The sequence below is a fragment of the Erinaceus europaeus genome, chromosome 6, assembly GCF_950295315.1.
Source record: "Erinaceus europaeus chromosome 6, mEriEur2.1, whole genome shotgun sequence".
Classification (NCBI taxonomy): domain Eukaryota; kingdom Metazoa; phylum Chordata; class Mammalia; order Eulipotyphla; family Erinaceidae; genus Erinaceus; species Erinaceus europaeus.
The window spans coordinates 59,120,873-59,265,051 of NC_080167.1; the positions used below are offsets into that span (position 1 = coordinate 59,120,873).

Here is a 144,179-nt window from a genome sequence, read left to right on the forward strand (position 1 = left end):
CCCGGCAGAGCGGAAGGCGGTTCAGCCGGGCCCGGCGGCCGAGGGCACCGCGGGGATTCCGCCCGACTCCGCGCGCGAGCCACGGCCACCCGGAGGCCATTTTGCGCGTGCGCCGCTCGCCTCGCGCCGCTCTCTGCTCGGCCGTCCTCCGCTCCCGCCAAATTTTGAAAGCCGACTTTTCAGGCCCAATTCGACTGGAGAGGCAGGAAAACGACGCCTCATCACCGCACCGGGACCTCGCGCCCCGCAGCGGCCTCAGAGGGCTTCCCCAGGGTAGCAGAGCCTTGGTGCCCCGCGAGGCCGCGGCTTTGACTTAAGCCTGAGGCAGCAGCACATCCCGGCGGGACGTTCCCTGTCGTCGCCTCCCTTGCAAACCCCGGCCCCTCTGCGCCCGCGGGCTGCCCTGGGGGTTCCGGTCTGGGCAGTGGGGCCGCTAACCGCGCAGAGAAGAGCCACCTAGAAGTCGCCGCACGGGCCCGGGCGGGGGCTAGTTCCTGGGGAAGCGCGGGCTCCGGTCCCCGGGAAGTGTCCAGGAGGGCGGACTGCGGGACCTGCCTCTCGAACCCGGGTCGAGGGCCACGACACTGGAGCCGCCGGCGACGCCTTGCGGGCCCGGGGCAGGGCGGACCTGGGCGGGGGCAGCCTCTCGGGACGGGTCGCTACCCGCATCCTGCAGAGCCCGCAGCTGCAGGATCGCCGGGACGCCACCTCTGCCGGGACTCACGGGGCCCCCCGTCCCCCAGAGCTGCGGGGGGTGGCGTGAGGTGCAAGGGCAGACTCGGGGAGGAGTGTCGGGGTGACGGCGGAGAAACGAAAGCGGTCTAAAATGGGCGACACCGGGCGAGCGCAGCAGCCTTCAGGAGCCGCCATTTGGTGGCGGATCTCGGCGTTTCTGCAGCACGTTGTGCGGAGCGTCACGGCTGCTGCTCCGCGAGGAGCTGGGACCACGCGCCGGCGCGCTCCCGCCGATTCCCGGTTCCCCGCCCCGTCACTGCCTGCCGCCCCCGCTACCGGCGGACGGCACCGACGGTCGGCTCCCCCCGCACCCCGCCGCGCTCAGGGCCGGTGCGGAGCGACAGGGGCCCTGAGCGGGGACTGGGCGTCCCGCATCTTGAGACGCCGCCTCCCCTCCAGCACGGGTGGAGGCGGCCCGGTGCCTGTCCGCCAGCCTCGCCGCCCCGAGCTCTCGGTGAGGAGCGCACGGCGGGCAGCACGGGAGGCGCCCCCTCGGGGGCTTTGGTTGCGGGGTAACCCCAGCGCCGCGGGCTCTTTCTCCCAGACCAGGGGAGCCAGAGGGTCTTGGGCGGCCCGCTGGCGGCTGTCCCACCCCCGGCGGCCGCGTCTTCGAGGGTTTCCTGGGCGAGCCCCGGAAGCGAGTGGAGAACAAAGGGCCGAGGAGGAAGGCGAGGCAGCCGCCCTCGCTCGTCGGGGTGCGGGGCCCGGGGCCCAGCGGGGCTGGTCGGGCCCCCGCGCTCGGCTTGCGGGCGGGTGGGCGCGCAGCCCGACTCACAACCCCCGCCTCGCCGGCGCCCAGCGGGAGCCGGGTCTTCGAGCCACCGCTGCCATGTTGCTTTCACGCAGGGCGCCTATGGTTTGACGCTTCTGCAGCAGCTGCCAGCCTGACCCCAAAGCCCCGAGGCGCTCGGCCGGGGGCTGGGGGCGGCCTGAGCGCCGCAGCCGCCTCCCCTCGCCTCCACCTTCGTTCCGGGGACTGCAGGGCCGTAAGCTCTGCAGAGGCTCGGTTGCCAGTAGCAACCACACGACGGCGATTTGCAGCCCGGGCCGCGCCGCGCCTCCTGCTCCTCTACCTCAGGGTCGCGCACCGGGGACTCTGGGGGCTGCGCGTTTGAGGTCTCTCGCTCCCGCCCCGGGCCTCCACGTCCTCCGGGACCCGCAGCTCGGCCGGGAGCAGGCTCCCCGGCTGGGCCCCGCCTCCAGCGCAGACAATGTGGGCCGCACAGAGCCCACAGAGCCCCGCCGCGGGGAGCCTGCACCTGAGCCCCCGCCCCCTGAGGTAGGGGCGGCGCACCCCTTCGTCCCCCTGGTCTTCTCATTCCCAACTTAATGCTTTGTCCATCGCCAGTCTACTAGAAAGTCTTTCTTGACATCAGAAATAAGGATGGTGGTGAAGAAAGAAGTCAAGGAGCCCACTCACTATCTAATTCTCTAATATCATTGGCACAAAGAGGAGCTTATGGATGCATATGATCTTGGTAACCCCCGACTTTCCTCCGGGCTAGAACTACAAACAAACGCGACCATATTCCCTCTTCTTTGTCGGCCACGCATGGTTTGCATGAAAACCAAACCATACACTACATCCAGACTCTCTTTCTTTAGTGGGTGGGGTACCCCACCCCAACCCTCATTTCATTTGATGAAGCACATCAGCCCTCGGCAGTGCTGACTAAATGGTCTCATGCACACAGAAATTGATTGACAATAACAGAAAAGAATCTTTTTGCCCTGTAACATTAGGACACTTAGTTTTCATAACAGAACTCTCCTTAGTGTTTAAAACAGGTTTTTACTGAAGAAAAATCTTGAAACCTTCCTGAAAACTCTTTTAACTGGTAGGATGACCTGGGAAATAGCTGTATTGTCAGATTTCTTTCCTATTAATGATTGCCTCTGCTTTAAATGGTCATTAAATTAGCCAGCTGAGTGTCCTTAAAGGATTGAAATGTCATGTAAATCACAGATTACTGAAATTTCTGTTTAAAGTCCCTGTTGTATTTATCTTTGTATGCTCTGGAATTTTTTTCTCCTTTTTTTTTTAAACATTACTTAAATATATGTTGAACTTCCAGGATACTGCAGGAAAAGAAAAATCCCTACTAAAACATTTGGATAGCTCTAGTGAACCCGACATTTTTCTGCTCTGGTGGTATTCATCAGATCTTTATTCACACATATATTACTTAATTATATTTCAGAAGTGGTACATTGTACTGATAGATGTTTCCAGAATTCTAAGGAGAGTGACAAATGATAGATAAGGACCTATAACTTTGCTGATTTTCCTAACAAACTGAACATTGATCAGTAGTAAGAGACTGTTACAGTGACTTACATAATATCTTATGGCTTAGGCATCAGTAGTCTTCACAATTCAACAGGATCACTTAAGTAGTTTTAGTGGGTGTTGCAAATTTCAAGACAGTGCATCTTAAAAAATCCCATTTAATTTAAATAACACCTAAAACATATTGAAAGTAGTTAACACGTCTTAGTCATGTCTAATGGTAAATTCAGTGCCTACTAAAATGACTCTTAGGTATGATGTTATAAAAGTGGCTCACCATTAAACTTCACAAAATGTCAAGTTCATTAAATAATACAGTTGATTTCAAAGAAGAAAGTTCGCACTCCTAGACTCCTGGAGGTAACATAATGACCTGTTGCTTACCCAAACACCCCCATCACCACCTTAAAATAGGAAAGCAAGGCTTTAGTGAAATGTTCCTTACTGGGGTCTTTCAAGAAAGAAAAGCTCCAACAACTTGCTTTGGACCAAGTTAAAGAGATTATCTCCCTTTTTCATTAGGACTGTGTCTTTCAATGAATTGAAGGATAAGATCAAAGTGCATTCATATTCATGTGAATTATCGCCATTGACTTGAATAATGATGGATTTCATTGTTTTATTTAAACTGAAACCAGAAATGCTGCTGCTTTTGAGACTACACCCTCAAGGCTGTAGAATTTCTTCTAGGAGGATTCCAAAGCCAAACAATTAGGTCTGACAGCCACGTCATTTCCATAATGTATTTCTGTACAAGGACCTTTTACTGGAATCAGTTACATTTCTATAGTATCTTACCACACAATTTTGACTCCCTTCCAACCTCCTCAAAACTTCAATGTTTAATAAACAAACTTCCAAAGTACTTAAATATAACTGTACTGGGAAGATACAGTGATGTTCAGAAAAGCTCCTTACTGCTCAGAAAGTTGTTATCAGTAATTAACTCGAGAGTGTTTTTACTTTGAACATGATTCATTAGTTTGTTTTTTAGTGTAACTGAAGAACTCAGTGAGAGTAAGTTTGGGGAAATGTGTTTACCAGCTGTTTCTTTCTAAAAATGCCTCATGACAATTTTTCTTAAAATATTTTAACTTGGGTTCTCTTCAAACTTTCCTATTATTTTCTAGAGGAAAAGAGGTTATGAGATCCAGTGGACAACCCCCACCACCAACAACACTACCACATACACAGATGTACACTACGACCAAAGGATCACTCTGTTCCAATTATTCACCTATTAAAGTTCTTATCACTTTGAAGTATACTGATAAGGAGATACATTACAATATTTTAAGTTCACGACAAAATAATAAAACAATATTTTAATTAGATATGAGAAAATACACTTTTATGAACTTCTATAGAAATAACTCATAGGAACCTAAAATTTAGAGACTAGAGCAAGACAATCTGTTTTATTATAATAGTGTGCAGTGAGTTCTGGAAATATTCTTTTTCAGAAAGATAACTGATACCATTTATTTGGTATCACTCATAAGATTGCCATACATTTAAAGTACTGTGAACAAGCTCACATTTTTTTAATCTACATATCTAGCTGTGGTACCAGAAAGCTTTATCTTCACTGTTCCTATTTGTTGTCTTTTATTAAAGACACTCTAACCAAGAGTTTGTTAGTAAGTTTGCAACTCTATTTGAGATATGACCATAGCTACACTGTCATTATTAGTGTACTTTTATTCTACTTATAAACCTCCAAGACTTAAGTTAAAAGTAACTCACCAAGAAAAGCCAGCACCGAGAAGCCTTTCTTTGTATTTCATTTCCTTAAGACTAGATGCAGCTTAGTAGTGGGGCAGGTATAGTTTTTCTTTAGTCACTTCTCTTTTTATGTTTTCCACGTGATAACTTTTATCCTTCACTTTAATAAACAGGGGAGACCTTTGGGATAAGCGGTGAATCAGAGTAATCCAAAGTTAGCACTATTCAAAGGTTTCCTCTGAAATATCAAAGTTTAAGCTTACAGGAGCTGTGTTTTACTACCTTCTTGGGTTAATGAGCTTGAAAATTGTAGCGCGAGTATCTTTTCTTTCAGAATGAGCGTCTGCACTGAGGAGCCAGTCGGGATCTCTCCACACCCACAATTTGGGAGGTGGGTGGGATGGGTGGCGCTGTTGTGCAGAGTAACCGAGTCTGTGCTGTTTGTGAAAGTAGACGTTTGAAAAGTTCCTATTTTTGGCAGTATCTTCTAGGAGTCGGAGGATACAGTCAGTGATTCTCACAGCAATTAATCAATGAGCCAGAAGTTTGGACTCGGGATTTGCTATAACAAAATGACGTCAAGCGTTGGGGCTTGCACATGCGCAGTGATGTGTCCCCACACACATTCCCCAATCCGCTTGGGGTCCTCACGCCCTGGACCTGGGGCCTACGCGGCGGGCCGGGAGTGAGGCTGTCCCCGCACTTCCCCGCCCTCCAACCCAGGAAGTTTAGGCCCCTTCCCCTTCCGAGGGCTCTCCCGACTGCAGTGACGGAGTAGAGAGGGGGAGGCGTGCTGGCGCGGCCCGGAGGTTCCCTGGCTGCACGGCCCAGGCCCTGTGGTCAGCCCGCCACCGTGAGGCTCGAACCCGGGGCTGCGGCGAGCCGGCGCAGCGACTGCCACCCGAGCTCCAAGCCCGGTGCAAAGCGAAAGCACCGAGGCCTCGCAGCTCGAGGGCCCGCCCCCCTGCAGATGCTGGAGTGCTGGGGGGCCCCGACCCGCGACCCACCGGGAGTCTGGCGGGAGACCGCTGGAGCTCCGCCACTTCCGCGCCCTCGGGCCGCGCCTGGCCCCGCGCCCCCGCTTCGTGGGGCGGCTTGCTGCGGGGCCCGCCAGCTTCTGAGTCAAGCCAGCGGGACCCTACCCGAGTACTGGCGCCCCACTCCCCTATAAGATGCGTGGAGATGCGGGCTGGAGCTGCAGGGACTTGGGACAAGGGACAAAACCCGGGACCTTGGGTGGGCGCGGTGGTACGTCCCCCACCTCCGGGGCCCACCACCCCCAGCAAAGCTCAGCGCAGGTGCCAGTCAGCGCCCGCAGCTGGGGACCAGCGCCCACCCGGGGCGGGGTGACCCGCCGCGCCCCCCTTTGCAATGGCAGCCGCGCACATCGCTCTGGACCTGCTGAGTCGCCTTGCAGCCCCGTCGGACCCGCACCCTAGGGCCGCCGCCCCAGGGGTGCCGACTGGGATGTGTGCTGGGTGGGTGGCCTCCGGGGGTCTTCGGTGCCACTTTCCAAGTCTGTCTTTTGTGTTCAGTCCTCAAGACAAAGTGGGGAAAGCAGCCTTCTCTGAGACAAGTTCAAAAGCACAGAGGTCTTAAAGGGCTGGGGTCCCAGGGTGCAGAGCAGGCGGTTGGCCAGCTTCTCTGACCAGATTTCTATCTGGTAACTCGGGTTTGAGACCAAGTTTCAAGGATGATTTAGCAACATCTTTAGAAAAGATATACTTAGGTAGTAAGTTAAGAAGCAATGATCTGATGGTTAGACAAGTTCCATAGCTTTAGGACTGCCCAGTTTTTAGCATCAACCACTTTCAGCTAGTTGCTCCCTGTGATGCCATTCCTGTGCAGACCCCCCCCCCCCCACACACACACCACTTTCTTTATGAATGGAAAGAGATGAGCTCCATCTCAGCATCCACCGAGAATTACTGGAATAGGAAGCTACCGACAGGTGTAGCATTGGGACTATGGGCCGCACTTCTCAGTCATTTTTAACATTTTTTTTTTTTTTACCTTGACACTAAGAGAAACGTAGGAACTTTTAAGTTTAAAATGTAGAGAACTGGCTTTAAAAGTCTGAACGCCAGATAGTAGAAAACACACTGAACGCTACACTAGTACTGAAGTGCTGATCTTGCCCGGTCTCTTCTACGTAGCTGACTGGTGTGCTCCACTCAATCTGGAACACTCGAGATTTTCCCGAAGGGGGGGATGCAACATTTACTACCATGGCCTCCGTCTGCTTCCCCATTATACACAATTTAATTATCTTTTAATATGTTTATTTTCAATTCAAGTAAGTAAAATTGGAGTTAATTCACCAAGTCAATTAGGAGTTGGGAGACTAATCTCTGTATCCTCACAACTTAAATAATTAGCTGCAGTCACTAAACTGAAGCCCCTTTAAAGGCTAGCACCACACTGCCATTATTTGGGGAAGGAGATTTAACACCTACATAAAAATCAGCTAATTTTTCTTAAGACAAAAAATTTAAAGTGATTCTTTAGATATTCTCACCCCTTCATTGAGTTGTCTTAAGTCTGCTTTCAAAAACATAGTACTTAGAGCAATTACAACTCTTAAAACAGTGGCAACTTTCAGTAGATGCCTCTTGAATGTATTAGTATTTGTAGAACTTTCACTAGAATATCTATTATAGAAGGCATTTTATTCTGTTACTAGCAATGCATCTGGCATATGTTGATATTTAATATATTTGGCTTGTTGGAAGAATATATAGTAACTTCAACAACACTTTAAATGTGTCTGCTAATATCTCCTTAACACCTATAATGTCTCAACTTTTAAAAGTCAGCTGAAGCTGAAGAAAAATACATGTATGCTCAAGTTATCAATTTCTTTTAGGCAAATGTAGGTTACATTCTCAATATAGTGGGGTTTTCTGAATCTCCAGTGCAGGTTTTAAAGAGAAAGCTTAAGAGAAATTTAAAAGCTAACTTTATAGTGCTGTCTTCTACAGTCTAAGTATAATTAATTGCAGAAGTGATTTTGAAATTGCATGTGATTATTTTATTTACAAAAGGAGCCATCTTTCAAACAAATCCTTCATAAAGGCAGTTTTGTAAGTTATTCAGATGTTTCATTCTCAATAAAATATATAGTTTAGTGTCAAGTACAATGTATATCTGTGTTTAAAGTCATCTGGTGTTTTTTAAAAACAGTAATCTTACATAGAACTCTTTAAAAAAAAAACCCTGAAATATCCCTTTAAATAGTTTTCATTCTTAACTGTTAGAGATATGAATGTGATCATAGGGAACTCAATGTTCTAGAGTATTTCATTTTAAGGTGTTTTACTTTAAGATTAATAAATTGTTGGGGGGAGAGATGAGTAAATTGAACAGTGGGTCAGAAAATCTAGATTGACTGTAAGTTTAAAAAAAGTTCCTATGTTTAATATTTGAATAAATAACAACTGACTTAAATGTACATTATGCTCATTTTAGTTCCATTTCTTCATTTAATTTTAAGTACTTAAAAAGGAAAACTAGCTTAAAGAGAAATCTAACTTTTTTAATGTGCCCAATTTCAGGTACAAAGTAGGAATCCCTATTGTTTTATTTGGAACAATACAATTTAACCTGTAGACATTGTTTGGGACAGAGAGATATAAATCAATTAAAACATTAATACTTGAATTCAAGTTTTCAAACTTTGTAGTGTTTCCTACATAGACTGCTAAGCTTATATATTTAGAAACCTTTTCCACAATTGAACTTTCAAGAATTTCAAAGTTAAAACTACACAGTAAATCAGTTGGTAAAAAATGGCAACTATGGTAGATCAGTAGTTTGTATTATTTAAGTAATGAAACCAAATATGGGACTTTAAAAAACATTGCAAGAAGGAACTGATAATTATAATAAAGTTTTGTTTGTAACTTCAATTATTTGCTCAGTCTCTTTCCCTCCTATATCTCAAAGTGAGGACACACAAACCTTTAATTTTAAAGAACCTGTTTCTTCAGTGAAACAGGAAATCACTATGCCGTAAAGTTCAACAGAAGGACAGTGGGTACTACTGATTTCTCAGTTGCAGAGCTGAAGGCAAGTAACATCCCTGGAGGGTAGTAAAGATCTTGTTAAGCACACCTTTATACTTCTCTCTGATTGCTAGTCCATTCCCCAACTGTCTGGGAGTCCACAAAATACAAGGGCTTTACCACAGAACTCAGATCAGAGTGAGACCTCAGAGATTATGGAAAAGCTCATCCCTATCATGAGAACCAGCTACATTTTTGCATGCTTCAAGAAGTTCTCTTGTCTTACCACTACTTAATAGCAGTTGTCGCTGTCTACCCACTTGACATCTAGTGAAATTGTAGCTTCAACTGAGAATCACCTAAAGTTGACACCTATCGCTGAAACATTTGGTATATAGTTTTCAGTTAAGCTAGAAACAAGTGAGACTGTCTTCTGAAGAGAAGTTGGGTTATATAAAGTTATGTAAACTAATGAAGTCTGGTTGAGATAATCTTTGAACCAAGACTTTCCAGGAAGACTCTTTCCTTTTAGAAATGTCATTTGGCAACAAAATAAGACCTATTTTTTTAATAGGAGTGTATATTAACACCATTTCCACCACCAAAGGTCTGTGTCCCTACCCCCACCCCGCTCTAGTGAAGCTAAAAAGCTACCCTCACCCTCCACCCAGAGTGCTTTTTTTTTTTTTTTTTTACTTTGGTACAATACTTAAAACTCAGTCAACAAAATAAAACCTAAATTTTAAGATAAAGACAGTAGTAAAGATAAAACCACAGGGACAAGATTATTATTATTATTGTTTCCTCTTCTGCTTTTCTCATTGAATCTCTGGGAGTGCTTATTCATTGCTTTCAGTGTAGTAAAATTATATGTATGAAAACGGTTGTCTTGACCTTTTAGGAATCCCGAAGTCAGAAATGCCATCTACGCAAAAACACTGAACCACAGGGGAAAACACTCGACATTAAGGTTGCACTGACACACAGCAGCGGTTATCAGATCACACCAGAGATTTCCCAGTACTGTCGAAGCCCAGACCACTGCACTCTGTCCGCCTGTCTCCCGGCACGTCGCCGGGTTCTCACCGTGCACCTCGCTCCCCCAGCCCCAGTGGAATCTGCATACAGAGCCCTTTATAATCCTGCACACCCGGCGGAGGCCTGCACCCGGCCAGGCGGCGACACTAGACGGGGGACGACCCCCGCCGCAGCTAGGGGGCTGGGGACACGCGGACCACAGGGCTCCCTCGGGGCTGCCGGGACTTGACGCCGCGGCCGTGACGTCACGCCCGGGACCGGCAGCTGGCCGCGAGACGGCCGAGTTCCGGTTCCGGTCGGTTACCCGGGAGACGCGGGGACCCAATGGACCGTCCTCTGCGAGAACCCAACCGTCGTCTGGGTCGTTCCCGCCCGGATCCCGACCCTAAGTCTCGCCATAAGGGCTCCCAGGCGCCCCCCGCCCCGGAACAGACCGCGGGCACAAAGAGCAGCGGCGCCGCGGCTGGGAGGCGGCGCTGGGGTCCGGCCCGGTGGGCTAGCGGGTGGGCGCCCCGACGGGTTGACAGGCGGGCGACCCGGGCAGGCGATCCAGGCGCCGATCCGCCGCAGGTGGAGAGCGGCGGGAGCCGGGAGGCCGAAATGGCGCCTGCGGGGTGGCGCCCCCGGGAGGGCGGGCGGCGCAGCGCCCCGACGGACCAGCTTGAGGAGCCGCCAGGAGGGCTGAGGCTCCCGACCCGCTCTGGCAGGTGATGGCGGAGTCGGCGACCAGACCTTAAACGTGGGGACGTCCGTGCCGCCCGCCTGTCGCCCGCTCTACCGGCACTGTGTCACCGGGTCTCCGACCCCCAAGTCGCCAAGCTCCTGCCTTGCCTCGTCCCTCACCTGCGTCCCTGGACGCGCGGAGCCGTGGCCCTGACGTCCCCATCTCCGTTCTTTCTTGCAACATTTAATTGCCTGAAAGGCATTTTGCCTGTAGGGGAATCTACCCCTTGAGGCTCATTTCTTCTGGATGCTAATGCAAAGCCACCCTATGCATGCCACCGCCTCTGATCACCTTGCACTTGCTCACAAGCAAAGGAATTCTAGAGCGATTGACACATCCTTTCGCTTCTGGGGCATAGAAGGAGCCCGTCTTTGCTTGAAATTTATCCCCAAGAGATTCAAAGTAGGTGGAAACCTACCTTTAATGGTCCCTGATGCAGTGCTGTCTGTCATTCAGCCACTCAGCCCGAACTCATCTGACGGGGAAAGGTAGAGATAACACCTGATTAAGGATGATTCTACAAACATTTGAACTCTTAGGTAGCATATTTACTGTATCACTATTCAACATATATCATGTGATGTTTAAAACTCATTAAAGTTTAAAAGAAAATTACTGGGCATATTTCAGGAGAGTCCAGAGGTAGTGATTTCATATATATATTTGGTTGACTTATTTAGAACTGAAAGTATACTTTATAAATCTTTAACACTTAAAAACTTGAGATAATTACAGGTTCATTTAGAGTGTAGGGAAAAATGCATAGATCCCATGTGTATCAAAACTGGTGTGATAATACATCTAGACATTGATTAAATGCATTGCTTTTATTCATCTTCCCTTAGCTTTACTTGCATTTGTGTGTTTAGTTCTGTCCAGCTTTATCCCACGTGTATCAGTCACCACCCTCGTCAAGATACAGAACATTTCTTTCACAAGGACTCTGTGTGTTACCCTGTATAACCAAGCTCACATCACTTTTGTCCCTAACATTGGGCAACCACTAATCTCTTCTCCATTTGGGTTAAAAAAAAAAAGTCTTTTTTCAAGTTGACAATCTTTTGTTCTGAAAGTGTTTCATGTGAATTCATTTTCTCCTGTATGTGTCTGTATACTCATGTACAAGCATGTCAGCATACTCCTCAGAGTACCCAGAACAGTACTGGGCACACAGTGTTTCATAGATTTGGGCTCATGCATGTTAGATTACATTGCATTGTTTAAAATGCACTTATTCTTTACATTTCTTTTTTGCCACCAGTTCCACCACTTGTTTGTTATAGATATCTAATTTCTGAACAGTATTTACAGATAAATATTTTTAAAAAGCACCAATGGTTGATATTTAGAAATTTGACACTGAGAAATGAAAATAAAGATACACTTAAGATACAGACTATCAGGGAGTTGGGCTGTAGCGCAGCGGGTTAAGCGCAGTGGGTTAGGCGCAGGTGGTGCAAAGCACAAGGACCGGCATAAGGATCCCGGTTCCAGCCCCGGCTCCCCACCTGCAGGGGAGTCCCTTCACAGGCGGTGAAGCAGGTCTGCAGGTGTCTATTTTTCTCTCCTCCTCTCTGTCTTCCCCTCCTCTCTCCATTTCTCTCTGTCCTATCCAACAACGACAACAACAATAATAACTACAACAATAAAAAAACAAGGGCAACAAAGGGAATAAATAAATAAAATAAATATATAAAAAAAAAGATACAGACTATCACATTTTAGTATCAAAGATTATTTAGTACAACAGGTTAGAGTGGCAGGTTATCTCTTCTGATCAATGTACAATGTAGATAATGGATTTCAGTCAATCTAAACTGTTAGACTGAGAGGTCACCAAACTTAAGTAACTTAGACGTAACACTCAAGTAGCTACTTTCACGTATGATGTAACTAATAGGGAAGGGATATAAAGAGTATAATGTGCTGAAGTTAAGTACATTTGACTAGTGTCTTGAAGAAATGCTAAAGCTTATCTTTTCCTGAGGAACTAATTTTAACAGTTCATGTTACTTAGATTTAATTTTAGTATTTCTTTGTTATTTTAACTCAAGAAAGGTAATGGATTTTCCAAGATAATCTCTCAAATAGTGCTATGAAAAATTTCAATAGTCAATTATGAAACAATTCAAATAGTTTATTCTTTAAGAATGACTTTGAATGGTTCACAGTATAAGTTTTATGATGAAGCTTTCTTTTGAGTCAAGTGACTTTATTTTGGTGGCACAAGGTGAATTTTATTCCTTTGACATACCTTGACTTTGATGTACTCTCTGTTTGCTTGAGAGGATTTGGTTTTTCACTTTCCCCCTAGTGAGCTATTTAGATAAATAGATATTTTGAATTAAAAATAATGTGGAAACATTTTCCATATAGACATCATGATGACTAGGTAGTTCACTTACTTGTAACTTTTAATTCAGTGTAAAAGGAATGTTCAAGATGAAAATTATTCATGGAGTTCTATTTCATTTGAAATCTCTAATATTTTTCATTGAGTTTCTGAGGTGCTAACAAGAGAATTTGCCTTAATAAACATCCCCCCCACCATAAAAATACTACAGCAACATGCTGCAAGTTAGTTTCTTCAGAGTATATATCAACAGATAAGATTAGGCTGGATTTTTCATCAGAATTGTTGCTAGACAGACCTGTGTACAGTGTCTATAACTTCGAGTTATTTTTTCTCATTGAGATTTCATTTCTTCTAAAAGTACATAGCTGAAAACTTTAGAAAGTTTAATATTTGTTATAATATCTATTCATGTGCCCTCAAACTTTGTACTTGAACCATTACATCTTGTAGCTACTTAAAAAAACTGAATTTGATTAATCAGTAACACATGACTGTAATAGTAGAGATAATACATTATTTCTATCAATTATAAAATTTAAGCAACTGGAGTTAGTTATTTAATTATAATATGTAAGAATCAGGTTTTATGGCAAACTAAACTACAACTCCACTTTTAGGTTTATTAGGAGGCCTTCTGAAATAAGCTAGTACAAACTCCAAGAAAATATTTGTAAACTGCTTGCAAATAAACCATATAAATTAAGTAGCTATAAATTTCTTTTGAATCAGTTATTTGGAAAGGAATGTGGAGATAAACTTTTTGGAATATTCTATGTATAATACTCTCTAGTAAAATGGCGAATCAAGGTCTGGGCAGTAGAATTAAGGTCTGGTACAAAGCACATGGACGGGCATAAAGATCCCGGTTCAAGCCCCAAGTTCCCTACCTGCGGGGGGGGGGTCACTTCACAAGAGTAAAGCAGGTCTGCAAGTGTCTTTCTGTCTCCCCCTCTCTGTCTTCCCCTCCTTTTAAAATTTCTCTCTGTTCAATCCAATAACAACAACAGCAATGATAAACAACAAGAACAGCAAAAGGGAAAAAATAGCATCTAGGCCCCAGCAGTAATCCTGGAGGCAAAAAAAAAAAAAAAAGCAAATCAGTCATGCATACTTTCAGAAGAGTAGGAATAGAGAAGTTTGCATAATACTTTTAAACAAGGCTGTGAGGAACTAATTCACAGATTGAAGTAATTTAATGGCTGAAGAATTCAAGAAAATAAGTGTATTGAATTAAAATGATTTTAAGTTATATGTGTCTGGGGCAAGGTAAAAACTTTCAGATTAGTAGTCTAACACCTCAACTGGCATGAGAAGAAAAAGTGTATGGTATGCATTTATAATAATGCTCTTACAAAAGCTTTTAGACAATATAGAAGCTGAAAAGGTAATTTGTAGTATGACTTCTAAAAACTAATTTGTTATGTACATTTGATATATTTTGTCAATATAGAAAATGTCTTAAGAGTTGGGAATGTAGTATTAGTTCAAAGCAATAACTTTTAAAAAATATTTATTTTCCCTTTTGTTGCCCTTTGTTGTTGTTGCTGCTGTAGTTATTATTGTTGTTTTTGATGTCATCATTGTTAGATAGGACAAAGAGAAATGGAGAGAGGAGGGGAAGACAGGGAGGGAGAGAGAAAGATAGACACCTGCAGACCTGTTTCACCGCCTGTGAGGTGACTCCCCTACAGGTGGGGAGCCAGGGCTTGAACCAGGATCCTTAAGCCAGAACTTGCGCTTTGGGCCCCGTGTGCTTAACCGACTGCACTACTACCCAGCTCCCAGCACCAATTTTTTAAAGAAAGAAAGGTTTGTTATATTTGCTTAGGTGGGCAATATACTTTTTTTGAGCCTATGTGTATCTAACAATGAGTTCTATAAACAGGATTATTTTCCCTGTGTTCCAAGCCTTTGTTCCTACATGACATTTACTTGTCCTGTTATCTAAGCATGGTACAGAAGAAGAAAATAATAAAGTGAGGATTAGGGTCTCATTTTAGGGAAAACTAGATGATTAAAATTCAAATAGTAGATGAGTTTACAGAAGTCAAGTTTAGAAATGACAAATTTTGTGGATTGAAATTTAATGTTAGTTTAAGTATTTTTAAACTGAATAGTTATTTCTCAATTTCACTTTAAAGTTGGATTTTTTTATGACCTTCTCTAATTAGAAATTTTTCTTACACTTTCCTACATGTCTTTGCCTAATTAATTTCTACTCACTGTTTATAGGTCTTTTTAGATGTTAATTCTTTAGGGAAGCCTTCCTGAAGGCCTCACAGTAAGTTGATCTCTTGATTTATGCTTTCCTTGCTCCTACTATTTCTTTTTCATAGTACTTACCACAATTATAATGATTTAGTTTCTGTTTTCTCCACTAACTATACATTCCATGCCTAGCACAATACTTAGCATAGAGCAGATGTTCAGCATACTTAAACAGGTTAAAGGAAGGAGTAATTAATATTTTCCTAAGTGTTTTCACATTTCTTAAAAGTTAGATTAGCTAGGTAGAGGAGGTGTCTTCTTTTGTGTGTATACTTAAACCCAAGGAAGGTCACTTAATTGCCCTCATCACTTAGTGACTTAGTGGCCAAACTAGAACTAGAACTTACTGATTTTTTTTAAATTTTATGTTATAAGATGGTAAGATCACAGTGTATAGTTCCACACCACACCCACCACCACAGTTCTATACCCCCACCTTTCCGTCTCCCAGAGATAAGCACCAGAGTTTCTCGTCTTAGTTTGCTTGCTTGTTTTATATGGATCCCCCTCCCTCTGGCACGTTCATATACATCAAATCTCTAGCTTCTACATATGAGTCAAACCGTCTGATAGTTGTCTTTCACTATTGATATTTCTTAATTGCTTTCTATCCTTGGGATCTTTGTTTCCTCAAAGGTAGTAAACTCTTTCTTGTTGGTTCTAGGAGTTCCTATTAAATTGCAATGTTATGTGAAGGGAATCTATTTAGGCCTTTATATGCCAATGGCTGTCTAGTTAAGGTATGTGTAGCTGCCTTTTGAGTTCTCCTTGAGAGCTACTGTGAGATGCTGAGTGGAGGTAGATGCAAAATAAACCAGCTGGTGGGAGATTCAAACCTGCAACCGTGGCCTTTTTAAGATATTTTATTATTTTATTTTGGATGGAGAATTTTTGAGCAGTGTATATGTGTTCTCAGCTGGGTGCCCACCACCCTGTCCCATCAGTGGCCTTTTTAAGATCATCTAACCAGGTCAATTTAGACATTAAAATAATGACTAAATGAAATCAAGACATGATGAAACATCACAGGTCCTATCTTTAAGTGTCTCTGTAGCGAGCACAAACCTTGCTATGTGTGTTATATGGTATTTATTTTGCATTAATCATTCATGTTGTAAATGTTTTTATCTTGGGGGCCAGTGGTAGTGCACCCAATTTAGCACACATGTTACCATGCACAAGGACTCAGACTCGGGCTCCTGCTCCCCTTTTTCCCATCTGCTGGGTGGCTGCTTCATGAGTAGTGAAGCAGGGCTACAGGTGTCTATCTTTCTCTCCCTACTCTCTCTCTCTCCTCTTAGTTTCTTTCTGTCCTATCAACTAAAATGGAAAGGAAAAAAAGAAAAGTGTTTCTTATATGTCAAATTTCTTTGGCTATACCATTACAAAAGAATTAATAGTTGCTTTTATAGATCACTCAGGTATGTTTTGGAAGAAAAGGTGCAATAATAATATCTTGCTGTAAATTAAAGATTACAAAGTCAACTGGCTCTTTGCTTCAATCTGAACTCTATCATCAGTTTTCTCTTTTCATGTGTGTGTGTGTGTTTACACCAGAGCACTGCCCAGCTCTAGTTTACGGTGGTGTGGGGGATTAAAGCTGAGACTTTGGAGCCTTAGGCATGAAGGTCTCTTTGCATAACCATTAGGCTATCTCCCCCACTCCATTACCTTTTTTCTTCTTCTTTTTTAATCTTTGGATGGAAATTGAGAAATAAGGAGCAGATAGAAAGGAAGAGAGACAGAGAGACACTTGCAACACTGCCTCACCACTAGCAAAGCTTTCCCTCTGCAGGTAGGGACCAGGGGCTTGAACCTTGTAACATGTGTGCTCAATCAGGTGTGCCATCATTCAGTCCCCATTATTTTTCTAATCTTAGTCTAAAGCACCTTCATTTAAAGCACACACAGCAGTTGACTATTTTGCATATTTTATAGAAAAAGTTAATATAAAGAGTTGGAATAATATAACACTGAAACAAAAATATAATTATTACTTGTCTTCCCTGCCTTATTTTTACATAGTTGGGTGAGGGTAGATAGCATAGTGGTTATGCAAAGAGACTCTGCTGATGATCTGAAATTCCAGGTTCAGTCCCCTGCCCCACCATCAGCCAGAGCTGATCAGTTCTCTGGTAGAAGAAAAAAAAATTTTTTTTTACATAGCTACATAAACAATTATCATAAAGAATGCCTACATTTCTTTTTTTATCTTTATATTGGAGATTTAATATTGATTTACAAAATTACATGTCAACAGGGGTATAATTCCACATTGTTCTCACCACCAGAGTTCTGAATTCCAAGTCATTCCATTGCAAACCACTGTGGTTCTCCCAAGCTGCAAACATGGGTTAACTGTTATGTCTACAACTGTCTACGTTTGTACATAATTGCCTCCTTTTCCTTCCAGGTTCAGTCCTCTCTTCCCCTCTAAGCCACACATAACCCTATTACTACATTCAAATATCTCTCCCCTTCTCGACCTGATGGAGCTGGAGTTCAGAGCCCTCTTACCCTCTTCCTCCTATCACTTCTCCTCCACTGGGTGTATGGATCAAAGCTGCTTTGGGGGTGCAGAAGATAGGAGTTCTGGCTTCTGTGATTGCTTCTCCAGTGGATTTGGGCATTGGCAGGCCGATCCATACCCCCAGCCTGTTTCTATCTTTCCCTAGTGGAGCAGGGTTCTGGAGAGGTGAGGTTCCAGGACACATGACACTGGTGAAGTAGTCTGCTTAGAGAAGTTAGGGTGGAATCATGGTAGTGTCTGCAACTTAGTGTCTGGAAGGTGAAGAATGCCTGCATTTTTTACATTGCACATCATTTTTTTTAAATAAATTTTTAATTTTTTCTTTTGTTGCCCTTGTTTTATTGTTGTAGTTATTATTGTTATTGATGTCATCATTGTTGGATAAGACACAGAGAAATGGAGAAACGAGGGGAAGACAGAGAGGGGGAGAGAAAGATAGACACCTGCAGACCTGCTTCACTGCTTGTGAAGAGACTCCCCTGCAGGTGGGGAGCCGGGGGCTCGAACTGGGATCCTAATACCGGTCCTTGCACTTTGCGCCACCTGCGCTTCCTGCTGCACTACTGCCCAACTCCCACATTGCACATCATTTGTTAGGTACCTGATGATTTCCTTAGCCTTTCTTTTTTAAAGTTTTTTTTTTTTTTTAATCTTTAAGTTTTTTCTTTTATTTATTTGATAGAGACAGGAATTGAAAGGGGAAGGGGAGATAGAGAGGGAGAAATAGAGACACCTACAGCACTGCTTCACCACTTGTGAAGCTTCCCTTCTGTGGGTGGTGGGGGCTTAAACAGGATTTGAACTGGGGTCCTTGCACATTGTAATGTGTGCCCTCAAACAGGTGTGTCACTGCTCACCCTCTCCTAAACCTTTCTTTGTCTTAATTTCCTTATTTATAAAAGACATAACGGGGTGCTGGGTGGTAGCGCAGCTGGTTAAGCACATGTGGCGCGAAGCGCAAGGACCTGTGCAAGAATCCTGGTTCCAGCCCTGGCTCCCTACATGCAGGAGGGTCGCTTTACAAGCGGTAAAGTAGGTCTGCAAATGTTTTTCTCTCCTCCTCTCTATCTTCCCCTCCTCTCTTGATTTCTCTCTGTTCTATCTAACCACAGCAATGACAACAACAACAACTGATGAGGGCAACAACAAGGGCAATAAAATGGGAAACAATGGCCTCCAGGAGCAGTGGATTCATACATAGTACAGGAACCCAGCCCAGCAATAACACTGAAGATGGAAAAAAATAATTAAAATAAAAAACCAGACACAACATGGGATCTACTTCATAGGTTTAAGAGAGTTCAGTGAATATAGAAAAGTCTTGTACAATAATGTGTGTAAATAGTAAATGTTTGATAAATTTAGGCTACTTTTATTGTGATGATGATGACACACTACTATGCATTCAACCCTAGGATGAGTATTATAAGAATTAGTGATGTGCTATACTTCTTATCTCAAAGACTTTACTACTATTTGGAAATAGTGGCAGGAATTTGAATTTGCAGCGCTTTGTGAAGGCAAGGCCTCTGTCATGTGGTTGGTTCTCTGGCTCCCCTGGCTCTGATTTAGATACAACAGTTCATTTGGGTTTGGAGAAGACTCAGAAAAAGACCAACTAGAAGACATCATTGAGAAGATTACAAAGGCTAGGGGAAACCTACTCCCTCTGCCACTTGCATGCTCACTCACCTGCACTGCATGCCAGGCTCTGTCCTATGTGGTTAGGAACTTTTCCCAGTGCATCTCTGGATGCCCTACTGGGTCACACAGATAGTGTTTATCAAACCATGGATTAAAACTTAAAATTTTTTTTCTAAGTTTTATTGAAATGCCAGATTTTAAATTATTTTTTAAATGTTTTCTTTTGTTGCCTTTGTTGTTTTACCACTGTTGTTATGCTGCTGTTGTTAGATAGGACAGAGAGAAATGGAGAGGGGAAGAGAAGACAGAGAGGGGAGAGAAAGGTAAGACACCTGCAGACCTGCTTTACCGCCTATGAAGCAAATCCCCTGCAGGTGGGGAGCTGGGCGGTCGAACTGGAATCCTTACTCCAGTCCTTGTGCTTTGCGCCATGGGCACTTGACCCTCTGCACCACCCACCTGTCTCCTATGGATTAAAACTCATCCCAATCCATGTGATTCTGCTTTGGTAATTGCTGCACAGACAGTATTAGTCTATGTCTTGGCCCACGTGATACTTCTAAATATCCCCTTTTACCTTTAGAGGATAGTTCTGTTATTGTTTTTTCCCTTAATTTCTTTATTGGCGTATATGCTTAATTGCATGTTTTCCTTTTTAAATTTAAATTTTGCTGATTTCTGTTCTTTACTCATTTAACTCAGATGTGATACCTTTACCAAGGCCTCTTCTGGATGTGGTCCCCACAGTTCAGCAGATTGCAGCTCTGGCTCTTCAAGACTGGCTAATTATGATGATCTAGCAGAAGCTCTTGTGAATGACAACATTCTCTGTTTATTCAATAGTAGAACAGAATGTACAATTTAAAAGAGAATTGGTTATATGTGAGGTTTTGTAGGTCTTGCTTGCACCATGCGGGAAACCCAGCAGTTGAGCACGGGGACTATGTTGGCACCAGGAGAAGCTCCACAGATTTCTCTCTCTCTAAATTAACGACATGGGTCTTGGAGGCTGCTCTGTGGTATCACACATGATGAGGCCCTGAGTTCATTCCCTAGAGCTGCATAAAGTTAAATAAGAAAGAAATTTAGTAGTTTGGATACAATTGTGAACCTGTAGGTATTAGAACTATTAGGGTGTTAATAGAAATTAAAATTATTTGAACTGCTCATAATATCTTTAGAGTATTTTACCTTGGGGCAAATATGCAGCTTTTCTCCACTACTGTTAATAAACAAAAGGAGAACATTTCAAATTTTAATGAAATTGTGCACAAAGCTGAATTTCTATGAATGGGAGTATTAAAGTTATAGGAGCAATCTTAGGGAAATATATGGAGTCCTAGGCAAACAAAAGGTTTTTTTTTTTAAACAATTCTTAAAGAAGATGAAACCTAGCTAATTAAACTATGAGACTGTTTTGAAGCAAGGGGAAGAAAAACACTCAAAAGGAAAGAGAATGTGTGTAATGGGAGAATTAATCAAGCATTTTTCTCTTTTAACTGAGTATGTAAGCATGTCAGCTTTTTAAAGGGTTATTAGAGTGTTCCAGTTTTCATCTACTTTTTAAAATTTTCTTTATTGGGGGAGTAATTGTTTACAGTGAACAGTAAAATACAATAGTTTGTACATGCGTAACATTTCCCAGTTTTCCACATAACAATTCAACCTCCAATGGGCCCTCCTCTGCCTTCATGTTTCAGAACATAAACCCTCCCCCCTACGCCAGAATCTTTTACTTTGGTGCAATACACCAACTCTAGTCCAAATTCTGCACTGTGTTTTCCCTTCTGACCTTGTTTTTCAACTTCTATGAGTGAGATCATCCCATATTCATCCCTTTGCTTTCACCTTCTGCTTTATTATTCTGTACAGTGCCACTTAGCAATAGTAGGGCTTAGACTGTTTATTTCAGCTTGCTACTTCATCATAACCTAAGTATGTATCTTTAAGGTGGAATTTCTATTTGGGTGATGAAAGGACAAACAGTCTGATTTAAAATGGTCAAAGGTCTTCACTAGACATTTTTCTAAAGAAGATGACCACCAGCAATCTTGAAAAGGTGCTTAAGAGCAGTAGTCAAAGGACTGGGGAGATAGTGTAATGATCATGCAAAAGACTCTCATGCCCATGGCTCTGAGGTCCCAAGTTCAGTCCCCAGCACAACCACAAGCTAGAGCTGAGCTGTGCTTTGGTCTCTCCTTCTCTCTGTAAGTCTCCCATTAAAATAAGTAAAATAGTAAGACAAACAAACAAACAAAAAAACAGCATCGGGGTCGCGATAGTGCAGCAGTTTAAATGCACATGGTGTGAAGCTCAAGGACCTGCCAGGGTAAGGAACCCAGTTGGAGCCCCCGGCTCCCCACCTGCGGGGGGGTAGGGGTTGCTTCACAAGCGGTGAAGCAGGTCTGCAAGTGTCTATCTTTCTCTCCCCCTTTCTATCCTCTCCTCCTCTCTCCATTTCTCTCTGTCCTATCCAACAATGATGACATCATCAACAACAACAATAATAATAACCACAACAATGAAAAATCAAGGACAACAAGAGGGTCAGGCAGTAGCGCAGTGGGTTAAGTGCACGTGTCACAAAGCACAAGGAGCGGGTTAGAATCCCTGTTCAAGCCCCGACTCCCCACCTGTAAGGGAGTTGCTTCACAGGCGGTGAAGCAGATCTGCAGGCGTCTCTCTGTCTCTCTTCCTCTCTACCTCCCCATTCTCTCTCAATTTCTCTCTGTCTCTATCCAATAACAAATACTTAAATTAAAAAAAAAAAAAAACCAAGGACAACAAAAGGGAAAAACAAACAAAAAAAATTTTTTTAAAAAAAGCATTAATCATTAGGGAAGTCAAATCAAAAACCATAACAAGGCACCATTTTACCTGCTAGGATGGTTATAATAAAAAGAATAAACTGAATATTAGACGTATTAGCAGAGTTGTGGAAAAACTGAAACCCTCCTACATTGCTGGCAGGGATATAAAATTGTGCAGCAGCTACTATGGGAAGCAGTTTAGTTGTTACTCGGTAAGTTCAACATAGTTACCATATTACCCAAAGAATTGAAAACAGGTGTTCAAATAAAAGTTATACACCTGGGAGTTGGGCAGTAGCACAGTGGGTTAAGCGCAAGTGGCGCAAAGCAAGAACCGGTGTAAGGATCCTGGTTCTAGCCCCTGGCTCCTCACCTGCAGGGGAGTCGCTTCACAGGTGGTGAAGCAGGTCTGCAGTGTCTTTCTCTCCCCCTGTCTTCCTCTCCTCTCTCCATTTCTCTCTGTCCTATCCTACAATAACAATAGCAATAACAACAACAATAATAACTACAACAAAAAAAGGCAACAAAAGGGAATAAATAAATAAATAAACATCAGAAAAATCTTTTTAAAAAAGTTATACACCAATGCCTATAGTTGCATTACTCACAAAAGCAAAATACAACATATCCGAATAATAGAATATTATCAGCTATAAAGTGAAGTACTGATACATGTTATACCATGAATGAACTTTGAAAATATACTAGAAAGAAACCAAATACAAAAGACTACATATTATATGATTTCATTTATGTGAAATATCCAGAATATGTAAATCCTTAGACAAAAGCAAGCTAGTGCTTTCTTAAGAATTGAAAGAAGAAGGGACAAGGCTGCTTAACATCTGTGGGTTTCCTGTTAGATGATGAAATATTCTGGAACTTGGTAGGTGATGGTTGGATAGAATTGTATATGCACTAAGTGTCACTGAATTGTACACTTTAAGATGGTAAAATCTATGCGTATTTTGTCAGAATACAGATATCAAAGTAAATCTTAATTAACTAATATTAAATTTATATTTATTTATTTAATCTTACTAGAGCACTGCTCTGGTAAGATTAGCTCTGGTTTATAGTGGTGCAGTGGATTGAATTTGGGACTTTGGAGCCTCAGGCATGAGAGTCTATTTGCATAACGATTATGCTATCTACCCCGCCCCTTAAATTTATTTTTATAAAATTGCGAATTATTTACTAGTTGTTATAGCTCTAAAATGAATCACAGCAATTTTTCTTGTAGATTTTCTCTCTTTCATTGTTAGATTCTCCTTGGACTCTTAGCTCTTTTCATTGAGAGCAGTGTCTGTCTTGTGGCATCTTACATAGAAGGTTCTCAGAGATGTTTTCTAAATGTGACTGAAAGTCTCTCAGTTGTAAAGGCAAAAAAATTCTAGGGCAGGGAAGTGAGAATGTGAAGCATTACTCACAAGCTTCTGTCTCCTTTACCTGCTCTTATCTCACAGGAGATTTAATCTCTTGTTTATGAGGTACAAAATCCTTTGGTTTTACTTTTGTTTTCCTGCGGCAACTCTTGCTGAAGAAGGGAAAAAATTATAGTTAAGACGTTGGAGAAGCAGAAATTAGTGGGGGGGGGAAGATCAGGAAGTGTGAATTATAAGTACAATAGTTTGTGACTATGTCTAGTAAATTGTGAATTTGAAAACTTTGCCATATAAAAAGATTAGCTTAAGGTAATGGCAGGAAATGTATCACTGATATTTTTCCACAACTACAAGAAAAGAATCTATAGAAAGCTACTTAAAAACCCTATTCTAATTTTATAATATTAAATATTTTATTATAAATCTATACAATTAGATTTTATAACATATTTTAATAGCTATTCTAATATTTTAAAACTAAAGAAATATACCAAATTAAAACATCATTATGGATAATTCATGAATTATACCAATTTTATAATTCAGTGCATGAATTATAAACCAATTTTAAGCAAACTGCCTTAATATATATCTGATATATTTTTTCTTATAATTTATGTATATACATATTTATAAAGTATCTTACTATTTTTAGCCTAAGTAAATAGAATGACTTCAAACAGGTGATGTATCAACCTAGCCCCCTTTTAATAGTTACTGTAAAGCAGTAGAAACTCAGAATGTAAATAGGAAATTAATCAAGTTTTATTAATAAGAGGAAGTAGTTAAGAATATTATTGTGTAATTGTGCTAACTATAAGATAATAGTGAAAGTTATAGATACTTACTATACATTTAATTTTTAACCATGAAAGGAAAAATAAATTAGTGTTTTGTTTCAGCTTTATCTTATTTCCTAGTCATAGAATTTATATATAGAAAATATCATAAACATTAAACATCAGTTAAAATTCACATAATGGTAAGCCACTTGTATTCTTTTTTTGAAAAAGCATTTATAAGAGGAGATAAATAACTTGCATCTCATTGTCTGATGAGTTTATTTGCTAGAAACAGTTTAAAATGTATTGTGTCTTTCCATATGTTTACCTGGTGATTGGTAAATGTATGTTGGAACATGGTTGTTATTTCAGGTTAATTTGGGATACCAGAAAGATTAGTTGAAGTCATGCAAGGCCCACCAGGTTAGAGGCTGAGGGCAAGTAAAGAAGCTAATCTCTCAGCTGATGGAGAGTTTAATTGCACATGCTAGAGTCTGGGCGTTCCCAGGAGTCAAATACTTTCAGAGTAATGCAGAGCCACAAAATCTCATTACTGCATGAATTTTTATGGACTACAACATTCATACTTTATTTTATATCATTTCCAATTTTTAGAGTGTTTTAGAGAACCTGAAATATTTGTTTAGTTACTGAAACAAAAGTAGTGGGGGAATATGAAAAAAATAACATTTTATAGGTTATATTTCATCTTTTGTATTTAGAAACTGTTGAGAACTTCATATTTAAATGTAATTTAAATGTTGGTTTCAGTATAAATTAACTTTTAATTGTGAAAGTACTCAATTCACTTTGAGTTTTGTCAATTTTTCATTCTAGTGCTCTTAAAGCCACGAGAAAGCCACTTGCCTTTGTGTTAGGGGCAGTGGATAAACATTCTCCTCAATTAGCGCAGACAAGAGTTGACTGTGGAACTCTGGATACACTGGTGATGTGCTTAGGAATGTTGTCCTCGAAGTATAAGCTGTACCCTGAACACTCAAATGTACTGCAAGACACACTTCGGGTAATAGATCATATTTTTAAAATGGGATTATTAGAGTTCAAATTTCAAGGTTAGATTGGTTTTGCTTAGGTAAACCATGGATTGGATTTTAATGATGTTTCTATACATTATGGGAAAAAAGATTTAAATGATAACCAAGTTTTTTGAATCACATACTGCAAAAAATAAAAATAAAAATAAACTATCAATAGTATGCTTCTATCTTTACCTTACTTAGATGAAGAGAAATTTTAAAGCAGCAGAGAGCAAAGGATGGGAGATGACTGATTCTCAAAGGTCTTGATAAATTGGTTCCACTAAAGAAATAACTTTAGTTTGTCATCTTTCAGGGGACTTTGGTCTTTACTTAACTCATGAAAGTGCATTCCAACCCCTGCTAACAGTCATATGATGCAAGGGAATTACTGTAAAAAATACATGGGTATATCTTTTCTAGAACATGACTTGTATTTAACCTATATTGGTAGGAAAAGAAGAAGATCTTTTCTTACAAACTGACAGCTCAAAGACTTCAAGAAGGACTTGAGGTCTTTTATATGAAGGCCATAACACATCAATAACTAAAAAATAGAGAACAAAATGTTCCCTACCACTTTTGACTACAGCAATCCTTAATAGAGTATTCTATTAAACAGAGGAAGAAGGTGGAACTTAGGGAGGATCCTAAAGTTACATTATTGATGGAAGAGGAATTTCAGTTTTCAGAGTTAAACTAAAATTCCTCTTCTTTCAAGAATGGTAGCCTCTCATTACAGAGCCCATGTTAACCTCAACACCATATAATTTTATTAACTACTTGTTGAAAGAATATTGAAGAAATTAACAAACAGGAAGAGGGTTTCTCATGATGGTTTCATTTGGTTCTTAAAATGGTAACACTAATAAAGGCAAGAAAGACAATGATGTGATTTATGAAGGTGGCACAGGGGTGAAAGCACTACACTTTCAAGCATAAAGTATCAAGTTCAATTCCTGGCATTGCATGTGCCAAAGTGATGTGCTGGTTCTCTCTCTCTCCTGCACTCCCTTCTTCCCTCTCACAAGATAAATAATTTTAGTTAAATAATTAGATAAATAATTTAAAAGTAAATAAATAAAATTATATAAGAATAAGCCAAGAAAGAAAACTATTATCTGTTTTATAATAATTCAAAATTACTATTGCTGAAATTATGTTCTTAATATCTGGGTTTTCCAAATGGGTTTACATATTGACTGAAAAAAAATTAGTGTTTTAAGTGAGGAGCTGGCTTTGTCATAGGGAAATTATGTGAGCATATTTAAGAAGATTTTTTCAGTGTTAGAAGACTTCATGGCAAATAGATTGTAAAACTGAGAATTTCAATGTATGGAGCAGAAGAGCTCTGAGCCACAGCCATACAGATATTCTCAAGCAGGTCCCCACAGATAACCCTTTCAAAACTTCCTTTTGTTAGGCTGAATGATTATAGTTCATAAGTAGGGTCTCTCATAGGGATTCCATTCCAATTTCTTTCTATAATATGACTCCCACATGGAATTCCCACTGTAATTTCAGTATTTCACAGTTGTTAGGGGCCTGGGACAAGAAACTCCCAAAAGAGAATATTATATAGGTTTCTAGAAGGAAGGAAATTATTACCTAATAAATAAAACAAGTCATCATTCACATCATAAATATCAGGAAAAATAGAGGATTTGTCTCTAAATAACCTGATTTTTCCTTAATGATTTCTTAAAAATGGAATATATATTGAGAATAAAGAGAGGATATTTATTTATTTTATTTGTTTATTTGCACTAAGTTTACCACTGAGCCTTGGTGCCAGCACTAATAACCCACTGCTCCCTCCTGGTGGCAATCTTTCTTTCTTCCTTTCTATTTTTGACAGGACAGAGAAAAATTGAGAGGGGAGGGGAGACATAGAGGGAGAGAGAAAGATAGTCACCTGCAAACCTGCTTCACTGTTCATGAACTGTTCCCCCCTGCAGGTAGGGGTTAGGGACTCAAACTCGGGTCCTTGCACATGATAATATGTGCATTTTACCAGGTACATACCTCCCAACCCCTATTTGTTGTTGTTCTTTATTTTTTCTTCCAAGTATTAGTGTTAAGTATTTAATTAAGCAGTTTAAGAAAGAAATATTAAATGGAAATGCAAAAAAAAAAACTGTGTCTTTAAGGGCATTAGAAGGAAAGTTTTGTGGATGAAACAGGACAAAAATTAAACATACAATCAATAGAAGAGAAAACAATGGGATAATCTGATTTATCCTTATTTGAAAAACACAATTTCTTTAAAAATTTTTTTTATTATTTATTTTTCCTTTTATTGCCCTATGATTTATTTTTGCTTGTCTCTGGGGCTTCCCCTCTCTGGGCTGACTTTTGTTTAGATAGATAGGAGAGACAGAGAGGGCAAGACGCCACAGTACAGAAGCTTCCCAGCTACAGAAGGGTTGCTTCTACCTCTCTATCTCCCCCTCCTCTCTCAGTTTCTCTCTATCCTATCCAAAAAAAAAGGGGGGGGGGGCCACAGGAACAGTGGACTCATAGTGCAGGTACCGAGCCCCAGCTATAACCCTAGAGGCAAAAAAAGAAAAAAAAATTCAAACCTGAGCATCATACATGATTAAGTAGACACACTAGCCAAATATATATATAGGGGCTTGAAATGGGACACTCCGGTCCTTGTGCTTTGTGCCACGTGTGCTTAACCACTGTGCTACCACCCGACTCGCCCTGCACTGCTCAATTCTATCTTATGATGATGGTGGGGATTTGTCAGGAAACTGTGAGGAACCTCACAAAGCACCCTGCATTTTTCTGCCTCCAGGAGCCTGGCATTCCTTAAAACATTACGCCAGCTGCCCCTGCTCCACCCTGCATTCCTGGTACTATGGCCTATCTACATAATTATTGTTTTGCCTGAAAGATCCCCACCCATTCCATTCCTTTGATCTATCTTCTTTCTATTCTCAAGACCCTCCTTGCCTGCAGGATATTATTAATCCCACCAGTTAAAAACCTCGCAACAGTTGCTAAGGAAGTTCCTACCTGTCCAGCCCCTTATGCCTTTCTCCACCCCTTTCCTAGCCATTTCCATTTCCGACTTGCCACTTCCAGGTGTGCCCTTTAAAAGCCTTGGCTCTCTGATCAATAAAGATAGTGCATTGTCTCGCCACCATGAGCTTGGTTCATGAGTCACTGAATAAGTAGCAGCCCAGGCTGGCTCTGGTCATGTTCTCTCCAACTCAGAGAGTACATGCCCAGGAAGAGGCATACCCACACTAGCCTGGCATCAACTGAGCTACTTTCCAGCCCAAATTCCTTCTTTCTTTCCCCTTCCCTCCCTCACTCAATTCCTCCCTCCCTCCCTCTCTTTTTAAAAAATATTTTTATTTCTTTTATTGATTTTGGATATACAGAGAAATCAAGAGGGAAGGAGGAGAGAGAGGGAGAGACCTGTCATATTGCTTCACTGTTTATGAAGCTTGTTCACTCAACCAGGTATGCCACCACCTGACCCCACACTTTAAAATTTTTTTTATTTACTTCTTTATTATTGTATAGATAGAGACAGAAATTGAGAGAGGAAGGGGAGCTAGAGTCAAAGAGAGACAGAGAGACACCTGCATTCCTGTTTCACCACTTGTGATGGGGACCAGGAGCTTGAACCAGGATCCTTGCACACTGTAATGTTAGTGCCACCGCCTGGCTTTCTTTTTTCCTTTTTTAAAATTTTATTTATCTATAGCACAGAGGTAGAAAGAAGGAGAACATGAATACTAGAGCATCACTATAGCACATGGGATGTGGGTGAAACTCAGGATCTTATATTTCAATGTTTAGTACCATACTCAACTCTGCTACTTCCTGGGCCTTATTCCTTTTCCCTTTCCCTCTCCTCTCCTCCCTTTCGCTTTCTCCCTCCTTTCTGATTTATTTTACAACACAGAGTGAAACAGATAATATATTCAGCCTCGGGGAGTCGGGCAGTAGCACAGCAAGCTAAGCGCACTTGGCTCAAAGTGCAATGACCACCGTAAGGATCCGGGCTCGAGTCCCCAGCTCCCCACCTGCAGGGGAGTCGCTTCACAGGTGGTGAAGTAGGTCTGCAGGTGTCTTTCTCTTCCCCTCTCTGTCTTCACCTCCTCTCTCCATTTCTCTCTGTCCTATCGAATAATGATGACATCAATAACAACAACAATAATAACGACAATAACAATGAAAAACAAGGGCAACAAAAGGGAAAATAAATATATAAAAAGAAAGTCTTTAAAAATTATAAATATATATATTCAGCCCAGGTCTCTTACATGCAATTCTATTGCTAATCCATCAGAAAATTAAAAAAATAAAAGACACAGGGAATGAAGATGGATCAGAAAACACAACCCAACAATATGCTGTCTACAGGAAAGACACCTAACTCAACAAGACAAACACAGACTCAAAGTGAAAGAATGGAAAACTATTATACTATTATAAAACTATTAAATAAAACTATTATATAAGCCAATGGCCCACAAAAAGGGGAAGAAACAGCTATTCTCATATCTGACACCATAGACTTTAAAATAAATAAAATTAGAAAAGATAGGGCTGGACATGACTTAATGCTCAGAGGATCAGTCAATCAAGAGGACTTAACAATTATTAACATCTATGAGCCCAATGAGAAGCCATCTAATTACATTAAATATCTACTGAAAGAGCTACAGCAATATATTAATAGCAACACAGTCATAGTAGGGGACTTCAACACCCCACTCACTCAACTTGACAGATCATCCAGGCATAAAATCAATAAAGACATGAAGGAGCTAAATGAGGAGATAGGTAAACTAGTAGTACTGGACATTTTCAGACACATTCATCCCAAGAAACTGGAATACACATTCTACTCAAGTCATTCTTAAGGATAGACCATATGTTAGGCCACAAAGACAGCATCAGCAAATTCAAGAGCACTGAAATCATCCCAAGCATCTTCTCAGACCACAGTGGAATTAAACTAACACTTAACAATCAACAAAAGATTAGTAATAGTCCCAACATGTGGAAGCTCAGTGGTACACTCCTTAACAACTACTGGGTCAAAGAGGAAATAAAGGAAGACATCAAAATGAGTTCAGTGAAAATGAAGACACAAGCTATCAAAATATTTGGGACACAGCTAAGGCAGTACCAAGAGGGAAGATCATAGCCATTCAAGCACACATTAGGAAACAAGAAAAAGCACAAATAAACACATATGATTGCACATCTTAAAGACCTAGAAGAAGCAGAAAAAGAAGAAAGAAACCCTAAAGCAACCAGAAGGACAGAAATCACTAGAGTTAGGGCAGAAATAAATAACAGTGAAAATAAGAAAACCATATGAAAGATCAAGGAAAGTAAATGTTGGTTCCTCGAAAGAGTGAAAAAATTGACAAACCTTTAGCCAAACTCACAAAACAAAAAAGGGAGAAGACCCAAATAAATTAGATCTTAAATGAAAGAGGAGATATCACAACAGGCACTGCAGAAATTCAACATAAGATGCAAGAGTTCTATGAACAACTCTATGCCACCAAGCTAGAGAACCTGGAAGAAATGGACAATTTCCTAGATACCTATGAACTTCCAAAATTAAGTAAAGAGGAACTAGACAAAATGAACAGGTCCATCACAGCTAATGAAATTGAAACAGTTCTCAAAAACCTTCCCAAGAATAAAAGTCCTGGACCAGATGGTTTTACAAATGAATTCCTCAAACCCTTCAAAGAAGAACTAATACCTCTACTTTTAAAAGTCTTCCAGAAGATTGAAGACACTGGAATACTCCCTTCCAGCTTCTATGAAGCCAACATCACTTTCATATCAAAAGCAGACAGGGACACAACCAAAAAAGAAAAACCATGGACCAATATCTCTGATGAACATAGATGCTAAAATAGTGAACAAGACTCTAGCCAACTGGATACACCAGTATATTCAAAAAACTGTTCATCATGACCAATTGGGGTTTATCCCAGGGATGCAAGGTTAGTTTAATATACATAAATCAATCAACGTGATCAATAAAAGCAAGACCAAAAACCACATGGTCATATCAGTAGGTGCAGAGAAAGCCTTTGACAAAATACAACATCCCTTTGTGATCAAAACACTACAAAAAATGGGAATAGATGGAAAATTCCTGAAGATAGTGGAGTCTATATATAGCCAACCTACAGCCAACATCATACTCAATGGTGAAAAACTGGAAGCATTTCCCCTCAGATCAGGTACTAGACAGGGCTGCCCACTATCACCATTACTATTCAACATAGTTTTGGAAGTTCTTGCCATAGCAATCCGGCAGGAGCAAGGAATTAAAGGCATACAGAAAGGAAGAGAAGAAGTAAAACTCTATTTGCAGATGATATGACAGTATACAGAGAAAAACCTAAGGAATCCAGCAAGAAGCTTTTGGAAATCATCAGGCAACACAGTAAGGTGTCAGGCTACAAAATTAACATTCAAAAGTCAGTGGCATTCCTCTATGCAAACACTAAATTAGAAGAAGTTGAACTCCAGAAATCAATTCCTTTTATTATAGCAACAAAACAATAAAATATCAAAGAATAAACCTAACCAAAGAAGTGAAAGACTTGTATACTGAAAATTATGAGTCACTACTCAAGGAAATTGAAAAAGACACAAAGAAGTGGAAAGATATTCCATGTTCATGGGATGGAAGAATTAACATCATCAAAATGAATATACTACCCAGAGTCTTATACGAATTTAATGCTATCCCGATCAAGATCACAACTAAATTTTTTAGGAAAATAGAACAAATGCTACAAATGTTTATATGGAACCAGAAAAGACCTAGATTTGCCAAAACAGGGAGTCAGGCAGTAGTGCAGCGGGTTAAGTGCACGTGTCGCAAAGGGCAAGGACCAGCATAAGGATCCCGGTTAGAGCCCCTGGATCCCCACCTGTAGTGGAGTCACTTCACAGGTGGTGAAGGATATTTTAAGGTGTCTATCTTTCTGTCCCCCTGTCTTCCCCTCCTCTCTCCATTTCTTTCTGTCCTATCCTACAATGACTACATCAATAACAACAATAAAACAACAAGGGCAACCAAAGGGAATAAATAAATAAATAAATAAATAAATAAATAAAAAGAATTGTCAAAACAATCTTGAAAAGAAAGAACAGAACTGGAGATCTCAGATCTCAAATTGTATTATAGGGCCATTGTCTTCAAAACTGCTTGGTATTGGAACATGAACAGACACACTGACCAGTGGAATAGAATTGAGAGCCCAGAAGAAAGCTCCCACATCTATGGACATCTGATCTTTGACAAAGGTGCCCAAACTATTAAGTGGGGAAAAGGAGAGTCTCTTCAACAAATGGTGTTGGAAAAAAATGGGTTGAAACCTGCAGAAGAATAAAACTGAACCACTATATTTCACCAAATACAAAAGTGAATTCCAAGTGGAACAAGGACTTGAATGTTAGACCAGAAACTATCAGATACTTACAGGAAAATATTGGCAGAACTCTTTTCCACATAAATTTTAAAGACATCTTCAATGAAACGAATCTAATTACAAAGAAGACTAAGGCAAGCATAAACCTATGGGACTACATCAAATTAAAAAGCTTCTGCACAGCAAAAGAAACCACTACCCAAACCAAGAGATCCCTCACAGATGGGAGAAGATCTTTACATGCCATACATCAGACAAGAGCCTAATAACCAGAATATATAAAGAGCTTGTCAAACTCAACAAGAAAACAAATAACCCCATCCAAAAATGCGGAGAGGACGTGGACAGTATATTTACCACAGAAGAGATCAAAAAAGCTGAGAAACACATGAAAAAAATGCTCCAAGTCTTTGATTGTCAGAGCAATGAAAATAAAGGCAACAATGAGATACCACTTCACTCTTGTGAGAATGTCATACATCAGAAAAGGTAATAGCAGCAAATACTGGAGAGGTTGTGGGGACAAAGGAACCCTCCTGCTCTGCTGGTGGGAATGTCAGTGGGTCCAACCTCTGTGGAGAACAGTCTGGAGAACTCTCAGAAGGCTTGAAATGGACCTACCCTATGACCCTGCAATTCTTCTCCTGGGGGTATTTCCTAAGGACTCTAACACACCCATCCAAAACGATCTGTGTACACATATGTTCTTAGCAGCACAATTTGTAATAGCCAAAGTCCCGAAGCAACCCAGGTGTCCAACAACAGATGAGTGGTTGAGCAAGTTGTGGTATATATACACAATGGAATACTACTCAGCTATAAAAAATGGTGACTTTATCATTTTCAGTCAATTTTGGATGGAACTTGAAAAATTCATGTTAAGTTAAATAAGTCAGATACAGAAGGATGAATATGGGATGATCTCACGCTCAGGCAGAAGTTGAAAAACAAGATGAGAAGAGAAAACACAAGTGGAACCGAACTGGAATTGGCATATTGCACCAAAGTAAAAGACTCTGGGTTGGGTGGGGGTGGGGGGGCGGCGGAGAATATAGGTCCAAAAAGGATGAGAGAGGACCTAGTAGGGGTTGTGTTGTTATATGGAAAACTTGGAAATGTTATGCATATTGTATTTACCGTGGAATGTAAAACATTAATTCCCCAGTAAAGAAATTAAAAAAAAAAAAAGGGCGAGGTAGAGATCTCATTCTGTCTCTTTTCTTCTTTCTTGCTACAACCTCCTTTCCCATAGAAGTATCCTACTAACACAAATGCCAGATCCCTCTTTATTGACAACAAACACAGTGTGTGGCAAGGAGCCCATTGGGGCCTGCTGTGTAAGGGAAGAGAAGTTGTAAGACTCCCTAGGTAGTGCCACCTGGACTCCATCAGAAGGCCTTCCTGCTCTAACCTCTGTCCCCAACAGGCACCATCCAGGTTCCTCTGCACCTTGGCTTTGTGGAGAAGCACTTCCCCTGCCACACTTTCCTGGAGAGTGTAGTCACAGAGTTCCTGGGTCTGAGGTGAGAGCAATAGCCTGGCTGGGAGTGTGAGGAAAGGGGAGCCATACACGTTTTGTATGAGTGATTTTCCACATTGGGCTCAGAAATGAGTTTTAAATGTTTATTTTGGAAGCTCTAGCTAAAAATGCTATAAATTTTGGCTGTCTCAAAGTAAACTTTGGCTGTTCTTAAGTCTGGCAGAGAAGAATCCATTGCATCCTGTACATTTCTAATTATTGGTTATATTACAGATGAGGAGAATGAAGTAAAAGTTAAAGGATTTATTCTGGTCAGTAGCAATTTATGGTGGAACCACTTGGCAGTTATGCAAAATATTTTAGAGAGTCTTCCTCTTTATTGTGTGACAAAGGGAAGTGTGTGAGAGCTCATCACTCTTCCTTTTAAGCTCCTTGTAGTGTCTCAAAGTCTTGCCAGAAACCTGTTTTTAATCCCTGGTGGCTGTCACATGTGTGGCTATTCTTTCTCCTATACACTTTCTCCTATACACTTGATTAATATCCTTGGAACCTATGTCAAATGAGAAATTTCCATTCCAGCACAGTATGACCCAAAAGATGAGATTGCTGAGGCCAAAGATAAGCAGTACTTATAGGAACTGGCTTATTTGCACACTAAAGAAACATTTAGTAGATTATATCCTATTCACCACATAGACAATATTTACAAATAAGGATGGAATCCACATAGGACTGGCCAACCTGATTCTGCCATATATAAAATGATGGAATGATTAAAAAAGAGAGAGAGACAATTCTTTAAGATTTCTTTCACCTTATTTTTTTTTAGCTTTTAAAAGTGACTACTAGATAATTAAAAATTACATATGTGGCTCACATACTTATTGGATAGCACTGATTTTAAATTGCCATGCCTATGTTTTGTGGTTATTTGTTAAAAGGAAAAATAGTGATAATGGTATGATCTCAAAAAGTCATACTTAGTATTCATTTTCAATGACCAATGCAATTATTTTTTTTCCCCCAGAACAGTGAACCACTGGCTTCTGGTGAGTACAGGCTTTAAAGATGCAGCTCTGTCTGCCTCAGAGTCCACGGGCAGAGCCACTACACCAGCTTGGCAGTCTTACAACTAAATTGTAATATGCTTTTTTAAGTTATAGAATTAAAATTACCACTGAGGAGAATTAAATGATAATTCAACAGCACCTGGGAAGGCAGAAACTTATCTAACTGAATTCCACTGAAAACTGACTAATAAAATATGCATTTCTGGGGACCAGGCAGTAGCACAGTGGGTTAAGCACACATGGCTCTAAGCGCTAGGAACAGCATATGGATCCTGGTTGGAGTCCCTGGCTCCCTACCTGAAGCAGGGTGTCACTTCATAAGCGGTCGAGTAGGTCTCCCCCTTTCTATCTTCCCTCCTTTCTATATTTCTATCTTGTCCAACAACAACAACAGCAATAATAACAATAACAAGGGCAACAAAAATTGGAAAAATTGCCTCCAGCAGTAGTGGATTCGTAGTGCAGGCACTGAGACCCAGCAATAACCCTGGAGGGAAAAAATATGCATTCCTGTGTACATCTTAAAAAGCTGGATTCAGGGAGACTGTAGCGCAGTGGGTTAAGCGCACATGGCGCGAAGCGCAAGGACCGGTTGAAGGATACCGGTTCAAGCCCCAGCTCCCCACCTATAGAGGAGTCGCTTTACAGGCGGTAAAGCAGGTCTGCAGGTGTCTTATCTTTCTCTCCTCTTCTCTGTCTCCCCTCCTCTCTCGATTTCTCTCTGTCCTATCCAACAACAACGACAGCAACATCAATAATAATAACCACAACAATGATTAAACAACAAGGGCAACAAAAGGGGAAATAGCTCCCAGGATCTGTGGATTCGTGGTGCAGGCACTGAGCCCCAGCAATAACACTGGAGGCAAAAAAAAAAAAAAAGCTGAATGCAGGGAATGGGCGGTAGCAGTAGGTTAAGTGCAGGTGGCACGAATTGCAAGGACTGGGAAGGATCCCGGTTCAAGCCCTCAGCTCCCTACCTGCAGAGGAGTTGCTTCATAGGCAGTGAAGCAGGTCTGCAGGTGTCTATCTTTCTCTCCCTCTCTCTGTCTTCCCCTCCTCTCTCCATTCCTCTCTGTCCTATCCAATAACGACATCAATAACAACAACAATAAAAACAAGGGCAACAAAAGGAAATAATAAGTAATAATATTTTTTAAAAAAACTGAATGCAGAGAGGGGGAGAGAAAGACACCTGCTGACCTACTTCACTGCCTGTGAAGCGACTCTCCTGCAGGTGGGGAGCCAGGGGCTCAAACCCGGGTAATTACGCCAGTCCCTGCGCCTTTCACCACTTGCGCACTTAACCCACTGCGCTACCTCAATGACCCTGGAGGCAAACAACAACAACAACAACAACAACAAAACTGAGTGCAAAATTGTAGGCAGAGTGAAACTACACCATTATAGCACAGTACAAAGTGAATAAAAACAAATTAGATACAAAAAATATTTTGTCAAGATAATATTTCAAGTAATTTAGCTGCTACTTTCATGACAAGAGCCCTTCTCTTTACTTTTACCCTATTCCATTAAGTTTAGTTTCAGTCAAAAAACAAAAGCACTAAACTTAGGATTTTAGAAATTGTTTTCACTAATGCTGCCTGTTATTCTCCAAGTCTGATATCCAAAGCTTTATCTTTCCCTCCTTTGTTTTTTCCCCTTTCCACTTCTTGACTTTTTAAAACTATATATTTTAAAGCTTTTTTCCTGTAAGTGTTCACTGTTCGATCCAGTTGATTTTAATTTCTTACCAAGGCCCCACTAACTCCAAATCAATGACTTATTTGACTTACTTGACTGTTTAAAGGAGGCAGAATTATTTAGCTTTCAAAGCATATGCATGTATGTTAACCTTTAAACCTTCACTCAAGCCATGTGTAAGAGCTAGACCAATAATTCTGAAGACTGTGTGGAAAGAAGTGAGGGAGCAGTGACAAAAGTAGAAAAAGTGATATTTTTGAGGAGGAGGTAGAGAAATAATCATATGTTTGACCAGTAAAGTTTATGTTCCTCTCCACCCTTGTTTCATTCCCTTATGCAGTTGGAGCTGTCAACCTCTCAGCTCAGCATTTTAGCTTCAGTGCATCATTGCTACATCTGGAAGGATGTGTTGGTGAAGGAAAAACAACCCTTGGGTCAGGGAGATAGTGAAATGCTTACACACAGTACTTACATGCAAGTGGTCCAAGGTTTGATTCCTGGTACCACTAATAAACAGAGCTGAGTGGTGGTGGTGGGGTGGGGCTGGGGGATTGAGGTTGGGGAGAGAGAGAGAGAGAGAGAGAGAGATATGTTTTGTAGTAATCAACTCCTTGATCTCCAAACTTTATGTAGCTGCCTCTCTCCTATTATTCACACCCTTATGCATATTATTCACATGGTGCCACTGAAATACAGCAGAAGTCATGGCCTACATTGTATATACAAAAACCACTGCATTTTTCTTGGCTTCTCTTCTTTGTACCACTCATTTTGGGAGATGGCTCTGGAAGCAGCTAATGGAAAGGCCCTGGAAATGGAGAGGGTCTGAAGCTTTCTTCCAGTATTTCCATATGAGTGCTTGGGACTAGCACACTGCTGTAGAATCACTGGGTCCACTAGACCTAGGCAGGCCTCAGAGAGCTGCAGTTCATGCTGACACCTATCTGCTGCCTAGTGAGAGGGCTCTAGCAAGGTTACTTGCTGATTCCTCACCTACAAACAGAACAGGGAGAGTATGCTTCCTGTTTTAAGTGGTTAATTTGGAGTGATTTTTTTTTCTTTTTGCATAGCAGTCTCTGGCTGAATCAACTATAAAAAGCTAGATTATGGGAGTTGGGTGGTAGCGCAGCAGGTTAAGTGCAGGTGGCACAAAGTGCAAGGACCAGCATAAGGATCCCAGTTAGAGCTCCCAGCTCCCCACCTGCAGGGGAGTCACTTCAAAGGCGGTGAAGCAGGTCTGCAGGTGCCTATCTCTCTCCCCCTCTCTGTCTTCCCCTACTCTCTCCATTTCTCTCTGTCCTATCCAACAACGACATCAATGACAACAACAATAATAACTACAACAAAAAAAACAACAAAGGCAATAAAAGGGAATAAATAAATAAATGAATATTTAAAAAAGCTAGATTATACTCCCAAGCCAAACAAATTTCTTTAACCTTGAAGATGACATTACTAAAATCAGATTGGAGTATGGCATGTAAAGAACCAGCTACAGCAATTGTAACACCATAGATGCTTTTACCATAATTTCACCCCACCCAGAAAAAGTTAGTTTTCAGGGATGACTGATTATTATTAGCATAACTAACATCACAAATGATATTTTAACTTGCTTCATATTTTATTTATAATGATTTTTTTCCCCTCCAGGGTTACTGCTGGGGCTCAGTGTCTGCACTATGAATCTACTGCTCCTGGAGGCTATTTTTTCCCCTTTTGCTGCCCTGGTTGTTTTATCATTGTTGTGGTTATTACTGTTGTTGTTGTTGTTATTGATGTCGTTGTTGTTGGACAGGACAGAGAGAAATGGAGAGAGGAGGGGAAGACAGAGGGGGGGAGAGAAGGATAGACACCTGCAGACCTGCTTCACCACTTGTGAAGTGACTCCCCTGCAGGTGGGGAGCTGGTGGCTTGAACCGGGATCCTTAAGCTGGTCCTTGTGCTTTGTGCCACCTGTGCTTACCCTGCTGCGCTACCACCCGACTCCCTAAAAATAAATACATTTTTTTAAAAAAGCCACCACTAAGCAAGCTTGCTGCCACTTTCACTTTTCCAGTGTTCACCACTCTTCTCTAAGAGCATGCCCTGGTTTTGCAGGACTGTATCAGTTTGGAGATGGACCTGAAATTGTAGGTACAAAATTGCTAGGCCTAGCCCAAGTCCTTGGAAGCTCCATGAGCTTCACAGCAATCTCCCCTCAGTGCTTCTGCAGTCTTCCTCACACTGAACATTATTAGCCTGATGAGAACAGAAAACAGCGTAAGGATGGGGTTGGGTGACATGTCATAGTTTATTATTAAATTAACATGGTATTCAGGGAAAGGAAGACACAATGGTCTAATAGTCAAAGGATAAAATGTAAGAGAAGTATAAAAATGATGACTTTTTAAAAAGCACTTTAAGTTTTCACTAATAATATTTGCAAAGAGTTGTTGTTTACTGTATAGTCTTTGCTTTCAGCAGCTACGTATAAAGGTGAAAACATGTAAGTGAATTAATTTTTTTTTTTGGATTGAAACAGAAAGAGAGACACCACAATATGAAAGCTTCCTTCAATGTGGTTCGGGCTGGGCTCAAACCTGGGTCATGCACATGGCAAAGCAGCACACCATCCAAGTGAGATATTTCCTGTGAATTAATTTTTATATTTCCTTTTTCTTGTTGAGGGAGACTGAACTCAAGACTTTAGACATGCAAAGCATCTATATCCCTGGCTCCTAATCCTTTGTACTTTCTTATAACAAAATGTCCAGCTTCTTATATACACCCTAGGTGCCTATAAATAGAAGCATTTAAATTGATAGTACCATATAATACCTGTAAAATTGGATTGGATAACAATATGTTAATATAAAATAAAATATCTAGAAATCACATACATCATACTTTATATTTTCTTCCTATTTCTTTTTTTTTCTTCCAGGGTTATTGCTGGGGCTCGGTGCCTGCACCATGAATGCACTGCTCCTGGAGGCTATATTTTTCCCTTTTTTGTTGCCTTTTTTTAAAATCATTGTTGTGGTTATTATTGTTGTTGTTACTGACGTCGTTGTTGTTGGACAGGACAGAAAGAAATGAGGAAAGGAGGGGAAGATAGAGAGAGGGAGAGAAAGCTAGACACCTGCAGACCTGCTTCACCACTTGTGAAGCGACCCTCCTGCAGGTGAGGAACCAGGGGCTTGAACTGGGATCCTTTAGGCTGGTCCTTGCGCTTCGCACCATGTGTGCTTAGCTTACTGTGCTACCGCCCGACCCCCTTTCTTCCCATTTCTAAGTGAGGGTAGGGTGGAGAAGAAAACCAATAACCACGTGTAACATACTGTCTTAAAATTGCAGTAGAATCACACAGATGCTTCTGAGGAATCTATTATATTGCTAGGTTGATAACTCAATCCATTGCCTTAAAAAAAAGACATTTTCCTATCTTCCTCTTGTTCTTAAAATTATATATTAACTTCCCATTGTTCCATTCTCATATTTTACACTAGATTTTAAGAATTGAACACATTTACTAATCATTATGGTGCTATTTTTTTTCCAACAGAAGTGTCACCTGTATCAAAATTTAATGAGGCTGCCACATAATAATCTTTCATTAATACTTATCTAATGACAGAGTAAAGGAATTGTTTATACTATATTGAGATTTCTATGATACTTATGATAATTGAGGAAAAACAAATATTGGGCATCAACCTTGCTTACAGAAATGTGATATATCCAATCTTTTTAAGTTAAACAACTTGTTTTCTTTAAATTGATGCTAAATAATAGTTTGAGTCATAAAACAAAAATTGTCAAGGAACTATATAATTCAGGAAAGATAACATAATTTGAAAGGTAAGAATTATTGAAATGAGTATGTGATTTAGTAAGAGTCTATGGCTAGAATGAGAGTAGAATTTGTAACTATGTATTACAACTATGTATTTTAACTATGGTGTTTTATGCTTTTCAAAAGACACCTACACACTATACATTATAATTCTCCATAATTTAAAATGAGTTGCTTTTATAGATATTAGACATGAAAATAAATATTGCATGTACAAAAGATTTATTTTGGACATTTAAAATGGTTAGGATAAATTTATTCCATAATTTAAACATTATAAGTATTTATGTTGGTTAGTTGTATATTTTGTTTTTAAGTATTTTTATATATATACAATTAGTTATCTTTTTATTTAGTATAAAGTTAAAATATTTTAAAGTACTATAAGGTGAAAAGGAATTTTAAAATCGACATCATTGGCACAAGATTCATGTTAATGTTTACTCATGTAAATAGCACAAAATACTGCCTAATTAGTGTGGTTGGTAAATTTTTGGTACTTTAATTTTCTCTGTTATTGTAAACCATGCATAAAATGCTTGTCTATTGAGAAGTGCAGAATTGTCAGAGCTTAAACAGCTGACATCTGCTTACTCTCTTAAAAAAAAAAAAAAGAATAACAAGCCATTTCAGCCTAATCCACCTCAAATGTGTTCATGTAAATGGAGGTCCATCTATTGACCTGTGTTCTTTTCAGCTCAGGATTGGTCCACATGGTTTATGAAACCAGGAAGGCTGATTTGAAATGCAGATGTCGAGACAGTGAAGTACACCCTCCCCTTTCTTCTTTGCTGTATCTGTCAGGGTGAAAAATGGCTTGCACAAGGGTCAGTCACCCATACTCACTTAATTACTTTTCTTGGACCCACAGAACTGTCACAAGCTGTGGTGGATACGGGAACTGTTCCTCTTTTAGTACTCTGTATCCAGGAGCCAGAAATTGATTTGAAAGAGGTTGCTGCTTCGGCCCTTAGTGATATTTCAAAGGATTTTCTGGAGTTGGAACAGATAGTAGTGGATGCAGGAGCTACTGCTCGCATACCCCAGATGATCCTGAATCCCAGTGCTAATTAACTTGAAGATATTTTAAAATTAAGGTAAAATTAAATAGGCTTCTTATAACTAAGGAAAATAAAAATGTGTACAGATTATTATGATACACGTTTAACTAATAAATCATCCCTGAAAATATACATGAATGTACTGTATATCTGATCTTTTAATATGTGAAAATTAGCCTACAAAGATTAGATAATAAAGACATATATGGGAAAAATGTATGCAATGTTGAAAACTGTAACAGAATTAGCATTAATATTACAAGAACAATTAAGATAAGAAATCACACAATGATTGAATCTTAGCTTTCCTAACCTACAACTACATTTAAATATTTTCTGAAAATTGTAATGCTTATATTGGTCTTTTGTAAATAGCTTCCTAAATTCTGATTTTCAGTTGTAGTCACCAATTATATTTTTATAGTCCATAAACTTTAAAAATTATTAATGTTAACTAATCAATGGAAACTTTTAAAAAATGATATTTAGCATCTTTCCCCACATAAAATATTAATTATGCCTGATTACTTTAAAATTGTATTTCCACATGCATTATAATTTAACTATCACATAACTAAGAAATAGTATACAAATAATAATTATTAAAATAGGTATAATCCAAAGTTCTTATTCTTTATCATCTGTAATAGCTTGAGCTCTAAATAGTCAGTGGAGAATAGAGACAATTTGGAAATTAGGGAATTTATGAAATTGAATACTATTTAGGGATAAAACTAGGATATAAATGTCTTAAGGCTGAGTCAACTTATTTTATGTGAGATTATATAATTGCTTTTTCCTTTTTACAAAAGAACTTGAATGTGCATAAAATTATTTAAATTATACCTGAACACTGCTCCAGATTGTACATGTTTCTTTTTATTTTGGTTTTTGCTTAATAGCATTTGTTCCTCTCAGCTCTCAGTCAGATTGCAAAATGCTATGGATCTGGCAGAGACGGTGGTTGAAGCAGAGAGCTTTCCATTTCTACTCACATGTGTAAAAAAGTTAAGTTACGGGAGTCGGGCTGTAGCGCAGCGGGTTAAGCGCAGGTGGCGCAAAGCACAAGGACCGGCATAAGTATCCCGGTTAGAACCCCGGCTCCCAACTGCAGGGGAGTCGCTTCACAGGCGGTGAAGCAGGTCTGCAGGTGTCTAGCTTTCTCTCCTCCTCTCTGTCTTCCCTTCCTCTCTCCATTTCTCTCTGTCCTATCCAACAACGACAACAACAATAATAACTACAACAATAAAACAACAAGGGCAACAAAAGGGAATAAATAAATAAAATAAATATTAAAAAAAAAAAGTTAAGTTACTATGAACTCTTAAGCCAGTGTGTCACTGGAACCCCGCCTCCCTAGAGCACTGCCCCAGTAGGGAAAGATAGAAATAGGCACGGAGTATGGATTCACCTGCCAATGCACATGTCCAGGGGGAAGCAATTACAGAAACCAGACCTTCCACCTTCTGCACCCCAAAATGATCCTCTGTCCATCCTTACAGAGGGATAAAGAATAGGAAATCTTCTAATGGAGGGTATGGGAGGCGGAACTCTGGTAGTGGGAATTGTATGGAATTGTATCCCTCTTATCCTACAGTTTTGTCAATCATTAGTAAATAAATAAAAAAATAAAATAAAAAGGTTAAGTTAAATGCATGGAGAAAAACTTCCAACTTAGTGATATTGTAAAACATACACCTGAGGTTATATATATATATATATATATATATATATATATATATATTCATCAAAATACAATAAAAAGGTTTTTTTTTTGCCTCTGTGCCCACTTAATTTTTTTAAATTTCTTTATTGGGGGATTAATAGTTTACAGTTGACAGTAAAATACAATAGTTTGTACATGCATAACATTTTCCAGCTTTCCACATGACAATTCAACTCCCAATAAGAAGTAATTTTTATTGCTCTGTTTATGGAGCCCAAGTGCCATGCCACATGATACTGTTAGTTCAGGGTTTCTCATTGTTAGCAACACCGACATTTGGATATGATTCTTTGTTGGGGGAGTTTGTCCACTACTCTGTAGAACAGTTGTCTGCAGCATCCCTGGTCTCTGTCCACTAGATAACAGAGATACTCCTTTCCCCAGTGTCTTCACACTCCTGAGAGGACAATTGCCTTCATTGGCAATTACTAAATCTTAGTAATGAGCTTAAGTTTGACATCTATTTTAAGTAATTTCCTACTTCCTATTTCTAAATTGTGGGAGCCATTGACCTTTATCATCACTGCCTTTTTAGGTCATTTGAGAATAGTCCAAGATGGTACATCTCCAGGGTGAAAGAGGTCTCCCTCTTCATAACTCCCTTCCCACACAGTGTCACCCCTTCTGCTGGCATGGTAGTTCCTACTCTAAATTCTTAGATGTGAAAGGAAAATCAATAAGCAAGCTCGGACAATCCTGAAGTTGTATCTTTTTGTGTGTATATATTTTAATGAATCAGTTTCACTTTACTAACCTTTGAAGTCTCATTCTTTATCTAATATTTTTATTTGAGATTTTCCAGGATTGAAGTGTAATCCCCTAGAAATTATTGCCTGCAAAAAGGACAGGGGATTAAACTAGAATTTCAAGTCTGACCTAGCTGTTCAGCACTCATTGATTAATCTACTTCATACTCACCCATTGTGATAAGGGAGTGAGGGCTTTAATAGTTCACTAGTTATGAACCAAACCTCAGGTTAAGTGTCTAGATGAGGATTTTTAAATATTTATTTATTTATTTAATAAGATAGAAATCAAGAGGGATATAGAAAGAAACCTGCAACACTGCTTTCCCCCTATAAGCAGGGACAAGGGACTTGAGCCCAGATCCTTGCACACTGTTACATGTGTGCCACTGTCCAGCACCTGGGTAAAGAATTTGAACATCTATTTTAATAGGAATGAAGTTTGCCACTGATGCACAAAAAACTGAATCATAGAGTAAAACTCTTAACTATAGTGAATATATCCACACATTCAAAATAACACTGTACTTAATATGAATTTCAGTAAGTAGCATTTCATTTTTTACCAGGTGTTTTAAGGTTATAAATACTAAACTAATGTTTAAAAATATTTTTTAAAATTAATTAATTAATTATTTAATTAATTAATTTGAGAAAGATAGGAGAAAAGAGAGAAAGAACCAGACACCATCCTGGTACATGTGCTGCCGGGGATCGAACTCAGGACCTCATGCTTGAGAATCTAGTGCTTTATCCACTGCTCCATCGCCCCAGACCACTAAACTAATGTTTAATGCTCATCTTATGCACTATGGCATAATAATCTGTGCTCCTTCTTTTCTCTTGGCTTTTACAGTTGATTGATAATACAGGAGGACTTTCTGCCATGATTGATTTTATTGTCTCCTGCAGAGGAAACATCTGGCTGCCTAGATGCTCAACTATGTGGCGGCTCATTCTGAGAACCTGGCCATGGCAGTGGTCATTTCCAAGGTTTGTTCTCACTTCATTTTCTTCTAGTGACTACAGTAACATACCCCAAGACAAAACCACAGATTAATAATCTCACCAAGTATAAAATATACCTGCACTAGAGTGAAAGTGAAAGAATTACCTGGAAACTATCTCAGATTTTTTTTTTAATGCTTTTAAAAGTGCCTGAAGAGTTATCAGTAATTTGAAAAGTACTGAGAGAGGGACCTCATAACATACTATATAGAATGGTTAAGCCAACAAGAAGATATATTGGAAAAATGAACCAGGACAAGAGTCCAGCTAAAATTCCCCCCAAAGGCAGAAGCACAAAATAATGATGTCAACATGCAAACATTAGTTAAGGAAATAGTCACAGGAGTGAGTAATGAATTTGAAAGAATTATTATCAGAAATGTAGAAAAAACAAATGAGACCCTGGAAGAAAACAATAATTATATGAAGGTTATTAGAGAGCTAGAAGCTGAAATATATGAGGTAAGAACACAACTAGCTGAACAAGCTAAAACAGTATCAGAACAGGGTAACAAAATAGATGTACTCCAGAAAACAGTAGAGGGGAGAGAGAATAGAATAAATGAGGCTGATGAAAGAATTAGCAAGATCAAGAATGAATTAAAGACAACTAAAAAAGAAGAGATCTCCAAAAGAGATTAAGAGATACTGAAAACAACAACAGAGACCTATGGAACGAATTCAAAAGAAATAATATATGCATTATTGGCCTACCAGAGGAAGAAAAAGAGAGGGAGGGGAGGAAAGCATTCTTCAGGACATAATAGCTGAGAACTTCACTAGTCTAGACAACATCAAAGACATAAAGGGTCAAGAAGCCCAGAGGGTCCCAAACAGAATTAACCGAGACGTAAAGATGCCAAGATACATCATATTTAGAATGGAAAAGAATGAGAATAAAGAAAGGATCCTGAAGGCTGCAAGAGAAAAACAGTCACATATAGAGGGAAACACATAAGATTAGCAGCAGACTTCTCCACACAAACACTACAGGCTAGAAGAGAATGGCAAGATATCTATCAAGTGCTCAATGAGAAGGAATTTCAACCAAGACTACTATATCCTGCTAGATTGTCATTCAGACTAGGTGAAGGTATAAAAACCTTCTCAGACAAGCAAAAGTTGAAGGAATCAACTATCACCAAGCCGGCCCTGAAAGAAGTTCTGAAAGGTCTCCTATAAACAGTGAAACCACCTAAAATATGCCATATATCAGAACACTCTAAAAATATACAAGAATGGCGTAAATATCTTCAGTCTATGTTATCAATAAATATCAATGGCCTGAATTCACCTAATAAGAGGCACAGAGTAGGAAGATGGATAAGAAAACACAACCCAACAATATACTGTCTACAAAAAACCCACCTAACTCAACAAGACAAACACACTCAAAGTGAAAGGATGGAAAACTATCATACAAGCCAATGGCTGACAAAAAAGAGCACGAACAACTATTCTCATATCTGATACGATAGACTTTAAAAGAAATAAAATTAAAAAGGATAGGGATGGACATGACTAAATGATTAGAGGGTCAGTCAATCAAGAGAACTTAATAATTACTAACATCTATGCATCCAATGAGAAGCCATTTAATTACATTAAATATCTACTGAAAGAGCTACAGCAATATACTGTCAGTAACACAGTCATAGTAGGGGACTTCAACACTCCACTCTCTCCACTTGACAGATCATCCAGGCATAAAATCAATAAATACCTGAGGGAGCTAAATGAGGAGATAGATAAACCAGAACTATTGGACATATTCAGAGTCATTCATCCCAAGAAACTGGAATACACATTCTACTTAAGTCCACATGAGTCATTCTCAAGGATAGACCATATGTTAGGCCACAAAGACAGCATCAGCAAATTCAAGAGCACTGAAATCATCCCAAGCATCTTCTCAGACCACAGTGGAATTAAACTAACACTTAACAATCAACAAAAGATTAGTAATAGTCCCAACATGTGGAAACTCAGTGGTACACTCCTTAACAACTACTGGGTCAAAGAGGAAATAAAGGAAGACATCAAAATGAGTTCAGTGAAAATGAAGACACAAGCTATCAAAATATTGTGACACAGCTAAGGCAGTACTGAGAGGGAAGTTCATAGGCATTCAAGCACACATTAGGAAACAAGAAAAAGCACAAATAAACACATATGATTGCACATCTTAAAGACCTAGAAGAAGCAGAAGAAGAACAAAGAAACCCTAAAGCAACCAGAAGGACAGAAATCACTAGAGTTAGGGCAGAAATAAATAACAGTGAAAATAAGAAAACCATATGAAAGATCAAGGAAAGTAAATGTTGGTTCCTCGAAAGAGTGAAAAAAATTGACAAACCTTTAGCCAGACTCCCAAAACAAAAAAGGGAGAAGACCGAAATTAATCAGATCTTAAATGAAAGAGGAGATATCACAACAGGCACTGCAGAAATTCAACATAAGATGCAAGAGTTCTATGAACAACTCTATGCCACCAAGCTAGAGAACCTGGAAGAAATGGACAATTTCCTAGATACCTACGAACTTCCAAAATTAAGTAAAGAGGAACTAGACAACATGTACAGGTCCATCACAGCTAATGAAATTGAAACAGTTCTCAAAAACCTTCCCAAGAATAAAAGTCCTGGACCAGATGGTTTTACAAATGAATTCCTCAAACCCTTCAAAGAAGAACTAATACCTCTACTTTTAAAAGTCTTCCAGAAGATTGAAGACACTGGAATACTCCCTTCCAGCTTCTATGAAGCCAACGTCACTTTCATATCAAAAGCAGACAGGGACACAACCAAAAAAGAAAAACTATGGACCAATATCTCTGATGAACATAGATGCTAAAATAGTGAACAAGACTCTAGCCAACCGGATACAGCAATGTATTCAAAAGATTGTTCATCATGACCAAGTGGGGTTTATCCCAGGCATGCAAGGTTGGTTTCATATACGTAAAGCAATCAACGTGATCCACCACATCAATAAAACCAGGACCAAAAAACCACATGGTCATATCAATAGATGCAGAGGAAACCTTTGACAAAATACAATATCCCTTTATGATCAAAACACTACAAAAATGGGAGTAGATGGAAAATTCCTGAAGATAGTGGAGTCTATATATAGCCAGCCTACAGCCAACATCATACTCAATGGTGAAAAACTGGAAGCATTTCTCCTCAGATCAGGTACTAGACAGGGCTGCCCACTATCACCATTACTATTCAACATAGTTTTGGAAGTTCATGCCATAGCAATCACGCAGGAGCAAGGAATTAAAGGCATACAGAGTGGAAGAGAAGAAATCAAACTCTCCCTATTTGCAGATGACATGATACTATACATAGAAAAACCTAAGGAGGGAGTCGGGCTGTAGCGCAGCGGGTTAAGCGCACGTCGCACAAAGCGCAAGGACCAGTATAAGGATCCTGGTTCGAGCCCCGGCTGTAGGGGAGTCGCCTCACAGGTAGTGAAGCAGGTCTGCAGGTGTCTTTCTCTCCCCCTCTCTGTCTTCCCCTCCTCTCTCCATTTCTCTCTGTCCTATCCAGCAACGACGACAACAATAATAACTACAACAATAAAACAACAAGGGCAACAAAAGGGAATAAATAAATACTAAAAAATAAACAAATAAAATTAAGAAAGACCTAAGGAATCCAGCAAGAAGCTTTTGGAAATCATCAGGCAATACAGTAAGGTGTCAGGCTACAAAATTAACATTCAAAAGTCAGTGACATTCCTCTATGCAAACACTAAGTTAGAAGAAGTTGAAATCCAGAAATCAATTCCTTTTACTATAGCAACAAAAACAATAAAATATCAAGGAATAAACCTAACCAAAGAAGTGAAAGACTTGTGTACTGAAAATTATGAGTCACTACTCAAGGAAATTGAAAAAGACACAAAGAAGTGGAAAGATAGTCCATGTTCATGGGATGGAAGAAGTAACATCATCAAAATGAATATACTACCCAGAGCCATATATAAATTTAATGCTATCCCCATCAAGACCCCAACCAAATGTTTTAGGAGAATAGAACAAATGCTACAAATGTTTATCTGGAACCACAAAATACCTAGAATTGCCAAAACAATCTGGAGAAGAAAGAACAGAACTGGAGGCATCACACTCCCAGATCTCAAATTGTATTATAGGGCCATTGTCATCAAAACTGCTTGGTGCTAGAACATGAACAGACACACTGACCAGTGGAATAGACTTGAGAGCCCAGAAGTAAGCCCCCCCACCTCTGGACATCTAATCTTTGACAAAGGTTCCCAGACTATTAAGTGGGGGAAAGGAGAGTCTCTTCAACAAATGGTGTTGGAAAAAAAATGGGTTGAAACATGCAGAAGAATAAAACTGAGCCACTATATTCCACCAAACACAAAAGTAAACTCTAAGTGGATCAAGGACTTGGGTGTTAGACCAGAAAATATCAGATACTTACAGGAAAATATTGGCAGAACTCTTTTCCACATAAATTTTAAAGACATCTTCAATGAAACGAATCCAATTACAAAGAAGACTAAGGCAAGCATAAACCTATGGGACTACATCAAATTAAAAAGCTTCTGCACAGCAAAAGAAACCACTACCCAAACCAAGAGATCCCTCACAGATGGGAGAAGATCTTTACATGCCATACATCAGACAAGAGGCTAATAACCAGAATATATAAAGAGCTTGTCAAACTCAACAAGAAAACAAATAACCCCATCCAAAAATGCGGAGAGGACGTGGACAGTATATTTACCACAGAAGAGATCCAAAAGGCTGAGAAACACATGAAATAATGCCCCAAGTCTTTGATTGTCAGAGCAATGCAAATAAAGGCAATAATGAGATACCACTTCACTCCTGTGAGAATGTCATGCATGAGATAAGGTAATAGCAGCAAATACTGGAGAGGTTGTGGGGACAAAGGAACCCTCCTGCACTGCTGGTGGGAATGTCAATTGGTCCAACCTCTGTGGAGAACTCTCAGAAGGCTAGAAATGGACCTACCCTATGACCCTGCAATTCCTCTCCTGAGGATATATCCTAAGGACCCCAACACATCCATCCAAAAAGATCTGTATACACATATGTTCTTAGCAGCACAATTTGTAATAGCCAAAGTCCTGAAGCAACCGCACCTGCTCAGTCACTCATCTCTTAGTTGGACACCTGGGTTGCTTTGGGACTGTATATATATATTATATATATTATATATATTATATATATTATATATATTATATATATTATATATATTATATATATTATATAGTATATACATATATACTATATATATATACAATAGAATACTATTCAGCTATTAAAAACGGTGACTTCACTATTTTCAGCCAATCTTGGATAGACCTTGAAGAATTCATGATAAGTGAAATAAGTCGGAAACTTAAGGATGAATATGGGATGATCTCATTCTCAGGCAGAAGTTGAAAAACAAAATCAGAAGAGAAAACACAAATGGAACTTGAACTGGAATTGGCGTGTTGCACCAAAGTACGACTCTGGGGTGGGTGGGGGGCATGGGAGAATACAGGTCCAAAAAGGATGACAGAGGACCTAGTGGGGGTTGTACTGTTATATAGAAAACTTGGAAATGTTATGCATGTACAAACTATTGTATTTATTCTTGAATGTAAAACATTAATTCCCCAATAAAGAAATTAAAAAATAAGAAAATATATAAAAGCAGATGCACCGGAAGAAAAAATGAATTGAACTTCATTACCCCTTTTTTTCTTTTACCATTCAAACTTTTTAAATATTGTTGCAATCGCAAAATGCAACAATCACCAGCTTGTAAAGATTCAATTTAAAAATTCATCTTAATTACTAGTTCACACCTATAAAAGCAAGAAAATAAAAGCAAGAGACATTTAGATTCTCCTTGTTCAAATTGTGCTACCTATACTCCTAGCTGATTTTCCTATCACTTTATGTTGCAATTCCTATCAAAAGCTTTATAAGAAAAAAATAAAAAATTTAAATTTATTTATTTTCCCTTTATCTGCCCTTGCTTTTTGTTGTTGTAGTTATTTTTGTTGTTGTTATTTATGTCCTTGTTGTTGGATAGAACAGAGAGAAATGGAGAGAGGAGGGGAAGATAGAGAGGGGGAGAGAAAGACACTTGCAGACTGGCTTCACAGCCTGTAAAGCCACTCCCCTGCAGGTGGGGTGCCGCGGGCTGGAACCCTGACCCTTATGCTGGTCATTGTGCTCTGCACCACGTGCACTTAACCTGTGGCGCTACCGCATAAATCCCAAGAAAAAATAAAATAAAATATTAATCTCTGCTTCAATGTAGTTTCCAGAATCTGCCAGAACTGGGGAACTGGGCAACAAAGCATTCATAAGTCTTCTGTGCTTTGTCTATAGGTTGATTCTGTGCCTCTTAAATGAGAATGCTTCAAGCATCAAGGTCATATGGATTCTCTTTTAATTTCTTTTCCACTTCCTTCACTTTCTTCGGGACATATGCAGCTGCCTGGTCCACAGCTCCATTTTCCAACATGGTCTCAGCTAACTAGAATGTGAGAATTGGCCCATGAGAAGACGCTAGAAAGGAAAATATAAACTAAAAAACCACCCTCATAGCCAGATCGCCAACAGTACTTGCTACCACCCACTCAGATATCAAACTTCATTACCTTTTAAAAAATTTTTGCTGTAAGCAACAAGACAGCCCACAGAACAGGAGAACATAGTTCTAAATTGCAAATTTGATAATAATTTGTATCCAGAGCATATGAAGGAATCTTAGAATTTAATAATAAAAAGATAGGATGTCAGTATTAAAATGGGCAGTCTGATTAAACATCTCTCTAAATAAGATATGTGAATAACCAATAAGCACATGAAAGGTTTCAACATCATTATCAGTGAAATGCAAATTGAAGCCAGTCAGATACTAATAATGAAAAATAGAGATAACAAATGCTGGCAAGGACATGGAAGAATTGGTATTCTCATACACTGCTGATGGGAATATAAATGCTATAGCCACATTGCAAAACAAAACGACAGTTCCTCAAAATATTCATGTGGAGGAGGCCGGGTTGGTAGCGCAGCAGGTTAAGCGCGCATGGCGCAAAGCGCAATTACCTGCCTGAGGATCCCCATTCGAGTCCCCGGCTCCCCACCTGCATGGGGTCACTTCACAAGCGGTGAAGCATGTCTGCAGGTGTCTTATGTTTCTCTCCCCCTCTCTGTCTTCCCCTCCTCTCTCGATTTCTCTCTGTCCTATCCAACAACAATAACAACAAAATGGAAAAAAACAGCTGCCAGGAGCAGTGGATTTGTAATGCAGGCACAATAACCCTGGAGGTTAAAAAAAACCATGTGGCGATGGTCTAATATATGGTTATCACAACTGAGCTGCCTCCCTAGCCCAACTCTTTCTTCCTTCCTTCCTCCCTTCCTTCCTTCCTTCCTTCCTTCCTTCCTTTCTTTCTTTCTTCCTTTCTTTCTTTCTTTCTTTCCTTCTTTCTGTTTTTACGATAAGAGAGATAGAGCACAAAACATCACTCCACTACCTATGGAGTTCTTTTTGCTGCTGCATGTTGTGCTAAAGATCAAACCCATAGCCTCACCCATTCAAGGCAGGCTCTCTACCATGGAGCCACCTCCCTGACCTTCTCTCAAAGTATTCTACAGTATTACATTGTATAATAAAGCAATTCCATTCCTTTTATTTTAAAATGTATTTATTTATTTCTAAGTCCACTTTTCATTATTTGTGTTCTAGCTCACATGCCCCTATCTCCAAATCTTATGGAAAACAAAAATTGTTAAATACTGAGAAGTAAAGAGAAACTATGAAATTAAAAGATAGAGCATCAAATAATCACAGAGTTGTTAAAAGGAGAAAGGACTTTAGCTCTTTGCCCACCTTCCTCTCCCATTACATTGCCAAGTAATGTGGTCAACATGGGAGAAATGTTGGGGAAGTTCCCAGTCTTCTACATTTTTCCTTTGATACAGAAAACCTTGAATACATTGAAAACAAATGTTCTCTTTAGAAATAAATCTTCTTTGGGAGAATTTGTAAAGAGATTATAAGTAAACAAATTCACTTTTATAAACATATATACAGATATGATTTCAGAATCCCTCAACTGTACATTTAAGCTACATACTATCTAAAGTTGTTTCAGCAAATGTTCTCCTGTTAATTTATTATTTTGATTAAAATTTAAATCATTGTAATTGTTTAATGTTATTTTTAATTATTGTCTTTTCTATACACTTCACTCAACCCAAGTCAATTCCAAAAGCTACTTTCAAAAAAGATGCATGTCTTCCTAATAGCAAGTATACCAAAAAACCATTTTTGTTTAAATTCTCAAATTATTAAACAATCTATCCTTGTTTTGTAAATCATACTAATATCTAGTGATTTTTTCCATAAAAGTCCCTCTTGACATGTACAAAGAGTAGAAATGGCAAAGTATTTGTTTCTGCAAAAGCCATTGTGTTTGTGATGGCCTTTGCCTGCTCAGGAGTGTGTCTCTCAGTCTGTCCTATGGCCTGAGTAGCGGCAGCCTTAGTATGATCTTCTGGTTCTTCTGACAGGCAGATTGACAACTGAGGCACACCCTGCAGCAGGGATCAAAAGAGCAAGTGCTATGAATTATGAGCAGGATTAACGAGTCTTCGTGTCTCAAACATGAGAAGGGATCATTTTGGCCTTGATCCTTTTTTCCCTAAATGGTTCAATAAATGAGCACATATCTGGGGCTGTCATTTTTCAAGTCAATAAAATGACTAGAACTAATTTACCATAATTATCTGTAACAACCAAACTAAACTAAGAATATCTCTACTGTTGTTTACTCTGCAAATAGAGAGGCATTTAACCAAATAACAGATGCCACTGACTAGGCAAAACCAGATTGCACTGTGACAAATTAAAAGTGCTTACGATTTTATAACCTTTTGTTGTTGTTGTTGTTGTTCTTGTTAAAAAGGTTAATTTAAAACTCACTCATACATGGGTGCCTAATACATGACAAAGAAGCCAAAACTGGGGCGGGGGACAGGATAATGGTTAACATAATACAAACAGACTCTCATGCCTGAGGCTCCTAAATCCCAGATTCAATTCCCTGCACCACCATAAACTAGAGCTGAGCAGTGTTCTGGTGTTTCTCTCTCTGTGTGTGTCTCTTTCTGCATCTCTCTCAAAAAAATTAAATTGAAATAAAAGAGAAGCCAAAACTATTCAGTGGGGTAAAGAAACCCTCTCCAATAAATTGGACAGCCACATACAGAGAAATAAAACTAGACCACTACTTAACACCATATACCAAAAGTAAGCTCAAAATGGATCAAAGATTTGGACATTAGACCTAAACCTACAAAACATACAGAAGAAAACATTGGCGATACACTTCAGCACTTTAAACAAATAAAAATGGAAATACCTTTTCTAAAGTTTAACAAAGCAAAGTAATAAAATGTACACAACCCAGTTTTTATATCAACAACAACAGAAAAGATGCAGTGGTGTAGGGGACGTGTGGAAACAACTGACTTCTTGTTGAACAGTCATTGTGTTTATACTAGTTCCAAAGCTTCTAACATGATGGTGCTATTTCCACATATCACCACCATTCTAGTATTTTTCTGTTGCCCACTAGTTGCCTCCTCTACACATTCATCTATCACAAGATTCATAAACAGGTGAAATCCCCATAGTATTCCTTGGACTTGTTTACCACCATTTAATTTCACCGCTAACTTCTTGTCCATAAATTTTTTCAATTCTGGAGGTTGAGCCTTGTTCAGGTGTTTACTCTGTGAGTTCAAAGACACTTTCCAGGCAAGATTCATGGCTTCTCCCATGCTCCTGCAGCAGGACAGGCCAAAACGGAAATACTTTATGATCCTGTAATACCACTCTTAGGTATATATCCAAAAAGATACAACATTAACTCAAAGGAATATATACACCATTATGTTCCATAGTGTTTTCTTTGCAATTGCCAAGAAGTGAAAGCAATCTAAACGTAAATCAACAGACCTCTGAATGAAGAAGATATAGAACATATATTCAATGATATCCTACTCTGTAATTTAAAAAAATGTTATTGTGTCCTTTGAGACAAGATTGATGGAACTGGAGGTAATTATGCTTAGTGAAGTCAACAAGGAAGTGACAATTACTGGATGCTTTTTTGCTATATGTAGATCATAAGGAATTGAGACACACAAACTTGAAGATAAAAAGGGGGGGGAGAGACCAAAATATCTCTTAAGACTGAAAACTCTGGTGGTTACTGTGGAGGGAGAGGGGGTCTCAGAACTTTAATGGTGGGTTGCAGTGTGGAACTATAATTTTATAATCTTGTAAATCATTATTCAATAAATAACAATAAGATTTAAAGGTTAATTTAGAATCCTTTTTAAGAGTGCCTTTTCTCTAAGTGTAATAATTTAAGAATAAAATAACTACTATAAATCTGAAATAAAATGAATAATTTGATCAGGAATCATATTTAAGGAACTTTTAGATAAAAATATATTCATTAAAACCCCCTCCTGAAATACTAGGTAAATTTCCACTAATTTTGGTCAGATTTTAAATATTAATTTTGCCAATATTAATGAAACTGTCAAAGTAGAAATGTCTATCTACTTTTGCTACACAGGTAGCAAGTAGTTTATACTTTAAGTTTTCATTTTACCTAAACAATCAAAAGCAGAATCAACTAAAGGGCCTCAAATACATCATAGTTTATATACTCAAAGAAGCACCGAATCAAATAATAATTTCAGATTCAGTATGAGCATACTTTTCTAACTTGAAACTATCATAATTATCTCAAATTTAATACCCAAAAGTCACTATTACATGGTCCTTCTACCATAGCAAGCACTACATGATCACATATACTTTTTTCTTCTTTTAAATTTGATTTATTAAGCCCTGTAAAAAACCTGCCATATTTCTTCATTGGCTTCTAAACTGAAGTGTCTAACTAGAAATGTGTATCTGCCAATACAAAAAGCCAGACCTGTCTTCTGAATGAGACAAGTTTTCTGAAAGTTCACACTTCTGGGACGTATCAGAAAGATATGAAAAAGAAAGTAGGAGGAAAGGAAGCAGCCCTACTCCTACCAACCCGCCAAAACTGACTCACTAGCCTTAGTTGCTAGGAATTGCAAATGAGAGAGGCACACAGATGTGTTTTGAGAATTACAAAGTTGTTTTTTGTTTGTCTGTCAGTTTGTTTTTGCCACCAGGGTTATTGCTGGGGCTCAGTGCCAGCTCTACAAATCCACTGCTCCTAGTGGCTAATTTTCTTCCACCACCACCTCCCCCCTTTCTATTTTATTGGATAGGACAGAGAGAAATTAAGAGGAGAGAAGGTGATAGAGAAAAAGAGAAAAAGACACCTGCAGGTCTGCTTCACAGCTCCTGAAGCTTTCCATCCCCTGCAGGTGGGGAGCAAGTGTTTGAACCCAGGTCCTTAGACATGGTAATGTGCACTTAACTGAGTGCACCACCACCTGGCAGCCCCTGCAAAATACTATTTAAATGTGAGGTATGATTATTAGTCTTTCACTACTATGCAGAAAAGGAAGAATGGCACAAGTACTTGCTTTGTCTCAAACTACTGCTGCCCCTTGATCTTCAGCTAACTGAAAGACCAACTAGGTGGGAGAGGCCTGCAGGAACCTGGCACAAAGGCAGGAAGAGTCTCCTGGTTAGTTTGGGGGAGAAATAAGGTATCTAAAGCAACTGTTGCTGCTTTCATCATTTTTCCTATGTGTGAGCTTTCTGACTATCCACAAAAGAACTGAGAATAAAAAAATCCCTGTAGTATCATCATGGTGACCCTTCAGAAAGCAGCACCACTGTTCTCGTCTCTAACATAGTCTTTGGTAATAGAAGAACAAAAGTAAAAAGCAGGCTAAAAAGAGAGTAAAGGAAAGGATTATCAAGGAATAAGTAGAAAATAAAGATCTGAAGGTCTTTTTTATTCTGAGGATTAGCAAGGGATAAAAAACCAATCCACACTTCTGTTTAACATGCAGCTGCAGGTCTTCTATGCTGATAAGAAACCTATACTTGGGAGCTGGGGGGTGGCGACTTGGAGTAAGCACACATGGCGTGAAATGGAAGGACCTGCCTAAGGACCCTGGTTCAAATTCCTGGCTCCCCATCTGCAGGGGGGTCGCTTCACAGGCGATGAAGCCGGTCTTTACCCCTCTCTACCTTCCCCTCCTCTCTCAATTTCTCTATCTAGCAACAGAAATCACAATATCAACAAGGGCAGGGGCAACAAAATGGCAGGAAAAATTGCTTCCAGGAGCAGGGGATTAGTAGTGCAGGCACCAAGCCCCAGCAATAACCCCTGGAGGGGTTATTGAAAAAGAAAAAGAAACCTGCCAGGGTTGCCAGAGAGTCTGTAGGCACACAGCCTTTAAAGCACTCTTCAGGAGATAATTTATGTACTCAACAATTTTTTGAGTACCTACTATATGCCAGGGCCACACTCTGTTTATTGACACAAACTGTAAATAGAGATCAGGCAAAATACCTAAAGTAGAGAAAGAAAGAAGTTTTCAACTTCTGCCTGAGAATGAGATCATCCCATATTCATCCTTAAGTTTCCGACTTATTTCACTTAACATGAATTCTTCAAGGTCTATCAAAGATTGGCTGAAAATGGTGAAGTCACTATTTTTAATAGCTAAGTAGTATATATATATATATGACTACCTGCTCAGCCACTCATCTGTTGTTGGACACCAGGGTTGCTTTGGCACTTTGGCTATTACAAATTGTGCTGCTAAGAACATACGTGTATACAGATCTTTTTGGATGGATGTGTTGGGGTCCTTAGGATATATCCTCAGGAGAGGAATTGCAGGGTCATAGGGTAGGTCCATTTCTAGCCTTCTGAGAGTTCTCCACAGAGGTTGGACCAATTGACATTCCCACCAGCAGTGCAGGAGGGTTCCTTTGTCCCCACAACCTCTCCAGTATTTGCTGCTATTACCTTATCTCATGCATGACATTCTCACAGGAGTGAAGTGGTATCTCATTATTGCCTTTATTTGCATTGCTCTGACAATCAAAGACTTGGGGCATTATTTCATGTGTTTCTCAGCCTTTTGGATCTCTTCTGTGGTAAATATACTGTCCACGTCCTCTCCGCATTTTTGGATGGGGTTATTTGTTTTCTTGTTGAGTTTGACAAGCTCTTTATATATTCTGGTTATTAGCCTCTTGTCTGATGTATGGCATGTAAAGATCTTCTCCCATCTGTGAGGGATCTCTTGGTTTGGGTAGTGGTTTCTTTTGCTGTGCAGAAGCTTTTTAATTTGATGTAGTCCCATAGGTTTATGCTTGCCTTAGTCTTCTTTGTAATTGGATTCGTTTCATTGAAGATGTCTTTAAAATTTATGTGGAAAAGAGTTCTGCCAATATTTTCCTGTAAGTATCTGATATTTTCTGGTCTAACACCCAAGTCCTTGATCCACTTAGAGTTTACTTTTGTGTTTGGTGGAATATAGTGGCTCAGTTTTATTCTTCTGCATGTTTCAACCCATTTTTTTTCCAACACCATTTGTTGAAGAGACTCTCCTTTCCCCCACTTAATAGTCTGGGAACCTTTGTCAAAGATTAGATGTCCAGAGGTGGGGGGGCTTACTTCTGGGCTCTCAAGTCTATTCCACTGGTCAGTGTGTCTGTTCATGTTCTAGCACCAAGCAGTTTTGATGACAATGGCCCTATAATACAATTTGAGATCTGGGAGTGTGATGCCTCCAGTTCTGTTCTTTCTTCTCCAGATTGTTTTGGCAATTCTAGGTATTTTGTGGTTCCAGATAAACATTTGTAGCATTTGTTCTATTCTCCTAAAACATTTGGTTGGGGTCTTGATGGGGATAGCATTAAATTTATATATGGCTCTGGGTAGTATATTCATTTTGATGATGTTACTTCTTCCATCCCATGAACATGGACTATCTTTCCACTTCTTTGTGTCTTTTTCAATTTCCTTGAGTAGTGACTCATAATTTTCAGTACACAAGTCTTTCACTTCTTTGGTTAGGTTTATTCCTTGATATTTTATTGTTTTTGTTGCTATAGTAAAAGGAATTGATTTCTGGATTTCAACTTCTTCTAACTTAGTGTTTGCATAGAGGAATGTCACTGACTTTTGAATGTTAATTTTGTAGCCTGACACCTTACTGTATTGCCTGATGATTTCCAAAAGCTTCTTGCTGGATTCCTTAGGTCTTTCTTAATTTTATTTGTTTATTTTTTAGTATTTATTTATTCCCTTTTGTTGCCCTTGTTGTTTTATTGTTGTAGTTATTATTGTTGTCGTCGTTGCTGGATAGGACAGAGAGAAATGGAGAGAGGAGGGGAAGACAGAGAGGGGGAGAGAAAGACACCTGCAGACCTGCTTCACTACCTGTGAGGCGACTCCCCTACAGCCGGGGCTCGAACCAGGATCCTTATACTGGTCCTTGCGCTTTGTGCGACGTGCGCTTAACCCGCTGCGCTACAGCCCGACTCCCTCCTTAGGTTTTTCTATGTATAGTATCATGTCATCTGCAAATAGGGAGAGTTTGATTTCTTCTCTTCCACTCTGTATGCCTTTAATTCCTTGCTCCTGCGTGATTGCTATGGCATGAACTTCCAAAACTATGTTGAATAGTAATGGTGATAGTGGGCAGCCCTGTCTAGTACCTGATCTGAGGAGAAATGCTTCCAGTTTTTCACCATTGAGTATGATGTTGGCTGTAGGCTGGCTATATATAGACTCCACTATCTTCAGGAATTTTCCATCTACTCCCATTTTTGTAGTGTTTTGATCATAAAGGGATATTGTATTTTGTCAAAGGTTTCCTCTGCATCTATTGATATGACCATGTGGTTTTTTGGTCCTGGTTTTATTGATGTGGTGGATCACGTTGATTGCTTTACGTATATGAAACCAACCTTGCATGCCTGGGATAAACCCCACTTGGTCATGATGAACAATCTTTTGAATACATTGCTGTATCCGGTTGGCTAGAGTCTTGTTCACTATTTTAGCATCTATGTTCATCAGAGATATTGGTCCATAGTTTTTCTTTTTTGGTTGTGTCCCTGTCTGCTTTTGATATGAAAGTGACGTTGGCTTCATAGAAGCTGGAAGGGAGTATTCCAGTGTCTTCAATCTTCTGGAAGACTTTTAAAAGTAGAGGTATTAGTTCTTCTTTGAAGGGTTTGAGGAATTCATTTGTAAAACCATCTGGTCCAGGACTTTTATTCTTGGGAAGGTTTTTGAGAACTGTTTCAATTTCATTAGCTGTGATGGACCTGTACATGTTGTCTAGTTCCTCTTTACTTAATTTTGGAAGTTCGTAGGTATCTAGGAAATTGTCCATTTCTTCCAGGTTCTCTAGCTTGGTGGCATAGAGTTGTTCATAGAACTCTTGCATCTTATGTTGAATTTCTGCAGTGCCTGTTGTGATATCTCCTCTTTCATTTAAGATCTGATTAATTTCGGTCTTCTCCCTTTTTTGTTTTGGGAGTCTGGCTAAAGGTTTGTCAATTTTTTTCACTCTTTCGAGGAACCAACATTTACTTTCCTTGATCTTTCATATGGTTTTCTTATTTTCACTGTTATTTATTTCTGCCCTAACTCTAGTGATTTCTGTCCTTCTGGTTGCTTTAGGGTTTCTTTGTTCTTCTTCTGCTTCTTCTAGGTCTTTAAGATGTGCAATCATATGTGTTTATTTGTGCTTTTTCTTGTTTCCTAATGTGTGCTTGAATGCCTATGAACTTCCCTCTCAGTACTGCCTTAGCTGTGTCACAATATTTTGATAGCTTGTGTCTTCATTTTCACTGAACTCATTTTGATGTCTTCCTTTATTTCCTCTTTGACCCAGTAGTTGTTAAGGAGTGTACCACTGAGCTTCCACATGTTGGGACTATTACTAATCTTTTGTTGATTGTTAAGTGTTAGTTTAATTCCACTGTGGTCTGAGAAGATGCTTGGGATGATTTCAGTGCTCTTGAATTTGCTGATGCTGTCTTTGTGGCCTAACATATGGTCTATCCTTGAGAATGACTCATGTGGACTTAAGTAGAATGTGTATTCCAGTTTCTTGGGATGAATGACTCTGAATATGTCCAATAGTTCTGGTTTATCTATCTCCTCATTTAGCTCCCTCAGGTATTTATTGATTTTATGCCTGGATGATCTGTCAAGTGGAGAGAGTGGAGTGTTGAAGTCCCCTACTATGACTGTGTTACTGACAGTATATTGCTGTAGCTCTTTCAGTAGATATTTAATGTAATTAAATGGCTTCTCATTGGATGCATAGATGTTAGTAATTATTAAGTTCTCTTGATTGACTGACCCTCTAATCATTTAGTCATGTCCATCCCTATCCTTTTTAATTTTATTTCTTTTAAAGTCTATCGTATCAGATATGAGAATAGTTGTTCGTGCTCTTTTTTGTCAGCCATTGGCTTGTATGATAGTTTTCCATCCTTTCACTTTGAGTGTGTTTGTCTTGTTGAGTTAGGTGGGTTTTTTGTAGACAGTATATTGTTGGGTTGTGTTTTCTTATCCATCTTCCTACTCTGTGCCTCTTATTAGGTGAATTCAGGCCATTGATATTTATTGATAACATAGACTGAAGATATTTACGCCATTCTTGTATATTTTTAGAGTGTTCTGATATATGGCATATTTTAGGTGGTTTCACTGTTTATAGGAGACCTTTCAGAACTTCTTTCAGGGCCGGCTTGGTGATAGTTGATTCCTTCAACTTTTGCTTGTCTGAGAAGGTTTTTATACCTTCACCTAGTCTGAATGACAATCTAGCAGGATATAGTAGTCTTGGTTGAAATTCCTTCTCATTGAGCACTTGATAGATATCTTGCCATTCTCTTCTAGCCTGTAGTGTTTGTGTGGAGAAGTCTGCTGCTAATCTTATGTGTTTCCCTCTATATGTGACTGTTTTTCTCTTGCAGCCTTCAGGATCCTTTCTTTATTCTCATTCTTTTCCATTCTAAATATGATGTATCTTGGCATCTTTACGTCTCGGTTAATTCTGTTTGGGACCCTCTGGGCTTCTTGACCCTTTATGTCTTTGATGTTGTCTAGACTAGTGAAGTTCTCAGCTATTATGTCCTGAAGAATGCTTTCCTCCCCTCCCTCTCTTTTTCTTCCTCTGGTAGGCCAATAATGCATATATTATTTCTTTTGAATTCGTTCCATAGGTCTCTGTTGTTGTTTTCAGTATCTCTTAATCTCTTTTGGAGATCTCTTCTTTTTTAGTTGTCTTTAATTCATTCTTGATCTTGCTAATTCTTTCATCAGCCTCATTTATTCTATTCTCTCTCCCCTCTACTGTTTTCTGGAGTACATCTATTTTGTTACCCTGTTCTGATACTGTTTTAGCTTGTTCAGCTAGTTGTGTTCTTACCTCATATATTTCAGCTTCTAGCTCTCTAATAACCTTCATATAATTATTGTTTTCTTCCAGGGTCTCATTTGTTTTTTCTACATTTCTGATAATAATTCTTTCAAATTCATTACTCACTCCTGTGACTATTTCCTTAACTAATGTTTGCATGTTGACATCATTATTTTGTGCTTCTGCCTTTGGGGGGAATTTTAGCTGGACTCTTGTCCTGGTTCATTTTTCCAATATATCTTCTTGTTGGCTTAACCATTCTATATAGTATGTTATGAGGTCCCTCTCTCAGTACTTTTCAAATTACTGATCACTCTTGCCTGGAATGATTTGTGTCTAAGTAAGGTAATTAAAGTGTTCACAGTGGTGAATGTTAACAGTTGTTTCAATATTATTTTAAACCCTGAGTTGGAGCTCAGTAGCTCAAAAGCCTCTTTTGTTCTTTTTCTTCCCTGTAGGCTATGGGAGCCTGAGGCTTGTAAACTATAAGTAGGCTTCTTAGCTTCATCTCTGACTCCTGACCAAGAGATAAAGCAGTGTGGGGCATAGATAACCTAGTGGTTATGCAAGGAGACTGTCACAGTTCCACTGCTAGGCCACTGAGGTATAGAATTTCTCCTGAGTTTCCTGGTTAGTTCTGTGTCCCCTGGTGTCAACACCTCCTCCCTGCTGCACCAGATTCTGAGGATAGTAGCAATGGAGACTCACAGTTGCATTTGGTGAGTCTTCAGGGAGTCCTCTCCTACCTTCAGCTGTCTTTTTTTTTTTTTTGGTGAAACAGACTGGAGGTGATGTCTCAACTGGTAAACTGCCAGACTGTTACCAGCCACTTAATGTCTCCCCAGGCTCCTCTCTGTCCATGGGCCACATGTATTTGCACTCACTGTTGACCTGGTGGGTTCCTGAAGTTGTTTTAGTCCTGTCTTCTTGCTGTTCCAGATGAGCTCCTTTGGTATTCTTAGTTGACCCGGGATAGGAGAGTGTGCTTTTGCTTTTAAATTCACATCTGAGAAGATTTTGCTTCACCCCAAAAATCATTCCTATGTTCTATACTTTAATTAGTCTAAGTCTTTGTATGAGAATGCTCTCAGAAATGAATTAACTTAAAATTTATTTACTTTGGATACATTCAGAAAGAAATTGAGAGGGAAGGGGTAATACACAGAAAGAGAGCAAGAGTTGCAGCCCTGCTTCACTACTCAAGAAGCTTCCCCCTGCAGGTGGGGTATGGGGGCTTGAACCCAGGTCTTCGGACACTATGGTGTATACATTCAACCAGGTGTGCCACTACTGGCTCCTAAAATTAAATTTTGAATAAAAAACATTTTTAACTTTAATTTTCATTAATGATCATCCATTCAGGAAATCAGCAGTGAAGAAATTTTGTTATTCCTCTTATTTTGACAAACAAGTGTTTGCATAGTGTTAACAATTTCAATTTGTTATTATCTTCCTGTATTTTGTTCAGAGTGAAAAAAAAGGACTACATTTTCATGGTTGTCTTTCTTGTTTTAAAAGATAAACTAACTGGATGCAGTGGAGGAAGTACAAATGATAAAGCTGGCCTTTGAAGAAAGAACAATCAAGGAAATTTCTCCCTGAGGAAACGGTAGCAATAACCATGGAAGAAAAGGCAAGTTCTGCATCGCCAGCCCACTGCTCTCTAATCTCCTATCCGGTCAGCGACAGTTGTTGTACATAACTAACTACCATTTCATTGCCACTGGCTCTTTCCTTTCAACACACAATATTGAGTATCTAATTCTTGACATTTTTGTTTTTGTTGTTCTCACAGGCTTCTTAAAATCATTTCTTGCATTTGTGGATTCTTTCCTTACTTTCTTAATTCTTTTTCTGTGTTACTAACATCTCCCTAATTTTCTTTTTTTCCTGCCTATACTTTGGTTTGTTCCTTCATCTGTTAAATGTTTGCTGAGCATCTGTTAGGCACCAGGCACTAGTACAATGACTGACTGAATAATTCTACTTTCAATGACATTTATATTTGATAGGCATATAAATGTAAAAACATAACACTAAAAATATTATAAATCATATAATATTTAATCAAATATGTAAATGGAAATAAATTTAGTTTATAAACATAAAGCTAAAATAGAATTTGGCAAATGTATAGATAGGAGTTTAGTAGAATGCTCTGTAGGGGCTGGACGGTTGAGCACACATGTTATGTGCACTATGGCAGAGGCGGCGCTTCATGAGCAGTTTAGCAAGTCTGCAGGTGTTTATCTTTCTTTTCTCCTTTGTATCTTCTCCTCCCTTCTCAATTTCTGTCTTATAAAAAAAAAGAGAAGAAGAGGAAAGAAAGGAAACAAAGAGAAAAGAAAAGAAAAGAGAGTGCTCAGGAGTCGGGCGGTAGTGCAGTGGGTTAAGAGCACATGGCGCGAAGCACAAGGACCTGCTTAAGGATCCTGGTTCGAGCCCCTAGCTCCCCACCTGCAGGGAGTCGCTTCACAAGTGGTGAAGCAGGTCTGCAGGTGTCTATCTTTCTCTCCTCCTCTCTGTCTTCCCCTCCTCTCTCCATTTCTCTCTGTCCTATACAACAATAATGACATCAATAACTATAACAATAACACAACAAGGGCAACAAAAGGGAATATGTAAACAAATATTTTTAAAAAGTATCTAATTCAACCCAGGATAAGAGGCGAGGTGTCTCTCAGCTATTGTTTGTAAAATGAGGTGATGCCTGAACTAAGTTTTTAAAGATGAGCAAGAGATTGCTAGTTGGCTGGGGGGGGGGGATCATGAAGAATGAAAGGGAATTCAAGGAAGAGATGATAGCATGGGATAAGTTAGGGACTGTATAGGCATGCAGCCTTTCAAGTTACTAAATGAAAAGCTGGGGTACAAATTGGCAGGAAAAAGAGTAGCCCCTCTAATATGGGAAAGGGGTATAAATATTACTGTAAATTCCATCGAAAGAGGGAGACAGGTTGGGAGTATGGATCGACCTGTCAATGCCCATGTTAAGCAGGGAAGCAATTACAGAAGCCAGACCTTTCACCTTCTGCATCCCACAATGATTGAGGGTCCATACTCACAGAGGGGTTAAAGAATAGGAAAGCTATCAGTGGAGGGGATGGTATACGGAGGTCTGGTGGTGGGAATTGTGCGAAGCTGTACCCCTCTTATCCTATGGTTTTGTCAATGTTTCCTTTTTATAAATAAAAAATTAAGTAATTAAAAAAAAAGAAATTGGCAGGAAAGGAATCTGGAGAGGTGTTTAGGACTTGGGTCACTGCAGCCCTGCCCCTTTGTTAAGGAGCTTGCCTCTAGTTTTGCAGGCTGTGAGGGGACCTGGAGATGGTAGAAGTGAAGGACTCCACTGGGTTACATTTGCATTTCAGTAGGTCTCCAGTGCCTCTGCTCACACTCGGTGCCTGTATTCCATCTCCACAGCATCAAAAGTTAATACATTTCTAAGAGACTGCATTTTACTTCCAACTTAGTCTTATATTACAAGGCACATTGGACATAAATTATCCTTTATATTTCATCAGAGATATTATTGCTTTTCAGTAGCAATAATCTAACTTGGAAAAGAAATGCTGACGTTTTTATGATTCACTTTTCAAAGCTCTGCCATATGATAGAAATACTCAATGACTTTTTGTCACAAGTGGTGAACTTAAAAAGGTTCAAGAGATAAAAGTAAGACTTTAATCTTTCCTTCAAAAGTATAACTACAGTATTAACAGTTGTTACCCAGAGGAACTACTAAGTGGAAAACATGATTTTATATCTACCGTGTCAAAATTTGGACTTTAAAATAATTCAGGAGACCAGTGTATCCCTTTACTTTTTCTCCAGATCTCTTCTTTTCCTCTTAAATTAATGTTCTGGTTAACACACATTTCCAAATCAAAGTGGCCGTTTGAGACCTTTCCGTACTACTCTCGCACATGTTATTAGAGTACCCAAAAACAGAGTTCACATTAGATAATATTTTAAAAATTCATTTGTACTGAGGAAATGTTGTTTGAGAATACTGTTGTTTCAGGTGTACAATTTCATATCCTCAAAATACAGGCAGCCCCCTTCATCCACCACTAAAGTGCCATGTCCTTCAGCTCTTTTAGTTCCCTCCCACCTCTCCCTTTAGTATCCTCAAATCTGCTGAAATAGAACAAGGGGTTATTAATTAAACTATCTTTAATGTGAAATCGTCTTAGAAAGTGTCTACAGAGTCTGCCTTTCATAGTTCCTTGAACAGCCTTTTTTGCTTAAATTTCATATGGAAATTAACAGGAGTATTATATGTAAAAAGGTATGCTGAGTCATAAAAATATAACTACATGTAAGAATAAATAATGTTTATGACATGCAGGTGCTACAGCAGGAAGCTATTTTCAAGATTAACATATTTTTAAATTGAAGTTGATATGCAGAGCATGAAGTTTAATCCTCAGTCTTTAAGTCTAAACTAGAACTGTATCAATAAATCCAAAAGAAATGAAAGTGACATTACCAAGGAAAGAGGATCATTTAGGATTAAGGAGAAGCTCAGTTTGTTAGAACACAGAAACTTGCATGCCTGAGGTCCCTGGTACCACCTTTTGCTGGAGTTGAGCAGTGCTATAATCTCTCTCTATATACACATGTCTGTCTTTTTTCACTCTCTCTCACATTTAATGAATAGAAAAGATAGAATAATTTAAATAATTTAATCTTCATAAATGTCCAGATAATATGTAGAATAAGTGGCCATATTTTTCTAACCCTACATTTATTTCTTATATTCTCAACTTAATATTAAAGGATATAAATTCCCACCTTAAAAAGGTTATACAGGTTATATAAACTATAGCTCAAATTCATTTATTCATCTTATTAAAAATCAGTAGTTTTTAATGTATATGGTAACACTTATTTCAAGAGCACAAAATGGTTTTACTATTAAAATTATTTTCTATTTTCATGTATACTTCAACATATTTAATATATTTTCACATATACGATGCCAGTAAATTCTTTCCAGTGGTACACATTTATGCACTTTTGAGATTTATGAGAACTCTTGATCAAGAGAATTCCAACAAATTAGCTTTGACAGTAATAATACACATAAAGATATCAAAATAATAACAGCATAGCATGTACATATATTATTTATAACATAAAAATACAGTAATATACCCAGAATTTACCTAGTACATAGAAATTTTTGTGGATGAAGCCACTGAATGAAGGAAATAATGGAAATCTTTCAAGAAAATAAAATAAATTTAATTTTTCATACATGAAATATGTTTCCTCAAGGAAGAATGTGATTTTATGTTAGTATAAAATAACTTTAATGCAATTTTCTAACAAAATTATAGAAAAGTGAGGGGAAAAAGCAAACTAAAGGGTTCTCAATATGAAATGACCTATTAGAAATAACCAGTATGAAGAAATGAATGAAATCTTTCTGGTTCTTTCCTTTCTAGAACTATTTTAACTGAGCACCAGGGGGAAATTAAAGCATTCTATCGTAGGTGCTGGGCGGTAGCGCTGCGGGTTAAGCGCATGTGGCGCAAAGCGCAAGGACTGGCCTAAAGATCCTGGTTCAAGCCCCCAGCTCCACACCTGCAGGGGAGTCGCTTCACAGGCAGTGAAGCAGGTCTGCAGATGTCTTTCTCTCCCCCTCTGTGTCTTCCCCTCCTCTCTACATTTCTCTTTGTCCAACAAACGACAACCTCAACAACTACAACAATGAAAACAACAAGGTCAACAAAAGGGAATAAATAAATATATTTAAAAAGATCTTTATAAAAACATTCTATTATATCAGAATTTAATCTGGTGCTTTGTCAAATTATTGTAATTTTTCCATTGTTCACATTTCATGATATGGACTTTTGCTAAAGAATAGCTAGTTACGAAGACTTTTAGTTAGCTACTTTTTAAGTTTCAACTTTTTAAAAAGCATTGCATTCTATAAAATAGCATTTCATAGAAACATTTGAAGCAATGTTTTTCTATAAAAAGACAAATATAGCCTCAACCTGGTTTTATTTTTGCAGATATATGATTCTCAGGAATCACCTGTTGATTATCTTAGATCTAATGATTCTTTTATGATAGATTATCAGTAGACATATTAATTTTCTTTTCTTTTTTTTTTTTTCCTCCTCCAGGGTTATTGCTGGGCTCGGTGCCTGCACCATGAATCCACCGCTCCTGGAGAACTTTTTTTTTTTCCCCCTTTTGTTGCCCTTGTTGTAGCTTCGTTGTGGTTATTATTGTCCTTGTTGACGCAATTCGTTTTTGGATAGGACAGAGAGAAATGGAGAGAGGAGGGGAAGACAGAGAAGGGGAGAGAAAGATAGACATCTGCAGACCTGCTTCACCGCCTGTGAAGCGAGGACGCCCCTGCAGGTGGGGAGCCGGGGGCTCGAACCGGGATCCTTACGCCGGTCCCTGCGCTTTGCGCCACATGCGCTTAACCCACTGCGCCACCGCCCGACCCCAACATATTAATTTTCTATGCTCTTACTAGTGCAAACATTTATTTCACACTGCGTTTCAATTTCAGTAATCATTACAAATCTCTAATAAAGGGAGGTATAAAGAAGGGGTCCAGGACTTTGGTATCAGAAGACCTAAGTTCTAGTCCTGGCTCATTTCACAGCCAGGCTTTTTTGGAACTCTTGTCTTCTGAACTTCTGTTTAAACTTGGAGGAAACAGGTGATTTTAGGAAGCATTTAATTTGGGGAGAGAGGCATGCCTATGGTTTCCCAGTCAGCACATTTCTGGAGTGACAGATAACAATGCAGTAATAATCCAAATTCTCTCTGGCCCTAGGGCAAGGTTAGCTTACTTGTATTTTTAATTTAATTTAATTTTTGACTTGAGGGTTATCACTGGGAGTTGGTGCCTGCACTACGAATCCACTGCTCTTAGAGGCTATTTTTTCCCCTTTTGTTGCCCTTGTTGTTACTGCTGTCGTTGTTGTTGGATAGGACAGAGAGAAATCGGGAGAGGAGGGGAAGACAGATGGGGGTGGAAAGATAGACACCTGCAGACATGCTTCACCGCTTGTGAAGTGACTCGCCTGCAGGTGGGGGTCCGGGGGTTGGAACCCAAATCCTTAGGAGTCCTTGCGCTTCGCTCCATGTGCACTTATCCTGCTGCGCCACTGCCCAGCCCCCCTCACTAGTATTCTTAAGGGCTATGCAGAGATCAGTTGGGATTGCTCTGGTTGATAGCCAGATGGAAGGAATTTCCATTTTTATTTTGGAGGTTCATTTTTGGTTCTTTCTGAAGAATATGGCTAAAAGACTGGGCTTCAGTATCAAACAGATCTAAGTCTAACTCAGGAACAACCATTTAACTTCACCTCTGGATTTAGTACTTAACCCCCTTAACCAGTTTCCTCATGTATAAAATGCCTACCAAAAAAAAAAAGTTAACTACTTCACAGAACTGCTATCAGGATTCAATGAGATAATACTTAGGCAAAGAGCTTAAACATAAGAATTCACAGTAAATATCTGCTGCTGTTCTCTATATGCATCCTTATTTTCATTCTTCTTATTATCATGGTTAAACAGTATTATTTGGTGGATCAAATGTAACAATATTACTGGAGAAACCATGTGTCAGTACTTGACTACTTACTCTTTTTTTTTTTTTTTACTATTTAGATGAGAAATGTATAACAAGCATCTATTTTAGTTATATTTTTACAAGACAAAAATAAATATTCTGGGTAGATTTAAGTAACTTTTAGCTGCTAATGTAGGGGTTCCAAACTTTCTCTGGGTGAAAAACTATTTTTGGATTCCTGAGCATCAGATAGACTCAGCTGGATTGGGATTTTGAGATAGCAGATACCCTGGTGTATTTAGGCATGGTCTATATACCTATGTATATATCTTTGTATTTATGAGGAGTTAGATCGCATAAATGTACATACACTCTGCTGATGGGACAGTGTTCACAAATTGAGGTTACTTCTATTATGTAGGAAATTCAGGAGATTATGGTATCTTTAAGGTTGTTGGGGAGAGGGGGTAAAAGCAATTAGCTTGTTAGTTAGCCGGAAGAATTATTGACAAATCATAATTGATTTATTGGGGACTTAATTTTACTGTCAGGGTTTTGTTGGGGTTTTACTAACCCGAGTCTAATGTGTAATGCCTAGGAAGGTAAGGTCTAATTTGCTATGTGTGACTATCTCAGACACAGGAAACAATGCGAATTTCTCAGTGTATGGGTAGTTTAGGAAGAGTCAGTACTGAAGAAAAATTCAGTCAAGACTAAGAAGGATTTTAAGCAGAAACCTTTTTTTTTTTTTTTTTTTGCCTTAAGGGTTATTGTTGGGGCTCAGTACCTGTGCTACAAATACACTGCTCCTGACTGCCATTTTCCCCCATTGTTGTTGTTGTTATTGTTACTGTTGGATAGGACAGAGTGAAATTGAGAGAAGAAGGGAAGACAGAGAGGGGAAGAGAAAGACACCTGCAGACCTGCTTCACTGTTTGTGAAGTGACCCCCTACAAGTGGGGAACTGGGGGCTGGAACTGGGATTCTTGTGCTTTGCATTATGTGTGCTTAACCCGGTGCTCTACCCACGGCCCACAAAAACGCTTTTAATAGAAGTACATTTGTAGCTGTTTATCTGTAATTACCTATACTTTGTTATTGAGAAAATATATTTCTATTTTGTATAACTGGATAAATCAGAAGAAATCAATGTAATATAAATTGAGTTTTTAAGTCAAACATCTAAGGATAAGTGAGAATAACAGGGTAAAGCAAGCAAGTCTTGAATATTGTGTTTTATCTGATTACCATTTTCATTATTTTTGGAAAATTTAAAATTACATGTAGTTAGATTCATTAAGAGCTATTTACATTTAAAGTGGTTGCCAAGTTTCATCTAACATACTTTTATATGGATTTTTATTTCTTTCCATTGTATATGAAGCATCCCATAATGCATTAGTCAATATATTAACAACTTTTATACTAAATTGCTTATAAAATATTCAGTTATAAGCAGAAACTTATAGTATTGTAGATGCCCACAAACCAATGAAAATAATTTATTTTCTAGTTTTATATGCTGAAATTTTTAGTAAATGACTTTTAAGCATGAAGTATATCCCCAGAAAATTTTGCTTTTATTGGTGACCAGCTATAGTTAAAGTATAAGAAAAATCTGAAAGAATCAGAATGCAGAAGATTATTAGTAATGATAGACTAGATAGTTTAAAGAAAATATATTAGTTATGACCACTCAAGCAATATTAGTCACTTGCCATAATAAAAGCAAAGTTCTGTAATAAAATACTATCACTGGATTCAGATATCTTACTATAAAAATACCCCTTCTTGGGAGTGAAGTGGTAGCGCAGTGGGTTAAGCGCAGGTGGCGCAAAGCAAGAACTGGCATAAAGATCCTGGTTTGAGTCCCTGGCTCCCCACCTGCAGGGGAGTCACTTCATAGGCAGTGATGCAGGTCTGCAGGTGTCTATTTTTCTCTCCAATTCTGTTTTCCCCTCCTCTCTCCATTTCTCTCTGTCCTATCCAACAACAACAACATCAATAACAACAACAATAACTACAACAGTAAAAAAACAAGGGCAACAAAAAGGAATAAATAAATAAATAAAAGAAAATACCCCTTCTTTACTATTGCACTGATATTCCTATTTATCTAGCACTGTTTTGTGAGTTGGTGTCTTCTTCTTTTGAAAGTCTCCAGCCTAGCGGATGAAGCATTACTTGTATAATTCTAAAGGTGTATTTGAGACTTCACTCACTGAATTGTTTCAGATAAATACCACCTATGGAGTCATTTGAGCTTAATGATTATTTTCACATGCATTTAATAGAAAACTTCCTTTTTCAGGTATTATTCCTCTGGATATTCAGATAACACTTCTGCAGAGAAATTATCAAGTACATACTAAGTGAAATTATATATATATATATTTAAAATATTTATTTATTCCCTTTTGTTGCCCTTGTTGTAGTTATTCTTGTTGTCATCGTCGTTGTTGGATAGGACAGAGAGAAATGGAGAGGGGAGGGGAAGACAGAGAAGGGACTTCCCTGCAGGTGGGGAGCCAGAGGCTCGAACTGGGATCCTTACACGGGTCCATGTGCTTCGCGCCAACTGCTTAACCCACTGCGCTACCGCCCGTCTCCCAGAAATTATATTTTTATACTTGAATTCATAGTAGAGTGTTTATGAACAACATTTAAAAAATTTTATTTATTTATTTATTCCCCTTTTGTTGCCCTTGTTTTATTGTTGTAGTTATTATCGATGTCATTGTTGTTGGATAGAACAGAGAGAAATGGAGAGAGGAGGGGAAGACAGAGAAGAGGAGAGAAAGACAGACACCTGCAGACTTGCTTCACCGCCTGTGAAGCGACTCCCCTGCAGGTGGGGAGCCGGGGGCTCAAACCTGGGTCCTTTTGCCAGTCCTTGAGTTTGGCACCACCTGCGCTTAACCCGCTGCGCTATACCGCCCAACTCCCATGAACAACATATTTGGAGCTCTTTTTGAATGCTGTTCATTCTGGATTTATCTTGTATTAACATATTTGGATAATATAGTCTAAGTTTTTGTAAGATTAAAAAACTAGTGACTTAAATATGTAAAGAGCTATTCATAGTTATTTACATATAATTTGTTCTGAAAGATATTCAAAAGATTTTATAAGTTATAAGGCTGAAGTTAGAAGGTACCTTTTTAAATTAAAAAAGCACAACGTTTTCTTTGAAAAATATATATAAAGTACAACTAGATTGATGCATGCTTATTTTCTAAAATAATGACAAAGAACTTTATGTTAGTTAAGGACATAAAAAAAGATTCTCTTTTTAAAAAATAATTAAAGTGCAACTAAGTAGGACTGTTTTGCTAAATCTATTGAGCTACCTATGTAGCATTTGTGGTTTGTTGGAACCGTAGTATAAACTAACATGTACTGGTATACTTTAACTCTTATCTAGCACCCTGTCTTCTCATTAACTTGGGGGAGGAAGGGTCCCAGCTGGCATTATCTAACCTGTTTCTCTGCTGAATTAGCAAACTGCTTGTGCTATCACTGTTACTGTAGGCATGATTTATGCTAGGCTTGAAGTTTTCAATGGTGATTTGAATTCAAAACAACAGAAAAAAGAGTTGTGTTTCAGAGTACTTGATGCTGGTTACATAAATGCATCAACTAATATTAAAACCTTTGGGTTTTCCTAAGAACATAGGAAGTGTCTCGGTCCATTCTACTTTTTCTAAGCAATCATTCCTCACTCTCCCTAAACTGTTCCTTCTTTTTAATGGGTAAGTAGAAGTCAATACTAGACTAGGTATTCCCTACTGCAGATATTCTTTCCATTTCTATTGAAAGGTTTCTTAGTCTAGCTTTGTTCTTGAGTAAAAAAGGAAGCAGGCAAGTATTCCCTTGTTCTAACTTCACTCTCCCAAACTGCAAAAGTGATTTTTCAAAAATAAGTAAAAAAGAAAAGCCAATTATTTTCATTGGTACAGAATACTTTGGAAAGATTACCATCAGACTCAGATCTTACATCGATATCTATATTCATTATATGTACTTATTTCTACATATATTTTCACTTAAAGACACTGAAAGAAGTGAAGAGTTTCAATAAAATTATAAATAAAAACTACCGAAGTTGTCCTTTTAATTTGTCCTATCTGTGTTTCTGGCCCTAGTTAGGGAATGCAATTAGATTTAGGAATCTTGGCTTTTTTTAGTTTTATTTATTTATTTCTTGATGGTTTTGGCATTTGTTTAAAGGGACATTTCTATAGTAACCTTTCCTGGAGACCTAGAGAGACCTAGAAAGCAACTCCAACCCGGTCAGTTTTCAGCCTTCTTTCTTGAGCTTTCTACCTGCCTCCCTCCATCCTCACTACCCAAGGAACCTAGTCATTTTGGTGTTTTGTGAATTCACTTGTGATCATTTCCTAACACCGCATAATCTTGTGGCATTTTTTAAAACTGCATCGTATGCCAGACTGACGCATTTCTTTTCACCTCTAGCTACCTAGGACTATTTGTGATTTGACTTTTATGACTTTCTCGTCTCCATTTTGTTTCCTTGTTGTAGTTTCTTTGATTCATTGCATACATACTCTGAATTATTTTAGGTACAGACAAAGAGAAATTGAGAGAGAAGGGGGAGATACAGAGTTAGAAAGAAAAAAAATACCTCACTCCTAAAGCTCCCTGCAGGTGGGGACCAGGTTCTTATCATTTTGTAATGTGTGCACTCAATTAGCTGTGCAATCACCCAGCCCCAGTTTCTTGGCTTTCTTTCCTCTTCTTCCTGCCTGTCCAAGGCAGTTACTATAATACAGTTATTGTCATCTTTCTTCATTAAAAATATTTTATTCATAATTGAAAAGTCTAACTGGGATAGATATTAGAGATGGCCACCTTCTTGTTATATATTTCTTGCTTTCTCATGTTGGACTTGAAAATTTTCATTTCATATATCATTTCATACTAATTAAATGGCACTTAACTAAGAAAGTGATAAAATAGGTAAGAGTTTATAAACAATACATTTATATACAACATGTATGCATATCTTATCTCATACAATTTGGAAAAAAAATCTATGCTATTTTTCTTAACATAGAACATGTAAAGTTAAATGGACACATCTTTATTTCTTAACTATGAGATTATTTATTTATTTATCTGTTTATTTATTTTGCCACCAGGGTTATTGCTGGGGCTCTCCTATTGGCACTACAAACCTACCACTCCCAGTGGCCATTTCCCCCCTTTTTTCCTTTTATTTTATTTGATAGGGCAGAGTGAAATTAAGAGGGGAGGAGATGAAATCGAGGGATAAAAAGAGACACCTACAGACCTGCAACACTGCTTGTGAAACGTCCTCCAAAGAGGTGGGGAGCAGGGGCTCAAACCCAGGTCCTTGTGCATGGTAATATGTGTGCTCAACCGGTGTGCAACCACCAACTGGACCCCTTATGAGACTTTTTAAAAAATAAAACTCGTGTGTGTGTGTGTGTGTGTGTGTGTGTGTGTGTGTGTGTGTGTGTTATAACAACACTAACGTATCTTGTTGATAGTTGTCTGTTATTTTAATTTGCAGTTTAAATTTTGTTAATTCTAATTATTTGGGAAGATTAGTCCTGCCCCACACTTTTTCTCAGGTCCCACAGATTATTTAAAAGTAAACTATAGAGGGGTGGGTGGTAGTACAGCGGGTTAAGTGCATATGGTGCAAAGTGCTCGGACTGGCATAAGGATCCTGGTTCGAGCTCTCAACTCCTCACCTGAAGGGGGGAGTTGCTTCACAAGCGATGAAGCAGGTCTATAGGTGTCTATCTTTCTCTCCCCATCTCTGTTTTCCTCTCCTCTCTCGATTTCTCTCTGTCTAATCCAACAAGAACAATAGCAATAGCAATAATAAAAACAATAAAAAACAAGGGAAAGAAAAATGGGAAAAAATGACCTCCAGGAGCAGTGCCCCAGCGATAGCCCTGGAGGCAAAATAAATAAATAAGTCAACTACAAAGACAAATAAAGGGGGTCGGGGAGTAGCTCAGCGGGTTAAGCACACAAGGCACAAAGCACAAGGACCGGCGTAGGGCTCCTGGTTCGAGCCCCAGCTCCCCATCTGCAGGGGAGTCACTTCATAGGCAGTGAAGCAGGTCTGCCAGTGTCTCTCTTTCTCTCCCCTTCTCTGTCTTCCCCATCTCTCTCGATTTCTCTCTGTCCTATCCAACAACAAATGACATCATCAACAACAATAACCACAACAAGGCTACAACAACAAGGGCAACAAAAGGGGGGAAAATGGCAGAATAAATAAAAAAATAAACAGAGTCAACTACTATTTGGATAGCTGATTTAGTTATGAAGAATTTATTTTTAAAACTCTGGGTCAGGAATAGAACTGTCTATACCTTATTAGCTGAACCTTGTTATTTTTCATTGAATACACCATTATGGAAGTAGGGTGCACATTAGTGCTGCCTAAGAAGAGATGCTGAAAATGTGGATTTTAATAATATTTGTTAGATAGTAAGATAGATAATACTGGGTTATCACAAAAAGGTCATGGTGCACTTTTACATAGAAAAAGTAAGTCCAGGCAGTAGCACACCAGGTTAAGCGCACATGGCATAAAGCGAAAGGACAGGCATAAGGATCACAGTTCAAACCCCCGGCTCCCCACTTGCAGAGGGTTGCTTCATAAGAAGTGAAGCAGGTCTGCAAGTGTCTATCTTTCTCTCCCCCTGTCTGGTTCCCCCTCCTCTCTCGATTTCTCTCTGTTCTATCCAACGACAGCAGCAATAACAACAACAATAATAACAACACAACAACAACAAGAAAATGGCCTCCAGGAGCAGTGGATTCATAATGCAGGCACCAAGCCCCAGCAATAACCCTGGAAGCAAAAGCAAAAAAAAAAAAAAAGACTTTTCTGAAACCCTAATACTTATGTAGTTTACTCATAAGATGCATATGAAAAGAATGTGCAGTCATACATGTAACAGTTTTGTAAACTGGTCCACTCTGTGCAAACCAATGCATGTGATTTATGGGCGATCTGACAGTCAATGACAGATTATACATTTTGGCCAGAAATTGGGCAGACCAGACCTCATGCACTTAGATAAACTGAGTTTATATCAGGTGATTTATGATAAAGAAAAGCTACATTTCCTGCCCTCATGGAGTTTTCTAATATAAACATTTTACCAGAAACGGAGTAAAATAGGCAGAAGACACTGAACACACAAGACGAATATTTCACTTTGTATGTAAAAACAAATGACAACCTCATATTTACAAGCGATGGACCAGCTTTTCTAACCTTTTCCTCTCAAGCCTCCTCACCCCCACAAGACAGGATTAAAGATTTGCTTGTTCCTAAACTTGATTTGGGGTCCTGCTTAACATATACCATGACCTTAAATTCTTCAGTGGGGTCATCTCCAATCCAAGATGTTCAGTTTAAAAACTTGTCCTTGAAAGAATGAAGGATTTGTCGTATTTTTCAATCGCCAACTCTTTCCTTAAATTCATAAATCCTAAGCTTAAATCCCTGAGTAAGGCTATCTCCAGTTCAAGATGTCAAGCTTAGAAAGCGACCTTGAAAGTATGAAGAATTTGTCTGTTGTTTTTTAGTTGCAAACTTTGTGATTAAGTAAGGTGCTAGTAAATATTGAGGCTTGTGCATGGTGTGGTTTATTTTGCCACAGATTTCAGAGTCAAGCTATTGATTCTGTTTCAGAGGTTAAATGAATCAAAAGGCAGTCTTGGGAGTCCGGCCATAGCGCAGCGGGTTAAGTGCAAGTTGCACAAAGCGTAAGGGCTGGTGTAAAGTTGCCATTCGAGACCCCCGGCTCCTCACCAGCAGGGGAGTCACTTCACAGGTGGTGAAGCAGGTCTGCAGGTGTCTATCTGTCTTTCCCACCTCTGTCTTTCCCTCCTCTCTCCATTTCTCTCTGTCCTATCCAATAACAATGACATCAATAATAATAACCACAACAATGATAAAACAAGGGCAATAAAAAGAGAATATATATATATATATATATATATATATATATATAATGCAGTCTTAACTGTAACTACTTCATTCAGCAATTAGTTATGGGAATAATTTACTTTTAAAATTTGCCTTTGCAATAATTTTTCTACTAACATGACTACTTAAATTTTGCTAAGAGATCTTAATAGGTAAAAATATTAGACATTTTGCAAGTATTATTGCTGTAAAAATGATGATTTTTATGGTTTTTTTAAGATAAGTAATCCTTTTCTAAAAAATTAATCAAATATATTAAAGGATAAAGGAAACAAAAAATCAATCAAAAACACACAACCAAGAAAATAAGGATCCTTAACAAGTTAACACAATTTAAAATACTCAAATAAATAGATGTTTTTTTTTTAAGGGTTATTTATTATTGGATAGAGACAGAGAGAAATTGAGAGGGGATGGGGCAATGGAGAGGGGAAGATACAGAAACACCTACAGCCCTGCTTCACCACTCATGAACTCTGCAGATGGGGACCAAGGGCTTGAACCTGAGTCCTTGTGTACTATCATGTGTGAGATTAACCAAGTGCACTACTGTCTTCCCCCCCTTAAATAACTTTATTACTCATCTGAACTTTTGTACAGACAGATGTAAAAAAATGTATGGTATAGATATTGTTTTAAAATAAGAAAAATTAAGCTATAGCAATTTCCTTTTCATTTTCAGAAGTTCTCACCTTTTACTTGTTTAGTTAAATAGTATTAGGTGAAATATTTCCTTTGTGACAAATTAGGGATTAATATAAGATACTTATAAATGTAAATGTGAGGATCCAGGTTCAAGCCCTTGATCCCATCTGTGCAGGAGAAACTTCACATGAGATAGAGCAGTACTGCAAGTGTCTCTCCTCTCTGGCTCTCTCACCTTCTGTCTCTCTTTTTAAGAATTTATTTATTCATGAGAAAGGAGGAGAGAGAAAGAACCAGACATCATTCTGGTACATGTGATTTAACTCAGGGCCTCATGCTTGAGAATCCAATGCTTTATCCACTGTGCTACTTCCCAGACCACTTACCTTCTCTCTCTGTCTCTCACCATCTATCAAAAAGAGAGAAAAAAAATGATCACCAGGACTATAGGCACTGAGTTCCAGAGATAACTCTCATGGCAAAAAATAAAAAATGGCATCCTCCTGGTCCTCACTTGCAGTGGGAAAGCTTCACAAGTGGCGAAGCAGTACTGCAGGTGTCTCTCCGTCTCTCTCCCTTTCTATCACCCCCTTTCCTCTCAATTTCTGGCTATCTTTATCCAATAAATTTTTTTTTTTAAATCCCGCATGGCAAGGAAAAAATTCTTTTTTTAAAAAAAAACATTTCGTTTATTTATTAATGAGAAAGATAAGAGAGAGAGAAAGAACCAGTTATCAATCTGGTACATGTGCTGCCGGGGATTGAACTTGGGACCTCATGCTTGAGAATCCAATACTTTATCCATTGCACCACCTCCCAGACCACAAGAAAAAAAAATTCTTAAAAAAGGTATCCTTGGGAGTTGGGCAGTAGCGCAGTGCGTTAAGCGCAGGTGGAGCGAAGTGCAAGGACCAGTGTAAGGAACCGGGTTCTAGTCCCCAGTTCCCGCCTGCAGGGGAGTCACTTCACAGGCGGTGAAGCAAGTCTACAGGTGTCTTTCTCTCCCCCTCTCTGTCTTCCCCTCCTCTCTCCATTTCTCTCTGTCCTATCCAAAAACGACATCAATAACAACAACAATAATAACTGCAGTAAGGGCAACAAAAAGGAAAAGTAAATAAATAAAATTTTTTTAAAAATTAAAAAAAAAAGGTATCCTTTCGGTTAAGCCCAGGTAGTGCAAAGCACAAGGATGGGCGAAAGGATCCCGGCTCCAGCCCCCGGCTCCCCCAGCGGTGCAGCTGGTCTGTAGGTGTCTATCTTTCTCTCCCCCTCTCTGTCTTCCCCTTCTCTCTCCATTTTTCTCGGTCCTATCCAACAACGATGACATCAGTAACAACAATAATAACTACAACAAGGGCAACAAAAGGGAATAAATATTTAAAAAAGATATCCTTTCATTAATATCTCATGATATTAATATGTAATATAAAACATTAAAATAATACATTAGTCATATTAATATGTGACAGTTATTAATAAGTTATATATTTGTATTGATATATTAATATAACATATATGATATTAGTAAATCAAATGGCCTTTTTATAGTTATACAATGACCTGCTTTTATTACTTCTGGCTAGCCTTTGCTATAGAGACTTAGTAACTGAATACTACTTATAGCTTATCATTTTTATAGTATTAAATAAGAATATCATATTGTGGCCCAGGAGATGCTATAGTGGATGAAACTTTAGACTCTCAAGCATAAGGTTTTGAGTTCAACCCCTGGCATCACATTTGCAAGAGTGATGCTCTGACTCTCCTTCTCTCTTCCTCATTAACAAATAATCATTTAAAGGATTATCATACTACTAACACACCACTAGTAAAGTGGTTGTTACATTTACTCGTTAAGTAGTCATTTCTCTCATGTAAATGGAATTTATGATAATTGATTCTTCCTAAAATGTATACTAAAATATGAGATTTATATATTACTGATGGTAAATATTCAAAGCATTTTTGCACATAAAAATCTAGTTCTGAGAACTAGTGATCTCTATCAGATTCTCAATTTTTTATTATTTCTATAACATGTATAGCTTAAATCATACAAGTGTAATGAAAACACCAAAAAGAATGATCTTATCCTTCCAAGTTCTTCACTAAGTCATCTAACATTTTTCTTAGCTGTGTGGGGTGCACCTTGTTCCGCATAGTACCCAGCAGCAGCAGTGCCATGGACGTGAGCACGCCTTGGAATTGACAGCAGGCTAGAATGCAGCATCCGGGCAATCCCTTCAAGTCCCTGGGCCTCTGTGACCTAAGTATCTGACAGTTTGTGCATAGCAGCACAGGACAGAGATAAAGACCCACACCAGAGCCTTAAAGCTACTGTCCTCTTGGCCTTTGGCAAATTACTAATAAGACCCATTTCATAGTCTCCAGAGAACTAAACAAAGGTGAGCATGGGGTCTGCTACATGGTAAGTAGGGCCACACTGGTCAGTGCCACTGTGTAAATAGAAAGTCACTTCCATTAAGCTGTTGTAATAGTCTGATTTTGTTAGAGCAAGACACTTTACTGCCACCTGCTGGAAAACTCTCTTAATGAATATGTAAATAACAGTGGCTCGGATGTGAACCACACCCCTACCATGTACTAGTCCCCTTGAGCAATACACAACCTGCACAACCGTACACATATGTACTCAACAGATTGCATTTGCTACTCTTCTTTTTGCTGGTGTGAGTGGAGGTTGGAAGAGCATTCCAGGTAACACTATTATGTAACAATTCATTCAAAAAGTAACTATTAAAATGTATTAAAAATCAGCATTTTGTTGCAAGTTTGACACATCTGGACTTACTGCTTCCTCCACTTCCCACTATTACCACAAAAATTATGTTCTACAATAAAATCTTCAATTTAAGTTAGCAGAGAGAAAAATTAGGCTATTGCCCTTACATTTGTCAATATTGACTATGAGACTAATTTAGTGGACATATTTTGTAGAAATTTCTTTCTTAACATCAAAACAGAGAGTGAGAGAAGGGGAGGAAGAAAATGAGAGATCACAGCACCACAGCTTCCTTCAGTGTGGTGGGAGCTGGGCTTGAACCTTGATCATATACATAACAAAGCAGGACTCCAGATAGTATAGGGTAGGATGGCTCTTAGAAGTTTGGAGAAAGCAACAACTCACACTAAATGAGATAGAAATGCCATATTGCCATAGCAATCCAGTTGGAAGAAAATATAACATGGTTCACATCATAGTGTACCCCATGTAGGGCTGGAAAGCCCACCTGTAGACTGTCTTTCAAGAGAAAACCATGGAACACAACCTCTACCAAAGTGACAATCCTCAGATCAAGAACTCATTCAAGAAAGGCTGGCCTCTATGAGGATGGAATCTATAATACCTCAGAATATGTATCCAGTATTTTTTTCCAATGCACTTCAAAATCTTGTGCCAATCTTTTTTATCATGTGAAAGAGCTATGCAGTAGGTACAGGCACCAAAGCGAACAGCACTGTCACACACTCAGCAGTCACGTACTCTAATACCCTATTACCATTAGAGGAACTCTTCTGGGGCACAGGCTGGGTGCTAGTCCCAATAGGAGAACCTCAGCATAGATTCCTGGGACTCTGATGCAAGGTCATACCATCCATAGTAAAGAACCACACATTATTAGAAAAGTTGTTCTTAGGATCTGATGGATTTTAATGAATAGACCCAATAACAGGGACTTCTACCCTTCAAGGTCAATCCAGCTACTGCTGCTGCCAAATGGCCAACCTAGCCATTATAAAGTTTAATGGTGACTCCTCAATATAGCTCCAATCTTCAGGAGATCATTTTGGAGGTAAACTGATTATATTGGACCTTTACCCTACAAGAGTCAAATTAATTTTGATCAGAATTAATATATGTTTGGGGTATCTACTTCCCTCTTCTCTCCAAAGGTTTCAGCTAATATTAGCATCTAAGTACTTAAAAATATGTGATCCAACAACACAGGACTCCATACAATAATGCCTTGGACCAAAAAGTCCAGAGGTTCTATCTCACACTGTACCTCTTTTAAGTCATGGGCATTATAAAATGGATCTCTTAAAGATATAGCTGAGGCTCCAGCATGGAGATAAGCCATGAGGCTGTCATGTCACTCTAAATCAATAACAACTATATGGTTCTAGCAGAATATATGGGTATAGAGATAGAGGGGGGTAGGTATGACCTTGCTTACTCCCATTCCCAGTGGTACACTTACAGAGTTTGTGCTTCCTGTTCCCAAATATTAGATTCTCTGGGTCAAGAGCTCTTGGTTCCCAGGGGGATGATACTTTATCAGTGGGCACAGTTACAGTGTTCTTTACACTACAATTGCCACTCAATCCTCTAGTTTTACACTAAAAGACTAGTAGGAAATAGTGGCAAAGGACACTGACCATGATTAGCAGGAGCTAGGACTCTATCACAGAATGCAGGGAGGGAAGAATATTTGGTACACAGAGAGCCCAGTGGCAGTGTTTTGATGCTATTATACCTAGTTTTAACAGTACATACATAAAATTAGAATCCATGGTCGGGGATGGGTGTGGTGATCAGGGCTTAAGACTTAGAGATGAGGGTCTGGTTCACCCCACCAAGCAATCTGTGTAGAATAGTATGAGTACAATCTGAAGCTGATACAAATCTAGAATAGGTGATAAAAAGGAATGAACTATCAAGATACTTCAGGCTTAAGAGCCACTGCAGGTGAGGTTTTCCTTAATAAGGTTTTATTATAAAGATTTCTCATAATAATCTTGTGAATTTCTCTAGCAATAAAGTCCAACCAGCATCTTGGAGTTGTTGGGTACTGGTCAGCAAACTTAAGTAAGAGTTGAGCTTTAATATGTTCTAGTGCTCTACTCACATGTCTGCTTTGGGGTGAAAAGCCAATGAAAAGCCATCCATTCTCTAGATGCTATAATATACTAGTCACATCTTTTATGTCTTTGCCACAGAGATGAGCTGAATTATATCTTCAATCCACAACTATATATAACATTTACTAATTTGCTAAATCTTAAATTTAACACCTTAAATTCAACCAAAAAAAAAAAAAGAATATTTGGACAACTAATTCAAATTGGAATCCCACCAAACCATAACACAAAAATTTCTCAGATCAAACGTAAACCAGTATAACAATTACTTTGCACATATAGTTCTAGTCACGCTAGTTAATTAGATGCTCCTGAATTTCCACTGGCAACTTGACTGATAAAAAATGTCTTCCCCCCTTTATTGGGGGGATTAATAGTTTACAGTCAACAGCAAAATCAGTAGTTTGTACATGTGTAACATTTCTCAGTTTTCCACATAACAATTCAACCCCCACTAGGTTCTCTTCTGTAATCATGTTCCAGGACCTGAACCCTCCTCCCTCCCCACCCCAAAGTCTTTTACTTTGGCGCGATAAAAATGGAATTGTGTGGAGTTGTACCCCTCCTACCTTATGGTTTTGTTCATTAATCCTTTCTTAAATAAAAAATTAAAAATAAATAAATAAATAAAAACAAAAAAAACAATGTCTTCTAAAGTGTGCTCCCAACTGCGATTAGGAGATAACTAGAATCTTAAAATTTAACTTGTACTCAGTTAGCTATTTGGTTCAGATGGAGAATTAAACCAGTTATTTTTCAAAAGGCAATTTCATACCCACCAAACATTATACCCTCCAAGTCACATCATAAACATAAGTGATCCCTGGCTGTAGTTAATTGTGAAGTGACTTCAGTTCTTATATGATGTAGTTTAACGAGCATTTGGAATACAGAGAATGAAATCCTAACCTCACTAATAATGAAATTGTCTCGGGCAAAATCTTAGAGTTTCTCATCTAAGTGTGGTGGTGGTGGTGGGGATTTAAAAAAAAAAAAGAAACAAAACAGTATCCATGTGAAAAATTATTCTTAGAAGTCCTTAGATTGTTGCTTACACAGGAGCTATAGGCCTGGGGTCTAAGAACCATGAAGGCAAAAACCATATCCTGTATATCACTTAGCATAGCTGACTGGCACTCAGTAGAAAAATGGGTAAATAAATTTAAAAATGAATGAATGAATGAGTGAATGAATGAGTTCTGGGAGCCATCCTATATTAGACACTCCTTAAGGGGACCTTGTCCCCTTTCTTTATCTTCTCAAGTATCTCTTTGAGAATGTGGAAGACAAATCCTGTCACTAGTTCAAGCCATCAATTTCTATGAGTTTATTGGATACCACTGGGAAGAAAAGACTAAATTAGGAGAAAGCTAAATTAGGAGTTGTGGATTTAAGAAAACTTCAGCAACTCTACAGGGGAGGAGGGAATAAAAAGAGAAGGAATTTGGGCCATTTATTTGTAGCATGTCTTACTGACAGTTAAATACAGTGGTTTGTTCTGTTTTCTGCCTCTGGAGGGTTATTTAATTAAATTCATGACCTAGGATGCTAACCAGCCCCACATCTAAAATAATTGCCTCTCTGTTGGTGAGATGTAAAGCCGGGATTGATTTTCCCCTGGCCGATAGCTCTCCTTTCTGAGTCATGAATGTCATCTCCACTCTCCTCCCCGTGTAATTTGATCTCTGTATTTGATCCCTATTTAGTAGTACACTTTGCTAAACAGATGTCTAAGTAATTAAAATCCCACATGGGCACGCTAGTCAGTGAGTTACATCTATTTAATAGTCAGCTTAGAAACTTTTCACCCTGGGCTCTTTTCCCATCGTGGTGTCATATGTCACTGGCCTTTAGCAGGCTTGACATATTAAGCATTCAAACCTGCTATGTTTGTTTCCTGTATTCACAGAATCTCTCTCATTTTCTGATTGTATTTATTTTCTTCACAATTTCCTGATCTTTCTCTTTTAGCTTACCTGGATTTTCTGCAGTTTTCCATCAGCACTGAATTTCTCATGGGATGAACCATGTTGTATTTAATTCATGCTGGAGAATCCCAGAAAAAGAAATCATAACAATGTTATTATAACCACAAATTAAGAGTGTCTTTTATTTTTCTCCCAAGGCATAGCCAAATATTTCAGTCTGAAGAATCATCTCCTTCCTGCTTTATTTGTTTATTTTTACCATTTGAGATCAAATGCTGGAAACCTTTTTGGTTGCTACAGGCCACTGAAGGATTTTGATAACTAACAATTATGGAAGGAAAGAATATTTGTTTTGAGCAGGAAAGAGAAGTGAGGAAAGGCTATTGCACTGAATTTGCTCACATTTGAGAAGAGACCAAGAGGAAGATTTATTTATGAAAATACAGATACCTATGGAGATAACATTCTTATTGCAACTCTGATGAGAACTAGTATAACATTACAAAAACTTGAGGTTAATGTTATGATTTGCAATTAGCAAAATTTCCTTTGCAATTGATAATACATATCAATCTTAAGGGCATTTTGAAATGAATGGGGCTGGGTGGTGGCACACCTGGTTGTGCACACATATTACAATGTGCAAGGACCTGGGTTTGAGCCCCCAGTCCCCACCTGAAAGGGGAAAGCTTCACAAGTGGTGAAGCAGTGCTACAGGTGTCTCTCTGTCTCCCTCTCTATCCCTCCCTTCCCTCTCAATTTCTGGCTGTATCTATCCAATCAATAAATAAAAAAAGATAATAAAAATAAATTTAAAAAAGAATATATGTATCTTTTCTGACACCTATCAACTCAGACTTGACAAAATGAGATAAGTGAGAGATGGATCATAGAGCAACAGGATTCATTTTTCTACTTTTCAATAGATGGAGTTCTAGTACACTTAACATGGATCATTTTGTAAAAGTTCCTCAGAACAGGGATTTTTTTTTTTTTTTTTTGGTGTTAAGGTCCACTGTATTCAAAATATTGTGGAATAAAAAAAATGTGATCAAAGATCAAGCAATAAACTTAAATGTTAATTCATACTCTATTTCTTGGTAAGATAATTATAAAAAGCACTTGTGTTAACCTTGTTTTTCACTTTTAAAAACAGTGAAAATCCCACTGTGCAATGAGAGACTTGGCTTATTGCTTTAGACACAGCTTCTAGTCTTGTTATCTAAGGTAACAAAGGCTGATAAATAAACGTTGATATAAATCAACAGTAGCATTCTTACACAAACAGTGACTTGGAACAGGAGCTGGCACTTCAGGAAGGTAGATAGGATAAACATGATGGGAATTTTATGGATGTGATTTCTCTCACTATTTTACATCGTCCGTCAGTATAGAACTAGTGGCTACAATCATTTTCATTCACTGCTCAGGACAATTTCTGATTGTCTCTTTCCAGCTCCCATCCTCTTAAGGCAGCTTGTGTTTAAAGTTCAGGGCACTTCTTTCTCTAATCCAAGATGTTTAAATGCTGCTTTCCTTCTAGTCATTCCTTACTATAAGTCCATCCATGCTCTGATGTTAAATTCTTTCAGACACACTTATTAATTCCAATAACCCATTTCTGGTTTCCCACTACTTTAGTGTAAATTAGGGGTAACAATTCCAGATTTCACAGAGTTGTGAGGCCAGGTTCCAGCTCCAACTGCCTGGCTCAAATAAAGCTTTTGTCATTTCCTAGCTGTGTTAACTTCACTACAAGATGTGATGTCAAAAAGTTACTTGACCATTCTCTGCTCCATTTCCCTAAAGTGAAAAATGGAGATTAGCCTAAATATTGGTGTGTTTTTTTTTTTTTTTTGGTAAAGTTTATGTGGGATAATTCAGGCATCTTACAAGGTCAAAACATACTTAGAACAGTCTTCAGTAGTAAGACTCCAGTAAACTTGTTAGCACAAGCTCCACAGAAGATGGCAGAAGAGAAGCCATTTTCTACAGAGGTCAGAGAACTTTCTCATGGTCTTAGTTCTCCAGTTAAGGCCTCTGGACCTTGTCCTCATTTGGGCTCTGAACCAAGCTAGGCTATATCCCTTGGGTGTAATTTGTGACAGCTCAGCATGGGGTGGAATGAATGAATCCTGACTGAACACAAGGATTTGAGGACTGGTAGGGTAGTTGCTTTTAACAGTTTGTTTTTCTCTCTCTAAATCTTGTTCACTCAGCTTGACTTTAATGACTTCATTTCCAAAGATTTGCTTGTTGATATTTCAGTTCACTTCCTCTTTGTACTGAAAGCCATAAGGATACATTCTTCTGAATTTGGAAAAATAGAATAGTAATAAGAAACCCCTGGATTTCCAAGAAATATGTGAACCTCTTCCAGAGGTTACAGGGCAGAAAAGCAACTATGATCAAAATACTACCTTTTATACATGTAATCAAGCAGAAACAAACAGAACAAGTGAAAAATTCCCTCTCTGAAAAAGCTTTTAAGGACCTTATGATCATTAGCTTTGTTATTTTATGACAAAATCTCTCTACTTTACAACTTATTGTTTATAAGTTTTGGACACATGTGCTAAATGCTTGTGCACACACAGCCATATGACTTCTTCCATTGTTTCATGGTTCTTTTCCATCTGAGAATCACATAAATACTCACTAATATTTTCTTTTTTATTGCTTCCTTTCCACAGTTGCATCTTTAGTTCATGTGGGATGTATTTCAGCACACGGTATGAAGTGAACATGTAATCTGATTTTTTTTCCTCTTGCCAATCATTGGTGAGTTTTCCTGCTACCAGTTACTGAATAATCTCTGTCCTCCTCATAGGTGATGCTTCACTTATCAGTATATAGAATTTTTTTTTTTACGGTATGTTTTCTCAGTAGTTTGAAGTTGTTGTGGCTTTTATAAAATGCATTAACATCTGGTACAGTGAATATACTGTTATTACTCTCCTTTTCAAAAGCATTCTACACTTCTTTTTTCCTCTAAACGGAAATTGCTTTTTTTCAACTTCTAAAAAATCTCATTGGAATTTTGATTAAAGTTACAAATAAAGGAATAAATACATTTAGTTTGGAGAAAATCAGATTTCTCCAATCATTTTTTTTTTGCTTTCGTGTTTTTCCCTGTCTTTTTTCTTTTAATATTTATTTATTTATTTTCCCTTTTGTTGCCCTTGCTGTTTTATTGTTGTTGTTACTGATGTCGTTGTTGTTGGATAGGACATAGAGAAATGGAGAGAGGAGGGGAATGTGGGGGTGGGGGTTGGGGGGGAGAAAGACACCTGCAGAACTGCTTCACCACCTGTGAAGTGACTCCCCTGCAGGTGGAGAGCCAGGGCTCGAGCTGGGATCCTTACTCCGATCCTTGCACTTTGTGCCGCGTGTACTTAACCCGCTGCGCTACCGCCTGACACCCTTGTCTTTTTTTTTTTTTTAAAGTATAGAACCCTTCTATTTTTTGCCAGTATAATTATGTGAATAAAATCTTTAAAAACATATGTATCGCTCACCAGGTTATTGCTAGAGCAGTGGAAAAGTTGTAAACTTTTGATAGTTATTTTATGGCAAGTTTTTCAATCAGGTCTCAAGTTTTCTAGGCAAAAGTGTCATTTGTAAATAAAGGCAATTTCCTTCAGCTTTTTAGTACTTCACCTGTTATTTCTGTTTCTTACTACAGAGTTTCAGCATAATTTTAAAGAACAGTGGTGGTAAGGGGCATCTACATTCTTGTCACATCATTATTACATTCTTTTTTCACTTTTAAAAAACATTTATTTTCCCTTTTGTTGCCTTTGTTTTTTATTGTTGTTGTTATTGATGTCGTTGTTGTTAGATAGGACAGAGAAAAATGGAGAGAGGAGGGAAAGACAGAGAGGGGGAGAGAAAGGCACCTGCAGGCCTGCTTCACCACTTGTGAAGCGAGTCCCTGCAGGTGAGGGCCCGAGGGCTCGAACCCGGATCCTTATGCAGGTCCTTGTGCTTTGTGCCACGTGCGCTTAACCCGCTGCCGCTACTGCCCGACTCCCCATTATTACATTCTTTGCAGATGTGAACATGATCCACATCTTTTTTTAAAAATTTTTTTTCAATATTTAGTTATTTATTTATTCTCTTTTGTTGCCCTTTTTTTTTTTTTAAATTGTTGTAGCTATTATTGTTGCTGTTGTTGATGTTGTCATTGCTGGAATGGACAGAGAAATGGAGAGATGAGGAGAAGACAGAGAGGGGGAGAGAAAGACAGACACCTGCAGACCTGCTTCACCGCCTGTGAAGCGACTCCCCTGCAGGTGGGGAGCTGGGGGCTTGAACCGGGATCCTCATGCCGGTCCTTGCGCTTTGTGTCACGTGCGCTTAACCCGCTGTGCTACCGCCAGACTCCTCCGTTATTACATTCTTAAGGATCACAATTTTTTTTTGCCTCCAGGATTATCACTGGAATTCAGTGCCTGCACCACGAATCCACTGTTCTTGGAGGACATTCTCCCCACCCCCATTTTTGTTGCCCTTGTTGTTATTGTTATTTCTGGATAGGACAGAGAGAAATCGAGAGAGGAGGGGAAAACAGAGAAGGTGAAAGAAAATTAGACACCTGCAGACCCGGTTCACCGCTTGTGAAGCCACCCGCGTGCAAGTGGGGAGCCCGTGGCTTGAACTGTGATCCTTCTGCTGGTATTTGCGCTTTACACCATGTGCGCTTAACTCGCTGTGCTACTACCGGCCCCCAGGATGAAATCTTAAAATGGAATAGCAAAACAAACTTTCATGTGCCCATCAACAACTTTTTTATTCTATCTTTCTCCCCCTCTTTTTATTGGGGGGGGGTTAGGGAATAATGTTTTATAGTCAACAGTAAATACAGTAAATTAACAACCTTTTTACATATACTTGTACTGGGGTAATAAATTGGGCTAGCCTCTTGGGATGCAAATTTGGAATATCTACCCAAATATGGATCCAGCCATTCTAAGGAAAGCCATTAATCCTACAATTACACAGTGACAACAAGATATTCAAAGATACTCTGTAAGTGTTCATAATCACAAAAGACTAAAAAACAAGCTAGACAGTCAATGATAGGTGAGAAAAATTGTTTCATTTCTATAATAGAATTCAGCTGTTATGGAAAATTTTGTTAGATCAATGTGCTGATATGGGATGATGTCCAAGATACTTCATATAATAAAAAGGCAAGTGCAAAACAATATGTACAGTATGATTCCATCTGTTGTTTTCAAATGTAATATTCATATGGTTTTATGTGCATGGAAAATTTCTGGAAGGATATGTAAGAAACTTAATAGAGGTTGCTTCTGGGAGAAAGAATAGTATTGATGGGAAGTTTATATTTTCTCCTTTTTCTTACAGCTTGGCTGTCTTCCATTAGCATCATTATTCTTATAAGCCCTTATTAAAATATATGATGTCAATTACTGGTTTTATATCAGTATTTACAAATAGCTTTTTAGTCAAGTCATTTAAATTAGGAGTAGGTATAGATTTTATCATCTATTCATATATATATATTTTGTATCTTTATTTATTTACTTATTGGACAGACAGTCAGAAATCGAGAGGAAGGGGGAGACAGAGAAGGAAAGAGACAGAAAAACACCTGCAACTCTGCTTTACCACTCACAAAGCTTTCCCCCTGCAGGTGGGGACCGGGGGCTTGAACCTGGGTCCTTGCACATTGCAACATGCGTGCTCAACCAGGTGCACCACCACCCAGCCCGCCATCTATTCATATATTAAGATGACATTTCTTGGGAGTCGGGCGGTAGCACAGTGGGTTAAGCGCACGTGGTGCAAAGCGCAAGGACAGGAGTAAGGATCCTGGTTCGAGCCCCGCCTCCCCACCTACAAGGGAGTCCCTTCACAGGCGGTGAAGCAGGTCTGTAGGTGTCTTTCTCTTCCCCTCTGTCATCCCCTCCTCTCTCCATTTCTCTGTCCTATCTAACAATGACGACAACATCAATAACAACAACAATAATAACTACAACAATAATAAAAAGACAACAAGGGCAACAAAAAGGAAAATAAATAATTTTAAAAAGATGACATCTCTTTCCTATGTAATTTAAATGCATAATATTTTTTATTTTGTGTGTGGGGTAATTCTGTTATTGAATTTCTTTTTTTATTGTTTTTAAAAAATATCTTTATCTATTTATTGGTTAGAGACATCCAGAAATTGAGAGGGAAAGAGGAGATAGGGAGAGAGAGACTGCAGCACTGCTTTACCACTTGCAAAGCTTTCCTTGCAGGTGGGGACCTGGGGCTTGAACCTGGGTCCTTACACACTGTATCATGTGAGCTCAATCAGGTGTGCCACCACCCAGCCCCTGGTATTGAATTTCTTATATGAGTTTATGTTTTTGAGTGTTCTCCTAATGCTATATATAATTGTTGCTTGATTCAGAAAAATAATTAAATTTTGATACATCTACATTCTTCAAATTTTGCAAGAATTCACCTAGAAGATCTATAGGACTCAGTCTTATTTCTTCCCTACCTTTGTTCTAAAATTTTCTTATTGATTCAATTTATGTTTTATTGGGGGGGGGAGCATCAGCACAGAGTTAATTACAGATAGTACTCTCAGGGGCCAGGGAGTGGTGCACCAGGCTAAGTGCACATAGTACCAAGCCCAAGGACCAGCACAAAGATCCCAATTTGAGTCCCCAGTTACAGGAGGGTCCCTTCACAAGAGGTAAAGCAGGTCTGCAGGTGTCTCTCTCCCTATCTCCACCACATCCTCTCATTGTCTCTCTTCCTATCTCCACCTTACCCTCTCATTGTCTCTCTGTCCTATACAATAAAATGAAAAACCAAAAGGCCTCTAGGAGTAGTGGAGGCAAAAAAAAAAAAAAAAAAAACCTCTTATGTAATTAAAAAACCCTCCATATTATGTCTCTTTTACAATTTTATTTATATTTTCTCTTGTATTAAACAGATTTGCCAGAGATATCTGTTTTTTTTCTATTTTATTCCAATGAGTTTCTTTTGATGATAATTTGGTTTTTGTTTTCAAATTTATCAATTTCTGCTTTAATTTCTCCCTTAATTCTCCTTTTCTGAGTTTCAGTTTTTAAGTATTACTCAGTCCACTTTCTTGCTTGTTTTAAATCTCCCTGATAAACTATTTTACTAAGCTTGGTCTGGTCCAAATGACATTTTAGTTTTTCTAAAACTTAAATCTACTTTCAGAGAAGGAAGATTTGCTGTCACTGATGATATCATTTAAAAGAATGTCAGTCACTTTTAGCAAATTCCTATGGAATTCCAAAAATGTTTGGAGCAATGACAATACAACTGCAGCAAATTTACAACCTGTTCTGAAGGGGGTTTTGTATACTTAAAAACCTTTATGTTTACTAGAACATTTTCTGCCTTTATGTATTTGTAAAGAATCAAGCATTTGGACTTAAAGAGAAGCTCTTGTGTTTGCTTAATGAGATATCCTCTGATGCTGTGTATCTGTAATTCAGTATATTTTGTAATGGTTTTTGTTTTTGAAAATGAATTTAAATACAGCATGGATACAGCCTTGCTGGCTTACTTTTTACCTATCAAATGTAGAAAGAAAAAAGACTTTTCCATAGTAGGGTAGGATGACAATATTTTCTCTCTCTCTCTTTCTCAATTTAATTTATTCATGAGAAAGACGGGAGAGAGAGAAAGAACCAGACATCACTCTGGGACATGTCCTGCCAGGAATTGAACTCAAGACCTCATGGTTGAAAATCTAATACTTTACCCACTGTGCCACATGCTGGACTACACAGTTTTCTCTAAAAACATCAGTTCACTATGATGATGTAGGTAGGTGAAGGTACAACATATTTAAAAATAATAACAATGTTTCACTATTTTGAAGGTCAGGCTATAAGCAATAAAAGCAATCTCTCTAATAAACTGGCAGGTTAGCAGCTGTGACCTTTGCCAGCATATGTAGCAGAAGATCATCACATCCATGTTTTTGTAGATTATGTAACAGTGTTTAAGTGGCCAGGAAAGGGAGGATTTTGTGGTCAAGAATGTGGAAGTGTCCTATTTAACATATGACCCTGGCCATTCTCATCTCAAGTTACCACTGATCAAGTTACAGATAGTTGGTAAGCCAGGTGGGAGGGGAGAACAAGGTCTGACAAACCTACAATAAACAGGAGGTCACACAGTCAGTGGCAGTCACCGTTAAAAACACCTTACTCACATTTTCAATATTTAAAATAGTATGAAGCAAAAAAATGTTTTTGCTAAGCATTCTGGGCGAGAAGTTGCTTTAAAAGGTTTTAACATAGCCTTCTCTGATAATAAGATTTTAGGAAAGATAAAGTATCTTTGTAAATGAACAAAAAGTACCTGTACCTTCCAGCTTTGTGTTCATGATAATTGTTTTCTATGTTTTGTGCCCACATGCATATCAAGATTTTCACATTTTCAAATGTCTACAATATATAAATCTTAGTGCTCTCAGAATTTACTCTTGAAGGGAAACACCACTACCAGCCAATAAATGGGAAAATCAATTTTTATTTCTACTAACTTCAAACAGAGTAACCTACATAAATGTATTTAGCAGTGATCTCAACTGGTTGCCTTTTTAAGGTAGCAATATAGGGCTAATGGTATAGTAAGCTAAGCCAAAGATTCATTCTCTCTGTATGTGTGTAGCTGTAAAATTTCCAGAAAAGCAGAGCCTCAAAGCCTAGTTACTGATAAAGGATTACCTAGGAAGGAGAGCCTGAGACCACGTTTAAAGACTGGAATTTTATTAGGAGGTGTAGTCCCAGAGCTGCAAGTTGGAAAAGCAAAGTAAAGCAAATATAAAGTGGCCTATTATTGGGCTAAAAACTTCACAAGAAAGTACAGCTGATTGGGGCCGGGTGGTGTTGCACCTGATTGAGTGCATGTTACAGTGCACAAGGAACCGGTTTGAAACCCTACCCCCCACCCGTCCCCACCTACAGAAGGAAAGTTTTAGGAGTAGTGAAGCAGGGCTGCAGGTGTTCCCTGTCTCTCTCCCTCTCTATCTTTCCCTTACCTCTTGATTTCTGGCTGTCTCTATCGAGTAAATAAATAAATAAAAGTACAGCTGATGGCTCAGTTCCAAAGGTCAGCTTCCAGACAATCTAAATAGAATCATTATGCATTGAGACTGAAAATCAATGGAGAAGGAAGAGGAGCTGTTATTTTGGCTACTTGTTGCTTTCTGCCTCCTTTGAAGGGAAGTTTGCCTTCATAGGGCTCTGATGCACAGCTTTCCTGGGTGTAGCAGCTGACCTATGCAGGCAATTGACAGGAAAGTCAATTTTGGGGGTTGGTAGAGCATCCAGAACCTTCTGTTCTCAGAGCCATAGTGTGAGAGAAACAGTGCTGAAGCCTAATCCTCACCAGAGACAGCTTCACAAAGGAAGTCACACAGCATGGGGAGGCAGGGCCTCTGCACTCAGCAAGAAACCCAAATTGGGGCAGTGAGGTGGGACTGAACAAATCTGTAGAGTTATATAAACTGGGTCCATTACCTGAACTATACCCAGTGCTAGGCTCACCAATTCTCCGAGGACAGAGAATCATTCAGAGACAGCACACATTTAGCTCTGGGATTCTGTAGAGGGTACATCTTCCCACCAACCTGTTTTCCTCTTCTTAATTATCCAGTCACTACTTTTCCCCCACCTATTTTTTTTTTTCAGATAATGGCTATATCCAGGATATATTACATTGAATCGAATATAACAAAATACACAGGCTAGAGCCAGGGAGTGGTGCACATGGTTAAGCACATATACTACCATCTGCAAGGACTTGGGTTCAAGACCCCACTCCCCATATGCAGGGGGATTGCTTCACAACTGTGAACCAGGTCTGTACGTGTCTTTCTCACTCTTGATCTGCCCCTTCTCACTCAATTTCTCTCTATACTGTCCAATAAAATGAAAATAAAAAAAGAAAGAAAGAAAAGAATAATGGCCTCTGGGAGTGGTGGATTCCTAGTGCTGGCACCAAGCCCCAGCAATAACCCTGATGGCAATTTAAAAAAGGGGGGTATAGTAGACCTATTTAACACTACTGTGCTGAACTGTGGTGACCTGTCCTGTACCCTGAGTTTTAGCAATCCATGGAATGTTCCATCAAGCTCCAAACTTCCTGCCTGCTCCTTTGTTCCATGCTCTGGTCTGTCTCACCTCTGTCCAAATTGAAGCTTTTTTTTTTTTTTTTTTTTTTTTTTTACATTTTTATCTTTTTTTTTTTTTTTTAAACAGAGAAATATATATGTGACAGGAACCACAGCACTGCTCAGCTCTGGCCTCTGGCTTCCGGTGGTGCAGGGATTGAACCTGGAACCTTTGGTGCCTCAAGCACGAAAGCCTTTTTGCATAACCATTGTGTTGTCTCCTCAGCCCCAGGTCACCGTTTCATCACCATCGTTTTTTGTTTTTTTTTTTTAATACCTCTGGTGGAATTTCATCTCCGTGGGGGCGGAGGTGGGATGGGGCTGAAGGGTCCACGGAGGGTTCCCTCTGGTGTACTGACGGCAACTCTGGTGGTGGGTGCGGCAAGCTGTGTTCAACCATATGAAAGATTTATCCTATTATAACCACAATGTCAAACCAATTAAAAAGCGTTGACGAACGTTTAAAAGTACAAGCTGGTGGGTGCTGCTTATTAAAAAAGAAAAAAAAATTTAGAATTTCACCTAAACGGACGCACAGGATCTTGTGTTTAACTTCTGAGTTGATGCCAGCTACTGTTTGTATTAACACCGGCCTCCATGTAACATGTTCTTACTCTTCTGGAGAACTGTTAACCGCGAGCTTTTTGTTGTTGGTTTTACCTGCGTGCTCTCACTTGGGTCCGCACACGTAGAGGGACCCGAGGTGGTGGGTCTGAGCGGCGGCCCGGCCTGAGGCTGCTCGGGGTCGACCTTCAGGTCCGGCGACAGCCCTGTAAGCCGCCCGCAGTGCCAGGAGCGCGGTCCAGGTCTCCACAGATGCGCGCGCCGAGGCCGCGGGAGCCGGCACGTTGCCGCGGGCGTGTCACAGCGCGGCCCTCGCCAACGTTTCCTTCCGCGCGCGGGCCGCACTACTTCCAGCCGGGCCGTGCTGCGCCGCGCCGCGCCGCGCCGCGCCGCGGGGGAGGCGGCTTCCCGACCGCCCGCAAGTCCTGCCCGCCAGGAAGGAGCGGCCGGGGAACCGGGGCCTGGAGCGCCTCCTCCCGCACTCATCGCGCCCGCCACGCATTTGAAAGACCACGAGCTTCCCCTCCGTGGGGCGGCTGCCGCGGCTGGGTTTCTTTCAGTCCCGACGCGGTTATGCGGCGGCGGCCGGGCTCTCACAAGGGGGCTTTGTCTGGAAATGGCCTCCTTCGCCGTTTCCCAAGCGAATTACAGAAAGGGTTAGGGTTTGGAGTCGGCGGTGGCAGTAGGAGGGAGCCGCCGCCCTTTCTTCCTGGGGCGACCCTGACATGGTGCTTGCAACCACCTTCTCTGTGGACCCTTTTCACATCTGTCCTTTAATTCTCAAGTAACCGAACAAGGGGTTGTAGAAGCGGCCGCGGCTTGCAGCGCAGGACAGACAGACTTCCATGCTGGTTCCCCTGGACCCACCCGAGTGTCCCGGCAGCGGCGTCACAATTATTGGGGGCGGGGGGTTGGTAGGGAGCCTGTAATCATACGAATGTCCTGAATCGCTAAGGAAAAATGGCGAGAAAACACGGGGAGCCACTGAACCGAAGAAATGCACTTTGCAGTCGGCTGAGGAGGCGGCTATTGTCTGACAGCACCCGCCACCCGCAAGGGCAAGACGAAGCTCGAGGGTAGAACTTCCGGTTCCCGCTTTTATCCCACGTTCCGCTCATTTCTCTCGCTGCCTTTGTGCCCATCCGCCAGCGGTGCCTGTCGGATAAACTTAACATATGACGATGAACCTCTGAGAACCCTTGTGCCCTGATTTCACAGTACCTGGCAAAGTACTTGGGGGCTTTGTAAATATTTTCTGAATGGTATAAACAGAGGATGTTATTTAAAGGTATATCTGAGAGGAACCCGAAGCCATGACGGAAGAAAAAAAAAATCTATCTCCTCGAATCTACTCTTCATGTTGAAACAAGGAGTAACTCAGAAGAGGTCATTAGAAGACTGAAAAGAAATGAACTGTGTCATATTCTAGGCATTAATTCTTTGAGGAGAGCCCACCAAAAACTTGAGGAAAATGGAAGTCCTTCCTTCACAGTTCCTTTGTGACCCTGGGACACTGACTCACCTTCATCTGGGAATTTGGATGCCATGTGTGATGAGCAAACAAAAGCTTCTGGAACATTCAGATGAACAACAATGTGCCTAAGTGTTTTCCTGTGCTGGACTTATTATATCATGCATACTTGAAGAAACATCTAGGAAGTGTGTTTCATATGAAAACTGGTTGATTAGATCCTTGATGCCTGAAATTCCTTTCAAAAATGGCACTATAGGATACTGGTTAATAATATAATGGATTAGATTTGAAAAAAAGTGAAAATGTAGTATTTACTTGAGAATAACCACCATCTCTGAATAATTTCTCCTATCTCAACTTCCATTTCTTTACAATTTTTTAAAAGACCACACCTTGAATAGGAAAGTTTATATACCTGAGTATAATTGGAATGTTCTTCATTTATATAAAAAAAAAATCGGTTTATGGTCCCATAAAACATCACCTCAGTCATATCAGAAATCATAGCATTCTGGTAGTAAAAACTGGGCATATCTTTGGAGGTCCATCATCCATTCAGCCTACACACTACATTTATTGAGCATCTATTGATGCTCTATTAATCATCTATTGATAGGTACTCAAAAGGCAAATTCTCTAGCTTTACAAGGTTGGTGTCTATTATAACAAGTATTGTGTCAGAAAATGGAGCAATATTTACAAGTAGAATTAAACACTACAGGGAAAAAAGAGCAGCTATACCACAGCCACTTGTCCAAAGTGCTACATGCTCCACAGAATATAATTGATATCATCATAGTAAATAGCTCTGAAGCCCTTAGCTTATATGAAAATGTCAGACCATATTTAGGAAATGTGAAAAGGTGAATGCAATTCATTCTATATCTCTAGTATACTTTATTCAGAAAAAAATATTAACTTTGAACCACAGTGTCTCGGTTGTGTTCATCTCTTTTGGATGCCAAATAACCTTTTTTTTTTTTTTGTCGTTTTTACTAAAGAAAGCTTTTCTTATTTTTTAAAAAATATTTATTTTATTTATTTACTCCCTTTTGTTGCCCTTGTTGTTTTATTGTTATAGTTATTATTGTTGTCATTGTTGGATAGGACAGAGAGAAATGGAGAGAGGAGGGGAAGACAGAGAGGAGGAGAGAAAGACAGACACCTGCAGACCTGCTTCACCGCCTGTGAAGCGACTCCCTTGCAGGTGGGGTGCCGGGGTTCGAACCGGGATCCTTATGCCGGTCCTTGTGCTTTGCGCCACCTGCGCTTAACCCGCTGCGCTACAGCCCAACTCCCCGCCAAATAACCTTTTTAAAAAGTGACTACAATAGGTGACAGAATGCTGTGGGATGAAATGATTAGTGATTTGTCTGCCAGAGAGCAGTGCTGACTGACCTCAGCCAATTACCCAAAGCACAATGGGCTAGAACTGTGGATGAATATGAACTTCTTGCCAACACAACATTACTTTTGCAATCAATTACCAAAATGCTAAAAAAAAAAAAAGATTTAAAAGCAGAGGAAGTTTTCTCAAGGGCAGCATTGCTAGAGTACTTAAGTACAGTCAACATTAGCAATAAACATATTTTAAAGCTTGTTCACTTGAATGAAGCCCAACATTCTAGGAATAATCAGTGGGTCTTCAAGGGTAAACTTAACATACCTACCTCAGCTGTACTTTTGGGGAGGAAAAAAAACTTCATTGATTCAGTTTGGATTTTCTTTTTATTTATTAATGGATAGAGAAGAATAGAGAGGGGAGGAGGAGGTAGAGAAGGAAAGTGGCAAATACTTACAGTTCTGTTTCATCACTTATGATTACTTATTAATGGATAGAGAAGAATAGAGAGGGGAGGAGGAGGTAGAGAAGGAAAGAGGCAAATACCTACAGTCCTGTTTCATCACTTATGAAGCTTTCTCCCTGAAGTGGGGACCAAGGGTTTGGTTTGAACCTGGATCGTCCTGTAATATAGTATATTCGCTTAACCAGGTGTGCCACTGCATGGCCCCTATTGATTCAGTTTGTCCATTTATTTTTATTTAGAATATTTTATTATTGGTGTCTTCAACTTAATACTGCCTTAGCTTTATTCTAAAACAAAGTTTGTGTATTAAAATTTGTATCTCTTTTGCCAGATTTACCCTTTAGGATGAGAAGTCATTATCCTGCCCAACCACTCTGGTTCTGCAGTTATGGATACTGTGAATAAATTGGTCCTTGGAAGTATGGTTGGCATTAAAGATGTATGTAATTAACACAGTGATATTATTACATGTGTTTACTTTTTTTTTTTTTTTTTGCCTCCAGGGTTACTGCTGGGACTCCGTGCCCGCACCACAAATTCACTGCTCCTGGAGGCTATTTTTTTCCCTTTTGTTGCCCTTTGTTGTTTTGTGTTGTTGTGGTTATTATTATTAAGTTGTCATTGATATCATTGCTAAATAGGACACAGAGAAATGGAGAGAGGAGGGGAAGACTGAGGGGGAAAGACACCTGCAGACCTGCTTCACCGCCTGTGAGGTGACTCCCCTGCAGGTGGGGACATAGGGACTCGAACCAGGATTCTTACACCGGTACTTGCGCTTCACACCATGTGCGCTTAACCTGCTGTGCTACTGCTCAGCCCCCGTGCTTACTTTTTAAAAATTGTTATTTATAAAATGGAAACACTGAAAAGACCATAGTATTTTAAAGTTATTAAGCACAGTGCTCAGTTTTAAATGTATCTTGAGATTTTTGCCAGGGTTGTGTGAGTGTTCCTGTGTAACTGTACATAGGAGTAGAGGGTGAGAATCAACCTGTATTTTACCCTCCAAGGAAGACATCGAAAAGAATTTTACTCCTTTCTTCTTGCCAAGGAGGAAAGTAACACTCAGAGAAGAAACTTGTTCAGGTCACACAACTTGAAAGTGATGAAAGAGGGAGTCAAATGTGATTCTCCAGACAAATGATTTTTCCTCCTTGTGCCCTGTTTCACTACTTTCTCTTTGATATTGTGAGCCCCTCATGAACATTCTTTCATTAATCTTTGAGGCCTTAATCTGAGTGGAGGTTTTATGGACATTTGTTAGATAACTTCAGCACATCATTCACATGTCATATAGCTGTAACATTCTGGGTCAGGAACTGAAACTGCCCTGCCCACATTTTCTAAGTTCAGCTCTGGGACTGACCATATCTGATTATCCAATAACTACTTGAGAAAAATATTTGAGAACGTGCCTGAAGGTTTTAAATGGCAGAAAAAGAAAGTGTGTGTGTATGTGTGTGTGGGTGATACCAAAGAGTCATGGTTGAGAAAAATTGAAATTAGGAAAATAGCAAATCAACCAGAAAGGTAAAGGGGATTTACTGAGCTATCTTGTTCCAGAAACAAAAGAAAAAAAATAGCTCTTGGGAGAAAAATGGGGTCAAGGCAAAACACTTAATGTTTCTGGAAGACAGACTTTCAAAGATAAAATTACAATCAGCCCACTCCTCCCTGAACCCCACTCCCCATTCCCCAGGTGTCTGCCTGACTTTGTGACAGAGAAGTTCTCTGATGTGGTCTCATCAGTGGTATCAGTACAACCTCACTGGAGATGAGGCACCTAACTCAAATGCCAAATGATTTCACAAGTGTGATGGTTAATTTAAATGTTGACTCATCTGGGCCAGGAGATGCCTAGATATTTGATTGAACACTATTCTGGGTGACTCTGTCTGTGTATTCTGGGTGAGATCATCATTTGAATTGGTAAGACTAAGGAATCAAGATGACCCTCTCCAATGTGAATGACCCTTAGGCTGTCTGTGGAAGGACTTGACAGAACAGAAAGCTGGAAAAAAAGGGAATTCCTTCTCTGCTCTTGGGACACTGGCTTTCTCACACTTTGAGAATGGACTTGGTTTAGAACTATTCTATCTGCTCTTCTGAATATCTACTTTGTAGACTGCAAGTCTTCACCTTATCTCTACAATCACACAGTTAATCTCTCCTCTCTCTCTCTCTCTTTCTACACACACACACACACACACACACATACACACACACACACACACACACACACACACACACACACACACACACACACACATTCCCTGTTTGTTTTCCCTGGAGAAGCCAGACTAATACAAGTGATACATTAAATAACAACCACCAATATTATCTATTGTTTGTAGCATGCCCATTATCTGCCATGGGTGGGGGCTGGGCAGTAGCTCAGCGGGTTAAGCACACATGGTGCAAAGTGCAAGGACTGGTATAAGGATCCCAGGTGGCTCTCTGTCAAAGCCCAGGTGTATTCTTGCAGTTATTGTGTAACAGGTAAGGGTGGAAAACAGTACTTCTTCTAGCGTTTGCCATTCTTCCGTAGCCAGTTAATGGCTTTGAAAGTGACTGGGATCCATGTGAATTCAGTCGGCTAGGAAGGATTGTCAGTTTCCCCAATGAATGGGTACTCACGGGATGCACCACGGGAAGGTCGGTCCAAAACAGTACTAGAAAAATAGAATAGACAATGGTGTTTTTTTTTTTTTCAATTTTTTTATTGGGGAATTAATGTTTTACATTCAACAGTAAGTACAATAGTTTGTACATGCATAACATTCCCCAGTTTCCCATATAACAATACAATCCCCATTAGGTCCTCTGAATCCTTCCTGGACCTGTATTCTCCCCACCCACCCACCCCAGAGTCTTTTACTTTGGTGTGATATGCCAATTCCATTTCAAGTTCTACTTCTGTTTTCTTTTCTGATCTTGTTTTTCAGCTTTTGCCTGAGAGTGAGATCATCCCATATTCATCCTTCTGTTTCTGACTTGTTTCACTCAACATGATTTTTTCAAGGTCTATCCAAGATCGGCTGAAAACGGTGAAGTCACCATTTTTTACAGCTGAGTAGTATTCCATTGTGTATATTTACCACAACTTGCTCAGCCACTCATTTGTTGTTGGACACCTGGGTTGTTTCCAGGTTTTGGCTATTACAAATTGTGCTGCCAAGAACATATGTGTACATAGATCTTTTTGGATGGATATGTTGGGTTCCTTAGGACATATCCCCAGGAGAGGAATTGCAGGGTCATAGGGTAGGTCCATTTCTAGCCTTCTGAGAGTTCTCCAGACTATTCTCCACAGAGGTTGAACCAATTGACATTCCCACCAGCAGTATAGGAGGGTTCCTTTGACCCCACATCCCCTCCAGCATTTGCTGCTGTTACCTTTTCTGATGTATGACATTCTCACAGGAGTGAAGTGGTATCTCATTGTTGCCTTTATTTGCATTTCTCTGACAATCAGAGACTTGGAGCATTTTTTCATGTGTTTCTCAGCCTTTTGGATATATTCTGTGGTGAATATTCTGTCCATGTCCTCCCTCCATTTTTGGATGGGGTTATTTGTTGTCTTTTTGTTGAGTTTGGCAAGCTCTTTATATATGTTGGTTATTAAACTCTTGTCTGATGTATGGCATGTAAAGATCTCCCATTCTGTGAGGGGTCTCTTGGTTTGGGTAGTGGTTTCTTTTGCTGTGCAGAAGCTTTTTAATTTGATGTAGTCCCATAGGTTTATACTTGCCTTAGTCTTCTTTGTAATTGGATTCGTTTCATTGAAGATGTCTTTAAAATGTATGCGGAAAAGAGTTCTGCCAATATTTTCTTCTAAGTATCTGATAGTTTGTGGTCTAACATCCAAGTCCTTGATCCACTTGGAATTTACTTTTGTATTTGGTGAAATACAGTGGTTCAGTTTCATTCTTCTGCATGTTTCAACCCATTGTTTCCAACACCATTTGTTGAAGAGACTCTACTTTCCCCATTTAATAGTCTGAGCCCCTTTATCAAAGATTAGATGTCCATGGGTGTGGGGGGCTAGACAGTGTTTAACAAGCTCTTGTGGCAAACTTTGTAAGCCATCATAGTTACTGGGGAACTGTGCTCTAGAAAGATTCAGAGAAAATTCTAAAGATTAATAAGGCCCCAAATCAAGATGCTACCTTGATTCATAAGTGGCTTTCCCTTGGTTCCCATGAATTTCCCCATTGGGCACCCACTTCTTATAGGAACAGTCAATTAAAAGAGACAGATGTCTTATCAATGAAATATGACAACCCTCCTATGTTCAGCTAGAGGAGTGCCAGGGGATATCCACCATGTTTTTCACCTGCAGAGCAAAGGGTTTGGATTATATGATCCTCCAGCACCTTCCAGTGCTATGAGTCTATGAAATAAATACATTAAAACCTTGATTATCCATGAGTGGATGATCAACAGAAAATGTTTAATCTCAGGACTGACTTTCCTTCTTATCAGTAGGTGTCTGCTCAAGGAATACACATGAATTTTATTTTCAACCTAAGCAGACCATAATGAGGAAGGAAAGAATGGTGTGTGTGTGTGTGTGTGTGTGTGTGTGTGTGTGTGTGTACTAGTGAAAACCATTCAGAAGATAAATTAAATGATTTGGAGGGATTATCTGCTGCTTCGGATTATCCACATCGCTGCCCCCTCCAATAGCGTTGATAATTGAAAGTTGCCTGTCGTCTGATTGCTGACAGCTGAAGGATCCATGTTGCCAGGGAAGCTGTGGCTGTGTGCCAAGCAGCGACCTGATTAATTATCCTCTCCTTTGTGTTGTCCCTGCTCGCCAGGCTCCTCCTGCATCACAATGGTGTCCAGTTTCTGTGAGTCCCCAAAGTGAACAGTCCCCATTTCCTGAGGCAAGAAAAAAAAATGCTCCAAAGAGACTTTTCATCCTTCTTCAGGTCCTTTGTGTGCTGTCCCCATTGGTGTTCGGATCTAAGACAATAATTAAATCTAGAAGGGTCTGTCTAGGCATACTGGCTTTTTTGGAGAAGGTTTCAGCCATAGGCCAGAAGATAGCTTGCCTGAGTCCAGACCTGGCATCACTTGGGAGTACCAGGGCACCAGGGGAAGCTCCAGTGCTGTAATGTCTCTTTCTCACTGTATCTCATTTTGAAATAAGAATAAAGAAGGCTGAGTGTGGTAAAATCGTGCATGAGAGAGGCCCCAATGCTGCTTCCCAAAAAGTTTCAGCAAAATGGTTTCTCTTTTTCAGTCTGATGTATATAAAAGTTGTCCAAAATAGGACATCAGGGGCTAAAAGAGAAAAGCAAATGACCATGGCCAAGAGGCTAGGTAGGCATTATTCCTGGTGGCTTTATAATGACCTCGTAGTTTGGAGTGGCCAGTTTTGACTTTTTAAATTATATTTATTTATTTATTGGATAGAGACATCCAGATATTGAGAGGGAAGGGGGTGATAAAGAAGAGAGAGAGACAGAGACACTTGCTACACTGCTTTACCACACACAAAGCTTTCCCCTTGCAGGTGAGGACCGAGGGCTTAAACACGGGTCTTTCTGCATTGCAACATGTGCACTTAACCAGGTATGCCACCACCCAGCCCCTTCTCAGCCAGTTTTAAACAGTTGACCTTTGCATGAGCTTTGAACTTCTAACCAAGGGCAGATAGATTGATGGCTCAGGCCACCTGAGAGATTGCTCTGAAAGAGTCCACTCTACATTTCTCCTTGACTGGGGTTTTGATCAGGGCCCACAGATAACTTTGTGCATGGATATGTGGATTCCAAAGGCTTTTCCTGTAGGTGACTCAGCCAGTGGCCTCAGTATACAGGCTCCCTGTCCCTGGGAAGTCGGGTCCTGATTTTCAGTGAGTGTGAAAGCCTCTTGTTTCTAGAGCTGGTACTCCTAGGGTGGCCTCTGGGATATGGCAGCTTAGTCAGGGACTCAACTCCTAGGGAGAGTGTGGTCCCCTTTACCCTGGAACATTTGCTAGCTCCCAGGGTTCTGCTTTCAATGTGAAAGTATCCGCCAGGCTTCTGGTGTCCATCAGGAGTGGTGATTATTCCACTGAGGACCTGTCTGATTTTACATACATTTCAAACAAATCTTTTAAGAGTAGGGTCCTATCCTGGAGGCAGCTGGAGGGGGAGAGATTCCCACTTAGAACTTGGCCTTTGAAGTGGATTCCACAGCAATTTTGCACTGAGCCTTTCATGAATACAGTTGTAAACTGATTGGGGAGTTTGTCTTAATAGGCTGGAAAACACAGCTTCTCTGTGTGGCTGCCACAGCAAAGCCACTGTGTTTAAAAACCAGTGGAGCTCTGCACAGAGCCCCCTCTAGTGAGATTGTTCCAGACCCTTACAGGGGTCAACAGAAAGAAGCTAAGTCCATGTTCCTACTAGCAGAATATTGAGTTCTTGGGTATCTGGAGGCTGATTTGGGCATAAATATGTTCCTAAACCACAACAGTTGATGACCACCAAGTCTGAGCCACAGAGATATTGTCTATAGAAAGAAAAAAGCCCCATTAGATTCTCTCTTTTTAAAAATATTTATTCCTTTTTGTTGCCCTTGTAGTCGTTGTTGGATAGGACAGAGAGAAATGGAGGAGGGGAAGACGGAGAGGGGAGAGAAAGATGGACACCTGTGGACCTGCTTCACCACCTGTGAAGCGACTCCCCTACAAGTGGGGAGCCGTGGGCTGGAACTGGGATCCCCAAGCAGGTCCTTGTGCTTTGCACCGCATGCACTTAACCCGCTGTGCTACCGCCTGACTCCCACTAGATTCTCTTACTGCTACCTTTCCTAGAACAATTTAGACTTTAAAAATGCATTGTTTTTGTTGTTGTTATTGTTTGTTTGTTTATTGTCACTGTAGAGGCTTCACTGGTCCAGGTTGACTTTTTTTCTCACACAGAGAAAGAGAAACAGATACAGATACAGAGACAGAGTTAGGGTGGAGAGAGAAGAGCAAGACACCAAAGCGCCAAAGTATCTCCCCATGAGGTGGGGTCAGTCTGGAACATAGGTTATGCACATAGCAAGGCAGCACACTATCCAGGCAATTATGTGGCTCCTAACAACAAAACAATGTTCTCTTCCTTTTTTTTTTTTTTAAAAAAAAGATATGTATTTATTGGATAAAGACAGAGAAAAATTGAAAGGATAGGAGGAAATATAGAGGGGGCAGAGGGCAGATAGAATAATGGTGATGCAAAAAAACTTTCATGCCTGAAGCTCCAAATCCCAGGTTCAAGCCCCCGCACCACCATAAGCCAGAGCTGAACAGTACTCTGAAAAAAAAAAGTGAACTGACTTAAGTTTCATTGGCAGTGGTTCATTTGGGGGTGAAGAGGAAATAGAGAGGGAGAGAGAAAGAGAGACACCTGCGAGACTGCTTCACCACTTGCAAAGCTTTTCACCTGCAGGTGGGGGCTGGGGACTTGAACCCAGGTCCTTGCACACTGTAATATGCACTTAGCCAGGTGTACCACAAGCCATCCCCCATTTTTTACTTTTTTTTTTTTTTTTTACCATAAGCTCTGGCTTTTGGTGGTGTGGGGGATTGAATCTGGGACTTCAGAGCCTTAGGCATGAGAGTCTTCTTGGATAACCATTATACTATCTATCCCCACACAAGTAATGATTCTAAATAATAAAACCTTGTAAAATAACTTCAGCTTAATCTATAATTGTTTTTGCTGGTCTGCATAGACTGAGATCTCATGCTATTATCACACATTTCAATGCTATTACATTTTCCTAGTCATCATTAGAGGCATGTAGACTGAAACTTGTAGAGAATCATTTTCTCATCCATCAAATACCAGCAAGCTTAGTTAGTAGAACACATATTTTACCATATGGGAAGGACAAAGATTAAGCCCTGGCAGCACATAGGCCTTCTAGGAATGCATCTTAATGTGGAGTTATTTTTAAATAGGAGGAAAAGATTTATATACACATTTACTCAGTACAACTCTTATTTATAATAAGAATGTTGACAATCTAAATATCCAATTACAAGGGAATGGTTACAAGGTCAGCTTGTAATAAAAATTGGCTCTAATGAAGAACAGTGAAAAGGTTTATGACATATAGTTAAATGACAGAGCAGGGCACAATGCAGGTATGGGCAACGACCAGTATATGCCTTTTGGTTTTGAATCAATGTATAAAATGTGTTTCTGGAAATAATGCTCACCTTCTCCTTCCCTAGTTATTCTGCGGTTGACGGCAAAAATGGGGAGTCTACAGCGGTTTGTGGCTAGGCCCAGTTTCTCTCACTCCCAAACTGCCCTGCTCTGAGCAGATCAGCCTGTCCTCTGATGCCCCCTGCCCTGGGCTTTTGCCCTTGCCCAGGAAACGATGCTGCTTCTCCCTCTCAGTGCACCCTGCCCCCTGCCTCCACACGTTCTTCCTGAGTCTTATCTTAAATCACTTAAAGCTTTGCACTTAAAAAAAATGATTTACTTATTTTTAATTTATTTGTATTGGGGATTAATGGTTTACAGTAAATACAGTTGTTAGTACAACTGTATTTTCTCAGTTTTTTGCAAAACACTCTCACACCCAGCCAAGGTCCTCCTTCACCATTGTGCACCAGGACCTGAAAGCCCCTACCTGCCTCCCTCCTCCGGAGTCCTTTACTTTGGTACAATACATCAAAAGTTTTGTATTCTGATCTAATGTTTCACATACCGTCACTTTCTCTTTCTAATGTTAGGTTTTAGGCACCTGAGAAGATAAAAGCCCCTAAGAATCACATGATTATTTTATCAGCTTTACCAAACATTCCCTGAAATAGACTACATGAGCAAACTAATCACAGATCTCTGGCCACAGGTCCCAGGTAACTTTGCAAGCACTACTCAAAGTAGAATAAAATTTTGTCTGAAAAATAATATATATATATATATATATATATATATATATATTATTTATTTATTTATTTATTTGATAGAGACAGAGAAATTAAGAGGAAGAGGGAGATAGAGAAGAAGAGATAACTGCAGCATTGCTTCACCATTGGTGAAGCTTCCCCCCCCTGCAGGAGGGGACTGGGAATTTGAACCCACGTCCTTGTGCATTGTAACATGTGTGCTCTACAAGGTGCACTGGTACCACCTGAATCCTGAAAATTTTTAACTCGTATCACATGTTAAGCTAATTTTTGTGAGACCTAATGTAAATGTCCTGGTCTTGTTACTTGCATGACAAGTAATCTTATGGGAGAAAAAAGCTGGAAGTGATGGGTTGCCATTATAAACTTGAACTTAGGACACCTGCCCCTGTGTCCCCAAGCTTTGCTTCAGGTTTAGTGCTTAGCCGTTAACCCTAGGCTGGGCCTTGAATGATATTGAACAGACAAAACCAAAGTTACTGGGAAACAAAGCTTAGCAAATGTCTATCAGGAGGTCAAGAAAACATGATGAAAATTAAAATGGCGGTAGAGCCGTGGGTTAAGCGCAGGTGGTGCAAAGTGCAAGGACTGGCTAAGGATCCTGGTTCAAGCCCTGGCTCCCCACCTGCAGGGAAGTCACTTCACAGGCAGTGAAGCTGGTCTGCAGGTGTCTATCTTTTTCTCCCCCTCTCTGTCTTCTCTCTACATTTCTCTCTGTCCTATCTAACAACAACACCAATAACAACAATAATAACTACAACAACAATAAAAAACAACTAGGGCAACAAAAGGGAAAAATAAATAAATATAATAATACAAAAATTAAAATGCTGTAAAAATCATCCATCATTCAAAGCACACATGCTGAGTCAGGGCAAGATGTCTGAGAGCCACTGATGAATGTCCCTCAATATTATTTCTGACAATACCAAATGAATTTACATTTAATACATTTCCAAATAACCAATCTACCAGTTATTTGATATTACTAACAAGGGCTGAAATTGAGTATTAATGTGGTTCAGGAGCCTACTCAGCAAAGGTTTATTATTTCTAAAAATGCTTTGTGTAACCAAAGCACTTTATCATTAAAATTGCTAGGTTTGGTATACAAGTATCTTAGATTCATAATTAAAATGCTATTGTATATTGATATTAACACAGCACTAAAAAATAAACAGCACTTAAAAAAATTCTATACTCTGTCAAAGAATAAGTGAGCTCCTTTTCAAGGAGAATCTCCTCCCTCTACATGCTTTATTTATTAATATGACCAAGACAGAGAAGAAGGGTTAAAAAGAATGAACATTATTGAGGACCAAGCACACAAACTGGAAATGGTTGTCACCTTGCCCAAACTGTAATAGTTCTTCATTCACCTCTTCTTTGGTTTGGAAGTGGTATTGATTCCTTGGACTCGCCGAGGTGCTCAGAGACATCATAGAAGAAAATTTTAAAAAGGGCCGGAGAAATAACATAATTGTCCTGCAAAACACTTTCAGGCCAGGCGAAGATTTTCACAGTCACCATAACTGGCCAAACACAGTGAGGGCAACTGGTAGCCTGGGTGAGGCAGGGGTGGCTTGGTTCAGAAGGGCAGTGGACAAGGGTCAGGGATATTGCTTTCCCCTCCACCGACTAGGTGATTCAAACAGCTAGAAGGCCCTGTGTTCAAGGCCCTGCACCACATGGGAGCACCATGGGGACACTCCACAGTTGAAGGAGTGCTGTAGTGCTTCTCCCTATCTGAAGAACAAAAGTGGCAAAGTTTCCCCTGAAAGAAAGGCCTGGGCCTCACTGGGGAGTCCGCTCAGCTCCATCCCTTGGCACCCCACTTAACAAAAACAAAAACAGCCCTTTGGGGAGTCGGGCTGTAGCGCAGCGGGTTAAGCGCAGGTGGCGCAAAGCACAAGGACCGGCATAAGGATCCCGGTTCGAACCCCGGCTCCCCACCTGCAGGGGAGTCACTTCACAGGCAGTGAAGCAGGTCTGCAGGTGTCTATCTTTCTCTCCTCCTCTCTGTCTTCCCCTCCTCTCTCCATTTCTCTCTGTCCTATCCAACAACGACAACAACAACAATAATAACTACAACAATAAAACAACAAGGGCAACAAAAGGGAATAAATAAATAAAATAAATATTAAAAAAAAAACAGCCCTTTGAGGTATGCTGCTTTGGGGAAGTAATAATGCATTTCCCTCATAAGACCATGTACCTCTGAGGTCTCTAGCCTCAAAGAAACCAGACTTTGGGGCACCAGGAAAGCCAGGCATTGCTGCTCTTAGAGGCTCATAATATCCTCACTCTCTTGTATCACCAGTATTGTCCTCTCAGGGTGAAGTTTCCAGAAAATCTGTACTGGTGCCGTAGAATTGATTAGACCAGAGGCATCCTATCTTTCACCATCAAGCACTCCAATAGTCTCCCTACATGGAGAAGTAGAGTTGTAGTCAAGAGTTTTCTACTTCTGGGCTGGGCTGGGGAGGGGAGAGAGTGCTGAGAATTTGTATGTGAGGGTTCCCAGGTTTGATTCTTGGCACTACCAATAGCCAGAACTGAACTGTGTTCTCACAGAGGAAGGAAGGAAGGAAGGAAGGAAGGAAGGAAGGAAGGAAGGAAGGTAGGTACATTAACTGTAAATCATTAATCCCCCCAGTAAAGAAAAATAAGGGTGCCAGATGGTAACACAGTGGGTTAAGCGCACGTGGCACAAAGCGCAAGGACAGGAGTAAGGATCCTGGTTCGAGCCCTGGTCTCCCCACCTGCAGGGGAGTCACTTCACAAGCAGTGAAGCAGGTCTACAGGTGTCTATCTTTCTCTCCCCCCTCTTCATTTCTTCCTCTCTTTCTCTCCCCCTCTCTTCATGTCTTCCCCTCCTCTCTCCATTTCTCTGTCCTATCCAGCAACAATGACAACAATAATGGTAACAACACCGATAAACAAGGGCAACAAAAGGGGAAAAAAATGGCCTCCAGAAGCGGATTCGTAGTGCAGGCACTGAGCCCCAGCAATAACCCTGGAGGCAAAAAAAGAAAAAAAGAAAAAGAAAAAAATAAATTTTTACAAAGGAAGAAAGGAAGGAAGGAAGAGGGAGAAAAACTGGTTTCTACTTCTAAATTCAAAGCATTCATCTGTTCAGTTAAAGGGACAAGTCCTGCCTTCAGTTGCTGATGAACTTCTAGCTGAGAGTAGCAGCTCAGGGAATTGTATTCAGATATGGTGGCTCTTGGGGGGAGGGGGCTTTTTGTGAGGTTAGATTTTGAGATTCTGTGTGTGTGTGTTTCTTTTTTTTATGAGAGCACTGCTCAGCTCTGGTTTATGGTGGTGCAGGGAATTGAACCTGGGACTTTGGAGCCTCAAGCATGAGGATGTTAGGCTTTGAACATCTTTCAAATGGCCTGATGAATATTTTCATTGTCATGAAAACTCTTAGCCAGCTGTAGCTTGATGCACAGAATCTGGGAAAGAAAAGCCTCAGGAGTTGACAGTGTTGATGCTTTGAGTGTCTGATGGTTTCCTTACTTCAGGGGAGAGTGTGGGGCTGGCAGTAGGGTCATTTCCAGGGTGGGTACTTCATGGAAAGATGGGAGGGGATCAATAAATCAAGTCAGGTACTGCAGGAGACACAAAGCTTAAACAACATGTGCACAAAGATCCATATATTACAATATATGATGGGATCAATGGGCATATATCTTTGTATATAAATGCGAGACATATGTGTAATGGATACTGTTCTATGATAATTAAATTATATTACATAGTATAACAAATGCATTACATGTAGCAATAAATATATGTGAATATATAAGCAACAAGCACACATGTGCATAATATAAACAGGTAATACTACATACATAATCAAAGCTTTTCAAAGAGCTTGAAAACAATAAGGAGAGAAATGCAAGTGGCAATATGTGTTTCCAGTAGGGAAGGAGCTGGGCACATTGAGGCTGGCCCAGCTGCACCCAGAAGGGCCACTGGAGCTATGGATCAGGTGTTCCTGACAGGTTCTGCTTAAGTGCTTCACTGAGATGGGTTTTCTTTCACAGCACAGCTCGGACCCCTCAGATTTGAGAGGAAGAGTAATGGTGGGCAGTGGAAGCTGTCTTTTGGTTCCATGCCCTTCTCTTCTGTCCTCACTTCTGTATGTTTGGGGAGTATGGCGTCTTGCAGGGCCTGCCTCTCTGGTCTAACACAAGCTACCAAAGCTTGGTTTTTCCCTGTGATGAGGGCGCATGATCACGATAATATCTCTGTTGTGTATATAGTAGGGATCTTCAGATCCTGACCTGGGTGAGCCTTTCCTACCACTCTCCACATTGCTATAGCTGATGTGACTGTGATCCCATCATGATGCCCTTCATGCCTGTACTTGGCTATGAGTCTTCATAGAAAAGGAAAAATCCTGTGTTCAGGAAAAATCTAAGAATCTGCCTGGAGAGGGGCTGGTGCTCCTGGTTGTACAGGGATTGATGATAGATGAGTGGATGGATAGATAGATGATGGAGAAAGATAGATATGTAGATAAAGGACTGAGAGATAGATGATGGTTGGATAAATGGTAGAGAGAGATATAGAGAAAGATAGGAAGATAGATGATGGAAGGAGATGATAGATGGATGCACAATACTGTGTGCTGAGGAATATGACATTGTGACTGATGATTGGACACTGTCTCCCGTGCCCTCCCCTTCAGTGTCCTTCCCTCCAGTTGGTAAGCCTGGGAAAGAATGACTTTCAATTACAGGACATGAACTACCTGGCTGCCAGTTGTTGTATCTTCTTCACATCTATGTAAGGCTTCTTTACTTTTATTTTTTATTTAGAGAGAAGGAAACACAAGCACACAGAGAGGAGAGATACCACAACACTGTTCTACCATCCTTGGAGCTCCTATGTGGTGCTGGGCCTCAAACCCAGGGTCTCACATACAGCAGAGTATGCCCTCAACTATACAACTGCTTTTCTGGTCTGTGTATTAGGTTTCTAAGTTGGAAATCAAGCTTCTGTGTGGGAATCCAAGCTTCTTTTATACAAAGACTTCACCACTTTCTTTGTGTACGATTTTACAAGGTGATGCATGAATTTAACATTTTGCATGGTTTTTTTTTATGGTGATAGTAATGACTACCAAGAGAAAAGGATCTTTTTTCACAAAGCTTCTTAATTCCAGAGAATAGTCTTAACATTAAAACAAATTCCTGGCATACTTAGAAATGAAAATATGATATTCCACTGCTGTATTATTATCACTAACATTAACTAATAATGATGACAACAACAACCAGTGAACTGCTCAGCTGTAACTATTACTGGTGCTGGTGACCAAACCTGGGTCCTCTTGCAAGCAAGTCCTGTGTGCTACCGCTGCACATCTCCCCAGCCTTCCATTGCTATTTTTAAATGATTGTGATGAATATGTTCGCAGTGTTAATTCCTTTGTCTATCACTGACTCTTTTAGATTTAGTAGGTTTGAGCTCCAGCTAGACCATTCTTTGTCACTTGACTGCCCAGGCATCAAGCAGATTGCTTTATGATCTGATGGGACTGTTATAGACTACTCAAGTAGCCCGCAGGTGCCCACAAGACAGATGGTTCTTAACAGGCTCTCCTTGTGTCTCTGTTCTAGGGCCTACCGTGGCTCCCCATTGCCCCCTGGCTTCACTCCAAGCTCCAGCTGTGTGTTACTGTTCATAGCTGTCTGCTCAGGGGCCTACAGCCCATGGGGAGAGCACAAAGGGAGTGATGCTCTCTTCTCACAGTCTGCATGGCAGGAGCTAAATGAAGACAGGCTCAATCAATTTATAAATAACACACCACTGGATGGCCTGACAAGCATCAAACAAGCCATTCTGAAAACCAAAGGCAGGGCTTGCTATGACTGTTTTCCAGAAGGGGAAAAAACAACTTTAAATAAGGGCTGCTAAAATTTGTCAGCATTTCTACTTGAAATAATAGAAAACAGAACACAAGCAGCCTGGTGCAGAATAGCAGATGCAACACCACTGAGATGCACCACACACACACCAGGACAGGCTTCCTGTCACTTTCAAATGCTCTGAATCCTTGATGCCAAGCAGGACTTCGGGGTACTTCCTGCAGCCGAGACACTGCCAACTGCTGGGAAAATATTAAAAACAAACAAATAAGCAAACAAACCCTCTATGTTGATTCAGCCAAAATAAGCATTTTGTGACTCCTACAATAAAGATAACTTCTTGATAGAGTAGATGGAAAAATTCCAGGCAGTCACCTTCCCAGGCTTCTGTGTGTAGACAGTTTTCAAGGCACCATTATTACTGCTTAATAATAATATGCACAAGAGACTGTTGAATCCCACTGGCAGGAGGAATCTTGAGGGAGAAGGAGCTCTGAGAGGTGACACGTGTATCTGGGGCTGGCGGGGCCCAGGGACAATGTCCTATAGCTGCTTCTCTATAGGGCCGGAAACCTAAAGATCTGCTCAGCGCTCAGTGAGCAGTACTGCTGAACTGCCCCCGGGAACATGCTGGAAAATACATGGAATATGAGTTTGTGGAATTAAAAAAAAATGAAGGAGATTGAAGGAAGAAGGTAGAAAGGAAAGGAGAGAAGTAGGGAGAGAAGAAGATGAAAAACAGAGAAAGGAAGAAAGGGGAACAAGACAGGAAGTGAGAAGCCAAGGAGAGAGCAAGGAAAAAAACGAAGACTTCCACAGTTTGTGAATGGCCCTCATTCACAAGAGTAGCAATCCTCATTCATTCATTCATTCATTCATTCATTCATTCATTCATTCATTCATTCATACTTGTTCTCATTTCATCTTCATCACAACCTGGAGGGAACTATAGCTAAGTAGGGAAAATGACCACACAGTGGGCAAGTGACTTACCCAGGATGATCCAGTAACAGATCCAGGGGCAGGAATCCCAGATAGATCCTCTCAGAGCAAAGCCACAGAGGCCTAGCCCTCTCTTGCTCGGGGTCCCTCTGCCCTCTTGCAGCTGTTCAGCTGTCCATATGGGATGATTTAGAGATACTATGAGGTAGGGGCAGGTAGTTAATTATGGCCAGGGGTTTCTGGTCACAGGCTGGCTTTTCTTGACTTCTGGAAAACCACAGTGGGCTCTTATAGAACCAGTTTCCCATGTGCAGGAAGTTGGGAAAGGGCTTGCTCTCTGGTCATTGATCAGTAGCACATGTGGGGAAGGGCATGGCAGGAGGGAAACAGATGCTCATTGATGGTCCATCTCCTCTTGCTTGTTAGTACCACACGGTCCTCACCTGGACTTCCCATGAGGTCCCATCCACTGAGGGAGACTGACTTTACGTGGTTTCCTTGGTTTCCTGAGAGTCTGCACTGGGGACTCCTTACCTCCTAACCCTCTGGAATCAAAACTATCATCATCCTCTCTCTCTCTCTCTCCATATATATCTTCCTCTCCTTTATCAGAGTGGAAAGGCAGCCCAGAGTTGTAAGGCCATGTCTCCACAAATAGAAAAAAAAAAAGGGGGGGGGGGAATAGGTTTGTATTTCTCTGAATTATGTGACTGCTTTTATCTATTCTGTATTTTAGTCACTGCTAGATGTTATTATTCACTTGATTTGAAATAAAAAACAAAAGAATGCAAGAGAATGGCAATAGCTGGGAAAACCTATTTTCAAAATGCTCATTGTATTATATACCGGTTTCAGTGTTCAGATAAGGAAAAAAAGACAAGAAGCCAAGCCCCCATATAGCAAACTGGCTCCTTCCTCAAAGGTCCTGGAAGGAAACAGCATCAAGGAGGGTGGCTCAAGGCTTTGATGGGGCCGGTGTGTACCCCCGGAGCCTGGGACACAGCCGCTCAAGGGTCATACCTACCCAGAGTTTTCACTAAAGATTGTTGCTCAAGATTTAATAAGACACAGCCAGTTCTCAAATGACATTTTGTTCAATACTATTTTGCTGTAACATTGGTGAGAGAAAAAAATCAATTCCATTCTGAGGTGACTGTCTACTCAGGTTTCCTCCTACACATGTGAGGCTCACTGGTTGACTCAATTGTCTCTATGGAGGGGAAGGAGGGAGGGAGAGAGAGAACGAGAGAGAATCTCAAATGCTCCCTGTGATGGGAGGGTGTCCTGTCCAGCATTGTATCCCACCTTGTACCCTGAGTTCCCACCAGTCACTTAGATCTTGAACTGGAATAAGTAGGTTGGAAAATGAATGAATAAATGAATACAAATGATGATTTAATATTAGACATGCTTGGGCTCTTTATTTAGAAATTTGATGATGATGATGATGTGTGTCACCAGAAATATGCCATAGGAACTTTTACCTCTTGTTTATATCAGTTCACCTGTGGTAAAACTGGCTTAATTATCCATCATTTTGCTTCCAAGAAACTACTGACCATGCTGAGGACTTCCTTAACAGTTGAAAATACTCCTTATGGAGATTATATACTGACAGCTGTCTGAAATCACCTATCGCACTGCTCATAGAAACCTATTGTGGGGGGGGAGCACAGGTAGATTCACATTTAGTTGAGCACACATGCTGCCATGAGTAAGGACCCAGGTTCAAGCCTCCAGTCCCTACCTGCAGTTGGGAAACTTCATGAGCAGTGGAGCAGTGCTGTAAGTGTCTCTCCCTCTATTTCTACATATCTATATCTTTCTGTCTCTCACCCTCTAAGAAAAAGAAAAAGTAGGCACAGGGATTGATGGAGCCATGTAGGCACTAAGCCACAGTAACAATACTGGTGGCAAAAAAAGAATCTATTTCTACTAACTAAGGTTTAAAAGTCAAATAATGAGAGTAGGTGCTAGAAAGCAGGCCCTTGGTATGCTGCAAATTCTAAGTTCAATTTGCACTTATTTCAATGCTTAGATAACTTTGATTAGCATCTAAAAGCAATGCACTTACTTACTTGCATATTCTAAGCAATTGCTGTTGGCCTCATCTCTCCCTACAGCTCTTTTTTTCCCTGATCAACAAAATGGGATCTTATTAGTATCTGCTTCACAGAACTGCTAGGAGGACTAAATGAGATCATTTATATGTAACCTAGGACTGACCAGTGCTCTGGTTAAAATAATAGATGTATATTATTTTAATATATATACAGGGAGTGTTCCATGAACAATGTCTTTACTTCTCTCTGTCTCTCATTAGAAATTTAAGGGGAAAAAAAGCTTTCCAGGGGTAGTGAAATCATTCATTCAGGAATCCTTGAGGCAAAAAAATAAGTAAGTGAATAAATCTGAAAGGGGGCTCTGGGAAGGAGATGTACACATGCAATAAAACAGGCCGGGTGACAACCATAGCTGATTTTGGTCATAAACACAGGAAGCTTCCTTAGACAAGATTCTCTTCTCTTTTCTTCTTTATGTTTGAGCCCACACTAAAAAGTTTACAGAAAGTTTAAATATAATATTAATAATAGCAGTCTTTCACCCAGTAGAGTGCTTGCCTTACCATGTCTGAGAACCTGGGTTTGAAACCCAACACCACGTGGGGACACTAGATGGTAGAATTATGCTTTGATGTCTCTCCTCTCCTTCTCTAAAATAGACTGATGAGAAAATTGATCTGGGAAAGGTCACTGAGAGGTGGTACTGCACATGCATGAGACCCTGGCATTACATTACTAACAATAAAATCAACATCTCTAAATACTCTCTATTATCATGTATAAATTCTCTGATGGGAATTGAATGGCCAGTTTATTTTCAAACTAGGCACGTGTGAATTTATGTTGCTATGGAAACTCTCCAGCACATGAAATGACTGCAGAGTCAGAAAGATAGCGGGTTCTCTCTGGCACATGAGCTGAGTATGGGAGAGAGAAACCCAGTCCAGGGGTTGGGTGGTGATGCACATGGTTGAGCACACATGTTACAATGTGTAAGGACCCATGTTCGAGTCTCCAGTCCCCACCTGCAGGGGGAAATCTTTTCAAGTGGTAAAGCAGTGCTGCAGGTATCTCTCTGTCTCTCTCCCTCGCTATCACTCCATTCCCTTTCAATTTCTGGCTATCCAATAAATAAATAAAGATAATACAAAATATTTTTTAAAACTTAAAAAAATAAGAAAAACACAGTCTAGAATCCTCTCCATCTGCCATCACTCCTGACCCACCCTCCACCCCCCACCCCACACAGCCTCCTCTCCATATATATGGAGAGAGAAAGAGAGAGAGAGAGAGAGAGAGAGAGAGAGAGAGAGAGAGGCAGACTACAGCACTGGAACTTCTTCTGATTGCCATAGCACCTCCCATGTGAAGTCAGAGTATGAACAGTGGCCACACAGGGCAAGTCACATGCCCTATGCTCAGTGAGCTATCTTTCTGGCATTTTTTTTTTTTAACTAGAACACTGCTCAGTTCTAGCTTATGGTGGTGCTGGGGATTGAACCTGGGACCTCAGAGCCTCAGGCTTGAAAGGCTTTTGCATAACCTTTATGCTGTCTCCCCAGCCCTTTTTTTTTTTCTTCTGCCACCAGGGTTATTGCTGGAGTTCAGTGCCTGCAAGATGAATTCACTGCTTCCAGCCATTTCCTCCCCTTTTTATTTATTTTATTTGATAGGACGAGAGAAGCTGAGAGGGAAGGGGAAGATAGAGAAAGAGCACTGCTTCAGAACTCCTGAAGCTTCTCCCCTGCAGTTGCAATCTGTCAGGTTAACCCAGATCCTTGCACATTGTAACATGTGTGAACTCTACCACATTGCCTGGTCCCTGTGGCCCTCAGCTTAAAACATGTGGTCCAATCTGACACACAGACACTATTCAATACTATTTTCCATTTCCTTTATGGACATATTCACTGGAATTGATCTTGGAAAAATTAGCAGTAGGCTACCTAAACTTTAATATTTTATAGTTAAGAGACTAAGTTGTATTGCCGTTATTAATAGTTATTTTAGGTTTGTAAGATGAATACACAGAGAGAGAGAGAGAGAGAGAGACATGGGAAAAGATACAAAGTCAATATTAGAACACTCAAATATTTCCTAATACTTTTTTTAAAAAAGATTTTAGTTATTTATTAATGACAAAGATAGGAGAAAGAATCAGGCATCACTCTGGTACATGTGCTTCTGAGGATTGAACTCAGGACCTCATGCTTGAGAATCCAATGCTTTATCTATTGCACCATCTCCCAGACAAAATACTTTTTCTTCACATAAGCAATGTAGTGAAAAGATGGTCTGAATTTTCGTATAGTATTGTACCTTTAAAGATTTGTCCCCAGGTAGACAGATCATATGCTTGGTTTTGGCTTAGAAAATATAATTACTGTACCTGTAAGGTTAATAATACTATTATACTTGTATATGACATGATACTTGTCTTTCCTGGAAAAGTTTGTATTTCTGTATGTACTTGGCTCTAACGACAGCCAATATGGAAAGTGTATCATGTGTTATGATGGAATTATATTGAAAGTTTTTTTTTTTTTTTTTTTTTAGAAAACATAACTGTGTTATCTCTATAGTTAGAACTGTTTACTGAGTAGAAATAATGCTAGGAAAACACTAGCAAACAAATCAGAATTCTGGTTATTGATTCTATACTTTGCTTCATATAAATATACAGGAAATCATTTTAACATATACATTACCCATTAATTATTTGCTTTCTTTTTTGTTGGTAAGAAAGCATCAAGAATGGCATTTTAATGCCTAATGACCGACAACTGGATAAAAAAGTTATGGGATGTATATTAAATGGAACACTAGCCTAATAAAAAATGAAAAGATGGGATTACATCATCTGGAACAGAATGAATGGAACTGGCAGTGATTATGCTAAGTGGAATAAGCAGAGGTGAAGGATAGCTACCCAGTGGTTTCTCTCATATGTGGAATTCAGATGACTAAATACATATGAACTTGCATAAACATAATGTTAACAGGTGGGGGTAAATAGCATAATTGTTATGCAAAGAGACTCTCTTGCCTGAGGCAGAGCTGATCAGTGCCCTGGTTAAAAAAAAAAAAAAGATAACCAAACTGTCCCATGGATTTTATGAGACATAGTTTGGGGGTAGGGTGCACAGAACTTTGGTGGAGGTGGCAACTCACAAATACCATGTGTGGGTGTGAAATCATAGTCCTGAAATCTTATGACAACACTATTAAATTGCTAAACAAAAAATAAAGAGAAAAAAATTAAAAATATTTTAGATACTGAAAACTGTGTGTTTGGTGAAGGTCACAATCTGAATTTCTAGTTCAGTTGCCACTGTTGAAAAAGTACTTGATTTGGTGTGGCTCACTTTAACCTACTGTTTCCACCCTCAATCTCCCTGCCTGCAGTAGGTATTTAAATGCTTGCCATGTGCTTCTTATTCTGAGGGTGTAACCACAGCTCATTTAACCCTTACACCAATCTTATAAAAAGCTGGTGTTATGATGATCTCAATCTAAAAATTGAGGGCACTAAATTAAAATGTCATTTTAAGGTCACCTGTAAATCATAGTCACACCAGATATGGAGCCAGCTGCCTTGCTTCTGGAGGTCACGTGTCAATCACCCGCTGCCTGAACCAGGGGCCCTGTGTTCTGTTCCTCCAACTGAATCCTCAGCTGGCTTTGTGACAGCTGCTCAAGGGGTCTTTGTGAGCACACAAGGAAGGGCACAGATCTTTGCTTCTGACGTCCTGATAGTCACAGCTTAGCTAGACCCAGGCAAATAGTTCCCACATGCTAAGGTGTTTCACATTCTGTCTTTTCTTAGTTGGAATCAAAGGGAGACTTTACATAAAAAGTCACCCAATGATGCTCCTATCCTCCTCCTCACCCAAAGTATGTCTCTAGAAGACACTTTTTCAATGGGTCGGGTGGTGTAACACCCAGTTAAGGACACATGCAACAATGCACAAAGACCCAGAAGCCCCAAGTCCCCACCTGAAAGAGGGGAGTTACACAACTAATGAAGCGGTGCTGCTGATGTCTAGCATTGTCTTCCCCTTCCCTCTCAGCTTCTCTCTGTCTCCAATAAATAAAATATTTTTACAAGAAGATATTTGTTCATATTACTTAATGTGTAGGGATTGGATTTCCATATGCACACCCCTATGGATGGGAAACATATTTTTGCTAAATCACATCGATTTAGACATTTTCTTTTGTCATGGTAAAAAAATGAAAACTACCTACTTGCTGCTGCCCACACCTTTTGAACTGTCCTTTGCTGCTGGTTGCTTAGTGTTCACTTATGGTTGTGGAAAGATAAGGTGGGCCAGAATTGCATTAGACAAAATGGTTTGACTTGAAAGCTATGTTAGCCAAAAATTTCTTTTGAGAAGCACCTGCTGGAATCCCCTGAACATCACCTGATGCATCTAGTTTCAACTGACCATACAAAGTATGACAATAAGGAGACAGCAGAGACTCCAGATGCTACCTTTCCTCTGTAATGCTCACTGCACTCTGTATCATCTGCCTGAAAGATGGCCCCCCTGAATGTGCTAGTATGGAGTACCACAGAAACACAGAGGAAGTGGGGTATTGTTAATAGAGTAATCTACTCATCTGTATCAAGTACAAGTATTTACTGCAAGTTCTAGGTTACACTATCAGTGTTCACAATGGCAAGAGATGTTTTCTTTCTGTATTCCTATTTCTCATTACCCAGTACTACGTTTGTTTGCTGACATCACTTATAAAGAACATTGAGGGTTATATTATGTGCCAATTTTCAAGGATTTAAGAAAATGTGAGGGGGCTGGATGGTGGCGCACCAGGTTAAGCACACATAGTAGGAAGTGCAAAGACCTGTGTGAAAATCCTGGTTCGAACCCCCAGCTCTCCAGCTGCAGGGGGGACCTCACTTCATAATCAGTGAAGCAGGTCTGCAGGGTTCTCTCTCTCCTTCTCTTCCTCACTGTCTCCCCCTAACCTCTCAACTTCTGGTTATTTCTATCCAATAAATAAAGATTTCAAAAAGAGGAAGAGAAAATGTTCTAGACTAGAAGAAAATCAGAAGCTTTAAATTGTGTTAAATGGAATCATAGAACTAAATGAACTCATTAAGATAACATTGATAGCTCTTTAATGTTGTGGAGCTGAAAATTAGATGTTTCTATTTCTTAGAAAAATATCTTAATGATTTCCTTCATTTTATATGAGACAGGGAGCTGAGAGAGAGACACAGAGAGAGAAAGGTAGGAATAAGGTATTGAGAATAAGAATTGAGAGGTATGGGGGTGGGATTCCTATCCTGTAACAGCTGAGCTATATTCCTGCCCTGAAAAAAGATTAAATATTAAGTTTCAAATGAAATGTGGGAAAATGTTTAGTAAATCACATATATATGTAGAAGAAACTACACAAACACATTTGCAATATTTGTGCTATTTCTATATAAAATTTTACGTTTTCTAAGCAAAATTATGTGCTAGGTATATGCAATTGTTGAAACTCAGAAAAATATAACTTGAGATCTTTACAGTTTATTATAAGTTAAATGTCAATTAAAAATTAACTTTTAAGGGAGTTAAAGACAAGGGAATTCTGAGAAGCTCACAGTTTGCCAAAGGAGACACAAAGACTGAAAAGCCATATAATGACCTCGGTGGGAAATATGAACAGTAGGGGGGGAAATTTTAAATGAATGAAATCTAAATGAAGTGTGAAGTTTAATAAAAAGACATAGGAATTAGTTTACTAGCTGTAAGAAACTGTCATATCAATGTTAAGTTGTGGGTAGGGGGACTGGGGACTAGGTGTAGAGAACTGTGACTTTTTCTATAAGTGACAAACTCAAGCAGACTCAAGCAGGAGTAAAGAGGGGATGATAATATGTAGCAGTTATCCAGTAGGGTAGCTATTACCTGACGGCTAGGACAATGAAAATTTAAATCTTAGTAAACATTACTTAGTCCAAACAATAAATTTACATTATTTATAAAGAGCTATTAAAAAATCCATTGAACATCAGGTTACCTTACTATCTGGTTTTTCTTTCCCTTGATAAAGTGGCATCATCACATTATTATTATTTAGTTGGACTAACCTTAGAAAGAGTTTAGTGTTTCCTCTCTGACTCGGCATATTACACACACACACACACACACACACACACACACACACACACACACACACACACACTCACTCTCTCTCTCCGTTCTCTGGGTAGAGAACTTCCTTTCGGTTTTCTCCTGGTGCAGAGACTGGTGCAGAGAGAGAGAGCGAGATTGGCAAAGGAAACTTGCTGAGGAGGCCTCCTCGAGCAATATGCCATGGGTCGCGCTGTGGCCACAGCGGTCACTGTGCGTCCTGCTAAGTCTCGAACACGCAGGGAGACCAGCACAGGCAAGGAGTCTGCGGGCCGATCCTTGGCGAGGCCTCTATGGCCCAGCACAACCGTGAAGCCACCCCAGGGGTCTCCACATCTGTGAGGGAGGGCGGAGGGCAGCTCTGCATCCCACAGCTCATAGCAGGAACCTGTTTGGGGGCTCCAGGCTCCACCCAGAGCCCCCTTTGCACCGCAGACGCCTTTTACAGTTGGTGGGTCGGACGCTGCTGGCGAGATGCAGGGGGAGGAGGAGGAAGAGTAGGAGGAGAGGGAAAGGGGAATGGAAGGGAGAGGAAGGGGGAAGGGAGTAAAAGGTGGAGAGGAGAAGACAGAGAGGGGGGAGAGGAAGGGAAAGGAGGAGGGAGAAAAGGATGAGGAAGGAGAGGAGGAAGATGGAGTGGGGAAGGGAGGAGGAGGAGGTGTGGCGGAGAGAAAGGCAGAACAGGAGGGGGAGAAGGAGGTGTGTGGGAGGAGGAAGAGAAGGAGGAAGAGGAGGTGGGGGAAGAGCTCCATTCTCAGCTCTGCAGCCCGCAAGGACTGGGCAGCCCAGAGGCTCCGCGTTGCCATAGGAACGGAAGCGTGTGTGTATGTGTGTGTGTGTGTGTGTGTTTCCCCTTCTTCTCCCCCCCACCCCCTCAGCTTTCATTACAAGGAATCTGGGGCTCCCCTAAGCCAGGGCCGCCTTCAGCCACCCTCGGAGGGAGACTCTGGCTCCCAGACACGCCCCAGCCTCCTCTCCCTCACCTCTTCGGAAAATGCAAAAACCCTAGAGCCTGGAGAAAAACAAATCGTAAAGAGGCTCCCCCCAACCCCCTCACACACCGGCGGCTGGGAGCCTGGGGCGCGGACGCCCCTGGTTGCCTGCCGCACCCCAAACTACCTTCCCTGACCCGCAATGGGAGACGGAGCAAAACCGCACCCAAAGGGGACTGGGGGCTGGGGGTGGGGGCATGAAGACAGAGGGACCTGGAATCCTCCTAGGGGACCAGCCTCCACCCCTCAACTGTTTGTGTGCAGCTGCGGGCGGGTCACCCGGAGGTGGAGGGTGCAGGTCACTGAGAGACCATCCCGGGACCGAGGGCCGGGGACCCTAAACAGTGGGCTACCCCGCCACCGCCATCCCACCCCACCCCAGAGCGTCGGGACACGTAGGAGAGGAAGACACCTCGTACGGACTCAGCAAGCTGTCTCCGGGGTCACAGCGAGGAAACCTCGCCTCCAGGTGGGGAACCCTTTGGCTGCGTCTTTCTCTAGTGCAGTCCAGCCGCCCTCTGGGGTCCCCGAGCTACTACCTCGGCCTCGCTTCTGGGGGACCCTCCTCTCTCCCGCTCGGGTCATCTATTTACTAAGGCCCCCAGGGGACCCAGGGCATCTGGGTCCCTTCTACCCCGCGGAGCTCCTCCCTGGGTCCCCCAGTGTGGCCCGCGGTCATCGGGAAAGGGGCACCGGGCACCCATGGGCGCTCTGCCATGGGTCTGGGGCCAAGATGAGGCCGTAGGCTCTGTGGTCCACGCGCCTCCGAAGCCCTTCCAGGCGCTGGAAAAGGCAAGGTGCGGGTTTCGGCGCTCAAGGGCACCCACTCTCCGTCTGCACAACCTCCACCCCTGGGTCTCTGGACTTCACCTGCTGGCCAACGCGCCTATCCTGGAGGACCATCCTCTTAGGCCCAGAGCAATGCCTCCTTTCTACGGAGACTCCTGGAGAGAGACTCCCTGCCTTCGCCTTCACCTATCAGTGTCCATTTACTCCTTTAAATCGATGCACCAATACCCGAAAGTTTAAAATACAGAAGCATGTAGAAGAAAGACAAGACAAGACAAGACAAGACAAGACAGGGAGAGAAAGAGAAAGAGAGAGAGAGAGAGAGAGAAAGGAAGAATGGGAGAGAGAGAGAGAGAGAGAGAGAGAGAGAGAAGCTATAGCAGTAAAACCAGGACTCAAGTTTCAGTACAAAATGCAGAGCATTCTCCAGCAGGACACATCAGTGATGGAGTGTGAACTGCACCCTGAAATGACAGAAGGAAACTTACTGGCATCTCAGATGCCTGCACTGTGGCAGGAACTGCTAGCAGTTGGTGTATGCCCTTCCCATGGCAAAGAGGAGCTTTTGGTACCAACTAATGTCAAATTCATGTAGGTGGAAGGCTCCCACAGCTCAGGGCTAATTGGGGCCCAGAGTAGGAGGGGAATCCGTTTTGGTGGCCAGGGCATAAGATGGGGCTAGAGTGGTAGCCTTGCACTTGTCCCTCTGCTCCCACTCAGGTAATTTCTTTGGGCCAGTTAGGAGGTGGTGATAAGGGCAGGGACAGCCTACCAAAGGGGGCTGGAGGGCAGCAGCAGTGGGGTGTTTGGACAGGGAAGGGGTTGCCTGACTACATTCCTGTGCTGGCAGGTGTTGAGCTCACATTAGAAGCCCCAGAGTTGGGTATGGATTGACCTGCCAATGGCCCGTGTCCAGCAGAGAAGCAATTACAAGAGCCAAAACTCCCCCTTCTGCACCCCAAAAAGGATTTTGGTTCACACTCCCAGAGGGTGCTAAGTGATAGGAGAAGTTGATCAGAGGGTTCTGAACTCCAATTCTATCAAGACCCAGAGAGAAAAGAGGAAGAAAGAAAGGACATTCAGAATAGCAATAGGGGTAGGTATGACTTAGAAAGGAAGAAAAGGGGGCCAGGTGGTGGCACACCTGGTTGGGCACACATGCTGCAATGCACAAGGGCCTGGGTTAGAGCCCCTGGTCCCCATCTATAAGGGGAAAACTTTACAAGTGGTAAAGCAGTGTTGCAGGTGTCTTTTTTGTCTCTCTCCCTTCTTTATCACTCCCCCCCCCCCGTCCTCAATTTCTGGTTGTCTCTATCCCATAAATAAAGATAATTTAAAAAAGGAAGGGAGTTGGGTGGTAGCACATCGGGTTAAGCTCAGGTGGTGCGAATCGCAAGGACCAGACTAAGGATCCAGATTTGAGCCCCTGGCTCCCCACCTGCAGAGGAGTCGCTTCACAGGCGATGAAGCAGGTCTGCAGGTGTCTTTCTCTCTCCCTCTCTGTCTTCCTTTCCTCTCTCCATTTCTCTCTGTTCTATCCAACAACAGTGACATTAATAACAACAATAATAACTACAACAATAAAACAACAAGGACAACAAAAGGGAATAAATAAATATTTTAAAAAGAAAGAGAGAAAAGGCAGTACCATAGAAAAAAATGGATATATATATATTTAATTATTTCTTTCTTTCTTTATAGAAATAATAGTCAACTCATATCTGTGACCTTGGGAGAACTACTGTAGTTTCCAATGGAGGGAATATAGACACAGAACTCTGGTGATGAGAACAGTGTGGAATCATGCCCCTCTTATCTTATGATTTTGTAAATCAATATTAAATCACTAATAATAAGACAAGAAGAAGAGGAAGCACAAGGGGGAGGGGGAGGGGGAGGGAGAAGGAGAAGTTCCAGGTTTGCATGAAAACAGGGAGATCTAGGGCTTCTGGAAAGGGAAACTGAGCTTGAGCCGGCTGGTTTAGAAACAGACCTGGAGCTAACTGACTGACTGACACTGGTGGCAGCTGGGCAGTTGCAAAGGCCTTTTATCCCCTGAGCCCAGGGAGGCATCTACAAGTCTGCTAGTGGGAAGATTTCTCCATTTGCCTTGGAAATGCTTTCATTGTGACCAGGAAAGTTTTCATCAGATGGAGACAGGCCTTTGGAAGTTGCCCTTTGCTAATGAGTCTTAGAGTCTCTCTCTTTCTTGTTCTCCTTTCTTTCTTGTAACCCCCTTCTCCCAGCTCCTCCCCCCACTCACAAATCTGCCCCTTCTGTATTTTGTGTTAGTCTTCTTTAGTTTGATAAAGATCAAAGTCATGTCCCAACTCGTCTGTCTGAAACCTTCACACAAGACTCCCAGCCTTCCCTGGCAGTAAAAGTCAGGAGGCTGATTTTGAATTCTGCTGGCTCAGCCTCACCTCTCTCCTCCCCAATGATGCAATCCCAGAAAACTGAATCTGTCTCCAGCCAGTCAAGTTTGGCCTGGGGGGGTGCCAGTCTGCACCAGACAAGAACTCTGTTGAGTGAGCCTCCCTAATCACCCGGAGCTGTTACAGCAGCCACAATGACACACCTTCCACCTTTCATTTCTGCAGGGCTGCAGAGCTGACAAAATTCCTGCTGTTTCTTCATAATAACTCTCTATTATCTGCCTTCACAGATTAGAGAAACTGAAGCCCAGGCCAGGGAGATAGCACATAGGATTTGGATCCAGGAGGTCCCAGGCTCAATCCCCTGTACTACCAATAGCCAGAGCTGAGCAGTGCTTTGAAGTGCAAAGAAGCAAAAAGGAGGAGAAAGGGGGAGATCAGGGGTGGAGGTAAGGAAAAGAAGCCCAGAGAAACTAAGTAGTTAGGCCAAGCCCCTCTGGAAAGAATGGGGGTCCCTGGTTCTGTCCTTTGGTCCTAGCTCTTGTCACTTTAAAATCAATAATAAATACCCTGAACTTGAAGTGGTATGCTGCCCTGGGATTCATGTTGCATTTTTAAAATTATTATTATTATCTTTATTTATTTGATTGAGACAGCCAGAAATTGAGAGGAAGGTGGAGACAGAGAGGGAGAGAGGCAGAGAGACACCTGCACCACTACTTCACCACTTGCAAAGCTTTCCTCAGGGGAAACTGAGATGGGGACTGGGGGCTTGAAGCTGGGTCTTTACACATTCTAACATATGAGCTCAACCATGTGTACCACCACCCAGCCCCTCATGATGCATTTCTCCTCAGTTTGGCAGAGGGTGGACATAACACACCTCTTTGTGGTAGAGGCTGATAAGGAACTATGGGCAGCCCCTGTGATGGGGCCAAGGACACAGTAGGAGCCAGAGAGACCTTTCACAGGACAAGGCCTTCCAGCTGGGGAACATCAGCAGAGTGAGCTGTAGGCCCTTTTTGCAGGGGCCACAGCAGGGGTTAGGGAGATAGCTAAAGGTTAGAGCACAGGCAGGACTTGTGTGCCTGTAGCCCCAGCAGTATTCTGGTCTCTCTCTATCATAACAAGTAAATGAGTCTTTAAAAGGAAAAACAAAGGGCACAGCAGGACAGAGCTATCCCCACACTAGTGGTGGCCCCTCTGCTCCTCCCCCTTCCCCCTGCTGGACTCACTGGCATAGGTTCAGGCAGCTGGTTTTGATTAGCAATGCAAACCAGAAGGAGTTTTTATGTTTTCCTCAGAAGCTCCAGGGTGTGACATTTATTAGGACTAGACATGCACCTAACTTAGACCTGTGATTCCTGTTGACACCCAGACACACCCACCACTCATGGTGGTGGGAACCAGCCCCAGCCCACACCTCCGTCTCAGATTAAGTCTGGAGAAGATGAGTCTGGGATCCAAAAGAAGCCAGGCTGTCTTTTTCTAGGAAGATCCCCCCCTGCCATTTAGTGTGTCTCTAGCCTGGTGGCTTGGAGCACGTTGGCATGAGGTACGAACGTCTATCAGAGGTCAAGAAGATGGTATGTTTGGCTGGGTAGGACTGGCACAAACAAGAGTCTGAAGATTTTCATAGATTATAAATGTATGAACATGATGTTCAGCCACTGTTCACAGAAACAATGAATCTGTCTGGTCAGGCATTTTCATTTTCATTTGACTAAGGACTTTTCATACTGTTTTCCATAGGAGCTGTACTAGTTTTAATTCCCACCAGCAGTGGGTCCTGTTTCTCCCACATCCTGACCAGCACTTAATTGATTTCAATTGTTTTGATGTGGGTCAGAGGTGTGAGGTGGTGTTTCTTTGTGATTTCATTTTACATTTTTCTCCTAATAAGTAATGTGGAACAGTTTTTCCTTTGTTGACATTCCTTTTTGCCTCAAGCTACAGGGATGCCCTCCCTGGCATTGCTGCCTTATTGATCCTTCTCTTAAGTCAGAGGACATGAGAAAGGCAGCAGGGATAGAATATACCGAGATCAGTGTGAAAACCCAGAGACTCTAGATGTGAACAAGAGGAAACGAAAAATAAAACAAAGCACTGAAAATGAAAGAACCAGAGGGCCTGACTAGATTAATAAAGGAGTCACTTTTTGTTAATGCCAATTAAAACATAACACAAAGAACTGTTTTGATTCTCCAGCTAATATCTTTTCCTAGAAAATGAGCTGGTAGGATTGGGGAGGAAAGGAAGTTGTTTGCTGAGGCCCAGGTGCCATATATTTTCTCATTTATTCTGGCTACTGTGGGCTTTTTATGCACATCCAGAAGCTAAAGTCCAGGGGGCATAGGGTGACTAGTTAGTAATATTATCAGAATATTTATTTCCTAAAAATGTATACATGTATTCTGTTACTGTTTTAGTGCTTTTGGGTTTAAGTTTATTTAAAAAGCCAATTAGACTAACAATCATACTTGCTTTTTAAAAACTTATTGTCTTTGGGTCTGCTGTAAAAGACCAGTATCAGTGTAAGTTTCACCCTGTAGTTGCCGTTTCTTTGTTACTTAGGAAAAGTGGGAATTATTGATATTGAGTCTGTTCTCTTGCACAGTGTGATAGGTGTAGAGTAGCAACAACAACAAAATATTTATTTATTTGTTTGTTTATTTATTTATTAGCTAGAGACAGAAAGAAATTGAGGAGAGGGAAAGAGACAAAGAGACATCTGCAGCCCTGCATCACCACTCACAAAGCTGTCCCCTTGCAGGTGGGGACCAGAGACTTGAACTTGAGTCCTTGCACACTGTAATGTGTGTGCTTACCCAGGTGCACCACCACCTGGCCCCCATAATTTATACTTTCTGTCCCCCCCCCAAAAGGTTCTATGTAGCTAAAACTAGTCTTTCTACTTCTTTTAGATAGTTCCTCCATACCAAAGCCAGAATGAATCAACCACTAAACTGTCAGTTGGATAGAAGTCATTAGGAGGGGGAGTCAGGCTATAGTGCAGTGGGTTAAGCGCATGTGGCACAAAGCGCAAGGACCGGCTTAACTATCCCGGTTTGAACCCCTGGCTTCCCACCTGCAGGGGAGTCTCCTCACAGGCGGTGAAGCAGTTCTGCAGGTGTCTTTCTCTCCTCCTCTCTGTCTTCCCCTCCTCTCTCCATTTCTCTCTGTCCTATCTAACAATGACAACAACAACAATAATAACTACAACAACAAGGGCAACAAAAGGGAAAATAAATAGAAAAAATAGAAAAAAAATTTTAAAAAGAAGTCATTAGGAGGTCTTTTAAAGCTAAAGTATTTTGAATTAAGTCAATGTAAATGATTGGTAAGGAATATGGTTTGTCTATTTTTCTTCTCTACTTGAGTGCATTCAACTTACTTAACATTTCTGAATACATGCTAAAGTGTGAAATCCTGGCATGGCCTGATTTTAGTACACTGCTTCATTTTATATTTAGATATATAAATAGTATTAAAAGGATGTTTAATCAACCACTATCCCCACTCTTGTACAACTTTTTATTTTTTGAGTAGTGCATTCATCTGAAATTTTTTAATTTTATATTTTATTTAATATTTTACTGTATAAAAATCTTGTGGTTTCTACAGACTTTGTAGTGAATAAATGTGAAAACTAATCTATTGCTTACCTTACTTTATTAAACCATGACTCTGAGAAGTAAAATTTGATTTGTTTCAATTTATTTTCTGGTCTTAAATTGGTAATGGTAATGTATTCTCCCACTTACTAAGCACTTACTCTGTGTTTGGCACCACTTTGAAAGTCTTCTCGATTTAATTTCCTGGCATACACAATCTCTAAAGGTAGGGCTTATAAAGTTTCTTTTATGGAGTCAGGCAGTGGTGCACCCTAGTTAAGCACACAGAGTACTGAGTGCAAGGATCTGTGCAAGGATCCAGATTCAAGCCCCTGTCTCCCCACCTGCAGGTAGGGCCGCTTCACAAGCAGTGAAGCAGGTTTGTAGGTGTCTATCTTTCTCTCTTTCTCCCCCTCCTCTCTCAATTTCTCTCTGTTCTACAAATAAAAAAAAAAAGGACACCAGGAGCAATGAATTCATAGTGCCTACAGGGAGCCCCAGCAATAACCCTGGAGGCAAAAAAACAAAAAACAAAAACACCCAAAACTTTATTTTAAAAACTTGGTAAGTGGGGGCCGGGCGTTAGTGCAACAGGTTAAGCAAACATGCCACAAAGCGCAAGGACTGGCGTAAGGATCAAGCCCCCAGTTCAAGCCCCCAGCTCCCCACCTGCAGGGGGGTTGCTTCACAGGTGGTGAAGCAGGTCTGCAGATGTCTATCTTTCTCTCCCCTTCTTTGACTTCCCCTTCTCTCTCAATTTCTTTCTGTCCTATCCAGCAGCAACAATAGCAGTGGCAACAATAAAAATAACAATAGCAACAAGAGCAACAACAAGGGCAGCAAAAATGGGAAAAATGGCCTCCAGGAGCAATGGATTCGTAGTGCAGGCATCAAGCCCCAGCAATAACCCTGGAGGCAAAAAAAAAAAGACTTGGAAACTAAAGTATAGAAAGGGGGGAACAGGGAGTTGGGAGGTAGCGCAGCAGGTTAAGTGCATATGGCGCTAAGTGCAAGGACGGCCGTAAGGATCCCGGTTCGAGTCCCCAGATCCCCATCTGTAGGGGAGTTGCTTCACAGGCGGTGAAGCAGGTCTGCAGGTGTCTAGCTTTCTCTCCCCCTCTCTCTCCCCCATCTCTCTCAATTTCTCTCTGTCCTGTCCAATAGCAATGACATCAATAACAACAATAATAACCACAACCATGATAAAAAAACAACAAGAGCAATAAAAGTGGAAAAAATAGCCTCCAGGAGCAGTGGATTTGTGGTGCAGGCACCGAGTCCCAGCAATAACCCTGGAGGAAAAAAGAAAAAAAAAAGAAAGGGGGAAACATAAGTAGGGTGATCTTGCTCAGGTCCCCACCTTTAGTCCTCTTTTTAACATTTCTCTTTTTTATATATTTATTATATTTATTTATTTATTGGGTAGAAACAGTCAGAAATTGAGGGGGCGAGGAGAGAGATAGAGAGACACCTGCAACACTGCTTCACCACTTGTGAAGTTTTCCTCCTGCAGGTGGGGACTGGGGCTCCAAACTGGGCCTTTGAGCATTGTAATGTGTGCACTCAACCAGGAATGCCACCACCCAGCCCCAATACTCCTTTTTTTAAAAAAGATCTTATTTATTTATTCATGAGAAAGATAGGTACAGAAAGAGAGAGAGAGAGAGAGGAAGACAATCAGATATCACTCTGGTACATACACTCAGAGCTCATGCTTGAAAGTCTGATGCTTTCTCATGCACCACTTCCAAGACTGCCTTTTGTCTTTTACTGATCAATTTCCAGGGGAGAAAAAAATATCTGTATGGCTCTTCCTTTGCACTTCCACATAGCTTTCTGAAGGGTTTACAATAGTGATTAATCCTTCAGGCAAAGAAAAACACTGCTCTCACCTTCGCCTTGAGAACTCTGAATACAGATACTATTCATACTTTAAAGAGATGCTCTTGGAGGCAGGCATACAATTACATCTTGGAGTTGTTCTAATGTGTATTTCTTTGGTTACAAATGAAGACAGATTTATATTTTAGGTGTCTACTATGTTTCCTCTGACATGTAAATTGTGGTTAATATACTTTGCCTTTTATCTATCGGTGTCAATGTTTTTCTAGGAGTTTGAATGCTCTTTTTATAAACAGAATTGTTCTTATCTTTTATAGCAGATGAAAATACTGTCCAAGTCTGTGGTCGACCTGGAAATTTCTTGCAGACTACATTAAAATATAGTTTCACAATTTAAAATGATCAATTTTGTAGCACTGCCAGATGACTCAGTGGTGACTTGATTATTCTGTGTTATTTATCAAAATGAAGGGAACTTGAGCATTTGGAGTTAATTAGGGGTGAAATACCTCAAATGTAACAAATAAAACTCAAGTTTAGGAGGAAAAGGACACGTATTTCTGCCACTTTCTGTCATAGAAGTCAGGCTCATGTCATTGAAGTCAGCTGATGTGGTCTAGATGTTTGCCTTTAAAATTGTAACTGAAATTTATTTGAACTGGCATAACTGATTGTTAGTTATGTTTTTAATTGTACAAAAGCAATTTGAAGCTAAAAATGGAAAGCATATTTCATTTAGATCAACATGAGTGGCCTGAAAGGATAGATCATGCTAATAACTCAGACTTAGCTCATTTCCCTTTCCCTGTACTTTCCCAAAATGGAAAAGAAAATCTTTCTGTAGTCTTGCTCCCAGTGGCCACTCCCCCCCCTTTTCCCTCTTCTCTTTCTATTTTATTTGATAGAACAGAGAGAAAATGAGAGGGGGAGGGGTGATAGGGAGAGATACCTGCTTCACCACTTGTAAAGCATCTCCCCTGCAGGTGAGGATCGGGGCCTCAAACCTGGCTCCCTGTGCACTGTAATGTGTGCACAACCACCACTAAGACCTCACCCCTCCTTTTTCAAGGTACATTCTGGGTCGTCTTTGGTTTTCCAAGGTCTCCACAGTCAGCACTAGCAGCTAAGCTATAGCCAGGTCCCAACCCAGTCAGTGCTCTGTGTCTTCAGTCACACAGCCTGTCAGTGGTTCCTCCTCAATGCAGGGGAGCCTATGTCTCTCATTTTCCTCATTCTCATGTGGTCCTCCGTCACCACGCATCTGAGGAAACACATTAGTAGCGAACTCCTGACCTGCCATGGCTGGCTGCCTCAGCAACTGAAGGGAAATAGTGGCTTCAGTGTGATGAATCTATTAAAACAGAAAATAAGAGATACAAAAAAGGAAACTCCTGGCTTGCAGTTCAGTTGGCTTACGAGTGACACAACCCTCACCCCAGTAAAGTATGTTCTAAACCACGGGAAGGAGATTCAGGAGGAGAATCACTTTTTCTCTGGCGGTGGTCAGAGGCAACAAATAGGAACACATGAGCTTCTGGGAGAATCAACCAGGCAGTTGAGGGAGGTGTAAACATGGCACAGTTAGGGAGGGTAGACTAGCTGTCCCTTTCTGAGTGGGAGAGGCCAGGCTGGAGGTGGGAGGGCTACAGAAAGCTGCATTTAAGGGACCTGCTCCTTCCTGGGGCCTGACATGCGAAGCTGCTCTGCAGAGTGGAAACATCTGGAACTGTGACCACTAGCTCTCTCAGGATGAAACCTTTGGCAGTCAGAAAGTTGGGTGACCACTGGGGGTAACCCTCAACAACTTTGACCCTGCATAGATGTCTGGGAGGGGCTTTAGAGAATTTCCACATGCCTCAAGATAAAACAACCAACACACACACACACACACACACACACACACACACACACACACACCTAGTTTGAGGGGCCAAGGAGGTGGCTTAATGGGTAGAGCATGCTCTTTCCAAGTGTGAAGCCCTGGGCTTGAACCCTGGCACCACAAGGAGCAGAGCTAAGTGGAACTCCATGGGTAGTAGAGCAGTGCTTTACTGTGCCTCAAAGAAAAATCAAATAAAAGGATTAGGTGGTAGGTGGCACATCTTGTTAAGCACAAGGACCTGGGTTCAAGTCCCTCAATCCCCAACTGCAGAGGAGAAACTTCATGCGCAGTGAGTTAGTGCTGTGCATGCTCATGTGTGTTTCCATCCCTCACTACCTCTCCCTTTCCTCTCAATTTCTCTCCATCTCCATCCAAAATAAGTAAATCAAGTATTTTTAAAAAATCAAATAAAAATTAGCCTGGCAATGGTGTGCATGTGTGAGATCCTGAGTTCATTTCCCAGCTCTGCATTAAAAAAAACAAAAAACTAGTTTCAAAGACTTTGTGTTAACTAATAGTCTTCTTCTGGGGTCCCACCCAAGTTTCAGCATAAACAACACAGAATAAAAGGGAGAGCAGAAGGGAGGACAGAGGAAGAGAGAGTGAGGTGAAGGACTCAAACATTGTCAAGCCAAGGAAAAGCTCCTTGGTGAAATTAGACCAGGCTTCCGGAATTTTGGATGCTTGGAAATGCTGTTTGTACCAGGCCCTTTAGGTTGTTAAACTCAGTGTCACTGGAGAATGAAGAGAAAGCTGTTTAAATCTGGCAGCTGGTTGGACTTTCTGAAAACCTCTTTTGCAAGGTTGATTTTCACATAAATCTTGAGCAAGCGTAACATGTAAAACACCACTCGGGGCCCTTACAGTGATATTGAGGTTTTATTTTCTCTTGCCAGTGGGATTTCTCTTTCTACCAGTATTATGTGAACCTGCCAAAACCATGTGCAAGGCGTTCACGGAGGAAGTTTCCAGAGCCAGCAGCCAGTCCAGTGCTTTCCCACATCTACAGCATAGCATAAGGGCACAGAGCTGGGTAGGAAGGAAATGTTAAAAAAAGCACTGAGTGAGGGAAGCTTGATGAAAAGATGGCGGCTTCCATCTTTCATTTTCATGGCCCGAGGTTCCAGGCTTTGAGGAAAGGCTCTAGAAGCTCCAATTCACCACAGTTCAAACTGACAAAAGAAGTTTGGGGGCATTTATGTTCTCAAGTGTCTGGAGTTACTTTCTGCTAACAGGGAGAAGTTGAAAAATTGAACCCCAACGCATCCCACATAGTAGCTCACAATAATTAATATGCACATCTACACTTAAAAAAAATCCAACATGTGGGAATGAACCTAGATATTACCTGGCCCGACTTTTTGTTATTCATTCTTCATTTTTTTAAGAGCAAGAGGGACAGGAAAGAGGGAGAGACAGAAAGAGAGAGAGGCTCCACAAAATCTCTTCACAATCCATGAAGCGTCCGTGGTGTTGTCCATGCTGCTTCCTGGTGTCAGGAATAGAACCAATGACCTTACATATGGTAAGGAGAATAGTGTACGGGCTGAGTCCTATCCTGGACCCTCATATTTATACTTAATTTTTTAAAAATATATTTATTCCCTTTTTGTTGTTTTTTATTGTTGTAGTTATTGATGTCGTCGTCATTGGATAGGACAGAGAGAAATGGAGAGAAGAGGGGAAGACAGAGAGGGGAAGAGAAAGAGAGACACCTGCAGACCTTCACCGCCTGTAAAGTGACTCCCCTGCAGGTGAGGAGCCAGGGGCTTGAATCGAGATCCTTATTCCGGTCTTTGCACTTTGTACCACCTGTGCTTAATCTGCTGCGCTACTGCCTGACTCCCAAACTTATACTTTTTACACAAATTTCTGCTGAGGAAAGTCATTCATTCATATAAAGTTTGTCATCCTACTGCTTTTATATACAAAATTTGAAAATATTTATTTATTATAAGAGAGAGATAGAGAGAGGGAGGGAGAACTGCTTAGCTCTGGCATGTGGCAGTACAGAGGATTGGACCTGTAGGATCTTAGGCATACAAATTGGTATAGGCTGAACTATCTCCCTGGCTCTTCTACTGATTTTAAATGAGGAATAATAGAAAGAATCATAGGGTTTACTGTAGTAACAGTTTTGATGAAGTCCACCTATATCTACCCTTCTCATGTCATTTAGAGCAACTCAGGCTTGTTTTAATTGTCATTTTAAACACTGTGACATGGTCTGTTGAGATAGAGAATTCTGAAGTTCCCCACAATTATACCATGTGCAGAAGTCTTTTTAAAAATATTTATTTATTTATTTTCCCTTTTGTTGCCCTTGTTGTTTTTTTATTGTTGTTACTGATGTCATCAACATTTTATTGTTGTTGTTACTGTTGTTGGATAGGACAGAGAGAAATCGAGAGAGGAGGGGAAGACAGAGAGGGGAAGAGAAAGATAGACACCTGTAGACCTGCTTCACCGCCTGTGAAGTGACTCCCTTCTTGTTAGGGAGCCGGGGGCTCGAACCTGGATTCTTACGCAGGTCCTTGCCCTCCACGCCACGTACACTTAACCTGCTGCGCTACCGCCAGACCCCCAGAGAAGTCTTTGTTTGGCTAGTGGCAGTGTCCACAGGACAATAGACTTCAGGTGATATATACAAATGTGTCCTTTTCCCATTACTAAAAGTGACTTTTGTAATTAGACTGCAATAGCAACATTAAATCTGAGGCCAATATAACTTATGGGCTAAAGGGAGGGGTATGCTTTCCTGGTAAGATTTAAGAACTGGAATTGGGGGGGGGGGCAGACAGTGGTGCACCTGGTTAAGCGCACACATTATAGTGCCCAAGGACCTGGGTTCAAGCCCCTGGTCCTCCCCTGCAGGGGGAAAGCTTCTCAAGTGGTGAAGCAGGGCTGCAGGTGTCTCTCTTTCTCTCTCCCTATCTCTCCCTCCTTTCTCAATTTCTTTCTGTCTCTATCCAATAATAAGTCAAATAAATTAAAAAAAAAAAAAGAACTGGAATTGGGCACGTCACAACCTCACCACATCACCATGTGATTCTTGTGTGGTATAGAGAAAGCCTTCACTGTGGTGGACCTTGTTCACTCTTTAGAAATCAGGGGAAACCACCTTTGTGCACATCTTAGCACACGAGAGGGCCTAGGTTTGAGTCCCGGCACTGCATATGAGCACCAAAGAACTGGGGTGGGGAGAGGCACTTCATGGATGGTGGAGCAGTGCTGTGGTGTCTCCCCCGACTCCCATCTGACACTAAAAGAATGAAAAAGCTAGCCTAGGAGTGAGTGGTAAGATTGCACATGTGTGAGACCTTATATGTCTTCCAAAAGAAATGAAGTAGAAAAAGGGAGTGGGGAGGCAGCTTAGCAGTAGAGCACATGTGTGGGACTCTGAGTTTGACAACAATCATTACATACAAAAAAAAAATTAGATGGAGTTGAGTTACTGTTGAGAGGTCAGGTGCTGGAATGCCCAAAAGAGCACACATATTACTATGAGTGCTTGTTTCAAATCCCCTGACCCCCATCTGCAGCAGGAAGCTTCATGAGTAGTGAGACAGTGCTGCAAGTATTTCTCCTTCTCTTTGTCTCTCCATCTTTGACTGTCACCTTCTATCAAAAAAGAAAGAAAAGGGGGGTGGTGGTGGCAGTAGTGCACTGGGTTAAGCATGCATAATGTGAAGCACAGAGTCTGGCATAAGGATCCCAGATTGAGCCCCTGGCTCCCCACCTGCATGGGGGTCACTTCACAGGCAGTGAAACAGGTCTGCAGGTATCTGTCTTTCTCTTCCCTCTCTGTCTTCCCCTCCTCTCTCCATTTCGCTCTGTCTTATCCAACAACTACAGCAGCAGCAACAACAATAACAGCAACAACAACAACAATGGAAAAAAAGATGGCCACTAGCAGCAGATTTGTAGTGTAGGCACCAAGCCCTAGTGATAACCCTGGTGATAAAAAAGAAAGAAAGAAAGAAAGAAAGAAAGAAAGAAAGAAAGAAAGAAAGAAAGAAAGAAAGGAAAAGGAAAAGATAATGACTGTCTGGCATGGTGGGGCCATGCAAACACTGAGTCCCAGCGATAACTGGTGTTAAAAATGTCATAAATAACAGGTTGAGGGGCTAAGGGATGGTGCACCTAGTTGAGAGCACACGTTACCATGCACAAGGATGGTTCAAATTCCTGGTCCTCACCTATAGGGGGGAAGCAGCAAAGCAGATATACAAGTGTCTCTCTTTCTATTTCTATCATTCTCTTCTGTCTCAATTTCTCTGTCCTGTTAAAGGAAAAAAAAAAAAAAGGAAAAATGGCTACCAAGAGCAGTGGATTCATTGTGCAGGCACCAAGCCCCAGTGCTAACCCTGGAGAAATAAACAAAAAATTAAAAGTCGTATTCTCTATTCTCCCCACCCCTGCTTTCCCCACCTCCACCCCCAAAGACGTGTTCTTGTTGATTGGCAGAACAGCCTTGGTGCAGCTGAATGCAGAGAGCATAAGGCAGTGCTCTTCCTGGAGGGGGAGTTGGGCCTCATAGCCAGTCTTACCCAGCAGACACCCTCCAAACCAGGATCTGGAGGTCAAACATTTCTTTCATTTCAGGGGCAGCAGGTTTAGCTGTAATTTAATCATCCGTTGCCATCCTTATCATTGCTATTTATTTGCTCTGTGATAGAGAGCACTTTCTATTTTTAAAATGCCTTAAAATAACTGGCCTAGTCTCTCTGGGCCAGCAGACATTTAGAACTGGGGGGAGCAGACTAAGCTAGGCTGTGGACCCAGGGAGTGCTGACAAGTGCCATGTGTCACAATCACAGCTGACAAACAGAAGGATACAGAGTGCTTTATTTTATTTTATTTTTAAGTAAAGTTAAAATTTTAAAGGGAAAAAATTAAAGTAGGGTTATCACGTAAAGGGAGAAAGCACTGCTTTAAACGAGGAAAAATACTTTTGATTTTTTTCTTTAAAAAAGTATAGATGGGGCTGGGGACACAGCATAATTGTTCTACAAAAGACTTTTATGCTTGAGGCTCTGAGGTTGCAGGTTCAGTTCCCAGTACCACCAAAGTCCATAGCCAAGCAGTGGTCTGGTCTTTCTCTTTGTAGCCCTCTCAATAAGTAAATAAATAAATAAATAAAGTACAGGCCAAGTGTGAACTGTGTGAACATTCACACAGGCTATACTTACTGTCTAAAGCTGGCCTCGTTTTGTTAGGTTGCAGCTCTCTGTGCAAGAGGCATTTAGCTGCATTTCCCATCCTTAGGACTCGGGTTGGGGGGGGGAGTTAGGATTTGAGTGCTTATAAACTAATCCTATTAACTCAGATTTCATGCATAATAAACTCTTACTCCCAATCTGAGGAACTATGAAGGAAGAGTGGGACTCACTGGTAAGTTGGTTTGTGAAAAGCCATTTGACAGATAGATGTCACATCCCAGCAGCCTGGTTCAGGGACAGACCCTCAGATGCAGACTCCAGAGGGACACCAGAGGGCAGGAACATGAAGCCCCGGTGACAGGCTCATGAGGTGATGTCTGTCTTTGGTTGGGAGCATGAAATCACTGTAAAAACATGACTTTGTAGAAGTAGGGCATCAATGAATACTTTGTTTCACTAAAGCCTCTAATATTTCTCTTAGGAAACTGTTCGTGAGAGGCAAAGATCCAACCAGCGACATTTCATAGTCAATTTGTGCACCTATGAGTTATTTGGGGGAAATAGGGCTAGCCTTTATTTCACAATTTCAGTCACAAATGACTAGGCAAGGAGGTGACTGGAAGCAAAGGAGGGGTGGGGTGGAGAAAGGACATCTGAGTCAGAGATGTCAGGGTAGGGTGGGGGAGATAGTGTAACGGTTATACAAGATTCTTTCATGCCTGATGCTCTGAAGTCTCAGGTTCAATTCCTAGCACTACCAGAAGCCTGAGCTGAGCAGTGATCTGGAATAAAAAGAAAACAAACAAACATCAAGATGTCAGTAGAATTCAGGAACTGGAACCCTCAGTGAACTCCCAGTACACAAGGTAGATGTCAATCACATTTGTAATTCAGAGCTAGGAGATAGATTGTGCTCTGCCATGTGAGGCCTGGGTTTGAGTCCCAGCATACACGGAAGCACTTCATAGTCTCTCTCCTCTCTGTGTGTACATTTTCCTCTTTCTTCTCTCTTGTAATCTCTAAAAAACAAAGAATAGAACATTGCAGCAGTGTCAAGCATGAACAAAGCCTTGGGTTCATTCACTCTGGTGCTGTACTACAGAAAGAAAGAAGGAAAGAAAGAAAGGAAGGAAGGAAGGAAGGAAAAAATGGAGAAAGGAAGGAAGAATGGAAGAAAGAGAGAAAGAAAAGGAGAAAAAGATTTGTTGTACTGAGAGCTGGCACACTGGGTAGATCACAACAGTTTGCCATGTACAAGGACCTGGGTTCAAGCCTCTGGTTACTACGTGGGAGTACCATACAAAAGGGAAACTTCACCCACAGTGGTGTGGCATTGTGGTCTCTCTCTCCTTGTATCTAGAAAAAAAAAATAAATGGAAGAATCTGCTGAGATCAGTGGAATCACACAAGTGTGAAACCCCAGTGGCAAACAAAAACAAACAAAAAAAGAAAGAAAAAAGAAAGATTTGCTGTTTAGACTGTCCAGACTGAGGGAAAGGTTTTGCAGTCACAGAGAAGGGTTATGAAATGGTTGCAAAGTGGTGGCTTCTGCTTAAGTTGATGAATATGCCCTAAATGAACCACTCAGATTTAAAAAAAAAAGTATACAAAGGCCTTAATAACATTTTCACCACACAGGCCAGTCCAACTGTGATTTATATGGTTCTGAGGTGAGTCATAAAGCTCCTCACAACACTGGGTGGCAGGGCCTACTCCATCATCATGAGGCTGGCGGGAGCCTCCTGTGACTCTTGTCTCCAGATAACTTTGATTCTTGATATATGGGAATTGACTTTACTTGCAATTTGGCTTTCTGCCTTTACATCACAAAGTATGCTGTCATCTCATCTATGCCTGAAAATTTGACAAGAGAATTCTGCAGTGGGGACCTCTAGCACTGACCTTCTCTGTTGATGGGTTTGACCTTTGCTAAGTGGGCTTCTCCAGCAGGGCTGCTGGGAGCTGGGAGCAAAATCCTCAGCTGCTAAGAAGAATCCCCTGAGCTAAGGCACAAGTCAAAAACAAATAAATAAGTGAATAAGTAAATAAGAGCTTAGAATTCATCTTGGGAGTATTTTAAGTTTCTGTCTTTGACTTTGACTATATAATTTAATGGGATGAATATTATTTTTTTATGCTTCTTGAGCTAACTTGTTAGCCTTCAAAATATTTGCAGTTTTCCTTCTTCCTTCCTTCCTTCCTTCCTTCCTTCCTTCCTTCCTTCCTTCCTTCCTTTCTCTCTCTCTCTCTCTCTCTCTCTCTCACTTTCTTTTTGCCTTCAGGGTTATCACTGGGGCTTGGTGCCTGCACTACAAATCCACTGCTCCTGGAGGCCATTTTCCCCATTTTATTGCCCTTGTTATTGTTGCCATTGCTGTTGATGTTGTTGGATAGGACTAAGAAAAAAACTGAGAGAGGAGGGGAAGACAGAGAGGGGGAGAGAGAGATAGGCACCTGCAGACCTGCTTCACATTGAGAAGCAACCCCCCTGCAGGTGGGGAGCCAGGGGCTTGAATCAGGATCTTTATGGTGGATGGTGGTCCTTGTGCTTTGAGCCATGTGCCCTTAACCTGCTGAGCCACCACCCAGCCCCCATATGCTTTTCTTAAGAAAATATTCATTTGATAGAGGCAGAGAACAATTGAGAAAGAAAGGGAAGATAGAAAAGGAGAGACACCTGCAACACTGCTTCACTGCTTACAAAGCTCTCCCCCTGCAGGTGAGAACAGGGGGTTTGAACCTGGGTCATTGTGATGTGCTACTCTGTAGTAAGTTTTCATTATTTGATTTTAAACATACTGTTTGGAAAGTGCTACTGTTTATTTTTTAACGTTTTCTAATAATATATTTAATTTATTTTTAATTTTATTTTAATGAGAGAGAACAAGATACACAGAAACCAGGATACTGCTCGGTTCTGGTTTATGGTAGTGCTGGTGATTGAATCTGGGATCTCAAGGCCTCAGGCATGAATGTCTTTTGCATAACCATTATGCTATCTCCCCAGCCCTATTTTAAAGTTTCAGTATGTGTGTATGTGTGTGTGTGTGTGAGAGAGAGAGAGAGAGACAGACAGACAGACAGACAGACAGACACAGAGAGAGGTGTGCCAGTGCATAAGGAGCTTCAGGGTGCAAGTCCTCAAGTTCTTTGCTCTACCTGGCAGTTATTTGGATTTTTTTTTTTTTAGAAAACCATCTAAGAATCAATTACCCAAAAGAGCTGGGTCTTACTCCTCCTCCTCACACCTCCCTCCCCTGCTACCCTGCCTACTTCTCTGTATCTCCTGACCTCTCCTATTCCAGTGGAACCTTCCATGGTACATCACAGATCCATTAAAGAAAAATCTGACAGAGGGCCTGCACGCACTTCACCTGGAAAAAAAAAAAGGGTGGAAAAAATGAGCCAGTGGAGGTTGTGGATAGCTGCTGAGCAGGTTTATGATGAGGCCAGAAGAAAAGTGGAAAAAAAATTCTCACATGTTGTTACAACACCTTCAGATCCAATTCTTTTATTTATTTATTTATTTATTGCCTTTTGTTGCCCTTGTTTTATTGTTGTTGCTATTGATGTCATCGTTGTTGGATAGGCCAGACAGAAATGGGAGATAGGAGGGGAAGACAGAGAGGGGGAGAGAAAGATAGACACCTGCAAACCTGCTTCACCACTTGTGAAGTG

General features: G+C 40.5%; 1 protein-coding gene and 2 long non-coding RNA genes across 3 annotated transcripts; all 3 read right to left on the reverse strand.

Moving 5' to 3' along the window:
* Nucleotides 1–9,252: 9,252 nt before the first annotated feature.
* LOC132539021 (uncharacterized) lies at nucleotides 9,253–96,737 on the reverse strand. The gene is made up of 4 exons (XR_009550332.1): nucleotides 96,716–96,737; nucleotides 85,918–85,987; nucleotides 10,935–10,991; nucleotides 9,253–9,692 (listed from the first exon to the last, which is right to left on the reverse strand). It is a non-coding gene; the product is annotated as an uncharacterized LOC132539021 (long non-coding RNA).
* LOC132539020 (uncharacterized) lies at nucleotides 39,057–41,831 on the reverse strand. The gene is made up of 2 exons (XR_009550331.1): nucleotides 41,706–41,831; nucleotides 39,057–39,262 (listed from the first exon to the last, which is right to left on the reverse strand). It is a non-coding gene; the product is annotated as an uncharacterized LOC132539020 (long non-coding RNA).
* LOC107522679 (small nuclear ribonucleoprotein G-like) lies at nucleotides 54,975–55,199 on the reverse strand. Its single transcript, XM_060192638.1, has one exon. The coding sequence runs from the start codon at nucleotides 55,167–55,169 to the stop codon at nucleotides 54,975–54,977; it is 195 nt and encodes a 64-aa protein (XP_060048621.1). The 5' UTR covers nucleotides 55,170–55,199.
* Nucleotides 96,738–144,179: the final 47,442 nt, after the last annotated feature.

Excerpts from the sequence above, each read along its gene's own strand:
- LOC107522679 (XM_060192638.1), bottom strand. The coding sequence starts at position 55,169 with ATGGACAAGAAGTTAGCGGTGAAATTAAATGGTGGTAAACAAGTCCAA.